Raw genomic sequence first — 144179 nt, 5'->3', positions numbered from 1 at the left:
CATTTGGCACGATATTTGACTTTTGTTACATTGAGGATCTGGATTTATCACCCATTAGGGTCATTTATGAAATTGATTTATTGCTTGTTTGCACAATTTGCGTATTTGTAGTACTGGGGATCTGGGCTCTACTACCCAGTAGGGTTATTTATTTTTATGTCATTTTTTTACAATTTCATTTTTGTGCTGCTGTCTATTAATTATATCACTTGCTGTTTTGCAATATCATTGTTTATTTTCTACTCCTTATTTATGGTTTTCCATCAATTAATCATTCATTGGGTAACTCTACATGGTCAAAAAAGTATTTAACCCTCAGCATTTCTTAGTTTACCACATTGAGTGCAATAAAATAACTATTCCTCAGTAAGTATTTACTGTTTTCAGCGCTGCTGCCTCCTTCTCTCAGTGCGTCTGCCCTGAAGTCCCAGTCTTCACATGAAAAAGTTAACAGTGGACAGTGCAGTCTCAAGCCAGTCTGTTAGCTTGGAGAAGGGAGAGGCAGTAACAGGGGAGCACCTTGGCACCCCAGATGTTTTGGAACTACATTTCCCATGTTGCTCAACTACACTGCAGAGTGCATGAGCATCATGGGAAATGTAGTTCCAAACATATGGGGGGCCATGGTTCGCCACCACTGTCCTAGGCTATGGGGCTGTGTGTTTCTATTGATGTACACAGTGTGGTATGGCACAACTCTAGTCCCTGCATGAAAGGGGCGGCTGTAAAAGAAAGGATCCACGCTGAAACAGAAAAGTGTCCAGCAAAATTGACAGCTATAGGAGTTGGATCAAATCATTAAAAAAAACAGTGGTGCTTTTAATGGTTCGCTTTCATTCATATTGTTTAAATCTTTCCTAGAGCAAAAAAAAGAAAAGAAATGAATGCTGCTTAAAAAGTGTGGGGTTAGGTTTTAAAGTGTCTTTTATTTAAAGCCCATTTAATACAGAATGTCCATTTAAGACAACGCTGCTGTATATGTACACTGCCTAATAGACAGCATAGTCACCCTGATACAGGAAGTGGAAACATAGCGGATCTACTGTATTTTCAGAGAAAATCACTAATAAATTATCAAGTAGTAATTAACACTGATGCCACCACCGATGTAAAACAAGCTTAATAATATAGTATATAGGGGATTGACAACACATAGCCTCACTTGTCCACCTCCTGTCCCAACGCGTTTCACCCCGCAAAGGGCTTTTGGAGACAAGGGTGACTCACAAAAGAGAGTATATTTATACACAAAATAAATTAAGCATAATTACAAACAAATGTGCAGTAACTATTCCTTAAAAGAACTTGCCTCAACAAGCTTGGGCACCTGATGGAGGCCTTGTTGCTCCCTTCCTCTGGGGATGGAGCTGGTTGAGTCCTCCATGGCCGCCTCATGGGGGGTGATCACGTATTTACTCAGGGTCACTTAGAGGATACCCCCTTAGAAATGTTGCCTCATATGCTTTATCCTTTGCCAAGTTTCCCTACCCATTGTCCTTTGTTTTTTCTGTTTTTGCAGTCAGACATTTCTGCTAATTTGCAAACCCTCATCAATGAGACATTGCTGGCTATGTTGTATCCCATGTGTCAAATATAAAGATTATTTAAAAAAATAAAAAATAAAAAAATAAAAAAAAATTTGCCTCCGTCACAAACTAGACCGAGACAAAAAAAACATTGCTTTTTTTTTTACAAAAAAATGTCTTAATTTTTCAACGCCTGTTATTCCTTGGGGGGTTGTTATTTACAATGCAAGATGAATAAAATATATTTTTTATTTTAATGTTTGATATGTTCCCAAGGTTTTGAAGTTTAGCAGGTGGGTCTTGTGGGTGATATAGTACCACAAAGGAAGATTTTGTGTTTTTTCATTCCACCCCCCCCCCACCCCCACTTCCTTTGTTTTCAGTCCCTCTCCCTTCTCAACCCCCCTTTTCCATCTCCTTTTCTTTCCCTTTCACTTTCTTTTTCTTTTTACCTTTCTTCTGCCCTTTTTCGATATTGAAGGTTAGCTGCAGTGCTGTTCCAACTGAAATTTACCAACAGTCCCATTTAAGAGGAGTCAGTCATAAGATCGACTCCTCTTGAACAGGAACAGCCATAGATAGATTGAAATTCAACTGAATTTTGAGCCATCTATATCAGTTACGGCTGGTGCTAAACATTTTTGGGGGGCCACAAACCAACCCCCTTAGGGCTCACACTCGCCCCTCCAGCAGCTTTCCCGGCCTCTCCTCCCAACTAACACAGTCTTCTTTAGATCTGCCTCCTGTCCCGATTGGCTGGGAGGAGAAGCCGGAAACCAACAGCTAATATTGATTTGCTAGTATCACAAACTTTTTCAAGCCAATTTGAGCTTCAGGCTCTAATCATATGCTTGAAAAAAAATGACAGACCTCTTAGAAAGGCATTAATCCAGCGCCCTGCATGTAAACTAGGGGGGCAGGGCCCCTTATGGACCGGCCACCACTGGTAGCTTTACCTGACACTGACCTTTGCCATACAATACAGTGTGATGTATTATTATGTGTGTATAGTTTTTCTACCACTAGATGGAGCTATGGCTCTCTTTGCTCAGAGCTGTGATCGAACCAACCTCTTTTTGGGTTCATTTTCATTTGCTTTGACTTCAACACACATTGAAGCGCCTACTGTTTCAACATGCTTTTTTTATGTGTTTTTGATTCTTTGGCGGTGCTTTGATGATGCTGTGGCGGTGCTTCGATGATGCTTCGCAGGTGATTCGATGATGCTTTGGAGGTGCTTCTATGATGCTTCGGCAGTGCTTCGATGATGCTTTGGTGTTGTTTCAGTGATGCTGAGATGGTGCTTCTATGATGCTTCGATGATGCTGTGGCGGGGCTTCAATGATGCTTCAGCAGTGCTTCGATGATGCTTTGGCGGTGTTTCAGTGATGCTGTGATGGTGCGTTTATGATGCTTCGGCGGTGCTTCGATGATGCTGTGGCGGTGTTTCAGTGATGCTGTGATGGTGCTTCTATGATGCTTTGACGGTACTTCGATGATGCTGTGGCGGTGCTTCAATGATGCTTCGGCGGTGCTTCGATTATGCTTTGGTGGGTTTTCAGTTATGCTGTGATGGTGCTTCTATGATGCTTCGGCGGTGCTTCGATGATGCTGTGGCGGTGCTTCAATGATGCTTCGGCGGTGCTTCAATGATGCTTTGGTGGTGTTTCAATGACGCTTTGGCAGGGCTTCAATGACGCTGGGGCGGTGCTTCAATGACGCTGGGGCGGTGCTTCAATGATGCTGGGGCGGTGCTTCAATGATGCTGGGGCGGTGCTTCTTTCAGGAAGCACCTAGAGTTTAAAAGCATTCCTGGAACCTTGGTATTGAGCTTTTCCATCACACAAAATACTCTATATACATTATTTTTTCCTTTCTTTTAATTCCTATCCTTGGATGTGATGTTTTGTACCCCTCCAAGACTAGCTATTTGGGTAATGATCTGAGAAGTTTTTATTTTTGACAGCTGAATTAACATTTTATATGTAGATACTGCACTGCAATTGCAAGGCAATCATTTAGCTTTAATGGGTTGTTCTTGGAGTGGTACTGCCTGCTGAAAATGACCACAGGTATACTTTTAGCTGCAGCCGTGGCATATGTACAGCCCTGAGCAACAACATGTCCTTTTTTTTGATGGGCAGTAAAACTGTAGCTCAGCCACCTGTTTTTAGTGACCCTCAGTCACCCATGTGAACAAGGCCATGCTGCACCTTATTTTTATTTTGCCTATGGTTGCACTTTAAAAAAATGTCAGTCATATAACATTTTCAAGATCCTTCAATTCAGTTGTGTGGTTGGTGTGTCTGAGACTCTGGCTTTCTCTTTATTTTATATTCCCATTAGTCATTGTTCTGTACCATGTGACTTGTCGGTAAGAGTGTCACCTTTCAGGATCTGGTATCTATTATGCACTCAGTAATACCCTGCACTGAATATACTATAGACACCTGAGCGATTTCAGCTAACATTTAGACATTCGAACGTTTGGTTTGCAGAGAAAGGGCAGCGTGACTCCATTTTAATGAGTTCAGACACATGCTGGGTGTTTTCCAAGAAGTGCTGCCGACATGGAGCGTCCAGGTGAAATAGTGACAAAGAATGAATAAATCACGTGTACGCTACATGTGTATAGATTGAAGTGGTCGTAACTGACAATTGCTAAACATGTGTCGGATGAGGAGAAACAAGGAGAATTATCAGGATTTGTTCAAAGAACATCTGCAAAGAGAATGTGAAAGCTGTTGACAAACTGATAGTGTTGGGCAGGAAGGTGTGCATCTGTGCTAAAGTCAAAACCATTTTTCAGTTACCTTTTATCAATTTTAAATGCATAGAAATAGGTGGCACCTGGGATTTAGCTTGCTGTTCAAAGGCCATTTAAATATTGCCTCCCCACTGTTCTAATAAATCTTTTTTTTTTTACTTTTCCTAAGGTGTCACATGACTGCAAACCTCTGGGGGAATGTGCCACTGTGCATGGCTGCTGGGCCTGAATGCTCTCAGAGCTGACAATAGGGTTGTCACCTTTTCTTCAAGTCAAACCCGAGCAGCGCACAGCAATTTTTTAAATAATATAAAGTAAACTATACATATATTTTGAGATTAAATAACATTTCTTTTTTTTTTTTTTTTTTTTTTTCCAAAATAGTTTATTGTGGTTTTGAAATATAACAAACAGAGCATACATAAGCAAAAAGATAAACATCAATGTATCATCTCAGAGACAAACAATGCAAATACATAGTCAATGTAATACCTAAGCCTAGAGATTTGGTGAGGAAGCATACCTGGAACAATTATTGTTTATAAAAGGGGAGAGAACAAATAATTGAGCAATATAAGTGGGGTAATGAATTACATGGGGTCCACTACTGTCTATCATGTTGCTTAGAAGACTGGGACATAAGAGTAGTGGGCGTAATAGTGATGGATATGAATACCCCAAACAGCAGTAGCTACGAAAACCCATTACAGGTCAAAAAGGATAAAATGTAAACCTATAAACGTGCATCAAGTCTCTGGTAACAGCATCCACCCCATATGGGAACTAACTGTGGATGAGAGTAACACACCCGGTGGAACAACCGAGGAGTTTGTGTGGAGACTTGATGGAAAACAGTGTAACTGAACAAACCATTTTTGTTTTTAAAAGAAAGATTTAAAGGATAACAAAAGTTAGAGCCCAACCGAATATAGAACATAGAGGGGGGGGATGAGGAGGAATGAATGGGGAGGAAAAGTAAAGGAATGTTGACTAGAGCAAAAAATACCAAGATCATGTAAGCATCCCAATGTTTATTTAGGACGATGAAGAGGGTGGTAGGTGAGTATCGGTATAAGTAGGGGATAGCTTGAAATGTATCCAACATGCCCAGGTGTGAGTGAATCGGGAGTGTGTGTCATGAGCTTGATGTATAAGTCTTTCCATTTCTTCAGTATGATTGATTTGTCTAAACCAATCAGTCAAAGTAGGAATCTTGGCGGTTTTCCAATGTCTGGGGATGCACATCGTGGCGGCATTTATCATGTGTAAGGCAAGAGACTTCTTATAGCTGCTCTGTGGGATCTGCGTGTGATGAAGGAGATATTGGGCTGGTGAATAGTTCGGAGTGTATGTCGTGATCTTTACTACATTGTCATGGACTGCTCTCCAGAACGGTTGAAGTACTGGGCAGTCCCACCAAATATGTAAAAAGGAACCAATATCAGAGTCACATCTCCAACAAGTCGGGGGGATGTCTGGAAATAATCTATGTATTTTTTCAGGAGTGCGATACCATCTAGAGTATATCTTATATCGGTTCTCTTGTGCCGATACGTTTAAAGTACCCTTATGGGTATGTTCATATGTTTGCAGCCAATCTTCAGTGGTCAAGGGAGTTAACAGGTCATTATCCCATTGCAGTTTAACAGTATCCTGTGCTTTGGTGTGCGAGTGAAGTAAAGCAGTGATGGTGGAAATCAAGTGCTTTTGGGGTTCGGAGCTGTTGCATAAAGTTTCAAAGGGGGTAAGCTCCCTATTCCAGAGTGTCAGTGGTTGTGAAGTAAGGAAGTGCCTGATTTGGAGATATTTAAAAAATGGTAAATGAAGTTCTGGAAATTTAGAAACCATATGGGGGAATGAGAGAATCTCCCCGCGTTCAATGAACTGGGATGTTCTGTAAGTCCCTGTCTGGTGAGGAGGTCTATGTTCTGAGATACCGGGGGGAAAATCCGGGTTAGAGGATAAAGGAGTCATAGGCCCTAGTAGTCCGTCAACGCAGAGAGTGGCACTCGTACGGTGTAGAGCCTGTATAGTTGGGCCTATAAAGGGGTGAGTCCGGATCGGCATGGGGAGTGCTGATTTAGCTATCCATGGGAGATTGGTCAGAGGAAGTGGAATCATGTCTTGTTCTAGGTGGATCCAAGCTTTATTGTGGTGATGAACATGCCAATCCACAATTCTAGTGAGCAGACAAGCGTGATAATAGTTGTGTATATCTGGTATACCCAGGCCACCATCATGTTTGGGGAGAATTAGTTTGGCCCAGCTTAGCCTCGGGGCACGGTATCCCCAGATAAATTGTCTGCACATATGTTTATATGCACCGAAAAAAAGTTTGGGAAGAAGTATAGGGATTGTTTGTAGGAGGTATAATAGTCTAGGAGGGATATTCATTTTGAGGATTGCAATCCTTCCAAACCATGAAAATGGGCCTTTGTGCCAGGTAACAAGGTCTTCTTGAATTTTAAGTAGCGTCGGGCCAAAATTCAGATCATATAATTTGCATAAATCAGAGGGGATGTTTATACCTAGATATGTTAAGGCCTGACGCTCCCAATAAATAACATTTCTAATCATATGAAGTTAATCACAACAGTCCACAGAGTTTCCCTTTTCATCTTAATCCTCAGAGTTTCCTCTTACATCAGAACTCCCATAGTTCCCTTACACTGAACCCTGATTTAATGAGGAATGCTGAGAACTCTGCATGGAGAGGACTCTAATGTAAGGGGGAACACTGCACCCTCTGATGTAAAGGGGTAACCAGAGCCCCTCTTACATCAGAGTTTTCTGTATTCCCCTTTATTCAGTGTTACATGGCTTTTCCTGTTTACACCGTGATCAGCTGTGATTGGACGCAGCTGATCAAGTGGTAAAGAGCCTCTGTCAGAGCAGGGCAGATTAAACCCAATCACAAACATCTCATATAATTGTTTATATCTTATTGTAATTTCATTTTTAAATCTGCACCTTTCATTTTCTGTTCCCACCAGCTGTGCCCAGATAAACTGCAGGAGTTTTTTTTTTAACAGTGGTGTGCACGAGAGCATTGGCTCCCTGGGGACCCTCACTCCTCATTGGTCAAGGTAGCAGCGCCACCTATCAGTGCCCATCAGTGCTGCCTATCAGTGTCCATCAGTTCCACCCATAAGTGCACATCAGTGCAGCCTTTCAATGCCCATCAGTGTTGCTTATCAGTGCCCATCAGTGCCACCCATCAGTGTCCATCAGTGCCACCTATCAGTGCCACCTATCTGTGCCCATCAGTGCAGACTTTCAATGCCCATCAGTGTTGCTTATCAGTGCCCATTAGTGCTACCTATGAGTGCCCATCATCGGTGCCCATCAGTGCCACCTCATCAGTTCCACCTTGTTGGTACCACCTCATCAGTGCCCATCAGTGAAGGAGAAATTTTACTTATTTACAAAATTTTATAACAGAAGAAAAACAATGTTTTTCCAAATTTGTGTGTTTAGCAAAAAAATAATACCACCAAAAGAAAGCTCTATTTGTGAGAACAAAATGATAAAAAATGTGTTTGGGTACAGTGTAGCATGACTGCGCAATTGTCATTTAAAAGCAACAGCGCTGAAAGCTGTAAATTGGCTTCGGCAGGAAGGGGGGAATGTGCCTGGTATTGAACTGGTTAATCAGCATTCTCACTGCCAATGCAGCCCGAAACTTACAGTGTTGCAGCTGTAATTTCCATTAATGATGGTGGCACTCTAGTAAGTTTTGGTGTTCACATACAGGGAATAGTTTCTCACTCTACATCACCCTTCCTGCTCTTAGAGTGGCCACTTTACAGTTACCAAAATGATGTAATATAAGGAGAACCCTATACATGCCAATCAACTTCTATCCAATTGCACAGGCATTTATATTACATAGTTGATGGCAGTGGCGGCTGGTGTTTTGTTTTTTTTTTGTTTTTTTTTGGGGGGGGGGGACCCAATCTTATAGCTGTTACTAATGGTAAGGTATTCAACTATCTGCAACACAAACGTTCTCTTTACCCCACACTCACTCATTGTGAATCTTCACTCAACGAGTTCCCAGTCTCTCTCACTAGACTTCAGATCCACTAGCCATTCATTCCCCTGAGCTCTTTCATTGTAGCACTTAGTATCTTCCTCAAACATCACCCCGCTTCCCTGCTGGTTCCTGGCTTGGCACTAACAGATACTCCTCAAGCTTCACCCCTGCTGACACTTTAGTTCCCTGGCTTGGAACTCCACAAGCATCACCTTTGCTGTCCCGGACTTGGCACGTGCTGATGCTTTCCCACTTCTTCACTATCCCCAGCTGGTGAGAAGTCTGCTCTGGTACTGGCCTCAGCTCACTCACTGTGGTCTCCGGTAACAAGGTGGATGGTCCCTTTGTGGCGACAGCTTCCCCTCTACCTCTGACCATGACTGGTTCCCCGGCCGGCAGAACCATTACTTCAGGTTGGACTACAAGCCTGCAGTTCCAACCCTGCACTACTTCTGGATAGGCCTTCAGATAACCTAGCAGCCAGATTTCCCTGGTATAGGCCTTTGGTTTCTGGTCTAGCAGCCTGGGGCAATACAACACATGTCCACCCAGACAGACGTCCAGGTGGCACAGAACCCCCGATCACCTGACTCCCCCCAAATAAATAGGTTCTCCCAGCAGGCCAAGGGACCCAAGAAAATCCCTGCCCATTGGCTGAGACACCCTATTCATTCCTAATCTGTCCTTGCAATGCCCTTTTCTTATCTAATGTCACCAGATACCCGGCCATCTAGAGACCAAGAGAGAAGTGCAGCTATTTCAGAATTACGGCAAAATCAATTGACTTCCTAACAATTGGCCAATGCAACTATCACGTGGCAAATAAATGTAATAGCAACCCTGCCTAAACATCAGGGTGCTGCAGTAGATCTAAAGAAGATTGTATAATCTTGTATAGTGTATGGTGAGTATTAAGTATTCCCCAGCTTGACAGATGCAGTTAGGCCAACCATACACGGTTCGAATCTCAGCCAGTTCAGTAGGAACCGGATGAGATCTGAACCGTTAATGGGCATCTGAATGTACCAAGTTGATCGATCCACTTGGGTACAATCAGCCTGCCGTATTCTCTTGTGATTATTGCTAGCGGCTGCTATAGCCGCTAGCAATAATCATTGGGTGTTATTTACAAAAGGCAAATCCACTTTGCACTGCAAGTGCACTTGGAAGTGCAGTGGCTCTAAATCTAAGGAGTAGATCTGAAATGAGTGGAAGCTCTGCTGATTTTATCATCCAATCATGTGCAAGCTAAAATGCTGTTTTTTATTTTCCTTGCCCCCTCGGATCTATAGTGACTTTACTTCCAAGTGCACTTGCAGTGCAAAGTGGATTTTCCTTTAGTAAATAACCACCACTGTCTTCTTCTGACTAGGTCAGCTTCCCCCACCGGGAGAAGACAATGGGGGTTATTTACAAAAGGCAAATCCACTTTGCACTACAAGTGAAATTGCACTGGAAGTGCACTTGAAAGTGCAGTCGCTGTAGATCTGAGGGGGACATGCAAGGAAAATAAAAAAACAGCATTTTAGCTTGCACATGATTGGATAATAAAATCAGCAGAGCTTCCCCTCATTTCAGATCTACCCCTCAAATTTATAGCGACTGCACTTCAAAGTGCACTTTCAGTGGAATTTGCACTTGTAGTTTGCACTTGGAGTGCAAAGTGAATTTTCCTTTTGTAAATAACCTCCAATGACAGGAGGGATTCCCACATCAACACTGTCTGTGTTAATGGGGGAATCAAGAAAATGTATTTCCTGCATCCTGCGCTTGCAGGAAAGAGATGAGCTCCATGTATGGCCGGCCTAAGTCCTCTTTCACACTGATGTCTAATGCAATTTTTTAGGCATACAGGCTTTTTTTTTTTTTAACCAATGTAAATGTAAATGCAGCTCATGGTTTTTAATGTGTCTGCACATACTGGCACAAAAACATGTGCTGCATATAGATGAGTAAAAAAATAAAATACAAAAATCTGCGTTTTGGGGCAGTATTTTACGTGCGGATGACACATCCCAACAAAAGCTAGAATTTTTATGTGTATGGGCAGATGCACTTTTTTTTTTATATATAACCCATCCTCCCTTTTTATGCAGGAATTTTCTGCCAGGAATCTGATGTTCATGCATCAGTAGCATGTGCAAGTACCTCTATTCATGTTATGTTATGTTAGCCCTTGTACACACGGTCGGAGATTCCGACAACCAAATCCGTCGGATTTTGTCTGACGCATCTTGTCTGAAACTGTTGCATACACACGGTCGGACAAAGTTGTCGGAAAATCCGATCTTTCAGAACGTGATGACGTAATTTCGTTACGATGGGACTACGTTCAGGCTAGTCGCAAATAGCTTTGATGTAGGAATTTGATCTGAGCATGCGTTTTGCACTTTGTCCGATCGGAATTCTCTGCACATGATCGGAGTATGCCCGATCGGAGCATTTTGTCAGAAAATATTTCCGGCAAGTTGGAAAATTTGGTCCGACGGATATTCCGATGGAAACAGTCCGATGGAGACCACACACACAGTCGGAATATCCGACAAAACTCTCCGATCAGACACATTCCGTTGGAATCTCCGACCGTGTGTACAAGGGCTTAGGTTGTATTTATTGATGTTATTTCCCTTCTCATCCTACACTACAACAATCAATACCTGGAATACCTTATGTCATGTTGACTGCTGTGATATAATATTATCACCAACACTGACCTATACCATTGGCAGCATCATAGAGATAAGTACATTTGGCATTCTTGGCACATGCATTTAGCGTACACACATATCTTGGCAGCACACACACATATGCTGGGGATAGATAACATGTTTACATTAATTTGTATTTAGCTACAGAATTACAGGTTTAAAGTGACCCGGCAGCAAAAAGCCCCTTATAAAGACTTACATACAGTATCTGCTAAAAGAACGGTGATTATATTTTTGTGTCTAGCAGCTCTTTTGTTGAAATGCTGCCTCTTTGCTGCTCGCCAGCGGCTATAAGTACTCAACCCATCGGGGTGTGTGGAATGACTGCTCCCCTGCCATATTGCCGTGGTTTCTCCTGCCAGCTTGTATGTCACTACAGGGCCTACAAGACTGTGGGAGGAACTACAGCTTCATCTAGAGCCCCCACGGAGAGCTGAAAAACCTTGGGACTTTACAACCCCTTTAAGCAATATGGAGATAGATAGATGTAGATAGATTTATTATATAATATATTTATGTATATCTACATATACATAATAAACTCCAAAACTTAAATAAATACATAAATGTAGATTGATGGTACAGTATATTATATGTTTTATATATACCATAAAGAACATACATTTACTGTGTGTATATATATATATATATATATATATATATATATATATATATATATATATATACATAATAAACTCCAAAACTGCAATAATCCTGTAGGTAGAGCAAAACGGCCAACTGTCCTACTCATAAATGCCTCTACACAAACGTAGCAGTGTCATACGTTGTTGATTTGTATTATTCTTCTTGGATCGTTTACGTGTACATGTATTTGGATTTTTCTTATCTGTATGCTCAATCTATGTTGGCGGTTTCATGTTTACTACCTTGTCCTTTTGAAAAGACAAAACAATATTAGATAGGTAGATCAATAAATAGATTAGATAGATACATCTATACTAGATAGCTACATATTATATATATATACACACACACACACAGTATATATATATAATTTACAAAAATGTCACTTTTGTGAGATGAGTTCATTAATTTTCTGTTACAAGCTGCAAAGTGATGATGCATTTATCATTTATAAGTGTAGGAGGATATAAAATGATTCATTCCTTGTCAACGCCGATATATCTATCTGAAATCTAGAACAATTTCTCACTTCCTGTCTTACATTTCTTTTTGGGAAAAGTAAGTACTTTGGTACAATTCGCATTTATGTATTTAATGAAGTGTTACTTGAAAACATTGCTCACTGCATTTTTACTGCAGATTTCAGCAGGTGCATCTGCCATAGGGATTTATGGTACTGCACTGTAAACACATTACAATGCACCACAACCAAGCAGAGGGGGTTAGGCTAACCATTCACTGTAGAATTATCCCTAGGCAGTGCTTGCATTAACATGCAGTAAATCAAAAGTGTACCTTAATGCATTCTCACAAATACCAAACAATAAAATGCCAATAGAAAAATGCAAATATAGAATAACAATTATAAAAATAAATAAAAAATTATATATATATATATATATATATATATATATATATATATATATATATATATATACACACACACACACACACACACACGTAGCGCTGGCCCTGACCCCTAGAAGCCTAATGGTGACCTCCAGAACCAGGGAGAGCTGACATCCTGCCTTGAAGTGTGGGTTACTAGGCATAGTGTAATGCAAGATGGAATAATTGGGTGCCAGTCACTTTTTGGATGCAAACAGAAGAGATTAAGGATACTTTCACACCAAGGTGCTTTACAGGTGCTATATTGCTAAAAATAGCGCCTGCAAAGCACCTCTCCTGTCACTCCAGTGTGAAAGACCGAGAGCTTTCACACTGGGGGGGGGGGGGGGGGGGTGCGCTGCCAGGGTGCTAAAAAAAAGTCCTGCAAGTAGCATATTTGAGGCGCTTTGAGGAGTGGTGTATACACTGCTCCTAAAGCGCCCCTGCCCATTGAAATCAATGGGCAACACTGCCGAAGTGGGTGCTTTTAACCCCTTTTCAGCCACCTGCGGGGGTCAAAAGTGGTCCGCTAGTGGCTGAAAATCGCTGCTAAAATGATGGCAAAACACAGCTAAAAATAGCGGCACTTTACCTCCGACGTCCCAGCGTGAAAGTGCCCTTATTGTCTCTTAAAGCGGTAGTAAACCCGCAATTTTTTTTTTTTTTTTAAACCTGCAAAGCAAAAGGCATAATGAGCTAGTATGCACCGCATACTAGCTCATTATGAAATACTTACCTTAGAACGAGGCCCCGACATCTGGCCCGATCCACGCCGAGGGAGCTGACATGCTCCCTCGGCGTCTCTTCCGGGTATTGCGGCTCCGGCGCTGTGAGTGGCCGGAGCCGCGATATCGTCACTCCCGCGCATGCGCGCGGGAGATTTCAGTCCGGCCGGACGAGCGCTGCCGGATTTTGACGGCGAGAACCCCCTTGTGCGCATGCGCCGCTGCAGTCAGCGGCGCATACCGAGGGGAATATCTCCTAAACCGTACAGGTTTAGGAGATATTTTTTTTACCTACAGGTAAGCCTTATTATAGGCTTTCCTGTAGGTAAAAGTAAAAAAATTGACCATACAACTACTTTAACAAGAACTGGGGAGAGAGGGTTAGGGCCAGGACACCCTTAGGCAAATGCAATGGTAATTGGCAGACTCCATGACAAATTAATAGGCAGACAGCTATATAGATTTCAGCCAGATACGGCCACTGTATTTGTAGAACTGCTGCCTCCTATGGCAACTGAACTTGCAACAGTCAATAGAGATCCCTAAACGTAACTCACAGTAATTCAGTATAGATCTTCTCTTACATCTCACAGTGTCTCACTGTAGATGTTCACTTACTGAGCTCCCAGGCTCTCGGTAGACTTCCTGATCCCAGACGTCACTAGATGCTCTGAGCTCTTCCACAGCGAACCCACTGTATACTCCTCAAGCGTCACCCCTGCTAACCGGCTGGGTTCCTGGCTTGGCACTTGCTCAAGCTTTCCCACTTCTTCACCGTCCCCAGCTAGTGAAAAAGGCTTCTCTGGTACTTCTTTCAGGCTTTCATAAACCGGCCTCTGATAACAGGAGGGATGTCCCTTAGTAACAACTGCTTCCCTTTTACCTCTGGCCTTGATCCATGATTGCCGCTGGCAACCGGAATGATTGTTCCCAATAGCAACAACTTGGTTCCCCATCCGGCTGAACCTCTGCAACTTGGTTGGAGTCCCAAGGCTGAAGTCTCAACCCCGCACTGCTTCTCCTACTCCTGGATAGGCCTCAGGCAGCCTAGCAGCCGGGTGCTCCTGGGATAGCCCTCACGCTTCTGGCCTAGTAATCCGGACAATTTTAACACACGTCCACCCAGACAGCTAGTCCAGGTGGCACCGAACAGCGATCCCAGCAGGCCAAGGGACTAAAGACCCCTGCCAATTGGCCGAGACAACCCATCCACTCATAGTCTGGCTTCAATATGCCCTTGTCAATCCAATGTCACTGGCAACAGTGCCACCCAATGACAAAAGAGAGAAGTACAGCAAACACAGATTTAGGGAGAAGTTAGGTGAATATTCTAACAATTTAGCCAGGACACTTACTACCTGGCAAACTAAATTTGTGAGCAACCCTGCCTAAGCACCAGGGTGCTACATACATAAATGTGAAAAAATCCTTAAAGTGAACTAGTGCAAATGTCTTTATAAATTGTGAAATCTTGAGTGCCAGGTTCCCAGGGTGCCCCCTATAGTGAATATTCCACCTCTTGCTGATGTTGGTGACCCCCTAGCTTTACAGGAGAAGTCATTACTGCTTGTAGGTCATTTGAGAGACCTATCCTGATCTTCCTGGTGGTTTCCTGGCACGGATCCTTTCTTCTCCTCAATATGGTCCTAGTATTGCTCCAATGAGATTAATGGGCAGGCAATATGATAAAATATGATAAAAATAAAAACGGAAAGAGGGAGTCTGTCATAGTATAAAATCTGTTGATATGTTTATTAAAAGGGATTAAAATCGCTACAACTTTACAATTAGATATCATCTAAAATTGTTCGCTATTACAATCAAAAAGATGGATTCCGCCTATAGCCTGGTGTGTGTTCCACCTGTGGATGGGAAATGACGCACAGGAATAATGGCTTAGAGCGTTTCATCATCACACAGCGACGTCTTCAGGTTTGAGATCACTGTTTGATCTTATTGGAGCAATACCGGGACAGTATTGAAAGCAGCAATGATTAATCATTACTGACAGAGGTTCAAACTTTGTTTTCATTTTGCCTAGAATAAGGAAGGGTTATAATCCCTGTGAAGTGTTTTTTTTGCCATCTGTGTCTCATTTGGGAGATTTCCCTTCACTTCCTGTACCATAGCCAAAACTGGAAGTGAGAGGAAATCCCTCCAAAGTAAAAGAATCTCTGGCTGTGACCAGAACTGGTGTCCCCATTAGAGGAGCTTCCCTCTATTCTTATTCAGCCCTTTAAAAGTATGATCTAAGACACAATAATGCAGGTGTGGGAATGCATGTAAATAAAGGAGCTACTGTACACGTGGCAAACACGACACACAGAATCGCACTAATGTGAACCTAGCCTAAAGAAGATTATACAATCCAGCTGTAATATATATAGTGGGTTTAATTCACATGCAGCTATGCACTATATTTTGACTTTTTCATTTTTTTTTACTATAAAATGCATACCCTATTTTTGCATGTAACCTTTGTTCCCTTTATTCTGATCTCTCCTGGATCCAGAAGTATGATATACATGATATACAGTAAGGTTGGATTTACACTATCATAATGGCACCCAAAAGCAACAGTACTGTGTTGCCATGCATTGCATTAGAAAAATAGGGTCAGAGCTTGGGGGTTCCCTGTCTCCTTCCATATTACCGGGTTGCACAGCTATCTGGGTTTTGCTGGACCTGATAGATTGTTGTATTGTAGTATTGTCATCCCTGCTTTGGCTCCCATCTTCACGCTGACCAACCTCTTTAGCTCCTCCCCTGACCCACGTTCTTCAAGTGTGGGACTCCATCAAATAATCGAGTGGCCTAATTTTTCCCTATCTCCTGCTCTTGAACCTGGTTCACTGCCTATTGTGCCCTCCAGGTCTTGAGGCCCCGCCCCAGATTCCCCTGGTGGACCCAAAAAGGCTTTATCGATGTGTATTCTCATCTTGATTCTAAGGGACTCAAGTCTTTTCACTATTTTCACTAGTTACATCCAACTCAGATATTTTGTTCAATCACTTCTCATGCACAAACCCACTTCTTACCCATGCTTACTTGGTTTGAAAGTAAAGGCCGTGCCAACCCGCATTCATCTCATTTCTGTACCCATCTCTCAACTCCTCTGCCCTTTCTCGAAAGACAGTTTATATGGCTGGAAAGAAGACTGAAAGGAAATGTGGTTATCCCCAACAAATGCTTCCAGAATGTGCGAGGGCTTAAAACTTCCTATAAAGTCCTCATGTGCTGGTGTCTTACCTGGATCGCATCTCTAAATTTGTTCTCGGACATTCCCCTCTTTCAGGTTCTATGGGCAGAAGGGCACGATGACTCACATATGGTGGACCACTGTGGATTAGGGTGTATACACTGACAGACACAACTGTGCACTGTAATCTAACGAAAGACCAGATTGAGGCCTTGTTAAAAAAGCCCACACAGGCGGTGAACAAAAAGCAGGCTAGACCAATGTTTCTCATCTTTTCAGTCATGGTACTCTTTAAAATTAGGCACCCCATTCTAACATTAAAAAATATATAAACAGTTCTACATAATGCAGCAACATCCACACATGAAAGTCACCCAACATTAGAGGTGATTTACTCTTCCAAAGCAAACACACCTTTGCGCCCTGGTACTGTCAGGGGCCAGTGCGACCAGAAATGTGTGGACTGCGATAGAGTGAACCAAACACATATGTGAAGTATAAATGATTTATTAAAAGGATAAGTGATAAACAAAAGTAAACACACCTCATATGACAAACAATAAAATAAACCAGGAATCAACCACAGTGACACACAACAATTACTATCCAAACCAAATATATATATATACAGGTGTAAGATACAATCATAATCGTGAACAAGACAGGGTCATACACGGGAGATCAATCAGATAGAGCAGGGAACAGGACGGGACAGGGAGAGGACAACAGGAGACAGAGAGCAGGCGGAAGGGATAAATCTGCAAGACAGGCATCCAGGGATGGATGCAGGGTTCAGGAATACAACATACAAGGTACAGGATACAGGTTACAGGGTTCAGGAACACAGGATACAAGGTACAGTATACAGGTTACAGGATAGCAAACGCAGGTCAGGGCACAAGGAAACAATACCAAGGCAATGTGTGTAAGCATGTGCTGGGTATATATACACCTCCTGCTCTAGTCTCAGGTGATGCCTGATTGCAGGAGATGATGTCGGCTCCAGACTGCCAGGAGACAGCCACTGGTGGACACCGGCACTACGGTCCATAGATCTTGGAGTGACAGCACCACCAGCATGTGAATCCTTTCCGGATAGGTACTGACTAGTATTGCAATGTCTCTACTCCATTTGTTTTCTTCCTCACCCAGCTGATGTGAGCCCAGTGCTGATGAAATATGCAGGTGGAAGCGACAACAAGGATGCTCTGCAGGCGCCCAGCATCCTCCTCATCAACTGATGATGTGATTGGCTGTTAGGACACCAGCGGCTAGAAGGTTGTAATAGTGCACACTGAAAATCTGTGGCTTTGTGTAACTAAAAAGCAGGCTTCGTCTACCTGTTGGCTTGTATACAATTTTTGGCCAATTGTTAGGCATTTTGCCAAGGCATCTCTGAAGAAACCTGAAGGAACCCCAGGGTGCCTGGGCACCCTGGTTGAAAAAGACTGGGTTAGACTAATCACTTTTCCTTTCATTGTCACTAAGCAAACCATTGATCACTCTTGGAAGACTCCCACTCTTAGCTTTCAGAAAGTCAAAACCCACCTGAATAGCATCATGGTCAATGAAAAAATTGATGGCTATATTGAAAGACAAATATGACAAATTCTTGAAAATCTGGTCTACCAACCAGAAAGCACTGCAGTTGTGACCTCCCCTCTCCCGTTTTAGAATTTGGATTGAGGGCTCAGGCTAATGTGGTGTTCCAAGGCTCTTTCTTGCCTTCCTTTATCTATTTTCCCTCAATTCTTTTTCTCCCTCTTTCTTCCAGCCCCCCCACCCATTTTTTTTGTTTTTGTATCTGACCTGTTTTATTCTTAATTTTTTCGGTTACCCAACCATGAGAGCAACTGTGTCAGTACCTACCCTCCTTTCTTTCTGTTATGGCGAGTCATACCTTGATATACCCCAATGGTACAGGTGTCTCTGTGCCCCCTCCTGGCTGGACACCGAACCCTGGTTTTCTCCAGGTCCGGCATGTTATCTTTACATGTACAACTCCATTGATTCTAGACTCATGGACCAGCAGTGTCTTATGTGTTGATGAGAATGTTTGGTACTGGTATTGGGGCAGTATGGTCCCTCATGCTGCATTCTGTGCGATTCCTCTATGTTCTTGTACTAAATTTTTGTAAACTTTCAATAAAAATCTATTGAGCTAAGAAAACTAGGGTCAGGTGTGATTTTAGTTACATTGTTAGCCAAAATTTTTTGAATAAGCTGCCCTAATTAATGTTATTACACTACACCTATATGAATGGGGCCCAAAGGATATAGAATTAGATGACAAGTCAAGTTGTCCAGCAAAAGTGACAATGACAGATTTGGACACAAAGTAGTGATGTGGGAGTCGTTGTTGGAACCATAGTGCGCAGCAGCAGACGAGGTATCCAACGCACTAAGTATGTCAGATGTGAAGACAAATTTACTCAAAGAAAGAACATTCCACAAACGAACGCTGGGACAAGTAAGGGGAGTAAAAAAGACTGGTACATGCCAAACAAAGCACCAATTTCTATATGCCTGCTTCCCACAGTAAAGTAATAAAAGTGGTGCTTCCCAATTTCTTAATTTATTGTTTGGTGGTGTACCAGGTTTGAATGTGCTGAAAAATGTCAATCATTTTGGCGCAAATCTGAGGTAATCTTTTGCTGAGATCATCCTAAATCTTCTCCTCTCCTTTCTGCATTGCTGCATGGGTATCCATACACATCCCTTTCTCCTCTCCTTGCTGCAGTGCTGATTGTCGCTGTATTTATGCCATTTTCGTAATGCTGTATATTTTAGAAATGTTTTAAATTAGAACACCAACGCAAGTGCCTCATTATTTTGGCACATGCAACTGTACATTTATAGAAACTGCTGCCTAGGAAGCTACCTCACTTCAGCTTGCCAAGAGAAGAGATGGGGCCATTGCTTCTCCTCCCAGATGAACAGGAAGTGGGTCCTGAGACCCGATTGGCTGGGAGTCTTAAGACTCCCTGCCCAGTCAGGTCTCAGGACCCGCTTCTGGATTGGCCAGGAGGAAAAGCAGGAAGACATTAGCGAAAATGTATTTGTTATTGTCCCACAACTGGGTGGGCTCAGGGCGCAGTGCTCTGCCCAACCTTTTTTTAAGCCAATTATAGCCTCAGGCTCTAATCATTTGCTTCTAAAAAAACAAAAACATCAAAATCAAGGTGCCCGGGGGGCGTGGCCAGCGGCGGACATGTAAGCAGCAAGCTTACGGAGCTCCTCCGGCACCGATTCATCCTGAACAGCATCCGGTATCCCTATCTAGACACCGACCTTGTAGCCACCACCGCAATACCCACTACCCTCACGGGCACCCGCTGGAATGGGTCGGAACGGTCCTGCGAGCCAGAAATCCGCCGCGGACCGGGCGGCCACGCTGACGGGCAGCAAGGCCAAAGATGGCACCGGCGCGTCCTCCGCCACGGGGAAATCCTCTAAAGGCAAGGCACAGGCGAAGGCTGACTCCGGTCCCTCGGCGAACTCACAAGTGCCCTCCGGTGTTCCGGGTAAGCCAAAACCACCGACAACTATCAGGGAACACTTTGCGGATTCTCCGCATGGACAGCATACCCCCCCCCCCCAGCGTCCTCGAGAGCAGAGCAGGCCGTAGACCCCTGGGAGGAGGGTGAGGCCTGGGAGAGAGACAGCGATCCGGGGTACCCTACTCCACAGGTGGACAGGGGGTCGGAGGGGGAGAGAACAGCAGAGGGTGAGGAGGAACTTACTTTGAAGCATGTTATGGACGCTATCCATCAATGCCAAACCACTCTGACCACACAGATTGAAACAGTTAGGCTGGATCTCTCTATTGTTAAGCATGACATGCAAAAGATTCGCTCTAGGATTTCCACTGCGGAGCAAAGAATCAGTGAGGTGGAGGACAATATGCAACCTATGTCTGCTACTCTCCGCACACATCAACAAGAGATTACTGAACATGCTGCTAAATTGGGAGACCTTGAGGACCGAATGCGCAGGAATAATTTACGTTTTGTGGGATTCCCTGAAGGTGCGGAGGGCAAGGACGCGGAGCAATTCCTGGAGCAATGGCTGAGCACTCTGTTGGGACGGGAGGCACTGTCACCTCTGTTCGCAATCGAACGGGCTCATAGGGTGCCCATGCGCCCTATGCCCCCTGGAGCCCCTCCGCGACCCATTTTAGCCAAGATCCTTCATTTTCGGGATAAAGAATGCATTATGCGTACCGCGCGGAACATACAAGATATACAGTACAACGGAAAAAAGATCTCCATTTTCCCGGATTTTTCTGCTACTACTCAAAAGCAAAGAGCGGCTTTCCTCCACGTTAAGAAACGCCTCAGAGAGAAAAATCTTCCATATAGTATGATGTACCCGGCCAAATTACGAGTTGTTAATGACGGCAAGGTACAATTTTTCCTTTCACCAAATGAAGCCTCGGATTGGTTGGATGGGCTGTAACATTCCGGTCCCTGACTGCTTTCTCATGATCGTCACGTTGTGGGCCTTCCCTACAGTTTCTGATGGAATTCTATACACATGGCGGAGGACGACCACTCTATACGGTACTTTCTGGGTGACTTTATTCTGTTCTTGCTCCCTTTTTGCAGTTGTCCTACCAAAGCACCGGCATTGACACTGAACCGCCATTTTGCCCTGCTGGCGGACCCGGACCTGGTGTCTACAATTACTTTGGGATGCGCATATCTTTCTTTGGCTACTGTATCAGGTGCCTTATTTGTGATATGTGTTGCCGGAGGAGGCACAAGCTTCCTCTTTTTTGAGCTGACATAGTTTTCTTTTTCCCCTTTTTTTTACTAAACTGACACTGGGAGCAACGACTGGTCACTCCCTGGACTAAACAGTTTTTCTGTTTTTCTTCCCTTTGGTTTTTCTTTTAGGGCTAAAGCTCGTTATGGTTGGAGGTAATGAGCAGGGAGGGGGGAGGGGGGAATGGGGAAGGTTAGTCTGGAGATGTTTGCTCCTGTTTTTTTTCCTTGGTATACCTGATGCATGCACGCAACGACACCGAAAATATTGGTGGGAGTTTCAACTTTTTCATCTTAGGTTTATTGTCTATAATGTGTCGGGGGGGAGGGGAGGGGAGTGGGACCCTTTTGATGTCCTGCCCTCTCTCCTCTCCCCCCTCCATGTGACTACTGCGTTATACGAATGAGCTTTAACTGTCTTACTTGGAATGTCAGGGGGCTGAACTCGAAGATTAAGAGATCACTGGTCTTTGACTATTTGAAACGCACTAAGGCGCAAATAATTATGCTTCAGGAAACTCACCTGATGGGTTCAAAGGTTATGGCCCTGAAAAAGAGGCATGTTGCTCATGCTTTCCATGCCACTTACTCAACCTATTCTAGAGGGGTATCTATACTCATATTACAGTCCCTGCCTGTCCAGATAATAGAGGTTAGGACTGACCCGCAGGGGTGCTATGTTGTGGTCATACTGCAATACCTGGGTGTGTTATATACTTTGGTAAACCTTTACATGCCCCCTCCATTTGATTTACAAAGATTGGGAGCCTGCATGGCGGTGGTTCTCCCCATGTTGCGTGGTCACCTTATTATGGGAGGGGATTTTAACCAGGTCATGAATGCTGATCAGGATAGGCTACGCTGCACTAGACCATCATCTACGGTGTTAAGTGACTGGGCTGCGTCCTATGACCTCAAGGAGGTCTGGCGATGGAAGCACCCGAATACCCGAGAATTCTCTTGTGCATCAGCATCCTATAGATCGCTTTCTAGATTGGACATGTTTTTCCTTCCTGGGGCTGCATTGCCAGAGGTGGAGGCTATCTCCTATCTACCCAGGGCTATATCGGATCACTCACCTCTACAACTGACTATGAGAGCGGGCATTGTCCTGGGTGAGCGTGTGTGGAGGATGAGCCCATATTGGTTGCAGGAGACCATGGTAGCATCAATTTGTAAGGACGCAGTGACACACTTTTGGAAGGAAAACAGGGAAGAGGTCCCCGACCTGATCACCTGGGATGCTTTCAAAGCGGTCTCTAGGGGGGCGTATATGCAGGGAGTATCGGACTTCAAGAGAGCGACTGGGGACGGTTTGAGAACTCTGACCAATCAGTTACAGGGGGCAGAAGACTCTTACGTTAGAGATCCCTCTCCTCAACATTATCAAACTCTGCAAAGTGTTAGTAGGGAGTATGAACTCGCACTACTCTCGAAAACACAAAAGAAAAATCTATACCAACATCAACGGATTTTTGAGATGGGGGACAGAAGCGGGAAATTGCTGGCGTTTTTGGCCGCTCCGCTCCCGGACCCTATTTTCATCCCCTGTGTTTATGATACTTCAAACACTCTCAGGGATACACAGGAGGAGATCGTAGGAACTTTTTACAAATTTTACACGGAATTGTACCGCTCACAAGCCCATTATACCATCCCGGAATTATATGAATATGTGGATAGAATTGACTTCCCGGTACTATCCTTAGAACAAAAGATGTCTCTAGAAGCACCTATCTCCGCTGAGGAGATACTGCTTACCATTAAAAGTTTTGCTAAACATAAAACTCCAGGCCCAGATGGCTTCCCTATAGAATGGTATTTAGAATATCAAGATGTCCTAATCCCTAGACTAAGAAAGCTTTACTCGACTATTTTTGAGCAAGGCTGCCTACCATCATCTATGAAGGAGGCCCTAATTGTATTAATTCCCAAGCCCAATAAAGACCCACAATACTGTGAATCCTACAGACCCATCTCGTTAATTAATACGGACTTAAAAATTTTATCTAAGATTTTGGCCACCCGTCTAAATACCATCATTACTGCTCTTATTAATCCAGACCAAACTGGCTTTATCCCTGGTAGGTCCACTTATAGTAATATTCGCAGATTATACACTAATTTACAAGCCCCCAATAAACTGTCTGTCCCCCGAGCTATTGTATCTTTAGATGCCCACAAGGCATTTGATTCCGTGGAATGGCCGTATCTTATATATATTATGGAAAAATTCGGTTTTGGACAGAATGTTATCACCTGGATTAGGATATTGTATGATCAACCTATTGCCCGTTTTAGGCTTAATGGGATTATCTCTAGACCCTTCAGAATCCACAGGGGCACCAGACAGGGTTGTCCTCTGTCACCCCTGTTGTATGCCCTGGCAGTGGAACCTCTAGCGAGGTTGTTGAGGAGTTCTCCGGAACTTCAGGGCATGTGGATTGGCTCCTTGGAAGAACGTATCTCGCTATATGCTGATGATATGTTGCTCTACTTGTCAAACCCTAAATACACGATTCCCAAAATGCTGAGGTTGATCACTGATTTTGGCGTATATTCAGGCCTGAAGATTAACTGGACTAAGTCCACTGTATTTTCGTTAGACTCAGAGTCCCCTGCCCACTTGCCACAACATTGTCCGCTTCAATTCACAACATCGTTTAAATACTTGGGGGTGGTGGTTAGGCTACCGATTTCGGCATACATCCAGGATAACCTTCTTCCTTGTATAGCTTCGCTTAAGGCTAAACTCAATAACTGGGTGGGTTTACCTCTTACATTGATGGGGAGGGCTAATTTATTTAAAATGGTGTTTTTCCCTAAGTTGCTGTATGTCTTGGCGAACTGCCCAGTGTACGTACCAAAGAAGATCTTTCAAGAGATTGACTCTTTGATATCTACATTTTTATGGTCTCCCAAGAATCCACGGATTGCATTGACTACTTTACAATTACCTATACACAAAGGGGGACTAGCAATACCGAACCTGCGATTATACTACTATGCATCACAGTTGGTATATGTTCATTGGTGGCTATTTCCACAGTTGAACAATGCTGCTACTGCAACAGAGGCAGCGTTGCTCTCCTCCTATGAAACACTATCAAATGTGATTTTTAGAGGAGCGATTTCTGAAAGGAGGGGTACAGATATGATCGCAAACTCTCTCAAAATCTTTAAGATATGCAAGACACTGGTGCCTGAACCCCACCCCACGATTTCTCCTAATCAACCCATATGGAATAATCCGGTGTTCCCACATTTTAGAGATCTCCCTTTCGCTGGCAATTGGGCCGAAAGGGGTTTGAAATATGTCCACCAATTGTACGAGGAGGGTAGATTTAAAACCTTCCCGGCGTTCCGACAAGAGTTGGGTATACCTGAATCCTGGAGGTTTAGATATTTACAGTTGCAGCATGCGGCCGAGTCACAACTTGGGCTCCGGGCTGTTACCTTTCAGAATTCTACTTTGGAAGGGGCGCTTGCCCAACCAGAACATACTAAACTGGTCTCCAATTATTATAAATTATTGAATGAGCCTAAAATTTCTAGATTGCAAATCCTGAGACAACAATGGACGAGGGATGTGCCCGACCTGTCGGACGATAATTGGGAGGAACTTTTAGATACCTATTTTAGCACTGCTATTTCCGCCAGAGATAAAATGATTCAGATACGCATTTTTCATAGGATATACTATACTCCTCTACGCCTTTTCCGTATGCGGAAACTGCCTTCTCCTCTGTGTCATAAATGTGGTAGGGAAGAAGGTAACCTACTACATATGTTGTGGGACTGTGAGCGGATAAGACCATTTTGGTCTCAGGTGACCCACTTTGTGGCGACTACCTTTGACCTCCCCAATATTTGTAGCCCTAAATGGTGCCTCCTCTCAGTTTTTGAGGAGGTTGGCATTAGTAACCATCAGAAACAATTTTTGCGTTTTCTCCTCTATTATGCTAGGAAGACGATCCTATTACATTGGACGCGCACATCATTGGTCTCCCTGAACAAATGGAAAGCTTTGATTAACCAAGACTTGCCAATATATAAAATAACGTATGAAACAAGGGGTAAGCCAGGGAAATTCCGCAAAATATGGGGAGACTGGGTGGATGGGATAGATACATGTAATTCTGCTCCTCTATGAGTTGATATACGGTAATTAACGCGGCCATAGGATTTCTAGGCCCTTGACAAGATGATTTGAGGTTCTAGACCTCATACCCACCTAATTGGTATCCTTATGAGTGCATCTGTTCTTTGTTGGGTTGTTTGTTGTTGTTGGGAGGGTGGAGGGAGAGGGTGGAAATAAAAAATGCAAGTGGAATAGGATTTTGCTATAACTGAGGTACAGGGCAATTATTGTTGTACGGCTTGTCATTGTTTATCAAGTTTTGTTTATATCCCACAAAGATGTATACAGTCTGCTTATTATATATGTCTGTGCCAAATATTATTAATAAAAAACGGAGTTTCAAAAAAAAAAATCAAGGTGCCCGGCACCCTGCATGGAGATTAGGGGCTGGGACGTGTGGATTAGGAGGGAGGGGCCCCTAATGGAATGGTCCCCACCGTTAATCACCCCCCAAAGTGTCTACTTTTTCAGGGTAGTTTAATTTTTGTTGTTACAAAGATGACAGATAACGAGGACTTGTGCTTTACCCGCTATCTCCAGAGCATGTGACTCATTTCATGTGAAAACAATGGGCCCCTCAGCATTGTCACAGGGGTAGTCCACAAGCTCTGTAAGTTGCGACTCCTGCGATTTATAGCTTATGCAGGGATTTCCTTTCCTTCCCGGAGGATTGTTGCTTTGGCCTGCATGATAAAGTGGACTTATCGCTTCTCCAAAACCATTCAGAGCCGGTTCACACCAGAACGTGGTGCAGGAAAGGCATGTTTAAAGCTCCTTTCCAAAACTGTGCTCAAATCCCACTGTCTTGGTGGTCTGCTGCCAATGTAAATGGCACCTCAAACACAGAATGCAAATGCAGTGCATTTGCGGGCACCAAATTACATAGAACAGCAGTACCATGCGAATTAGTGCAGTACGTGGTGTTTTTTTTAAAGTTTCTTTATGTTGTGGTGCGATTTCAGACTATTCAAATGGATGGGTGGCACGAGCGCACCGCACAGGAATGCTTGCCACATCCCATTGTGAACCAGCCCTCATGCAGCTGCACCCTGTGAAATAGGAAGAGAAATGTCTACGTCTATGGCAGGCCCAATCTTCTACCACAGAGTTAGCAACACCGCTTCTACCTCACACTTCCAGGTGTGTCAGATAGTATGTCCCACAATGGGCACTATGAATCCTATATCATTAAGCCAGTGGTAAGAACCACGGCGCCTGTCAGGGGACACACTATAGATGCACAGGGAAGTGTCAGGTAACGGTGGTGCTAATAGCTCTTCAAATGAATGGAAAATGTACTCGCTGTCCGCTGAAGAGGTAAATATTCACCCTCTTGGGCTCGGATGACACTTCATTAGGAGGTCATTTTCGGGCAATATTGCCCACCAAATGCAACCCATTCAACTGAATGAGGCCATACTGCAACAGCATGTAATTCTCTCTATTGCAGCGAGGCAGAAAATGAAGGAATTAGTGTGCTCTATGTTTATTATTTTACTGCAAGAGGTGCTATTTAGGCAGGCATATAGAAAATGGAACATTTTTCCTCCTGCGCCAGTCTTTGGTAATGCCCGGTCCTCACAGCCGGGGAGTGTGCACATGCCATGACCACAATGCTTTGAATACTGCCCACCGAACAAAACCCATTCAACTGCATGGGACCACAGCACTATTGCCCGGCAACTGCATGCAATTCAGTAATTACGGGTTCTTAGGGGTTAAAACATAACAATGAGGCGACATAGAGCTTTCCCACTGCATGTCAAATGCCCTCTGAAAAGCAATCCACCGCTGTTCAACTCTTCAGAGGGCGACATGTCTGTGTATAAAGGAACATTTATATTACAGGGTGCAGCCAAACCTATTATTCTAGAGAAAGGGTTTTAAGTGGTTAGTGAGAGCTTTTCTTTACACCATGGACAGAAAAGGTGGATGTGTCTGCAGGTAATGTGGAGAAAAATATAATGAAATTATATTTATAAATTGCTTTATTGGGTTTCCAGCAGCATAGCCTATAAATGATAACCCCACTGATGTGCCTGAGCCCCCCTTCCAATATTCTCCTCAGCTGCAGACACGTCACGCGCCTGTATCTGAGCCCAAAACACAGGCTCGCCTCTTCAATTGATCTTTCTTCCAATCGCGGACCTCAGGCAGCATGCTCCCACCAATCAAAACCGGCGCCTCCTGTTACCAGCCAATAGAATGCGGCCAAAACATGCGTGACAGCCAATCCGTGCGCGCCTTCCATGACATGCGTCACCTCTGCGCTGATTTCTGCGTAGAGCCTGTATTCCGAAAGATGAACAGTTGGCGGCAATTACGCAGATTGCGTAAGCGAAAGGCTTTCCGTATGCTGAGAGTGCGGTCTTGCCGGTGGTAACGCTAATAGCGTAAGTCAGGTGAGCGGAGCTGTGTGCGGACGGCGGAGCGGAGACAAGGGACAGGTAGGTGACGGCGACTATCACCTCACTGTGCTAATGAGAGTGTGCGATAGGAGGAGGTAGGTGGGTACACCTCATATACATGGCTGGTCTCCCGTATAATCACCGGGGATTTCTCTGTGTGTGCCCAGTGCTGGGGGGGGGGGGACCATAGAGCAGGGAGGTGACTAGTCCATACATACTCCATTCAGTGGCCGCAGCCTCCGCGTGGCCGAGCACTGGCCGCAGCCTCCGTGTGGCCGCGCACTGGCCGCAGCCTCAGCGCGCACTGGCCGCAGCCTCAGCGCGCACTGGCCGCAGCCTCAGCGCGCACTGGCCGCAGCCTCAGCGCGCACTGGCCGCAGCCTCAGCATGACCGTGCACTGGCCGTAGCCTCCGCGTGGCTGTGCATTGGCCACACACTCCATGCAGTCTACACACGACACAATATATACAGTACAATCTGCAACAACCACAAAGTTCTCTCCTGCAGTGGAGGAAAGAAGACACTCGGAGACCCCGGTAATATGTGCTGCAAACTCCAGTTCTTAGTTATCTCTCAGTGTGATGACTTCATCAGCAGATAGAACCCCACTGTACGCGTGTTGTCTTATGGGACGTCATCAGTGGTCCCTCTGAGTGTCTTCTCTCAGCCGATATATTTGTGGCTGTTTTCTTATTGGGCCGAGAGTTTTTTGGATCTTAGTATTTTTAATCTTCTCTTTATTTTAAAATAAAGTGCACAGTGAGCACTATGTCAGTCTATTTGTGTTCTGTATTTCTATGCCTATTATGAGGATGTCCTGCTGAAACTGGTTTGAGTGTGGAATAGAGAGAGAGATCACACTTCCACTTTAACCCTTTATGGGAAACAAGCCTGAGAGACCTCATTATCTAGGAGGTCATTTGATTTAACACTGATTTAAAGTGATTGTAACTGGATTTAAAAGAAAAAAAAAAATGTAAAACTTGTTACACTTACCATGCTATGTGTAATAGTTTGCACAGAGCAACCCCGGTCCTCCTCTTCTGGCGCTTCTGCCACCTCCTCCCTGCCGAAGTGCCCCCATAGTAAGCTGCCTGATCCTGAAGCCCCGCCCCCGCTCTTTCCTCACAGGCTGTGATTGAGAGCATATCAAGATTGGGGTCAGGTAAGTCTATGGGGGGCCTGGACACAGGTTTTTTTTTTTTTTTTTGTTTTCCCTTAAAGCAAAGAATGCATTAAAGTGGTTGTAAGGGCAGAAGGTGTTTTTTTTTGTTTTAATCTTTCTGCATTATGGTAAAAAAAAAACCTTTGGCATTCAACCCCCTCCCCTCTGAGCCGATCTCAATCCAGCAATGTGCACGAGAGCAGAGGCGCTCTCGGCTGTCTCTCTTCATTGGCTCACGTACAGCAGCTGGAGCCATTGGCTAATGCTGCTGGCCATCACAGCCGGTGGCACTTGGTGGAGGCACTTGGTGGAGGGGAGGTGGGGGAGGGGGTAGGGGCAGAAGCACCAGCAGGGAACCCAAGAAGAGGAGGATCAGGGCTGCTCTGTGCAAAACCATTGCATAAAGCAGGAAAGTATAACAGGTTTGTTAATTTCATTAAAAAAAAAAAAAAAAAATAACATCTTAACTTTAAAGTGCATCCTCATTATTATTTTTAGCAGATTGTTTTCTGTCAGTGTGTATCATTTGTAAATGACCCTCATTGGTGATTTATATATGCACATTTTATTTCACGCAGAGAACTTCGTGGTTATCGCAGATTGCACTGTATATGTTTAGTGTATGAACTTTGTTAGCTTAATTTCTCTTTTATCGACGGACACAGCTCCTTTAAATCTTGACCTTAGGGTTATATCGCCACCTTCAGGAGAGAACTAGGCAGAACATGTAAAAACAGCAAAACTGCACAGCACCGCCCAGGGGGCGGTCCCACTGGCTATAACCCTTCACCCTGCTTCCTGCAGTTCAGTTGTTTTTTTTGCTGTTTCCCCAAGGTCAAGATTTAAAGGAGCTGTGTCCGTCAATGAACGAAAGAGAAAAAAGGATTTTTATACTCACCGTAAAATCCTTTTATCTGAAGTTCATTGATGGACACAGCACCCATCTTTCCTATTAATGTTTATACTGCTTTTTGACGAACTGAGTTGCAGGAAGCAGAGTGAGGGGTTATAGCCAGTGGGACCACCCCCTGGGCGGTGCTGTGCAGTTTTGCTGTTTTTACATATTCTGCCTAGTTCTCTCCTGAAGGTGGCGATATAACCCTAAGGTCAAGATTTAAAGGAGCTGTGTCCATCAATGAACGAAAGAGAAATTAAGCTAAGAAAGTTCACACACTAAACATATACAGTGCAATCTGAACTTCAGAATTTTACGGTGAGTACAAAAATCCTATTTTTAGATGTGCACATAATGTGATAGTGCAGCTAAAGCCTAGGACACACCATTCATTTTTAATTTTTTTATTTATTTAACTGACAGCTCCGGTTGGCTGTTGTATTAATAATCTGATGTTAGTACAGCAATCTCCCCTGCTGTTCTATTGTGTTCTGACCGAGATGCCCCCCCCCCCCTGCCATAACACGCCGGTCAGCTCTTAGCCATCGGCTGAGAGCGCTGATTGGGAGCCAGTCAGCTGCTTGTTTCCCAGCATGCATGTCTGACAGAAGTCGGCCTGGCTGCCATATACACGTGCTGAATGTTGGTCGGTTTTTATGGAGCCCGTGTGTACTAGGCTTTACTGTGTGTACACACACTGACAGCATACTCCATGTGTCCATGCACTGACATAATGTGTACTCTGTTCTTCATTTTCAATCTTTTTAAATTTTCAGCTTTCATTAAAATAATCCTGGTTGGTCCTGACATTTAGGTCCTTGTTCAGTAACTTCCTGTTATAAAGTGACAACACTCTGTCCCTGTCCCAATTGTACTCCTGCATTGTCAGCCTGTCACAAGTGCTTATTTTGGGGACCATAGATACATGGAGTTGGCCGGATGTGAATTTAACTGCATTTAACAACAAAGAAAAAGAACAAAAAAAATGTTTTTAGGTGCCACTTGTACACCGACTACATGCCATTAACCATTTGTGTAAAACTTAATTTTGATTTCCACCCAAAAGTTTGATTTATTTTAAGTGCTTTAAAAATAGTGTACACGATATAGAGCATAGGTATCAACAATTAAAAGTGGTAGACAACCCTGTGAGTGCAATTGTACCTACAGGTAATCTTACAATCAAGCTCACCTGTAGGTACAAATATGTATATTTCCTAAACGGTACACGCTTCATTTAGGCTATATTCGCATTGACTGAAGACGTTAGTTGCACGTGTAGTGATGCTCTGCATTCACGGCCCAACAGTATGCTTTGGAACGCAGAGCACCATGCTGCGACCATGGCTCCCACGTGCATGATGTCATTGCAGCTTGGCCATTCAAAAGACTGGAGCCCGTGAACCCAGAAGGAAGACCGTGTGAAGATGGAAGCCTCTGCAGCGGAGGGCTTCTTTTCTAAAGGTAAGTTTGTCATTATGTGCTAGTAAGCGGTGTCTACTGACACATTATGGCAATACCTACAGGGGGCCTTGATTTTCATTTTCCCAAGGGTTCTGCATCGCATATTAGAATATTATCAAAGTCTTACCTGAGAATGAAGCCCTCCAGCACAACAATGTCACCACTAAGGCGGCTGACATCTTCCCCTGGTCTTCCCTCCGGGTTCCCGTGTTCTCCGTCTACCTGAGTGGCCTGAGGCGCAACTACATAACTTCCACACGTGTGCAGGAGCCGCCATTTTCGGTGCAGGCTCTGAGGGTCCAGCACTGTAAGCCGGACCTTCAGAGTGCATGCGCCGGTGATGTCATTGGCTGCATGCACTCTTAACCACTTGACCACTGGGCACTTAAACCCCCTTCCTAACCAGACCAATTTTCAGCTTTTGGTGCTCTCACACTTTGAATGACAATTACTCAGTCATGCAACACTATACCCAAATGAAATTTTTGTACGTTATTTATTTCACACAAATAGAGCTTTCTTTTGGTGGTATTTAATCACTGCTGGGTTTTTTATTTTTTGCGCTATTAATCAAAAAGACTGAAAAGACAGTAAAAAAAAAATTCTTTGTTTCTTTTAAAATGTATTGGCAGAGTGTTGGCAGATTATGGGCAGAGGATTGTCACTGAGCAGCGCTGTGGGTACTTCACATCCAGCCCACAGCCCTGCTGCAATCTCTCCCCCTCTCCCCTCTGACTGTGCAGATAGGTACAGAGAGGGGAGGGAGGAACCGGCATCATGACGTGACGCCGGTTTGTTTACAAGTGATCGCTCCGTTATCATCGGCCGTTTACTGTGATCTGTGATGCGGATGTTCACGGATGTTCCAGGGGGCGCACGGGAGCAAGATTCTGTGAGGACGTCCATGGACACCCTTCCAGAATAAGCGACCGCGCTGTAGCCATCTTTCGGCTATGGCCCGGTCGGCATGTGGTTAATATCGCCTAAACTGTGCAAGTTTACGAGATATTCACAGTACCTACAGGTAAGTGCAGAGTTTACTACCACTTTTATCACCACTGGGTTTTGTTTTTTCTAAATTAAAAAAAAAAAAAAAAAAAAGCTGAAAATTTGGAAACATAAACCCAGCATTTTTCTTTGTTTCTGTTATAAAATTTAGCAAATAATCATTCTTTATAAATTTATGCCAAAATGTACAACGCTACATTCTTTGGTGAAGCGTGAGGTGCGTTCTCCGGAGGACGTTACGTGATGACTACCTAGATCTAGAGTGATCCCAGACTATCTTTCCTTTTCAATCTGCAATGTTGTCATTTTTTGTAAAGTGATATACAGAACACCCCCAGATATATAATTTCCTGCTTGTGTGATTGGCTCACTGATTCGCCCAGAAGTCTGCACTAAGATATAAATCAGATTTTGTGAATCCCCCTGCGAGAAAAATATCCATTTTAATGAGATGCTCCCAAAGGGAAATCGCGTCTAAAGGGATGCAGAACTTACAATTTTTCTTATTATAACCCTACAAGTGTAACATCTGATTGCTAATTATAAAGTCACTCCCATACAGATTTACTTGGCACATGTACACAGAGAAACAAACTGCTACTTCTTAGAATAACAAAAAGTATAACTTTTCAAAGAGGTTTGTTAAAATCCTTGCAATGTACATAGATCACCCAGAGGGGAATGTCATTAAATATATATATTTCCTTTTGGGCTTACTTCAGTGGCGATATGTAACCGCTCTAGCGCAATCAACTATAATTGTTTTCCTTTCTTTCCTTTTTATATTTATTATTTTCTTTAACCACATTGGGCAAAAAGTCCCCTATTTAATACATATTTTTGGTGACAAGTTCTCTTTATTGATACCTGCCCTCCAGGGAAGCTAATGGAGCACAGATGGTGCTCCATTAGCTTCTTCCCCAGACAGTATGACACCAGGGCCCTGAAGTGGCATTTTACCCACCTCTTCTGGGTCATTAGCAAGAAGATCAAGGGGTCATTTATTCCTCGCTGTAGATCAGCCCTTTAGGCGGGTGCCAAGTCTGCGATCCCTTCTTTTGGGGTGCAGATCTGCATAGACAAACTCTACATATTGTTAAGGCTTTACAGTTTCCTGATGAAACAAGTGGCAAACCTGTGAAATGTGTTGAAGATTATCAGCCCTCACCCCAGGGGGCTGGACTCATCAAATATGTAACTATAACTTAAATTATATATATATATATATATATATATATATATATATATATATATATATATATATATATATATACAAAAATATCTGAGGAATATCTTAAACTAATATGTACGTATACTCTGGTGTAGCATATGGGTAGGGTCGGTGGTTGATTACTTGTATCCTATGTACAAGGTACTGAGATGTCTAAAGTGTGTTGATACTTATGCTCTATCTATATTGTGTAAACTATTTGTGTAAGTGTTTTCAACTTGACTTGAAATTTTGTGTGAAAATAAAAATGATCTTATATACAAATGTAAAACAGCATGTAATGTCTGTGTAAAACTAGATCCTGAAACATACTTTTTTTTTTTTTTTCTTTTGCAGGTCTATGTTTGGTACCATACACCTTCATTCACAGGTGAGTGTTTTGTCACCCAACTCCCGACCTCCAAAAACACTCAGGTTGAAGACTGTTCGTGTCAGAGCATTGTGTCGCATGTCACGTGATGCTTAAAAGTACAGGAGTCTTTTTGGGCCAGAGCAGTTTTTCATTTTTACACATACAGTATGGTACAGTCTGCAGTTTTGGTTATACAATGATTTAAAACCCCCAGAACCACTTTTAGTGGGCCAGAAGTTCAGCAGCAGCAGAAAGAGGTTTCTACAGGATCCAGCTACCTGACAGACGTGGGACATCCTTCATTAATAGGTAAGTGATGTGACTGCAGCTATAGCAGCTGAACCTCAGCTTTTAGCCTTGCCTACTCCACCCACAGTTGGCTTTTGAAGAGAAGTTCATCGTTAAAGATCACGTCCACTATATGTTTAGACTCCAGCCACCACCTTGAAGTGACTGCGTGTGACTCATTAGTGCCAGGTCTCTCTAACATTAGTCACCCTGCTGTCTCTGAGTTTAAAGGAAACTCTATTTTTAGAGCTTTCTCCCTAGTAAGTTTGTTTTGGTTAGTTGTTCTCAGCAACGCTTATACCTTAGTAGAAATGTCCTGTCTTCTGTTTTTTATGCCCATACAGTATCTCACAAAAGTGAGTACACCCCTAACATTTTTATAAACATTTTATTTTATCTTTTCATGTGACAACACTGAAGAAATTACACTTTGCTACAATGTAATGTAGTGAGTGTACAGCTTGTATAATAGTGTAAATTTGCCGTCCCCTTAAAATAACTCAACACACAGCCATTATTGTCTAAACCGCTAGCAACAAAATGAGTACTCCACTAAGTGAAAATGTCCAAATTGGGCCCAAAGTGTCAATATTTTGTGTGGCCACCATTATTTTCCAGCAATGCCTTAACCCTCTTGGGCATGGAGTTCACCATAGCTTCACAGGTTGCCACTGGAGTCCTCCTCCACAACAACATAGCGGAGCTGATAGATGTTGGAGACCTTGCGCTCCTCCACCTTCAATTTGAGGATGCCCCACAGATGCTGAATAGGGTTTGACTGACATGCTTGGTCAGTCCATCACCTTTGTACCCTCAGCTTCTTTAGCTTACCCTCAGCTTCTTGGAGGTGTGTTTGGGTTCTTAACCACTTTCAGACCGGACCATTTTGCTGGTAAATGACCAGAGGTCTTTTTACACTTTGGCACTGCGCTGCTTTAACTGGTAATTGCGCGGTCATGCAATGTTGTACCCAAACAAAATTTGCGTCCTTTTCTTCCCACAAATAGAGCTTTCTTTTGATGGTATTTGATTGCCTCTGCGATTTTTATTTTTTGCGATATAAACGTAAAAAGACCGCAAATTTTGAAAAAAAATGATATTTTCTACTTTTTGTTATTAGAAAAATCCAATAAACTCAATTTTAGTCATACATTTAGGCCAAAATGTATTCAGCCACATGTCTTTGGTAAAAAAAAAGTCAATAATTGTATATTTATTGGTTTGCGCAAAAGTTGTCACATCTACAAACTAAGGTACGTTTTCTGGAATTTACGCAGCTTTTAGTTTACGACTGCCTATCTCATTTCTTGAGGTGCTAAAATGGCAGGGCAGTACAAAACCCCCCCAAATGACCCCATTTTGGAAAGTAGACCCCCTAAGGAAATTGATAAGAGGCATGTTGAGCCCATTGAATATTTTATTTTTTTGCCTCAAGCGATTGAATAATGACAAAAAAAAAAATTTTTTTTTTTTTTTACACAAAGTTGTCACTAAATGATATATTGCTCACACATGCTATGGGCGTATGTGAAATGACACCCCAAAATAAATTCTGCTGCTTCTCCTGAGTACGGGGATACCACATATGTGGGACTTTTTGGGAGCCTAGCCGCGTACGGGGCCCCGAAAACCAAGCACCGCCTTCAGGCTTTCTAAGGGCGTAAATTTTTGAGTTCACTTCTCACTACCTATTACAGTTTTGAAGGCCATAAAATGCCAAGATGGCACAAAACCCCCACAAATGACCCCATTTTAGAAAGTAGACACCCCAAGCTATTTGCTGAGAGGCATGTTGAGTCCATGGAATATTTTATATTTTGCCACAAGTTGCGGGAAAATTACAAACTTTTTTTTTTTTTTTTTTTTTTTCACAAAGTTGTCACTAAATGATATATTGCTCACGCATGCCATGGGCATATGTGAAATGACACCCCAAAATAAATTCTGCTGCTTCTCCTGAGTACGGGGATACCACATATGTGGGACTTTTTGGGAGCCTAGCCGCGTACGGGGCCCCGAAAACCAAGCACCGCCTTCAGGCTTTCTAAGGGCGTTACAGTTTTGAAGGCCATAAAATGCCAAGATGGCACAAACCCCCCCCAAATGACCCCATTTTGGAAAGTAGACACCCCTAAATTTAGGGGTACACTAGTGAGACTAGGTAATAAATGGCGGGTGCCCTGAAACTATAAAAAAAATAACTAACCAACCAGCGTCACCTGTAACAGTTATATGGTGATCACTGGTGAAAGGGTTAACTAGGGGGCAATTAGGGGGCTTTATGCGGTAGTATATGGGGGTCCCTGGCGCTATAAAAAGCTGCAGCGAACCTAAATACCTACCTGCCTAACTAGCGTCACCTGTGACACTAATACAGCGATCAGAAAAACGATCGCTTATTAGGCTGGGTTCACACTGGAGCGATGCGGGAACGCCACGAATGCGCGGCGGGTTCCCGCATCGCATGCCTCCCAGCGGCAGTTCACACTGCCCTATGCGAACTGCTGGGAGTGTCAGTGAAATGTTACTGACACTCCCAGATCAGTTCGCATATCGCAGTGCGATCTGCAAACTCGGATCGCATGGTGTGAACACCCATGCGATCCGATTCTGCTGCGGGCCAAAAAAAGGGTCCCGTGCGAATTTGCGGCGGGTGCGGCGAATGGCTGAACTCGAATCGCACAGAGATCGGATGTGATTTGCACTGCAGTGCGGTGCGAATCACATCCGTTCTCATAAACCGCTGCAATGTGAACCCAGCCTTAGTGACACTGGCGACGGGGGGTGATCACGGGGTTAAACCTTTATTGGGGGGGTTAGGGGGGTACCTTAGAACTAAAGGGGGCTAACCCTAACTGCCCTAACAGTTATTAGTCACAAATGACACCCGCCGGGTGATCAGGGGGTTAAACCTTTATTAGGTAATAAATGGCGGGTGCCCTGAAACTATAAAAAAATAACTAACCAACCAGCGTCACCTGTAACAGTTATATGGTGATCACTGGTGAAAGGGTTAACTAGGGGGCAATCAGGGGGCTTTATGCGGTAGTATATGGGGGTCCCTGGCGCTATAAAAAGCTGCGGCGAACCTAAATACCTACCTGCCTAACTAGCGTCACCTGTGACACTAATACGGCGATCAGAAAAATTATCGCTTATTAGGCTGGGTTCACACTGGAGCGATGCGGGAACGCACGAATCCGCGGCGGGTTCCCGCATCGCATGCCTCCCGGCGGCAGTTCACACTGCCCTATGCGAACTGCTGGGAGTGTCAGTGAAATGTTACTGACACCCCCAGATCAGTTCGCATATCGCAGTGCGATCTGCAAACTCGGATCGCATGGTGTGAACACCCATGCGATCCGATTCTGCTGCGGGCCAAAAAAAGGGTCCCGTGCGAATTTGCGGCGGGTGTGGCGGGTGCGGCGGGTGCGGCGAATGGCTGAACTCGAATCGCACAGAGATCGGATGTGATTTGCACTGCAGTGCGGTGCGAATCACATTCGTTCTCATAAACCGCTGCAATGTGAACCCAGCCTTAGTGACACTGGCGACGGGGGGTGATCACGGGGTTAAACCTTTATTGGGGGGGTTAGGGGGGTACATTAGAACTAAAGGGGGCTAACTCTAACTGCCCTAACAGTTATTACAGTCACAAATGACACCAATGCAAAAAAAAAAAAAAATGACATTGGTGTCACTGTGACTGGGGGGCAGGGGTAATTGGGGGGGTGATCGGGGGGTAAAGGGGGGGTGTGAGTGTGCCTGGCATGTTCTACTGTGTGTGTAGAGTGTTGGTGCAACTCACCGATCCGCTCTCCTCCGTGTCGGAACGGAAAATACCGACACGGAGGAGAGAATACATCACTTCCTCTCCTGTGTTTACATTACAGGAGAGGAAGTGATGTCACCGGGGATTTCTATTCGTCGGGAGCGATCGCGAGGGGGTGGCCATGAATGAATGGCCGCCCCCTCGTCCCGGATCGCTCCCGGACGAAAACCGACCGCCGCAGGAGGCAAGGGACGTACATGTATGTCCTTATGCCTGCCCGTGCCATTGTACCGACGTACATCGGCGTGCGGCGGTCGGCAACTGGTTAATCATGTTGGAATATTGCCCCGTGGCCCAGTCTCCGAAGGGAGGGGGATCATGCTCTGCTTCAGTATGTCACAGTACATTTTGGCATTCATGGTTCCCTCAATGAACTGTAGCTCCCCAGTGCCAGAAGCACTAATGCAACCCCAGACCATGACACTCCCACCATGCTTGACTGTAAGCAAGACACACTTCTCTTTGTACTCCTCACCTGGTTGCCACCCCACACACTTGACACCATCTGAACCAAATAAGTTCATCTTGGTCTCATCAGACCACAGGACATGGTTCCAGTAATGTCCATGTCCTTAGTCTGCTTGTCTTCAGCAGACTGTTTGCGGGCTTTCTTGTGCATCGTCTTTAGAAGAGGCTTCCTTCTGGGAAAATAGCCATGCAGACCAATTTGATGCAGTGTGTGGCGTATGGGCTGGGGCTGCATGAGTGCTGCCGGCACTGGGGAGCCACAGTTCATTGAGGGAACCATGAATGCCAACATGTACTGTGACATGCTGAAGCAGAGCATGATCGCCTTCCTTCGGAGACTGGGGCGCAGGCAGCATTCCAACATGATTAAGACCCCAAACACACCTCCAAAAAGCTGAAGACCTAAACCCTATTGAGCATCTGTGGGTTATCCTCAAACTGACCCCCCCCCCCCCCCCCCACTCCTTCTGCAGCAATGCTGGCAGCACTCGTACGTCTATTTCCCAGTGGAACCTGTCCTGTTAAACCACTGTATGGTCTTGGCCACCCTACTGCAGCTCAGTAAATATTATCTATAAATAGAGGATATCCTTTAAATGGGGAACAATCTCTCAAAATAAATGTGTGTAACTTACAATACGGCCCAAAGGTGGCGCCCAACCTTGAATTCAAGGGAAAAAAGGGGACAAGGATGATCATCTCCCCCAGGGCTGAGGTGGGGAGTCCCATCCAAATCAGAGACAGCAAACAGGTGAAGACCAGGCGGCCATGTCACGACCATGTGAATCTAGTGTATGTTAAACAGTCCACACTGTTTTGCAAGAGTATAAAAATAAAACCATGTGAAATGAGACTATTCATTAATGAGATAAGCCTATACCTGTGAGTGAATGAAGTAAGGAATAATGGTGATTGCTATAATGGTATGAGGTGTATTCTCTGAAAAACTACAGCTCAAGAAAGTGTGTGTGTGTGTGTGTGTGTGTGTGTGTGTGTGTGTGTGTGTGTGTGTGTGTGTGCGCGCATATACCAACAAAAAATATAACCAAAAAAAAAATCACCAAATAGTGGTGGGCTGTATAATGTAAAACTAAAAAATAAACCCAAGGAGATGTTGTGGTGAATAGCAGTAAATCTTAATTACCTTTATGTGTGGTTCTGTGACCCTAAGCATGCCTGAAATCCTACTTGTGCAAATTGTCCAGGTGAAATGGTCAGCCGGCCAGCCTGAACAGCTTATATCCCCAGCAAAGGGCAGGTCCCCACCAACATCATAAGCCCCAATTAGATGGATAGAGGGAATCTGCTCAATGCTCAGGTAAGTTAATGCCCTGCCCAGTGCAATAAATCATGATGCCGATGCATAGGAGGCAAAACCCTGGCCCCCAACCTGTATAAGGGAATAGTTGGGGAAGTGGAGAGACTACAATGCATCATAGCCCCGGGGTCAGAAGGCCCTCCATCACCACCCCCCCCCCCCCCCCCCCCCACAGCAAGGGGGCCCATCCATGGCTGAAGAGATAAGTACACTAATTTATATCCCAAATAATGTCTAATGCCTCTTTAGTCCAGCAATAAAAGCCAGGAGATATATATACACACATGATAATTAAAGGTTTTGTTGTAAAGAAAATCTGAATATGGATGAGTGGTTGACTATTTTTGTTGTTAAGGTGTGGAAGGTTGCTGGGAAAATTGTGTATCTTCTACCCTAATTAGACAGTATGAATAGATGCGACCTAACACTGATTATGGCAGTGGCAAGCCTCCATCCCTAATATGTGTTAAACAGCAGAAAAAAAGAGAGAAATGGGACTCTAGTTTAAAGATTGGTTATGCCTGTAGCTGGTAGTTGCTGTCTAAGGCAGCCATTCTCCACTAGGGTTCCTTCAGAGGTTGCTGGGGTTTCCTCCAGCTGTAGCTGATTGACCTCCCATCAGATGGTGCCTGCATAGCTTTGGGCTCCAAGACCACTTGACAGAGCCAGCAACATGGCACTTGGTCTATTTTATTTGGCTGTCTGTAAGGGTGGCATTCAGACCATATTGAGGGGAGGGGATTCCCCAATAAATTGGTTTTCCAAAAAGTTCCCTGAGACCGGGAAATGATTTTGTTGGTTCTTCCATAGTAAAAATTTAGAGAAGGGCTGGTCAGGTGTACACAATGCTAAGTGAAGTCTGTATGGGAAATTGAGAGGCTCTCCTACCTGCTGGCTAAAAGTGTTGCCTAGCCAGGCCATGCAAGTGCTGTAGAATCCTTATTTATTTCTAAGGGAAGACTATTCACTATTAGCTCTTATGACTTTAGGTAAGGAGGTCACGTGGCTGCCAGCAGGAGACACAGTGAAGATCTATGAGAAGGGGGAACAGTTAACTGTAGAGTGTTTGGGGGTTGCTGAGGTTGTTTAAAGAATAGCTGTAATAAAAGGACAGGTAGTCTTTAATGGACCAACCAGCACGTAACACTTGCAGCACTATTGATGGCGGTGACACTGCGGCACGGACATGTAAGACGGTTCCCTCAGAGTGCTGTGTCACTGTCGGAAAGTCCTACTGTGCCACATAATGACATATCTCCTGAATCATCTGTCATCAGATCCCTCTGCAAGGCTCACTATCGTGAAACCAAATCTTCTCCCTGCCAGATCATTTGATGTGAGGTTGCGTTGGCTTTACTGGAATATGTCCCTGTTATATGATTAATGTGGGTTGTGCCATTTACTCAGGGTGAGAGTATCCATAATAACGGATAATTTAATGTGCGAGAGATGCTGCTTAACTGCTTTTGGAGGAAATAAAATTGATAAAAAGTTTTAACTAGTATTGAAAAGTGGAGCTTGTCTTCTCGAGTATCCCAGGACCTACTAAACTAGAGGCACTAGGATTTGCTGATGTCCAACCTTGCTTCCTCAAATTGGTTCTAAAGTCGCAAGGATTTAACTTTTTTTTTTTTTTATGCATTACTTGTATTAAAGTAAAAAAAATGCAAACGTTCTGCTTTGGAGGCAGATACAGAAGAGGATGAGCAGAGGTCACTGGCCTGGGAACCCCAAAAGAGGAGGCACTTTATTTTCCTGATCGGACCCTTCAGCCTCTTCTATGGAGCGGCAGATGTCAGCGGACACCCACCGCTATCCGACCTGATCCTGTCTGCCAAAAACAGATGGTGGTCCTGTTCCCCACCAGTCTGGCAGATTAGATCAGATGGAAAGAGACAGGCGGTCTGTTTTTGTGCGTTTGCCCCATAGAGGAGAGCAGGACACAGATCTGTCCTCCGCCTGCTCAGCGAGGTACACGTGGATTCCACTTAGTGGAGGCGCCCGTCTGAAAGGGGCCTTTATAGCCAGACACTGCCAGCATTTTCAGAGTGTGGGTATTAATGGGAGCCTCAGTGTTTCTCAGGTCTTGGGAGCATATTTCTCATTACCTCCTATATTGATATCAGATAAATCACCCACTTGAACAAGAAATCTTTTTATCTATTAAAGAGGAAGTAAACTCTCCCACTCTGATGCTTCTTTTCATTTAGTCCATTATAATAATTATCAAACTATAGCCACTGTAATCCAGCCCAAATGGCAAACTTTAAAAAACTTGTTTCCAGGGGTAAGGCAGTGCCATCTTAAGTATTGTTTTCTGAGTCCACAGTAGAGTTTTTCCACTCCATGTGATGTCACATGGGGTATAGGAGGAAGCTCTGAGTGATTATGCAGCCTCCTGGGATTTCAGTGTTCTGCCATAGGAAGTCCTGATAATAGACAAGCACGCAGAGTTTGCCATTGTCACGTCACATTTTTCTACCCGCTGGAGTGTGCATGTGCGACGCCACCATATGCATTCCAACACGGGGTCCCCCGCGGGCTCGCTTCGCTTGTCACGATTCAGGCACGGCCTCGCTCCGGTCGGCATCATTATAATCTAGCTCTATGTCCACTTGGATGATGGGGCTTGAACCTGGACTCAGGGATGTGGGCACAAAATTCTACGCAAGCGCAGATCGCCACAGTGCATATGCCGGCTTCGTGCATGCGCAGTCCGGCGGGTAGCCAAATGTGATGGGTCGCCATATATAACGCAATACCGTAAATCATGGGAGATATGGCCGTGTTCAGTGACGTCATTCTAAAGAACAAAAAGGATTGCAATACTATGCAAGTAAGGAGATATCTACAAGCAGTGTTCATTAGGGTTTTTATGCTGATTCACATGGGACAAAGTTGTGGGGGAGAGTTTACATCCACTTTAACCCATCCAATTAAATTTTAAACCTTTTGATAAATAAAAAAGGATTTATGCAGCTTTCATATTATCATATATTAGGCCATATTTTTAGTTGTGTCTACTCAGCAAGCTGATTCAGCAGAACTCCCGCCTTCCCTTCAGTCTTGCGCAGTGGTACAGGCTCCATTCCTGTACTGATTTCACTTATCTGATTTCACTGCACACTGTGAACTTCTGATTATTGTGCATTGAAAGTTGCAGCAAGCAAGATACAGCCTGCTTTTATTTCATGCATACTTTTAGCTTATGGTAACGTGCATTAAAAGCTGCATAAAATCGGATCCTAAGAGCCCACCTTTATTTTCTGAATGGAGGAAATATTCCCCCAGCATCGTCTATCTCTTTCCTCCCCAACCTTACTGCCCCTTGTCTGCCCTTCTCATTCATTGTATTTCAGTTCTTTCAATCATGGAGGCTCTGCATCACACATGGGCCATACACCCTGTGCTCAAATACAGCCTGTCTATGAATGCCCACTCCTCCACACTAATATCCACCTATAAAGGCATTTTGATGTTTGTATAAATCCTCCCAAGCACCAGTCCATTACTTGAATCAGGGCTGAGGGGGCTTTTGAGGGGGTACTGAGGCAGAGTGCTGTGATGTTTTTAGGTAGCTATGTACAGCACTCTTCTGGCCCCTCCCACAAGCCTGAATCTGCCTGCATTGCTTGGAGAAACAGACCCAGCGATGACATCACTGTGTCTAAAATAGGTTATGTAATAAAATGGAAGAGTTCAATTGAGAAAGGAAGTGATGGGAATTCTCTCTAGTTGGTGAAAGATCAGAACCGTCCTGTCCTGGTGACAGATGTTTCCCTCCGTTTTAAACTTCTATAACAGGAACTGATATGAAATCTCCCCAATGGGGCCACAGAAAGCCGTATAAACCCGGCAAGCATATTCTCTGTTCACAAACCTCTTCGGAAGTAAAAAAAAACATTTTGTCTGGAGTTGAGCTAGCTGTGTTTAGAATTTTGCTTAGAATGGATGGATAAATAAAGGGCAATCAAAAGGCCAAAAATAATTAGATTTTCAGAATAAAATACCCGTGTTCCCTTCTCTGCCATTCATGTAACCAGCAGCCTAGGCATTTGATCACATTATCTCTGCTGAAGGTGGGTTCCCAGTTCAGGTTGGCTATTTTAACCATCAAAACAATGTTTCTGAACCTGTCCCAAGGTCCTGGCAACTAAATGCACTGAACCTGTGTGTATATAAACTATATTGTCAAAAGTATTGGGACACCCGCCTTTACACGCATGTGAACTTTAATGGCCTCTTAGTCCATAGGGTTCAATATTGAGTTGGCCCACCCTTTGCAGCTACAACAACTCTTCTGGGAAGGCCTTCCACAAGGTTTAGGAGTGTGTCTATGGGAATGTTTGACCATTCTTCCAGAAGCGCATTTGTGAAGTCAAGCACTGATGTTGGACGAGAAGATCTGGCTCGCAGCTTCTAATTCATCCCAAAGGTGTTCTATCAGATTGAGGTCAGGGCTCTGTTCAGGCCAGTCAAGTTCCTCCATCCCAAACTTGCTCAACCATGTTTTTATGGACCTTGCTTTTTGCACTGGTCCAAATAATTTGGTGGAGGGGGGCTTATGGTGTGGGGTTGTTCTTCGGGGGATGGGCTTGGCCTCTTGGTTACAGTGAAAGGAACTCTTAAGGCGTCAGCATAACAAGACATTTTGGACAATTTCATGCTCCCAACTTTGTGGGAACAGATTGGGGATGGTGCCTTGCTGTTCCAACATGACTGCGCACCAGTGCACAAAGCAAGGTCCATAAAGACATGGATAAGTGAGTTTGGGGTGGAGGAACTTGACTGGCCTTGAGTCCTGACCTCAACCCAATAGAACACCTTCAGGATGAATTAGAGAGGAGACTACCAGCCAGGCCCTTTTATCCAACATCCGTGCCTGACTTCACAAATGCGTTTCTGGAAGAATGGTCAAACATTCCCATAGACACTCCTAAACCTTGTGGACAGCCTTCCCAGAAGAGTTGAAACTGTTATAGCTGCAAAGGGTGGGCCAACTCAATATTAAACCCTACGGACTAAGACGCCATTAAAGTTCATGCGTGCAAAGGCAGGCATTCCAATACTTTTGACAATCTAGTGTTTTTTTTATCATCTGCAAGACAGGCGTTGTCGGTGCCACTTGGGAACTGATTTAGGAAACCCTGTGTTGAAGTGATTGTAAACATTCACCTTGTAAAACAACCCATTCAGTTTATTATAGAAATGAAAGGCAAAACATTTGTGTAGAGCAGGGATATGCAATTAGCGGACCTCCAGCTGTTGCAAAACTACAAGTCCCATCATGCTCTGCCTCTGGGTGTCATGCCTGTGGCTGTCAGAGTCTTGCTATGCCTTATGAGACTTGTAGTTCTGCAAAAGCTGGAGGTCCCCTAATTGCATATCCCAGGTGTAGAGAATGTAGGTGATCATATTTATAAGTGATCACATTCCCTCTGTCCTCAGCTGCATAAGAGCTGCGGGGAGGAGAAACAGAACACTAATATTCCAAGTGAATGCCTGTGCTGCGGTTGTCAGGACAAGTTTAATCTTTGGAGGAAAGCACAGTTAGAGAACTGACCCCTGTGTACTCTCATGCCTAGTGTGGTCAGTCTTTAATAGGAAAGCAGAGAAACTGTCAGGAACACCAGGGATTTCACACAAAGGAAGTAATACAAAGACAACAGGATACCTTTTCATACAAGTACATGGTACAGCAGGCCCTTATCAGGAATATGAAATGTTGGGTTTACATACTCTAACCTCACAAATCCTAAGTAAGTTCCAGGAAGACATCAGCATAGATGCAGCAAGCCTAAACTAGTTACTGCACTGTGAATGTGTGCTGAACCGGGCCACATGATAAATAGGCTGCAGGAAAGTATAAAGGAAAACATGTTTCATCTGATGAAACACATTCTTTAAATTCACTGCAAACACTACTAAAGAGGGTGTGATTACTTTACAGACTGTTACTCTGTGCTAAATTTCTTGCAGACCTGTCCTGAAATAGTCCCAAAATATGAAAAATAACAGAGGGAGGAGATAGAGGACCGACCCACCAGCCAGCATTCCTGCTCATGTTGTGTTTCCGGGTTCCTGAGGTCTCCCTCACCCCAGCCCCCCCCCCCCCCCCCCCCCCAGGGGCCCTGAAAAACCTCAAGGCTCCCTGCAAAGTCTGCTCTCCGCAGACTCCCCCCGAGCCCCGCATCGCAGACATCTCAGAGAGGGAAGACGACAGGAGCCTCCCTTGCTTCACCGACAACCCATTGCACGGAGACCCGGCCGGCAGTTAGTTGACCTGATTTGTTATCTACTGCAGTTAAACAATACATCTTGGTTGCCTCTCCACCACAGCCTATGATTGGTCAGTGAAGCAGCAGCAGCAGACCTTACAAGGCATGAGTTCCTTTTGGGCCTATTAAGGACAGGCCAAGTATGCACAGTATGGTCACAATATTTTCAACCAATGGGCCATGTGGTAATAATAGAAGGCAAAACTTTTTTTATTTTGTATTTAGATCGTGCTCAAGGTTTATTCGAATTCTTTTTTTTTTTTTTATGGTCCGCCCCTTCTAGAGAACAATAATTTTTCTCTAAAATGTTTCAGGGGGCACGTTGTCTCTTCTGACCTGCAGAGGAGCATGCTCTGCAGCACATCATCAGGGACTGGCTGTGCAAGAACCATGAAGAGACACCCAAATCCCAGATGATGCATTGTAGAGTCCACCGAGTCCTCCTGGGATATATGACTAGGAGGGTGTGGGAAACCAATACAGCATTCTAACCAAGTTTAGTAAGTGCAGGGTGGTTTCCTCCAAAAGGGTATTTAAAAAATGAATAACAAATAAAAACTTTTTATAAATAAAATAATATTTTTTTATAAATAAAATAAAAAATAGTTTTTTTTAGAGATGATTGAGTGGAATGACAGAGAGTTGATGGGGAAGGTGAAGGACTGCTTTAAGTGTTTCTATCTGCCATGCTTGGACCACAATGAGCATAGAAGTGTAAGTGAAAGTTCAGCAGCTTTGACTAGAGTGCAGACACTGGATATCACTTGTCCTTGACATGTTGTACAATGTAAATTTATGGTTGGTCACAAGGCAGCTCAGGGCAGGGCCACGCTAGTTCCCTGTAATCCTTCACAAACTTTGATGTTTTATGAGGCCAACTGAAACACTTCTTATTTTCTGCTGTCTGGATCCATGAATAGCATCTAGTTATCGAGTAAACGGCTCTGAGAAAATAATCTGTACTGAGCCCTTTCCACAGACAACAGCTGTGCTTGCGTATAGCTCTGGGCAAGTCCATAGAATAGCTGCATATATTATATGTATGGCCAGATGCAACCAGACAGACAGGATTTGATTAAAAAAATAAAAAAGATCCAAACGTTTAAAATAGATTTGTTGCACCCACTAGCACTAGAAATGTAGATCCTTTTTGTAAGTGTAGGTAAATGTATGCAGTCTTGGCTGGCAACCAAGCCTGTCTGTTTTGTCCTGGGTTGGCAGAAATTCAGGGAGAGCTGGGTAACTCACAGGTAGCATCACTGAGACCCCCCCCCCCCCCCCCCCTTCATTTCTAGAATGTACTAGAACCTTCTGGAAAGGGGAAGGGGAGGAAAGGTGGAGCTACCTGGAGTATTATGAGGGCCCTGACTAATCCCCAACTGTCAGGGGGCAGGCCTCAAATACTCAGGGTCAGCCCAACTGGGGAGGAATTGGGTGAAATTTAGACCTTGGGCATGGGCTCATGTGTGGACGGGGGCTTCCTAAAACCAGAAGGTATCCTGGTTTCCAAAGAGGACAGCTCTGCAAGGCAAGTCTCCAGGAGGCTCAAGGAACAGCTGAGAGGACTGTGAGGCACACCAGAGAGGACTGGGATGTGTGCAGAGTCAGTCAGGAGGACTGTGCAAAGGGGCAGCTCCAGCCAGGAGGTGGTACTGAGATCTGTAGCCACATGTGGGACAGCTAGCACTAGAACTACCATATTTTTCTACACCGTAGGGGCCCGCTGTACCTGCCTGCAAAGGGCATTTGCTTTGGGCCTGACTGAGCCAGTGTCGGGCCTCAACAACAATGCTAGCTGTTCCTGGGAGGGATAGTCTGCAATCAATCAAGTGTATGTGCTGGAGGTGAAGTAACTAGGTTGTGTATATACTGGTGGTGTATAGAGTTTTCAGTCCCTAATTTCCTATCTTGAATCAAATGGACATCCCATATGTACCCTATTCCCATCTAAGTTATGTCCCCTAAATAAAAAAAACACAAAAAAAACTAAGTACAAGGACTGATTCTTCAGTAAAGTGTCTGGAAACTCATGTGCCTGGCTGTGCAGGATGGGAGACGGACCACAATCGCCAACCAGCAGTTACAACTACATAGCTAAAGACCATTTATTTATTTATTTATTTATTTTTGCTTAAAACCCTGTCAGAGCCTCAGTGTGAAAGGGGTCTTAGGGCAAACTTGTTGATTATCCTGCATGGAAATATTACATGTTCTCTTTCCTGTGTAAATTCACTTTTTCATCTCAAAAATTAAAAAGATATGTTAGTGCTGCTTTCTTATATTTAGATGTGGCTTATTACCAGCATGTCCAGTCCTTTTATATTTTAAAGCGGAGTTCCAGCCATTTAAAAGTCAGCAGCTACAAAAAGTGTAGCTGCTGATTTTTAATAAACGGACACGCCTGTGCCATGGCGCCCAAAGCCTCGCTTCTCTCCCTCTTTCTGCGGCGCTGGCATTGCAAGTGTGCCACCCCCCCCCCAGCTGTGGTTTTATGAATGGCTGGGCAACGTGTCCCAGAAGATTGCAGGGAGAGGTGAACTTCCTTCCGGCGCCAGGAGAGGAAGTAGGAGCTGGGTACCTGTGAAAACGTCAGTGGGTCATGAGTACTTAAAGCAGAAGTTCCATTTTTGGGTGGAACACCGCTTTAAGGCTTAATGTACATGAGGCATTTTACAACCTCCCCTGAATGATTTACCTCGACAGATGGTTAAAAACTGCTTTGCCGCATTTGCATTTTAGAAGCGTTTTAAAAAATTGTCAAAAATTAAAAACTATAAACAAAACGCAGCTAAACACTAGTTTACATACATTTATAAACTGTTACAGGCATTTGGCATTTCAAATGCCTCTGAGCATCGGTCCTGAATGCATGTGTTTTTTTTCTTTTTTTTTTGCTTTCCCAAAAATGCTTCTAAACTCGACTGCCTAGAAAGGACTATAAACAACCCTGTGTACATGTACTGATAGGAACATGGACATACCTCCCAACTTTCTGACATGGGAATGAGGGACACTTATTAACAAAAGTATGTAGGCATAGGACACACCCCCTGCTACACCCTCTTAAAGGAGAATTTATACAAAAAAATGATTGGTTAAACCCACAAGTGCTTTTTTTTACCACTACTATTCCTATATAATGGCTTTTGGAATTTACCAATGCAGCAATTTTAGAAATTGGATGAAAGGTTCATTACTGGGAAACACTTTTTGATAGATCATTAGTGCATTTTATATACAACTATATAGATCAGACCAAGTGAGGGACAAATGAGGAGCAAAAAGGGACAGAGAGACTTGGTTCCAAATCAGAGACGGTCCCTCGAAATTGAGGGACAGTTGGGAGCTATGCATAGAGGAGAGTTCAGGGGCAGCTGAAATAAACGCCCAACTGATCCTAAATGTCAGTTTACCAGCAGCAGTCTACATGCAGTCTACATGAAACCTAAGTGACCTGTTTCCTCAAATGTTCTGTTATCAAAAAAGGGGTTAATTTAGCAAATCCTGTTCACCAGCATGCAGTGCATCCTTTTATGGTAGAAATATCATGTTTTGCCATTACTGATATTTTAGAAATTGCTTGTCATCCTTTTGTGCCACAAAAGACTTTGATTCTAGTTTGGAGCATGCATCCAGCCGAGGAATTCATCTAACCTGCGTGCTTGTGGTCAGTGCAGTTTTAATCCAGCCACAGATGGGTCTCAGTTCAGCAAGGGACTGGCTGAATTTCCATCCATCTATGGGCAGGCTGGTTGTACAGAGGTCAGCCTCTTGACTGTCTTCTCTACAAGCAGCCTGTTGGAAAATGTTTGCTTTATCACTGCCACTACCTATAGCTGGTGATGCTGATGAGTATATTCTGACGGCAGGGCATTATTGGCTATCAGAATACAATAAATACAATAGGTTCACTGGAGGAATTCCACCTTTTGTGTGTTAGCAGGAAAACAATTCATTTTATTTCATTCTACCTGCTGGTTGAACGAAAATCAATGAATAACTAGCTAGCCTGCCTTAGCTAGTTATACATACTTGGATTTAAAATCTACACATGTATGGCTAAATCACTCAACTCCATAATAAACAATGTAATTAAATAAATCTTCTCTGACGGCTATTGTAATCGAACAGCCACTGCTCCAGTGACTGTCACATTACCCGAACAGTAGCTGCATCTGATTGGATGTAGTCAGTGTTTGGCCGAGAATCTGCCATCTGGCTCCTTTTGATTTTCTGATTTAAAGAGGAAGTAAAGTTGATATGTAATCAACTGGCTGACAGGCGGGGTATTTATGGCAGATGAGACCATACTGGTCTGTCTCCTTCCATAAATACATACTTTTGCCTGTCAGCTGTTATGTTCACTGAGCCCCTGCTTGTGCAGCTCAGCAAACATTTATGGCCCCCGATCGGCCCTCGATCGATGCCACAGTGATGTGACTCCCGTGAGCATGTGCGGGAGTGGCATCATTGCTGCCTGGCCTATCAGGTGCCCGCAGGCACAGGACCCGGAAGAAAGACTGGACAAAGATGGAAGCGCCGGGGGCCCGCTAGATGGGTCCCAGCGCTGGACTGGAGGACACAAGATGACAGCTAAGTCTGCCATAATGTACTAATATGCAGTGCAAACTTGTACATTATAGCATAACCCACCTGGGGGGGCCTTAAAAGTAAACAATTATTGCTGGCCTTACTTCATCTTTTAGATGTGTGTGGCTAGCATAAATGGATAGTGTAGTATACAGTATAAACTCTAAAGTAAAATGAACATGACCGCCAGGTAACTATCAGCTTCTAACGAAGTTGACACTAGCAGGACCTGTATTTCTGACATTGCAGATTTGCTGTGTGCTCCACTATGCATACCATGTAGATGTGACTCGCTTGGGATGATTCCTGCAGACCATTTTGTTCTGTACACGTGTGTTTGCAATTCACACCTATGACAATCTGTGAAATCTGAGAAAAACCTTGAAAAGGGAAGGACAACTAACTTAATTGTTCCCTTTGTCAGTGACATACAGTGGCCTAATCCTAGCTGAGATCAGCACAAATCATACTTTCTACTGAAAACTGAGGAAGGTTCCAGAGATTGTAGATAGCTCAGAGAGGACCTTTGTCCTATTACATGTTGGTGGCTTCAGAAGACCTCTGAGGCCGCGTACACACGCGCGGACTGTTCGCCCAACTTTGTCCGCTGAACAGTGTTTGGGCGGACAGTCCGCTCGTGTGTGGGCTTTCAGCGGACAGTTTCAGCGGACAGTTGGACGGACAAGGTTTTTCGGAAATTCCGAAAAACTGTCCGCTGAAACCTTGTTTCAGCGAACAGCCCGCTCGTGTGTAGGCTTGTTCGTCAAACAAAGTTGCGCGCATGCTCAGAAAGGATTTTGACGCCGAAAGCTATAATGCAGTGTATAGGACGTCGTATTTTTCGTCCCGTTGTACGTGCTGTTCACGTCATCGCGCACGGTTTCAGCAAACTGTTCGTTCGTCGTGTGTGGGCATGTCCGTCCATGCTCATTTTGAGCGGACTGTTTGCTGAAACTGTTGGACGGACAAAGTTGGGCGAACAGTCCGCGCGTGTGTACGCGGCCTGAATCTTTGCTCCGCTAGCTTTGTTTTGGCTTTGTTTGATTAATGAGCGCTCTAGTACAAGGTCTGCTGATAATGTGAAGGCTTGGGTCCTCTCCTGAGCATTTTGACTTTCTTATCAAGGACGGACACATAAACTAAAATAAGTCAGCCCACCCCACCCTTTGTAATTCACTAAAGCTCAGCTTAATCCTAGTCAAACCCATGCTTTGCTTCCTTGTTTAGCTGCTGGCCAAATTAAGTTCTAAAGCCGCGTACACACGGGCGGACTGTATGGCCTACTTAGTCCGTCATACAATCCGATGGACAGTCCGTCATACTTTCGAATGAACGGACTTGACCACACACGGATGCACAAACAGTCCGTCGAAAGCTTGCGCGATGACGTGTACAGCACGTACGACGGGACTAGAAATAGGAAGTCCAATACACAGCAATGCACCCTTCCGCCGTGTAAATCCTTTCTGAGCATGCGCCATTCTTAGTCCGTCGAACTAGCCTACTGACGAGCGGATTGTCCGCTGAAACCAAAGTATGACGGACAGAATTTCGAAAAATCCGAAATACTTAGTATGCCAGACTGCACGCCGAAAAAGTCCGCTGAAGCCCACACACGAGCGGACTCTCCGCTGAAATGTGTTTCGACGGACTAAGTAGGCCATACAGTCCGCCCGTGTGTACGCGGCATAAAAGTCACTGAGATACCCCGACATGTAGCTTCCCACACACTAGGTAGCTTTAGTGTATTTTGTTGAGATGTTTTATAATATCAGACAGCTGATAGTTGTAAAATCTAAACATATGACTCAAATCCAATTCGTCTTCAAGTGTATGTAGAGCCAAAACTATTAAAGTAGAAGCAAGGCAAACTTTTTTTTTTTTGAATGATAGAGTAAGAGAGGGTTAAACACTATCAGTTTTTTTTCCATTTGGGGAGATTTCCCTTTACTTCCTGTTCTGTAGCCAAAACAGGAAGTGAGAGAAAATCCCTCCAAAATGAGGAAATCCTTGGTTGTCACCAGAACTAGTGTCCCCATTGAAAGATTTTTGTTACTGTTCTAGTGACAACCCAAAAATTAGGATTTTTCTTTAAAGAGGAAGTAAACCCTGATGGGTTTACTTCCTCTTTTTTTCCCTGCAAAGGTAAAGCATAATGGACTACTATGCATCGCATAGTAGCTCATTATGTGTCACTTACCTGACACAGGAGCCAGCGAAGTCGCCCCTGTCCCCTGTAGTCCGCCACATCCATCTTGCTGGTGGCGTCTCGCAGCTCCGCCGAATGACAGCGGCGAAGCCGCGATGACGTCACTCCCGCGCATGCGCACGGGAGTTGACAAATTAGGCAGCTCCATTCTTGGACTTGCCGCGTTTAGTGCGCCTGCGCGCCGCTGTCTACGGCGCATGCGCCGTAGACAGCGGTGCCCATTTTCGGGCAAATATCTCCTAAACCATATAGGTTTAGGAGATATTGCTTGGACCTACAGGTAAGCCTTAATCTAGGCTTACCTGTAGGTCAAAGTGGTTTGAAAGGGTTTACTTCCTCTTTAACTTTCACTTTCGATGGTAAACAGGACAAATGGAGAGGGTGATTCACCCTAACGCCGGGGCGGACCCAGAGTCTAGTCTCGGGAGGGGCACTACCAGAAAATCCTTTTTTTTTTTTTGCGGGCAATTTATCGGGGAAATGGCTGGTGTTGGCGCTTCAATCATCCTGGCACTATGGTTGTTATGGTGTCAGTATGATTGAAGCGCATTATTTATATTATTACATTGTAATCTAAAATGAAATGGTTCAACTTATCATAATGCAGAATCAGTGGGAGCCTGAGTGTGCCACTTACCACCGTCGCCTGCCACCAGAGGTGGATTGCCAAGTCACCTGCCACACCTTGCGGATTGTCACTTGCCACTTCACCTGCCACATCACCTGCCACGTGTTGCGGATTGTCACTTGCCACGTCACCTGCCACACCTTGAGGATTGTCACTTGTCTGCTAAGGGGGCGTTTTTCTTGTCTCTTGCTTTGTCCCATCCAGAGTCAGGCAGCAGAGAGATGATGTAACCTCTCTGCTGCCCGCGGCTGCCTGCACAGTGAGGGCAGAAGTTACTGCAGGAATGTAGGGCGGTGAGAGATGTCATCTCTGCTCCCCCACCTGCCGGCTCGCTAATTGGCCAGCTGCCCACTCACACACCGAGCCGCTCAGTTGACCGCCCACTCTCTTAGCCACCTAACCATTCACACTTCAAGCCACCCGACAGCCCGGCCTGCCCATGGAGCCGCTCCACTCTCTCACCCGGCCTACCGTTTTGGGGGGCCTGTCCCCCCCCCCTCCAGATTCGCCCCTACCCTAACGAAGGTACAGACCACAATAAAATAGACAGATGTTCTAATCCCTCTCCACTCTGTCCAAAACTAAAGCAAAAAAATGTTGCCTTTTAGTTTATACTTTAACTACTTAAGGACCGCCTCATGTACATATATGTCGGTACTTTGAAGAGGGATATCTCGGTAACGGCAGCAGCTGCTGCCACAACCGAGATATCCCTATTTACAGGAGGTGGTCCTGTGTGCGATAACGGTGATCTCCGCGGCAGGTTCACCGTGAGATCACCGTTATCGGTGGTGGGAGAGGTGCCACCCCCCCCTCCCGCCGCTCTCCCACTTAGCTGTCGGTAGCGGCGGAGGCAATCGGGTCCTATCGATGGCTGGGTATGGAGACGAGTGAGGCTAAGATGGCCCCCACTTGTCTCTATACCATAGATGGGCGGAAGCGACGTCAAAACGTCACTTCCGCCCATACCTCTTAAAGGTAAAAATTTTTTCAATGTCGTTTTTCCAAATGACTTTTTTTATTGCATTTAAGTCCAAATATGAGATCTGAGGACTTTTTGACCCCAGTTGTCACATTTAAGAGGACCTGTCATGCTTTTTTCTATTACAAGGGATGTTTACATTCCTTGTAATAGGAATAAAAGTGATCCATTTATTTATTTTTAAAAAGTGTAAAAATAAATAAAATCAAGTAAAATAAATAATAAAAAAATACATATTTTTTAAAACACCCCGTCCTGACGAGTTCGCGCACAGAAGCGAACGCATACGTGAGTAGCGCCCACATATGAAAACGGCGGTCACACCACACGTGAGGTATCACCGCGATCGGTAGAGCGAGAGCAATAGTTCTAGCCCTAGACCTCCTCTGTAACACAAAACATGCAACATGTAGAATTTTTTAAATGTTGCTTATGGAGATTTTTGAGGGTAAAAGTTTGACGCTATTGCATGAGAGGGCGCAATAATTGAAGAATTACATGTTGGGTATCAATTTACTCGGTGTAACATTACCTTTCACAATATAAAAAAAAATTGGGCTAATGTTACTGTTGTCTAATTTTTTTTTATTCAAAATAGTGAATTTTTTCCAAAAAAAGTGCACTTGTAAGACCGCTGCGCAAATACGGTGTGAAAAAAAGTATTACAATGACCGCCATTTTATTCTCTAGGGTGTTAGAAAAAAATATATAATGTTTGGGGGTTCTAAGTAATTTTCTAGAAAAAAAAAAGTTTTAAACTTGTAAACACCAAATCTGAAAAAGAGGCCTGGTCCTTAAGTGGTTAATAACTAAAGCAAGATAGATGAGAGTTAAAACCCCTTTTGTATTCCTTTCGGTGTCTGTGTACCACTGGGAAGATGTACCTTTTACTTTCTGCACTAGCTTTTTGTAAATGTGTATAAATCTATAAACATGTACAGTGGATATAAAAAAAATCTACACACCCCTGTTAAAATGTCAGGTTACTGTGATGTAAAAAAAATTATATAAAGATAAATAATTTCAGAATTTTTTTCCACCTTTTTAATGTGACCTATAAACTTTACAACTCAGTTAAAGCGGGAGTCCGCCGGGACTCCGCGTTTTTTTTTTTTTTTTTTTTTAAAGTCAGCAGCTACAAATACTGCAGCTGCTGACTTTTAAAATGGTGACACTTACCTGTCCAGCGCGCCCGCGATGTCGGCACCCGAAGCCGATCTCTAGATCGACACTCGGGTGCTGCCGCCGCCATCTTGGGTATGGAAATCAGGAAATGGAGCCTTTCGGCTTCATTTCCCGGTTCCCTACTGCGCATGCGCGAGCCGCGCGGCGCAATCCGGACGGTCCCCGCTGCCTCTGGGAACTGTGTGTTTCCCAGCAGGCAGCGGGGCACTTGCGCAAAGGGGCGGGCAGTTGCGGAAAGGGGCGTAATCTACGCCCCTTTCCGCAGACAGCTATCCCGGAAGTGGGTGCAGTTACCTGGATTATCCAGGTAACTGCACCCCCCTCCCCCCTGAAAGGTGCCAATTGTGGCGCCGGAGGGGGGGGGGATTCCGATGAGCGGAGGTCCATTTTAGGGGGGACCTCCGCTTTAAACAACAAACTGAAATCTTTGAGGTGGAGGGAGGTAAAAAAAAATATATATATATGGTTGCATAAGTGTGCACACCCTTAAACTAACACTTGTTGAAGCACCTTTTGATTTCATTACAGCACTCAGTCTTTTTGGGTATGAGTCTATCAGCATAGCACATCTTGACTTGGCAGTATTTGCCCACTCTTCTTTGCAAAAACACTCCAAATCTGTCAGATTGTGAGGGCATCTACTGTGCAGAGCCCTCTTCAGATCACCCCACAGATTTTCAATCGGATTCAGGTCTGGGCTCTGGCTGAGTCATTCTAAAACTTTAATCTTCTGGTGAAGCCATTCCTTTGTTGATTTTTAGATGTATGCTTTGGGTCGTTGTCATGTTGAAAGATGAAGTTATGATTTATATAGCGCCAACTGTTTACGCAGCGCTTTACAATGTATAAGGGGGACAACACAATTACAGTACAATACAAAAGGGACAGGAGGGCCCAGCTCATAGAGCTTACATTCTAAAGGGAGCGGGTGGTGGTACAAAAGGTAATAGCTGCAGAGAATAATTTGATGGGGATGGTGCAGGGACAGTTGTTAGGTGGGTGTGGGATGTTTAGCTTTCTAGCAGTAGCCTGAAGGTTTTGTGCCATTATTGACTGGTATTTGGAACTGTTCATAATTCCCTCTACCTTGACTAAGGCCCCAGTTCCAGCTGAAGAAAAACAGCCCCAAAGCATGTTGCTGCCACCACCATGATTCATGGTGGGTATGGTGTTCTTTTGGTTATGTGCAGTGTTGTTTTTGCCCTAAACGGATATCTTTTGGAATTATGGTCAAAAAGTTCAACCTTGGTTTCTCAGACCATAACACCTTTCCCCACATGCTTTTGGCAGACTTCAGATGTGTTTCTGCAAAGTTAAGCTGGGCTTGGATGTTTTTCTTAGTAAGAAAAGGCTTCCGTCTTCACTGTGTTCCATGGTATATTCTTTTGTACTCTTCTCCTGACTGGTACCTTTTTAACTGATGCTTTGGAAGCTCTCTGCGGACCTTGGCTTTTTCTGTAGGATGCGACTAAGAACATGTCAGGAAAACCTACTAGAACTTTATTTGGGGTTAATCAGAGGCACTTTAAATGATGGCTGAGGTGTACTGACTCCTATTTAACACAAGTTTGAATGTGATTGCTTAATTCTGAAAGCAGCTACATCCCCAGTTATAAGAGGGTGTGCACACTTATGCAACCACATTATTTTAGTTTTTTTTTAATTTTCTCTTACGTTCACTGACTGACACAGCTCCTTTACTTAGACCATTGTTTTACCATCTCTGTGTCCTGAACCGACACATCCTAAGGAGGTGGCCCTCCATTCCTTGGACCTGGTCTGGGCTATGAGAGTGTATTTGTCTGCTACGGCTCCCTTTCGGAAGTCTGTTTCTTTGTTTGTTTTGGTGGCTGGTCTGAAAAAAGGCATGGCGGTCTCGTCGGCCACCATTTCCAGGTGGATCAAATTGTAGTACAGGCCTACGCCTTGAAGGGGCAGTTGCCCCTTTTCCAGTCACGACCTATTCCACCAGGGCAATTGGAACGTTTTGGGCCTTCCGACATCAAGCGTCTGTCGCTCAAGTGTGTAAAGCGGCGACTTGGTCGTCTGTTCACACCTTTACCAAATTCTACAAGGTAGATGTCAGTGCATCAGCTGATGCCTGTTTTGGCCACAAAGTTTTGCAGGCGGCCGTGTAATTTGCAATTGCACTTAATTTTTTTTTCTCAGATTTTTTGACAAGAAACACAGTTACCTTTTAAGTGCACTGTTGCATTGTTACCGCAAGTTCCAAGGCGGTTAGTTAAGGTGGTGACTCCCTGATTAGGAGCACTCTGTTTTTGTGGGCAAAATTTTTATGCTATTCCCACATTCTGTTTTTGTGGGTGAAGTTTTTATACTGTTTCCCACAGGCCTTTGTGGGTCAAGTTTTTATGCCGTTTCCCACCCCTCGTTTTGGCACTGCTTGGGGACGTCCCAATGGTCTAAGTAAAGGACCTGTGTCAGTTGGTGAACGTAAGAGAAAATAGGATTTTTTGTACTCACCGTAAAATCCTTTTCTCTATAGTACGTAGACACTTATCAGGATTTTTTTTTTTGTTGCTAAAAATATGTAGCAGAATACATATTGGCCTAAATTGATTCTATTTTTTTTTGTCTTTTTCTATTTATAGCACAACAAAATTAACATAGAGGTGATCAAATAACACCAAAAGAAAGCTCTATTTGTGAGAAAAAGAACCATCAATTTTATTTGCTTGACCGCGCAATTGTAAGTTAAAGCAGTGCCATATCACAAAAAATGGCCTGGTCATGAACGGGGTAAATTTTCCGGAAGTCCAAGTGGATAACCACGCACACTATCCCCAGACCATGTGATGAAAGCTGTAGGTCACTTAGGGCAGTGGTTCTCAAGTACCCCCAACAGGCCATGTGAACCCTATTTAGAAAAATGAACATTCGGCCGTGAGTGCAAATTATGCTGCCATCATGTAAAGACTGATAAATCGTTCAGTGGACATAAATTAATTTTATGTTCGTTTTTTTTATATTATTATACCTAGTGCAGACAGGTCGGGCGGGAAACACATTAACCTTTCAATTTATCATTCGTTCGGCAGAAAATTTCCAAACTTGTCCTTTGTTTTTTCGGCTCAAAAATCTCCAAACAATTATCAATTTTGTGCCCATTAACTGGCTGAAAGAACGAACGGTCTAATGGCTGAATTTCGGCTGATTTTTCGTATAGTGTATGGCCAGCATTAGATAAAATAGCTGTCCAAAATACCAAGCCATTGAATTCTGATTTAAAGCACCTGTGAAAGATAAAGGAAAACCTGCAAACATGGTCTGTTAAGGGTACTTGAGGCCTGAGGTTGAGAACCATTGACTTGGGGAATTCAGGTAAAATCCTGATTGGTCTGACAGATATCCAACACTGCCTCTGCTGCATTGAAATTCCAAGAAGTCCCTCAGACCTGCCTGAGTTACATAGTTAGTCTGGCTAAAAAAAAAAAAAAAAGATGAGTTATCGTCTGGTAGACTACAGAACACCTCTCCATCTCCTCATCTCCTAAAAAGGGGGAGCGGTTCTGTAGTCCAGCAGGAGAGAACAGAGCAGGGCTGACAACACTGCTTGGGATTTCAGTGCAGGGTTGTCGGCGTACTGCAGGAAGTTAGGAGATTTCTGTCAGGATCAACAAGGAGCCGAATGGATTTCTGAAAGGATCAATAAGTATTTTTCTGTACTAGTAGCATTTTTAAAGACTCAATTATGAATTGATTTACATTTTGTATTTGGTAAAAGGCTATTCTGGGTTGTAGTATAAACGGCGTGATGTCAGCACATATGAGTAGAGATTTCATGTTGGGATAAATACAGCTCTGTTTGTTTTATGTAGGCAGGTATACTGTGATGCATGTATCTATACATAGAACAAGTGTTTTATATAAATAACTGCATCGGAGAACAGATTACTGAACGTGTGCATTTAGTCATGTTGTACATGTGTAGTAAGACAGGCAGGCATCCTGCTGAGAATGACAGGCGGCGAGACATCTGCCTGCCCCGCCAAAGTCTTATACGTGAATCTTACCGCTATGTTGTCACATGTCTTATACCATAGAAGGCAGGAAGGGTTGAAGCAAGTGAGCAGGGATGGTTTGGTGAACCTTTTTTTGCCTTACACAGCACATTTATCTCAGTTGATGCTCAAATGGATCATGACATATGGCCACCCTTAGGCCCCTTTCACACCGATGCGGTTTTCAGGCGCTACGGCGCTAAAAATAGCGCCTGAAAAAATCCGTCCGGAAGGCTTTCACACTTGAGCGGTGCGCCGGCAGGACGTTGAAAAAAGTCCTGCTAGCCACATCTTTGGAGCGGTGTATTCTCTGCTCCTACCCATTGAAACCAATGGGGCAGCGCCGCTTTGCAGTGGTTTTAACCCTTTTTCGGCCGCTGGCAGGGGTTAAAACCGCCCCGCTAGCGGCTGCATACTGCCGCCAAAACGACGGTAAAGCGGCGCTAAAAATAGCGGTGCTTTACCGCCGACGCCCGCACCACCCCAGTGTGAAAGGGGCCTTAGGGCTCATGCACACCACATATATTGGGCTATGTGGCTCAATGTATGCCCAGTGCAATGACAAGCTGCAATCCATTGTTTCCAACAGGCACAGTTCACACTAATATTCTTTCCTGATGTGAGTAAAAATTGAACATGCTGAATTTAGGAAAATAAAAACAATTATTTTGGCTACTGGGCAACATTACAATATAAAGTTTATTAAAAAAATATCAATGCCCTTATGTGATGAATGCAATGCATGTGGCATGAATCCTGACTTACTGTGATTTTTCCAATAACAAAACAACAAGTCTTTTAATTGACTCTCTTGTGTCCTATCATTAAAATAAATAGGAAATTAAACTTCTGCTTAAACTGGACATTAAAGTAGCATTACCCCCAATCAAAAATGTTATATTTTGCAGCTAATCAGTCGGATATGGCTGTTGCTTCGTGTGTGTGTTTTTTTTTTTTTTTTTGGCTTTTTTTCCCCTCTGTTTTCACCTGGTGATCTAGCCAATAACACACCTCCCGTTTTAGTGAGAAACCACTCTGGATGAATGAAAACAGGAGGCACAGCATTATCAGTCTGGGGGAGGAGAGTGTTATGCCGCGTACACACGACCAAACTTTCCAGCAGAAAAGGTCAGACGGAATCAATTGTGTATGGTCTTCATCTGACTTTTTTCTTCAAAAATTCAGACAGACCTAGAAATGGAACATGTTTCAAATCTGTCAGAGGGAATACATTTCTATTGGGAAAACCGTTCATCTGTATGCTGGTCTGATGGACCAAATATGACGCCAGGGCAGCTATTGGCTACTGGCTATTGAACTTCTTTTTCTAATCCCGTCGTACATCATCACGTTCAAAACGAACGGACTTAAACACGTGTCCCCCAAACTTTCAGACAGGTTGACACAAATATATATATATACTACATATCTTACCCCACTCAGGGTGGCCAGATACAAAAGGGATTAACCCACTGCCTGCCCTATGTGTAACCTAGAAAGCTGCACCTTCGTCCATCTTATCTGGGCCTGTCCAAAAACACAAGTTTTTTGGGAACAAGTTGTGACATTCCTGCATGACAACATGGGTTCCCCCTTGGCGCTAGACCCAAAACAATGTTTACTAGGGATATTCCCTGATGTCCTGGATAAATATACTAGAATATTTCTCCAGGAGACTCTCTTCTTGGGCAGAAAGGTCATCGCTAGAAAATGGATGAGAACGATGCCCCCTGATATTGCAGAGTGGAAGGCGGACATAAACGCTTGTCTCCCCTACAAAAAGTTTCTCTATAGCAATAGAGGATGCCCAGATAAATACATCAAGATATGGGACCGCTGGCTCCAAGAATCTGAAACATGCACCTAACCAACCTTAACACTCAGTAAATGCCTGTACCAACCCTTGGAGATTGCAGTATGCCTTTATTATGTACCGAGCAAAGATTAAGTACAAATCTATTATAACTGCAATACACATTGTATGTTCACCCTATTATGAAAAGATAACCATGCATGCACCTGATGTTGTAAATGCTTATACCTGTGTTCAATAAAAACGTTTTTTCAGTAAAAACAAACAAACTGACTTTGGTCCTTTTGTGTGTGGGCAAGTCCGTTCGGTCGGAACTCCGTCGAGAAGACCGTTGGACCCTTTCTGGCAGAAAGTCCGGGCGTGATGTACTAGCAGATTTAGCTTGATGCTGAACTCCAGATAATACTTTTTAATCCGTTACAGCAAACTGTTTTTTTGTTTGTTTTTTTGGATAAAGGCTTTACACAAATTAGTAAGCTGCAACATAATGTTTGCTTTTGGGTTTATTGTGATTGTAAAGTCTTGTTTTTTTTTCCTTTAAAAATAAACATGTTATACTTACCTGCCCGGTTGCAGTGGTTTTGCAAAGAGCAGCCCAGATTCTCCTCTTCTCGGGTCCCTCTTTGCTGCTTCTGGCCCCTCCCTCCCATTGAGTGCCCCCACTGCAAACAGCTTGCTATAGGGGCACCCAAGCCGAGTCACAGCTCCCTGTGTCCTCATCTTTCTTCTGATTGGCTAACTGACTTTGGTAGCAGCAGCAGCCAATGGCGCTGCTGCTGTGTCTCAGCCAATCAGGAGGAGAGTCCCGGATGGCCAAGGCACTCGTGGACATCAGTGGAGAGGGATGGGCTCAGGTAAATGTTAGGGTGGCTGAGTAGGGCTGCTGCATACAGAAGGCTTTTTCTCTTAATGCATAGATTACCTTAACATAAGAAACCTTCTGATGTTACAACCACTTTAATACTGCTTTAAACTTATCTATACGGACACATATTTGACAATTCATCATTGTACACAGGGAGTTATTTACTAAAGGAAAATCCACTTTGCACTGCAAGTGCACTTGGAAGTAAAGTCGCTATAGATCTGAGGGGGACATGCAAGGAAAATAAAAAACAGCATTTTAGCTTGCACATGATTGCATGATAAAATCAGCAGAGCTTCCCCTCATTACACATCTACCCCTTAGATTTAAAGCGACTGCACTTTCAAGTGCACTTGCAGTGCAAAGTGGATTTGCCTTTCATAAATAACCCCCGCAGTGTCATTAGTGGACACTGTTACCTGCCTCAGACCTGAGTTTTTGGCAGTGTTTGAGTTCCCCAGACTATCTTGCTGTGTAAAATCCCCTGTTCACCTATAAAGGTACTGGCAACACCAGAGCTCATGATTTTGGAGGTCAGGGGTTCCCAACCCCACCTCTCTGGAATTAAAGTATATGTAAACCCTCACCTTTTAAAACAACCCATTCAGTTTAAAATAGAAATGAAAGGCAAAACATTTGTGCGTAGATATGAAAAAAAAAAAAAAAGATTCATCTTCCTCCTTCCCAAACAGGAGCTATTTATTATTATTATACAGGATTTATAGAGCGCCAACAGTTTGTGCAGTGCTTCACAACTTGAGGGCAGCCAGTACAGGAGGAACCAGGGGGCCCTGCTTGTTGGAGCTTACAGTCTAAGGAGCTAGGGGAGGAGAAACAGCAGAACACTGATCTTCCCAGTGAATGCTGTGCAGAGGGGAGAGGAGTTTTAGGACAAGTCAGATCATTAGAGGAGAACAGGCTCAGTACATTGTGTGGTCAGTTTTTAGTTTTTAAATACATTTTTATTAATGCGAAAGGAAATGCCAGAAACACCATGGATTTTACACACAGAAAAATTATACTTTCTCATACAAGTACATGGTACAGCAGACACATAACAGGAATATGAAATGTTGGGTTTACATACTCTTTAAATTATGCACTCATCAGTATTTGTATTGCTCTTACAATGTCCTAGATTCATTACATGCAGAGAGGTGTAGAACTGTGAAGAGTGAAAATGTAAATCAGCAGCATGACAATGTTAATAAACCTCCCTGAAGAAAGGATGGTGTGCTAAGACCCGGTTCACACTGAGGCAGCGCGACTTTCAGCGCGACTGCCTCAGGCGACCAGGATCCGACTTTAGCGGCGACTTGCAAAACGACTTCTGTATAGAAGTCAATGCAAGTCGCCCCAAAAGTCGTACAGGAACCTTTTCTAAGTCGGAGCGACTTGAGTCGCTCCGATTAGAACGGTTCCATTGCACAGAACGGGACGCGACTTACCAGGTGGCTAAGTCGCCTGACGAGTTGCCCCTGTGTGAACCAGCTCTTAGGATTTCTATTTGTTTCACAATTGTGCCATCTATCTCATCACTGCAGCACCCTGATCACACAAGAACCTCTATAGAATGCATACTGCTCTACCCCGGGAGGAACAGCAACATTTTCATTTCACACAGCTTCTCTACAAAATGACCGATTTATGTTTCAACAGCTGGAAACTGTGGCTGCTTTCCCACCCAATATAACATAACATTTTGCAGCATTTCTTTCGTTCAATATAAATACATTTCCTGGCTGCTGCGGGTATTAGTGTCTAAGTTACTGACCCAAAACAAGCCTGCGGCAGGTAGTCAGAGCAACGTCAGAACTCCTGATCTGTGTGCTGATTCTGGTCACTGATTCAAAGTGCTGGATTAGCATGACAGCCATGTAACTACTAGTTTCAAAAGCAGGTCAACAATGTTATCCCTACACATAATACAGTAGCACTTATAAGAAGGGCTGATATATATATATATATATATATACAGGCGTACACAATGGGGTTTATTTACTAAAGCTAGATAGGGCAAAATCAGGCTCACTTGTGCACAGAAACCAATGAGCGTCTAACACCAGCTTGTTCAGATACCTTTGGTAATAAAACCTGGAAGCTCATTGGTTTCTATGTAGAAGTGAGCCTGATTTTGCACTTTCTACCTTTTAGTAAGTAAACCCCATTGTGTACCTAAAATGTGGAGTATACCTGTGTGTGTGTGTGTGTGTGTGTGTGTGTGTGTGTATATATATATATATATATATATATATATATATATATATATATATATATATATATTTATATATATATATATATATATAATATGTATGTATGTGCAGTGCTACTTATGACCAGGAGAGGGAGTTTGGTGCTCTCAAATAAGATGGCTCTAACGTGTGTGTGTGTGTGTGTGTGTGTGTATATATATATATATATATATATATATATATATATATATATATATATATATATATATTTATATATATATATATATATATATATATATAATATGTATGTATGTGCAGTGCTACTTATGACCAGGAGAGGGAGTTTGGTGCTCTCAAATAAGATGGCTCTAACGTGTGTGTGTGTGTGTGTGTGTGTGTATATATACATTCTATCTATTGCCTAAGGTTGCCACCTCATCCCTTTGAACTTGAACACGTATTAATTACACAGGTTCTGTGGCTGATAAAAGGTGGTAATTAAACTCACTTGGTGCCTTATCTGCATTAAATTAGCCTCAGAACCTGTGTAATTGATATGAGTTAGGGTTTAACGCGATGAGGTGGCAACCCTACCTGTAACCTATAAATATGGATTCAAATTGTATTGTAATTGTACTGTCTGCCCTTATTTTTATAAAGCGCTGCGTAAACTGTTGGTACTATATAAATCATGTATAATAATAATAATACACCTATAAATATATAGATTCTAGAGTTGCTCTTTGATCCTATGAAGACAAAATGACTATTTAGTGTGTGACCCCCTTAGAAGTTATGATATGAGTGGTGCTGTGGTTGCAACATTGATACATATCCATTCTTGACCTTCAGTGAATGCAGATTTTGTAACAAGCAAAATTCAGTCTGATTTGTCATATAGTTCAGCAGCTGCCCTCCACTATGGCAGGCCCTGTGTCTAATGATTCATTACTGCTCAATCACCTGATTTATAGGGATGATTTCTGGTCATGCAGGAGACTGATGGAAGAATCTCCCCTGAAACAGAATCCTAATATTACAATTGATATTTCTTGGTTTTGCTGATCATGGTGAGCGTTGTTCTCCTAAAACAGGACTGGACAAATCCCAGGAGCCATATAGATAATAAACCTAAAAGTATTAAACTGGCTCCTACGTATTTTGTCTGAGGAGGTAATAAAGGTAATAAAAGAAGACTAACTAGAATTGTGAAAGTTATGCCTCATATGCCTTATACACACTCAACGTTATAAAAATGCAAGTAGCGTTAGCTGTAGAATGCTGCGTTAAAAACATGAGTTTTGCAGCATTTTTGCATTAGCGAAACTATACCCCCACAAAAGCTTATGACTGGAGTTGGATTGGAGTTTTTTCCAGCCAGAAAACGCCCCTGCCAAAAAATGCCGGTAAAAGCACTTGGAAGTGCAGTTGCTGTAGATCTAAAGGGAAGATCTAAATGAGGGGAAGCTCTGCTGATTTTATCATCCAATTATGTGGAAGCTAAAATGCTGTTTTTTTTCTTTTCTTGCATGTCCCCCTCAGATCTACAGCGACTGCACTTCCAACTGGCAGTGCACTTGTAGTTCAAAGTGGATTTTCCTTTAGTAAATAACCACAGAGTGTTGTCAGCCCAAAAAAGAAGGCGCCTAGATAAGGACCTTTATGGCAGAATCATCCCAGGTATTATTTTAATGAAAGATGTAGATTTAAAAAGCTTGAAATGACTTTAACATATTATAGACGTTATGTGATTTAGATTATAGATTGGGTTACACTGGGAGTACACTTTATTTTATTTTTTATTTTTTTTACATATTCCTCCATCCACACTATGCAAAGTGGATAGACACCATTGGCAGTTGTCAGAATACCTGAATAGCCATTGCATCTGATTGGATACAATTTTTAAATCAGGCTCCTTTTGATGTTACAATTGAAGGATGATGGGTGGGCCACAAAGTGAATTTAGGCTGGTTTGTCTATTTATATTCACTTTACATTTGTTGTTCTCCTGTCATACTTTCCAATTTTCAGACAATTTTAATAAATGCCAACAAACTTAGGACTGGAAAAACAATTCAACAGATCAAGGCAACCTAATAACCAATTTTGCCTGAAATTGCTGTGTGTATGGCCATCGGTCAGTTGTCTTGCTGCCAACAGTGAAAAGAAAAGCATTTGTCAGTCCTTGAACCAATCACTGACCTACCTGAACCTACCTTGTTGTTCTGCCTACCCACTTGGCCAATAAATTAATGCCATGCATGAGCAGTAAAAAAAAAACTCCTCCTCTTCTATTTGTAAATAATAATGAATGCTTAATGAGAATATCTTGTTATTGCCCCCTCAGGGAATATGAAGACTAACTAACTAATCCTGGCTTCAATTTTATTTTTATTTTAATCTCGTGAATTGAAAGCACAGCCACCCATAGATATTAATTTGCCTTTGTCAGTCCTAAAGAAAAGTCAAACAGTCACCATTATGAGGTCCATTCTAAACATAATTCAGGTTTTTGCAGACACAAAGCTTGGTGTTGATTCTGGCTGGAGCTGGACTCGGCTCTGTACAGTATACAACATCAGATCGATGTCAGGATAGGGCTAATGCTTTCTCTTCCAGCAAATTGTTTTTCTTTCCCTGGCTCTTTCTCAGACAGTGATGTGTTTGTTTTGTTGCAGTGCTGGTGATGATCAGGGTGATGATGTGCCTATGAGAAGAGTGCTGGATACAGAGAGAAGACTCGCTCCTCTCCTCCCCCTCCACCTCCCACAGAGCCGGTAGAGGAGGAGTCTTTAGCAGCCCAGTGCTGAGTTCAGATTCCTGCTATTCACTGGCTAAACCTCCACAGCCCGAGGAGGAAGAAGCAGAGAGCTTTCCCAGCCTGAACAAGATCACAAGTGCTATTGCTCCTGCTTGGAGGTAAGAAATCTACATAAAGACTTTGTACCCTCTGCCTTCAGGAATCACTAGGAAGCAATCACTATCCCTACAAGAGAGTGACAGCCGAGAAGAGAAAGCCAGGGACCCGTCCTCTGCTGGTTTGGAGCTTGCGGGTTCTCTCCTCCTACCCCTGGAGATGCTCCAAAGACTATTCCTCTCTTTGGTAAATTCTTGGGGCATCCATTCCCAAAGGAGGGCCGGACACCCCAATCGCAGGTACATAGTTGATGGCCGATAAAACATTTGAATTTTGAAGGTTGAGTTTTTTTTGAAACAAGAGAGAAAATCCCCTCGTACCCTCCTCCTCTGCGATTCCTAAAATCCCATCTGCTTTCTCTTATCCCAAAACCCTTGGAGAAATTCCTGCCTTGTGGCATCACTCATGGCTTTCTTGACCAAGAAAAAGAAGTTTAAGTTCCAGACCATCTTTACTCTGGAGGAGCTGACAGCCGTCCCTTTTGTCAACGGGGTTCTGTTTTGTAAGGTCAGGCTGCTGGATGGAGGAGATTTTGTCAGCCAGTCTAGCAGGTAAGTGAGAGAATATCAAATGTATTGTAAACCCTACTCCTGGAGTACTGTATAATATTGCCACAAAAGCAGTTTCCCATAGCAACCCCTCTAGTTCCATATTGCATTTAAAAGGCAAATCTGGTTGCCATGGCCAACCGCTCTGACTTTTCTGTCGTTTTTCTCTGTTACTGTCTCTAGTCAGTGCATTGGCAGCTCCGTCTGAATAGCTGGCCTGTTTGCTCACAGCACAATGTGAAACGTATCAATTGGGCCTTTTGTTGTGTACATATTTAGCATTTTAATTGCTCTATTTTCCATTGTAAGCTAAAAATAAATATAGGCTTGGTAAACGAATTGAAGTGCAGTATAGGAGTGCACATGCTGTGCAGACTCTAATACTGTACCTGACAGCTCAGGGTCTCGTTGACTTGCTAATGTATGTGCTCTGTGGGACCCAATGTTGTCATTTTAGTCTGAAGTTCGGGAAGATTTTTAACCTTTTGAGAAGTGTATTGTGGACAGAAGATTATGGTGACCTGAAATAGACCTTAACAATTGGACTGGAAAAAAAGCAATATGTGTGTCCACAATGCAACCCCAGCAGACCCCTGTCCAATTAAAAAAAAAAATGTAATCTTCCTGAATGATTAATGTTTTACCAAAACTCATGAGTTCATAAACATGCCGTGTTTGGCCAAAGTAGAATGGAAAGGCAAGATTGCTCTGCAGAAAGATCTCTCAGCAGTCAATCTATTTTCCCAGTGCCATTTCATGCATACGGCCAGCCTACAAGTGATTTGACATTATAAAACGTGTAAATAACATTAGAAGGTAATTGGGTGTACAGTAACATTCTGACCAATATAACAATCTGATTAAACGTATTCGGATTGTGCAGGTCTGAATGTTTGTTGCGAAGACAGACCTGCTCCAGGTTACCTTGGGGTAAAATAATTCATTATTTCAGCATGAACTATCACTATGCCCCTCCCTTCTTGAGAAGCGATGGCCAGGAGTGACTGGCACTTCCCACGGGCATGACGTTCTGGCCCGATCCGGCAACGATCGCCTCGTTTTGTGGGTAGCTGAAGTAAATCATTGTAGAGCTCTGTGGTTTTCTTAACGCCATCTGTCACACTACGGACAACTTGATGTCTTAACCCATACCTCCCGAATACTAATTGCCCTCACTTTAACCAGGCACACGCGCCTGAATACACATCATCATTGCATCCTAATTATCTTGCTGCTTTGATAAGCCAGTAAGCATCCAAAGTATGTCTATTGCCCAAAACGCATTAGTGATGCTGCCAGCTCAAGCATCTTTACTGACAGGCAGTACAGGTTTGAGGAGCAGCAATTACAGGCGATGGAAAGCTCCTGGTTGCTGAAAAATACCTGTAAGGGCCCATTCACAGTTCTAAACGCATATGTCAAACACATGTTTTGAGGCATGTTTTTATGCATGTTGACATACAATGTAAAGTATTTTGCAATGAATGTTAAAAGTGCATGTCAGCACAGACTGTCTTAGGTTTTCATTCATTTGAATGGGAAAACATCTGGACCTAAAACAGAAAAAGGTGAATGCGGCCTTGAAAAGCATTGATGTGTTTTTTTTTTTTTTTTGTTTTTTTTTTTACCGGCCATAATAAATAACGCTTTCCTTTTATGCTGCACATGTTTCTCACAAGTAGCCTCAAATGTTTTGTAATGATCAGAGAAATCCACTCACTGGAGCACATCTTAATGAAGCCTACATGTTCCATTTATGATATTCATCACAGCGTGAATGACATTCTGCTGCTGCAGTTCCTTATGGAAACCTTTTCATAGCGAAACCTAGAGGCTGCCAGGACTACTAATGCTATGCAACTTCGTATTCTGCAAATGCTAGTTTCCTGGCTGTCATGTTCACCCTCTTGCTTCAGTACATTGTGTGCCTTACCTAGAGCAGGTATACAGATAAAAAAGGTTTAAGTCAACAGTCTAGAATAAGAATAAGTATTCATGCCCATTAGACGTCTAGTCTAATGGGCATGAATACTTATTCTTATTCTAGACTGTTGACTTAAACCTTTTTGAACCCCATTGGTCAGTGTACTAGCCAGACGACTAAGCAGATTAGCAATGGCATCACCCAAGCGATTCTCAGAAAAGTTTTGCACATTCAGTGTGGCAGTGAAAAGACCAATGAGGATGTGGAAAATTTTGTATTAACCAATCAAACTAGGTAAGCTTGAGAGAAACTATTTATTTATTTTTTGTAAACATCAGATGTTATATAAACTATTTTAAAGAATATCGTAACCCCAAATGGATGTTCGCTACTGCACAAATCACAGTTGATCTGATCCTGGATCCTTGAAGCGGCGATATCCTTCCAGAATTGTGTAGATGAAAAGCAGCGGCTGTGAACATGAAGGGATCCCAACATTGCCTTTATTGCTTCTTCCCTTGTCTGTTCACAAAAAGCCTTGTATTATTTCCACAAGATGCAAGGTGTTATGTGAATCGTCAAAGGGAGAGGAGAGGCATATGAATGCCAAGATCTCCCTTTGTCTATTCACAGAGTACCTTGCAAAAGATTGTGAATAAGCAATGGGAGAGCAAAGGGAGAATGAACAACAGAACCCTTCACTGTCACAGCTGCAGCTCACCGTGCTGGAAACATAGCTCTGTGTGTAGTATCCAGCATCAGAGCAGCTGTGATTTTTGCAGTAACCAGTAACTATTTTGGACCTGTGATAGTCTTAACATTGGATTCATTTGTTTAACTTGTATTTACAAAAAAAATAATCCTGCAGTTCAACTTTAAGGGAGCTGACAGTGTACGGACATCTGATTGGTTGCTATGGTAACCAGAGTGTGTACATGATCCTTCTTCTTGCATCGACTTATTAAATAGGCCTGTTCCAGGTCACTGAACCATCTGTGAACGCTCTGAGTAGTGTAAATGGGCAAATCATTTTACATGTAATCTGGCGGGGTGTCTACTGAGGTCCTAGTATTGGGCTTGTACCCACACGTGTTTTTGGTGTGCCAAGAAACCCTTCCTGTGAATTGTATTTTTACTTAGCGAGGCAAAGAAGGTAGAGTTGTAGCTGGCCTTAGAAATGACATGCTTCTATAGAGACCTACACTAGTCTCCAGGAGAAGATGAACTTTGCTTGCCTTTTAGATGCTTTCCCCGATGGACAGTAGAACTCTATTCTATATTGTATCACTGCAGAGGGCCATACACTGCACACAGCAGAGCCACACCGCAAATTAAGACGTATCTGCCTCATTCACACCAAAATGCAGCGTTTGAGGTCGATTACGCTGCTTTGCATAAAAATGCAGACATGCTGCATTTTTTTCACACCTCATATTAGTGCATCAAACCGCATTGCTTCTGCGCTGTGGGCCATAAAGATGAACAAAATTTATTTTTTACTTTACTTAAATGTCTTAAAATTAAAAAGTAAACAGAGTTGTACATTGTAACAACGCACAGCATTGACACTGCGCAATAGATATCACTCAGACTGGCATGAGTGAGCCATTTTCATATGGAAAGACAGGGAATGGTTAAACCCTCTGCCAGGTTTGTATGCTGCCGGTGTTTTCACTGGGAAGGAGATTCACATTTATTTTTTTCTCAGAGGTTGGTGAAAAAGCTAAAATTTTACAGCAACCGGGTGGGACATTCTCCATTGAGGGCACCTAGTCTGATGGCAGCCAAGAGGGGATCTTTCCTTACTTTCTATTGTGTCTCAGAGACAGGAAATTAATGAGAATCTCTGAAATGGGAACCTGAGGAGGGTTCAATCCGTTCCCTTCAGTTTGGAAGTTTCAAAAAATCTCCTACCATTGTCTCAATCTCAGCACCCTATACCTTTTTTTTTTGATTTGGCAAACTTTTCCAATCCTTGCTTTGATTGGGCAATTTCAAATTTGTGCTGAATTTCAAGAGACCCAACTGTTTAACAACTAGCCAAAACCTCCACCCCAGATTATTGCCTAGATTCATTAGTTAACATGTGACACTCCTACAGTGACTTTTTCTCCAAAGCTGACAGTGGAGACTCCTCCCCCATCGGAATACACAGATCAGCACTGCGACCATTGATGGCAGCAACTGATTTGAATGCTGGTTTTCTAGCAGGGCTACACACAGATCAAAAATTTGTCCAGTTTCTGCTGAACCAGCCCAATCTTTATACGTGTATGCCCAGTTTAAAGCTGGCCTAAACAAGAGAAGTCACTCCATTCCACAACAATACTAAACAGCGCAGATGGACAAATATCCTGCCACCCATTGTATTTTGAAAGCAAGCCCCCGCAGCTGTCAGAATACCTAAATAGTGCCTGCAGCTGATTGGATGTGACTGTTGTGTGGCTGCAAAAATTTCCACTCATCTCCTTCTATCTTCATATAAGAAGGATGCAGCAGGACCACCCACAGCTTGAATTTCGGACAATTCATTAGGAACGCTGATGGTGTACAACAGTGCTATTAATTATTCACAAAATGAGAGCGTGTCTATTTGCAGTGCTGTGTGATTGGGAAATGCAGAAGCAATTGAATTTAATTGTATGTTGCCAGCATTGTTAAATTACCACCTGTCATAAGGTAAAAGGTAATGCGATTTATAGCTGGTTGTCAGTTGGCAAAGTTTGAGATGAGCACACAGAAGAGAAGCCAGGCTCCCAGGTTTATATTCTCTGTCTCCTCAGCAAGGTAGGACAAATAATTATTTCACCCCGTGTCATAAATCTGAAATCTCTCTGCTTCTTTCTGGTAACTGTGCTGAAATACTGTACATTTCCATGCAGGCGTGTGTAGGTTTCCGTGACAAAGCACTTCACAGGTAAAAGTTACACTGTGGGCTGTCCGTGTTTGCACAGCAGAGGATGGTACCTGCTGGTCCCAACCTGCCCTTTGCACTGCTATTTCTTCATTCCCCGCCTTCATAAAGCTCTATGAAGTAGGTGGAAACACTGATATGTTCTACAACCTTCCATTGGTGTCTGAACATTGGTTTATCCCTCTCCCTTTGTTTAATTGGGTTAAAGTATAAAGTCAAGAGCACAGTTAAACTACATGGCCGCTTACCAGTCCTTGGATGTGGTGGCTGCGTTTTTGTTTGTTTTTTTTTCCTGTTTTTTTTTTTTTTTTTGGTGATCTTGCCAATAACACTCTTCCTGTTCTAGGGTGACAATGATCGTTTGCCATACTGTATCAATAGAGGAGCAGCATTGTCACCCTAGGACAGAAAGTGTAGTGACTACAAATCATCTCTTTTCTTCTTTCTTTCCCTTATACACGGGGGGGGGGGGGGGGGGGGGATGTGTACTATAGTCCTGATAACACTCTAGAGGACACAAGATTGCATTGCAATTCTAGAAGGATTTACACCTGTTTTTTTTTTTTTTTGTACTTTAACAGACCAAAAGGGAGCAAATAGGAGACATTCAGGCCAGATTCACACATATGCGGCTGCAGGTTTGTGCCTGGGGTCTGGTGCGTCCCTTTTCACTGGTTCTGGTGCGAATCGGGTCTGAAATTTTTGCCTGAATTCGCACCTGAATCGGAACCAGAGATGCACAGGACCCTTTCTGAATGTGAATTGGCTCCATTAAAAAGTCAATCACATTCTCCTGCCATGTGAATTGGATGCAGACAAAAACCCAGATCTAATTTGCATATCTCTGAACCCGGCCTCAATGTTAAGGTTTTCATACACTTTAACATTTTACACGGTATATCAATTCTATTATTATTAAAGCGTTAACAACAAAAATGTATTATTTTGTAGCATACCAAAATCCTTAGATGTGGTGGCTGCATACAGCAGCTATTGAGGGGAACTGTCCTTCAAGCATACTAGATAGCGGCACTCGCCTCCTCTTTCTCCACACCTTTCTCTATAGACATGAAAGCTTGGCCAAGTGCTTATGCCTGTAACTGCCAACTACAAGCTGCCTTCCTATATACTATGTTATATCTGTGGGCAAACTTTGTGTGTGTGTGTGTGTGTGTGTATATGTGTATGTGTAAAATATATATATAATATCTATCTCTCTCGTATTTATCGGCATATAACACAGTATTTTTCCCCCTAAAAATAGAGGACAAATCAAAAGAACGGGGATCTTGGCAGTTGCTATAATTCAAAGTCCCGCCTCCTGTCCCGCCATTGGACCAGTGTTGTCTTTCATAGGAGCCAATCCAGGAGGCGGGACTTTGTAAAACAGTGGCTGCCGAGTAAACGGGAGATCCCCGTTCTCAGGCTGCATTGATGGGCATTGACCCTTATGTTGCTTCAAAGTTCTTTTTTTTTTTTTTCCCTTAATTTTAATTTTTTTTTAACTTCCCTCTTAAAATGAAGATGTGTGTTATACACTGATAAATATGGTGTATATATACTTATATAACTCTTAATTATATCTTGTTGTTGCTCCATCTAGCTAACTATCCTGTTTTGAATATCTCTCTCCACCTTTCTTTTTGTGTTTTATGTAACTCACTCCTCTGTTTTTGAGCATCTCTGTCTCTCTCCCCCTCTCCCATTGTTGGTATAGATCTCTCCCCCTCTCCCATTGTTGGTATAGCTCTCTCCCCCTCTCCCATTGTTGGTATAGCTCTCTCCCCCTCTCCCATTGTTGGTATAGCTCTCTCCCCCTCTCCCATTGTTGGTATAGCTCTCTCCTCCTCTCCCATTGTTGGTATAGCTCTCTCCCCCTCTCCCATTGTTGGTATAGCTCTCTCCCCCTCTCCCATTGTTGGTATAGCTCTCTCCCCCTCTCCCATTGTTGGTATAGCTCTCTCCCCCTCTCCCATTGTTGGTATAGCTCTCTCCTCCTCTCCCATTGTTGGTATAGCTCTCTCCCCCTCTCCCATTGTTGGTATAGCTCTCTCCCCCTCTCCCATTGTTGGTATAGCTCTCTCCCCCTCTCCCATTGTTGGTATAGCTCTCTCCTCCTCTCCCATTGTTGGTATAGCTCTCTCCTCCTCTCCCATTGTTGGTATAGCTCTCTCCCCCTCTCCCATTGTTGGTGTAGCTCTCTCTCCCCCTCTCTTTTTGAGTTTTTTGTGTGGCTTTCTCTTTCTCTACCTTTTTGTGGTTTTGTGTCCTCTCCCTTCCTCTACCTTTTTGTGCTTGTTTGGTTCTCTTCCCTTCTTTCTTTGTGTTTGTTTGATCTCCCACTCTCCCTTTGTGGTTGGCTCTCTTTACCCTTCTTCTCCTGTTGGGGTTGTGTGTCCCCCTTTGTGTTTATGTGACTCTGTCCTCATCTTGTTTTGTGATTTTGTGTGTGTGTGTGTGTCCCTCCTCTCTCTCTCCTCTCTCTTCCTCTTCTCTCTCTTCTCTCCTCTCTTCTCGTTTCTCTTCTCCCTTCTCTCTCTCTCTCTCGCTCTCTCTTTCTTTTTGTGTAGCTGTCTCTCTCACTCCTCTCTGTGTCTTTGATTACTTGTTCTCCTCTGTTGCATTTCCTCAGGACACAGCAGCACATTGGTTGATCAGTGTATATGTGGCAGTGTCTGCTAACAACACATAGCTCCAGCGGTGTGCTGCTCTGTGGAGCCTGACCTGACAGTTAGCCGGACACTGTGCGATGTTACAGCACATGACCTGGAATGTACCTCTCATACTCTTGTGTTTCTTAAATGATTGATAGACCTGTCACTCTACATTCAAGATAATTCTTTATCTCCCCAAACACTTTAAAATCCATTTACTGCATAAAGCCACTTCAGTCTAAATTTTGCTCTCTATAATTCATCACTTTGTGTGTTCCTACTAGGCAGGGCATTGTAAATGCATGCACCATTTCATTGGTAAAGTACACTAAAAGGTTACATAACTTGGGATCACACTTTCTGGTGGCACAAGCTGTACCTAGCTCTATAATAAATACGATGCCTGTGTGTTGGTTAAAGGGCCAGTTTACATATGATATCCCCAATATATTTCTCTTCCTTTCTTTTCACATAATTAACAAAGGGATTTGTAAGGAGGACAGGGTGGCTGCACTTTGGCAGTCGTTTCAGTGTAGACACATTGATGTTCTTGACAGACATGATGTAATGTGACAGTTAGTAGTTTTCTTTATTTGGACTGCTAGACAAGAAGTCAGTTATGTATTGGAAAATTTTGCTGCATACTTTACCAGCTTTATTTTAAAAATGTTCCTGAAACCTTAACAAATGTATCTATTCTTAATATTGCTACTACATAAATTAACATGAACTTTACATTTAGCGAACCTCTCATAACTAGATAGACTCGCCGTGAGCTGCAGCACAGCTGTGGGGTTTCACCATGCGGTGCAATATCTGCAGCATAATAGAAACAATGCCTAGGATAAATCCGAGGAAAAAATCCAAGCTTACTTACTGACCAGCCTGCGGACAACCAAATTAACCTGCCTAATAGTATGTGTTTAAAAACAGGGGTTTAGTCTGCACACATTTGCACATGCATGTGTAAGCTACAGAACCAAGGCACCCTGGTATCTGTAGTCCTATCACTAACTGATGAGTGACTCCACAGTGGAAGCACATGCATTCTGATGGATAGGTGGGGGGCAGATGGACTGAAGGGAGCCCACCCCTTCTTAAAGGTACAGAGGCACACTGAACACCCAGCACATGGTACAATGGCTGCAAATGTGTCAGTGTGTAGCCTGACCAATATAACAGTAATGCAAAAAAAAGGGGTCCACTGACCCTGCCTATAATTGGCCATTGCAACAAGCAGCATTGGAAGGCAACATATGATAGAAACAAGGCCAAGGAAAAAATCCAAGCTTACATACAAACCACTTTGACCTACAGGTAAGCCTAGATTAAGGCTTACCTGTAGGTCCAAGAAATATCTCCTAAACCTAAACAGTTTAGGAGATATTTACCGAAAGACAGGCACCGCTGTCTACGGCGCATGCGGCGCAGGTGCACTGAGCGTGCCGCTGTCAACAGGGATATGCCGCGAGTGGCGGCTCCCGTGTACATGCACGGGAGTGACGTCATCGCGGCTTCGTCGAATGACCGCGGCGGAGCAGCGAGACCCACCGAGAAGATGGATGCGCCGGACTACAGGGGACAGCGGTGACTTCGCTGGCTCCTGTGTCAGGTAAGTGACACATAATGGGCTACTATGCGATGCATAATAGTCCATTATGCTTTACCTTTGCAGGGAATGAAAGAGGAAGTAAACTCATCAGGGTTTACTTCCTGTTTAACACATACTGTTAGAGAGGTTGATTCGGTTGTCTGTGGGCTGGTCCGTAAGTAAGCTTGGATTCTTTCCTTGGATTTATTCTTAGCCTTGTTTCTATCATATGTTGCTTTCCAATGCTGCTTGCTGCAATGGCCAGTTACAGGTGGGGGCATTAGACCCTTTTTTTTTTAATATCTGCACCATACATGATCTGTGGGGGTGCTTAATGTTGCAGGGTGCCAGTTAGAGCTCTGACTGCAGAGATCGGGTGACATGTACCTCCTTAAAAAAATATGTCATAGACCTTGATTTAATGACTGGTGTGGGAAGCATTTACATGAATTATTATAGGGGTAATACTTTTTGGACTACTGGAATATAGAACATTTTACTGGTTGTTTAGACCTTTGCTTGTGTTGTGCAGGGTAGATGTATTTATGATAAAAAAAATGATATATATATATATATATATATATATATATATATATATATATATATATATATATATATATATATATATATATATACACACTTGTCCCTTGTTTCACTCCCAACCCCTTCCAGTTATTTGTAAGAGTGTAGCCAATGAGCTATAGGGTTACCACTGTTTAGAGCTTCAGCTTGCTGCTTTTCAGTGGCTTTCTAAGTCGGAGCTGACCCTAAGCCATTGCCTCCATTAGAAACTGGCAGATATTCAAAGACAAGTTGTGCTTCTCAAAAAATGCTTGAAAGCTGAAATTGCTCAGTTAAAACCAGTGTAGTACATTCCTGCTGATCAGTAGCATAGGGGAAGTGTAAACGTTTTCTGCTTGCTCTGTGAAGTCTACTAATGTAGATCTCAAGACTGTATAGCATAGTTATGTTTAGTATCACCAGAGACCATCTCTCTTCCTTTGTGGTTACTTATACATACATACATACATACATGTCTGGGTAGTATAAATTAACCCGGGTCATCGCTTCTTTCAGTTAGAATTTACTCTTCCACCCTATTCACATTTCGCCAAATATCTGCATCACAAGGATGTTGGGTAATAATTTGCAAACAGTGATATGGCTTTGAGATAAAGTTCCATTTACACAGTTATCGGAGCAGGACGTGGGGTAGGTCAGAAAATTCATGATGCAAAACATCTGTTAGAGCATGGGAAATAAGTTGTACATATCCAGTACTTTGTCAGCAGTCCATGAGAAGAGGCTTCATACAATCTGGTTGCATTGAGCAATGCCTCCTCAGGCCCCTGTAAAAGTCTATGCTAACACACAAAACTCTGCAGTTACCTGGTTCTAAAACATAGTGTTTTCAACACAGCTTAGGTGCATATTCCAGATCTTCATCCAATTGGCCTGGTTTGGAAATGGCAGAAAATATCACCCTAGGTTTAGCCAATGAACACTTTCCAACTAAATCAATTGCTTTTTTTTTTCTTTTGGACTCCTCATTGGCACAAGGAAAGGAAATGACAGACAGAGCATTTTCTGCTTTTGTCAACTGGTTGCTAAACAAAGTGTGCACATCATTGTATTTAAGAATGACTGTTATTAGAGACCTCTTCCTCCTATGCTCACATTGGTGCTCGACATAAACGATTGACGGGTCATACAATTGACTGTTCTACCAATCTTTCAATTAAAAAAACAAATCAAAAAATATCAGTTCAATGCACGGATATATTATGCAGCCTATGTAGATTCCATAGCCTTCCTCTGGATCAACTATGGGTATAGGATAGTGTATGTGGAGGTTTTCTGTTTGTGTTTTTGTTGTTTTTTTTATTCAATTTTAGTTTTTATTGGTTGAATTCGATGGACTAGTGTCGGGTGTTTTTTTATTTATTTTTTTTGTTTTGTTTTGTTTTTTTCAGCCTATAAGTATTATTTCACTTTTTTGCCACCTAAAGTGATATTTTATTAGTCAAAGTGTCTATTGAAATTATACTAAAGTCTCAATAATATGTAAACATATGATTATATTCAAATTTATTAAAACACGTTTTTTACCTAAATGTATTCTTCTGTTTCCGTGTGCATCATACAAAGTCCCACCCGTTGCTCCCCTTTTTTTTTCTCTAACTATTGAACCCGGGATGGAGGAGGGTATCTGAACGGCCCTTATTACCTCATTTAAAGTCCCAAATACCTTTGCTCTTTTTCTTAATCTTTTAAATAGGGATGGAGGCACACGGTCGCATTTAATTTATTTCCCATTTTAATTTTGATTTATTCTAGTGTAAATTTTGATTTTGTATACCAATAATTAATTGGATACTATGCTTCTCTCTTTTTTTTTTTTTGTTTTTTTTGTTAGCTCGATCATTTTGATTTTATACGTGCGCATTGGTGGTATCGGACGTTGTTTGTCTCATGGCTGTGCTCTTCTTTGTTATGTTCCGGGGTTGCAACGCGCACTGGGGTTCCCCCCCGCCCTGTTCTGACGTAGGGCGGGGCGGGATCTCCTCCACTGCGCGTCAACGTCATGTTTCCGCCACCGGATATTTGGCATCCCCGTGGCGCACTTGTACCAGCTGCTGGGTTTTCCATCTCAGATAATTGGAGGGCTCAGTCTGACGCTCGCGACTGCCTAGCCTGGTTGGCATGGCAGGTAGCTGTTGGCGCCTTCCTTGTCCCTTTGGATTTCGGGTTCTTGACGTTGGGGGTAAGTCTATGGCGGCGCCCTCTGCATGAGTTTTCCCCCCTCTGTAGGTTCTCATACCCAGGTCTTTTTTATCACTTCTTTTTGCAATCACATGTACAATGGTTTCCTTACCTTCATCCACGTACTCACACATTTGCATCTCCTTCCTTTTTTTTTTTGATTTATCCCCTTTTTTTGTTTTTATTTTTCCTAAGTGACACTTTACTGTGTCACATAACCATATATAATTGTTGCTTACTGAATGTGAAGTTTCTCATGTATTTGCTATTATGTCCTTGTTGGAATGTATATTTTGATGAAATTGAAAATATTAATGTATGGTTATGTGCAATAATATGTAAATATATGATTATTCAAATTTATTAAAACCATTTTTTTTACCTAAATTTATTCTTCTGCTTCCGTGTGCCTCATACAAAGTCCCGCCCGTTGCTCCCCTTTTTTTTTTCTCTAAATATTGAACCCGGGATGGAGGAGGGTATCTGAACGGCCCCTATTACCTCATTTAAAGTCCCAAATACCTTTGCTCTTTTTCTTAATCATAATCTCAAACCTGTTATTCTTACCTCCTCTGTGCAGTTGATTTTGCACAGAGCAGCCCAGATCCTCCTCTTCTCAGGTCCATCTTCTGTGCTCCTGGCCCCTCCCACCTGTTGAGTGCCCCTACAGCAAGCAGCTTGCTATGGAGGAACCCGAGCCACAGCTCCCTGTGTCCTTTCAGATACAGAGCTGTTGCCCGGCCCTGCTTCCTCTTTCTCTCCTCATTTGCTCACTGACTTGGACATTGGCTCGCTGACTGGTGCTTCGCTGCTGTCTCACCCAATAAGGGAGAGTCGCGGACAGCTGAGTCTCTAGTGCAACATCGCTGGATGGAGATGGGGTTCAGGTAAGTATTAGGGGCACTGCTGCACATAGAATGAATTAAGATAAAAAAAACCTTCTGCCCTTTACAGTTGTTTTTGTGAAGGCTATGAGGATTGTTGTGTGATCAGTATAGGTTTGAAATGAACTGTCATTTCTAGCAATTAACCACCTCCAAAGTGTGACTACGTTACTTGACACAGCCTAGCAAGAGAGGGTTGGACACCTAGCAAGAGTAAAAACATATACTTTTCAGTAATGGTCAAATTTTGCCCTGAGATTTGCAGGGGTACCAGTGGAGGGGTGGAATAGGGGTCACATGTTTGGGTATCTGAGCATGCCTAGTGCACAACAGAGGGGGATGTTTTACAAGGCAGTGCGATGATTCAGCCCATCATATTTCACATCGTTTTTCAGTGGACAATCTTTTGCTAGATTTTATTTGCACTCTACAATCTAGCAGCGGTGAATGTAGCATATAATCATGTGCTTGATTTTATCTTGCTAAGCTAGAGTTCCGATAAACTGCATATTTCAGATAAAGTGCATATTTTTCATACCATGATGTGTTGATTTTCCCCTTCCCAGGCACTCGGAGAGAGGTTAACTCCTCCTATACATTTAGGTAAATATTTTTGTCAGTCAGTTGCTAGGTCTTCACCATGCACACAGTTCACAAGGTGTATTGCCAACGGGACAAGACAGCACAATAGGCTATGTGCTCTGCTCTCCAGGGTTCAGATGCCAGCATTGAATACCTGACGTTCCTCCTGAATTTGTTTTGTCACTCACCTTGAAATAGTTTGTTGTAAGGAACATCAGGTCCTTGGAAAAAAATGAAATCAGATAGGTTTGTTTTTTAAACCTTGATGCTCCTTGCATTGTACTGAAGGGCGTAGAATGAAGATTGTGCTCAGCTCTTTATGTAATTCCACTGTATTCACAGCAGCCATTGTGTTCTGTGCTTTATGTCACTGTGTCTGAATTCATTGTCGCGTCAGCATTGTCATGTCTTTTGTAAAATATGACCCTTAATAAAAGTTCTTTATGCTGTTCATAAATGTTTAGTACTGGAATAAGCACTACAATAGTTAGAGCATGGTCAGCACTCTTGTAGCACAGTGTTCTTATGATTCAGTTCTGGAGATGCTGTATATTTTCTGTTTTGTTTTCATGGTTTTCCAGCGGATGCTCCATTTTGCTCCCACAATCCAAAAGGTTCTTGAGGAAGCTTGGGCATCAAGCTAGTAATCCAGCAACATAAAAACAGGCAAATTCTAATCTCGGACGATTCAGCAGGGACCATCCGTGATTTGAACCATCTATGAGCAGGCTAAATGTACCCAAATTGATCCATCGCTCAACTTTGGTACAACCAGCATGCTGGATTTTTAGCATGCAATTATTGCCAGCGGCTATAGCCACTAACAGTAACTGCTGTGTTCTCCCGGAAGGGACGGCTCCACCGCCGGGAGAACACGATAGCTCTGCGGGAGGGATTCCCCTATCAACATTAATGCCCTGTACACACGGTTGGACTTTCCGATGGAAAATGTGCTATCGGATCGTGTTGTCAGAAAATTCGATCGTGTGTGGGCTCCAGCGGACTTTTTCCGTTGCAATTTCCGACACACAAAGTTTGAGAGTTGGATCTAAAATTTACCAACAACAAAATCCGATCGTTTCAATTCTGATCGTGTGTAGACAATTCAGACGGACAAAGTGCCACGCATGCTCAAATAAATTACGAGACAAAAGCTATTGGCTACTGGCCTCTTTATAGGCCCGTCGTACGTGTTGTACGTCACCTCGTTCTGAACGATCAGATTTTCCGACAACTTTGTGCAACTGTGTGTATGCAAGAGAAGTTTGGACAAAATCCGTTGGAAAAAAATCCGACTGATTTTGTGGTCGGAATGTCTGACCGTGTGTACAGGGTATAACTGTGTTGATGGGGGGAATCAAGTGATTTTTCTTATCCTGCAATCCGTGGTTGCAGGAAAGAAAATTGCACCATCTATAGTCTGCTTAAGACTTCATTCATAAGGCGAACTCTTATAAAATAATGTAAGTAAAACCTGCTGTGTGCTGGGCGCCCTCTGGAGCACCCCTGACCTGCATTTCTGTCACTTTGATCCCTGCCACCACTTGATAAAATCCTGGTACTTCCGGGTGTGGGGGAGCCTGTGACTAACCCCTTACCTCCTGGCGATGCTGTGTCTGATTGGCTAATATCCAAACCCCTATGACTGTCTTGAGGTGTTGGGATATTGAAATATATGTGTTCGATGCTACATTGGAAGAAAAGCCTCTGGGAAGATGGGGTTAGAACTATGAAATGTTAGCAAAAAACAACTGACGAGACATTGTGACGTTCTGGATGGAACAACCACAACACCTATCTGTGAGAACCTGAGTTGGCTAAATTGAAGATTGGCAGGATTAGATGGATCCACATTGTTTGGCAGAGAAGAGTGTGGCACTGCCTTTCAGAGCCTGAACTGGGGACACTGCTGGAATAGTGGGTGATCATAACAGATGGAAAAGGGTTTCTGAAAGGCTGGAGAGTTTGCAGCGTATGTTTGTGGTGTATGGAAGTGTGATTAGCTCATGGTAGCACTAGAAGCAAAGCAGACACACATTTATAAGGATGCCCATGTCCTGGGACTCCTCATTTCCTCTTGTCCGGAACATTTCTGTAATCTTTTAATGACATCTGATAAACAAATCGATACGCCATCCGTACAGCTCAGGCTGCAGTTCCTTAAAGCGTCTTAATGATGTTATACCTGTAATTCTCTCCTGTACAATCCTGATTCTGGCTGGAGAATGAATTAGTTGTGCTCTTCTAATGCTCTTATCTCCCATCACAAATCCCTGCTGCAGTCCAGACGTCTAGTCGTCTATACTTACATCATGTACTTCCAGATAATAGAATTCACCAAAAACGATTTCTGTTTTGGGTCAGTGCTGGGGGATGGAACTACTCACCTTCCATACAATGTTATGTAGTTTTTTCAGCTATCCGTTTGATATTAACTTTGGTTTTCTAATGTGCAGTGAAAAAATTTAAACTGGAATTCCAATAAAACCAACTGACTGTTTCTCCAAAAGTGATCATCTGCCACCAGAGACCTTCCAGTACACACTGATTAATAAAAGCAGATGCATGATTTGGTTGCTGCATTCACCACCAAAAAGTGTAGCTAACCTTTACCTAAACTGTGTCTGTGGTGAGAAAACCTCCCAACAACTCCCAATATCTCTGTAATTCCAGCATGACCACCGCTTTTCTGCAATTATGGCTAACAAGCCCCTAAACTCAGGAAAGAAAGCTGAATTCCAGGTATGATATATTTTTACAGCTTGAATCAATGTAAATGTGTATATACTATACCCAGCCAATGACCCGGACATCTGGAAATCACTGAAGTAGACACCCCTACTACAGTGATCTCTTGCCAAGCGGCCGCTCTGCTGCATTATGAATGCAGGATGTCAGCTGCTAAGCACCTGACATCACGCTCCCCGCCGTGCCCAATCAGAGAGAGCTTGCATTGGATCAGAAAATGCAAAGTGCTCTCTGAATGGCTCCCATGCTGAACAGCCGACCTCCTGTGTTCAGAATGCATCAGGCTGGCTGCTCAGCACGGAACCTGGAAGAAAGTGGAGATCACTGGAAGAGCGGTGCAATTTTTACACCTTCTCTGAGTTTTGGCCAAGTATGGTATATACACACTGTAGTTACATTGGTCCAAGCTAGGCCAATGGAACTACCATAAATAAAATTTCCACATCTGCAATTAGTAACTGTTGACTTCAGTTTCTGAAGACAAGGTTGGACCCATCTCCTCCTGACTCCTGTGCCTTAATGTGAGTCAGTAAAGGCCATCTTTAACCGCACTTGGCAAATAATGGAGTTTGTACACAGCCAGTGTACAAAGAAAACAAAAGTCACAGTCACACAGAAAACTACTTAAATATATTTAATGTAAAGAATATTGAATCAAAGCTTCTTAGCATAATGTCTACGTTACTTATTTTTTTTGGATGCATAATGTGTATATAACACATCAGGTTTCTTCAGTACAAGGAATAATAATAATTGTAGTTATCTATAGTAAACCACAAAGAAATGCGTTTTCATGATATACAGTAAACAGAAATCCAACTCCACTGCAGGTTTCATACCACCGTTGCCCTGCCAAATGAATCCCAAATGTATATATTGGTAGCAGTAGCTATAGAGAAGACTTACACGGTTAGGATGTGTTTTTTCTTAGACTAACCTAGCGACATCCTAGTATTATTACAATTATTATTCAGGATTAATATAGCACCAAACATTTGCGCAGCACTTTACAAAATGATGGCAGACATTACAGTTACAACACAATTTGGTACAAGAGGAATCAGAGGGCCCTGCTCGTTGGTATCCAGTCTATATTGTCTACCGTTCATCCTGCACGCAGTGAACAAGGTGTCATAACCCACTAGGAAATTGTCCATAACATTTATCTGTCCCTGTGGCCTTCCTCTCCTGATTCCTGTTGTTTAGGAAGTTGCTAGTTTATCATGAAAAATCCTTCCTTTTGCTCTGCCCTATGTCCTGGGCCTTGCCTGCTGCAGCTCATTTCAGGAATGCAGTGATCCTATCAGCTCAATTCCCCTATTAACCCCTAACATTCCTTGAATCTGACAGCTTTTTCCTATCAGCAGTTGCTTGTGTGATAGCTGTGTCTGAAATAACAAACATGGACAGTGCAGTTGGAAAACTGAAGCTACTGCATACCATTGCTGATTGAAAAGGAGCTAATGTATGGAAAGTGTAGGCAACGTGTACTATAGAAATGTGTGTTTAGCTCTGCTGCATGTACCTTTTTAGCATGTGTTGGATTTTAGCATAGAATTGATTGACCCACTAAAATGTGTGGCTTAGCTAAGGGGCTATCAAAGCCATCCATTAGCACAGTGATGGTGAACCTTGGCACCCCAGATGTTTTGGAACTACATTTCCCATGATGCTCCACTACACTGCAGAGTGCATGAGCATCATGAGAAATGTAGTTCCAAAACATCTGAGGTGCCAAGGTTCACCATCACTGAGTTAGCACCTAGGAATGCACTTTTTTTTTCTTCTTGTGAGCTACTGATAGGGCCACTTTAAAGGAATCCTATACTGAGGCAGCCAATCCTTTTTACTAGTTCTCTGGCTGTCATGTTGGTCCAGTGACTTTGGTAGATCTTAAAGAAGGAACTGAACACTGAAAGCTGCACCCAAAAAGACAGTCAGAGGACAAATGTCTGATTACCAGTATTGGCTGTGGTCTCCCTGCATTTGATTTTATCACCTCTACTGACTTTCCTTACCTTATTCTGTGCTCATTGTGTGGAAGCAGCCATCTTGGTAGAGGCAGGGCTTTGCTTCCTCATGTCAGAACCAGTAGGGAGAAAAGTTAGCAGTGTGGTAGTGACATCACCATATTTTACTCAAAATCGCCTGAGAGTGACAGTCGGAGGCAGTAGTGCCTTATATCTCACACTGCAGATAAACCACTATGAGGCTGGAGGCACAGGACTTCCTAAGCACACTTACATGCCAGGAACTGTACTGTTATTTTTCAGGAGCAGTTCTAGACAAACAGAATACTATTTAGACACAAATAACATCTTCACTTTTTGATTGAGGTCCACTTTAACATGCTGATTTACAATGGGTTTGCAGATTCAGAGTCCTTCCTTCACTCTGACTTTCCTGATGTGCATGATTGTTTCTGGTCAGTGTCTTAAAATCATATCTTTTTTCGTAAAGTTTCTCATCAAATGCCTCCATTAATCTTGCAAATCACAGTCACCTGCAGGTAACTTGGTCACTGCAAAAACTTGTCTCACCAGGTTGTGGTTTAGGTTGTCATAACAGGCCATCTGGCACCACAAGGTGTCATTTGGCAGAGGTTTCTCAGAACATGGCCTCAGATAGCTCCTAGCAAGAGGAATCCTTCCAATGTCAGCATTAACCCATACACTTGTGGGCGTGGGAGCTATCTTGCGGTTGATGTGAAAATTCCTATCGCCAATAATGAACAACCTAAGTGTGTGAGCAAAGATAAATTCCTGATGGCCACAAGCCCGCTGGGTTTAATCGGAGGATGTGGTGGTGATTTTACTGTTCATTAAATATCTGGCACAGCAGAAAAAAAATTTGGGGAACTATTGCAGAGCTCGTCTCAAGCAACAGCATGTTCTGCAGTTCAATCACCTTTCATGTCAGTGTCTGGTGTGGTTACAATGTCTGGTCCTTGTATGGAAGTCTATAATAAATGTTTCATAAAGAGAATACATTTTTCATACTGTCTAAGCCCTTGTACACACGGTCGGAAATTCCGACCACAAAATCCGTCGGATTTGTTCCGACGGATTTTGTCCGAAACTGGTGTTGCATACACACGGTCGGACAAAGTTGTTGGAAAATCCGATCGTTCGGAACGTGATGACATTCGTTCGGGACTACATTCAGGCTAGTAGCCAATAGCTTTGGTCTCGTAATTTGATCTGAGCATGCGTGGCACTTTGTCCGATCGTTTGTAGAGAATTCCGATCGAACAAAGTCCGATCAGATCATGTTGTCGGAAAATTTTATATCCAGCTCTCAAACTTTGTTGGTCAGACATTCCGACGGAAAAGGTCCGATGGAGCCCACACACGGTCGGATTGTCCAACAACACGGTCCGATCTGACATTTTCCATCGCAATTTACAACCGTGTGTACAAGGGCTTAGACCTTTTTCACACGGGCTTCAGCTTGTATAAGAGCAGTATGAACAGCAATCTTTGGAAAGGCATTTGCAGATTTGTTGAAGCTTTTAAAGTACCATGCAGCTCCAGTTTGTAAATGTTGTTGAACACAGAACCTAATGGGGGTCCTGATTGCCACCTTAAGCAAGCTGCTAACAGGCTTTCAACAAGTGCTGACGTCTGCTGGCAGTTTGTTTAAAGTGGCAATTAACACTCCCATTTGAATCAGTGTTCAACATTTACTGGAGCTGCATAGTGCTTTAAAAGAATTCATGTGCAATTCACATGCTGTTCAGTGCAGTGTGATTTGAGCCCATTCATTTTAAATGGGCTCCGACTGCACCAAAAAAGTGCAGGCACCTTTTTTGGAGCATCAACGCAACCACAATGCATGGTCATTTTGTACCATGCAAACCGGTGTGGGCAAAGCATGTGAATACACTTTGCTGGTAAAATGGAAAATATTTCAACTGTTTATGGGTGTCATCCACTAGTGACATGGAGCTCAATGGAAGGAGCCACTGACTGCTGCAGGGAACACAGAATATCAACTTATTTTGGAGTGTCAGAAGAGAACTTGGGTAGGTATGTATTCACTTTCTTCTTTACAGGCACAGTGTTCAAAGGCAGGTTTAGCTATATGTCGGGTTCACTTTAACAGTGGACACAGTCATATTTAGCGAAATCAGTGCTTCCACTAGTTTACGAGGACCTGTTGGCATCCTTGAGGCTTGGAACAGGTTTTGTCCTACTGAAGTTACTGGTAGCTAAAGCACATTTGTTACAAGCAAGTCAGAGCACACAATGTAATAATTGATTAGCAGAACTCTGGGGAAAACTATATCAGTCATGCTAAATTTAGTGTTGAAAAATTGTATCTAAACTGCAGATTCATCAAGTCAAGGATTGGGAAGAATGAATGAAAGTAAAATACTGTAAGGGTAACATGAGGGGAAGGTGCTACAGAAAGAAGGCATCGCCATCACTTTAGGTGTACATTCTCACAGCTGACATATGGTAAAACAATTATGAGCTAGTTTTATAAGCCAAGGACCCAGGGATGCCTCTGACACAGTTCCCTGCACATAGTGGAAGGCCTACTTCAAATTAAAGGTACGCAGTCAACTTAAAACTGAAAATGTAAAGCCTGAGGTGCATAAAGGGAACAGACTACCTGCCCAGTAGCTGGGGTTTTCACCCAGTCATTTCTGTAAACGCCAATCCCCGCCCATTTTCTTTTCTCAGTATTATGTTTGGTGACTTGAAACCCCCTGCTTGTTACACAGGATGGACATCCACAAACACACACACTGCTAGGTCACATACAGAAATGTTATCTTGGTATGGTCAACGTACCTTATTTTTGGTTGCAGCTCTTTTTACTTTGCATGAATAAGTTCATCATATTTCACAACCTACAGCAATATTTGGATCAATATTATTAGAAAGCATTTCTTAAAGCAGAGCTGCACCCAAAAAAATGGAACTTCTGCTTTAAGGGAAGGTGACCCCCTGACATGCCACATTTGGCATGTCATTTTTTTGAGGGGGGGGAGCGGAAACCCTCTTTTTTTTGTGGGTTCCAGCTCCCACTTCCTCCTGGGGCTCCGTGGCACCGGAAGGGAGATCAACTCTCCCCCTCCCTCTTGGCAATCATCTGGGACACGTCACAGGTCCCAGAAAATTGCCTGGCCAGTCACGGCACACTACGCGGCTCGCACATGCCCACAGTGACTATGCCAGTGCCGCAGAGAGGAGGGGGAGATGAGAAGGGCTTCGTTCCCCCGCATCGCTGGGCCCTGGGACGGGTAAGTGTTCAATTATTAAACGTTAGTAGCTGCAGTATTTGTAGCTGCTGACTTTTATTATTTTTTTTAAGTGGAACTCCGCTATAAGCTTTAAATGACTTTGCCCAGGCTGTGATTTATGTCATCAGTTGGCTGCGCACAGGAGGAAGCATTTCTCCAACATTGTTACAAATTACAAGGTGAGGTTCTGCATCATGGGGCTGAAATGTACTTGACATTTATGTGAACATGGCCTAGAAATGTACTGACACCACAATTTACATGACTGTAATTTCTGAGCCAGTATCTCAGACCAAAAAGTAGACGGTGACAGTGGATGTTGACCAAACAAAGATGGTTCAGTCGTTCTGGATAGCAAAGCAGATGAAGGCTTTGTTAATGGGGGGGAATGTTGTGACCTCTATTGGAGGTCATACATACTTGGAAATGTTACATTGGCAGTAATTGACATGCATGCGTTAACCATGAAAACCTATATCTGAGCTTAGGTTCACTTTAGATAGATCACTAGACTATGTCATATTGCAAATCACTATAGTAGTCATGGCAGTCTTCCGGGTGCAGTGCAGCTTGGCGCTGTGGTTACTATGCAGGAATAAAGAAGCTTGGCATTAGATCTGGAATACCACTACTACAGAGATTGCAGCTTTAACAGGGATTGGTCAGGTATGAGATATATGCATACTTACATTAAAAACATGAAACTGTGCTATAATATTTTTTATACCTAAACTTCAGCTTTAAGGTTGGGACGGGCAGCCTTCAGTTATTCAGTAACATCTGTATTTGTCAAAGGTTACCCATCCCATAGCAAGAATGCTTACAGCTAATATAAATCCACCTGGAATTTACAATATCACACTTAAACATAAAATAGACAAAGCCATGGAAACATTGGAAAGGCGAGTTGGCTGGGAGCACAGCAAGTTCATTACTGTATAAAAGGTTGGTCATCAGCTGTAGTTAAATGGAAAATGAACTCAGAATCTCCATTGTTGCCTCCATATTACACCCACATTGTACATTATTTCTAAGCAGCATGGATTTGTGTGAAAGTACATGGATAGTTCAGAATACAGCTTCCTTTATGGGGGGCACATTGAGGGTTTTCAGGGATAAGATAAAGCAGATTGTCCGTGTGCTTCCAGCACAGAGAAATCCAGTAACCAACAACTACTTTGTTTTTCATTGCCTGACATCTTAAGGTAATAAGACCTGTCTGTGTCATTAAATCCGGAGAGGGCCAATGATTAAACAAGGTTGTATCACATACTGAGTGAAGCAAAAAGCACAGCTTTCAGAACAGCAGTCTTCACATGAACTAATGACAATGCTAAGTTTTGAGTGACGGATGCCATCTAGCTGATAGGGAGCTGGTAGGGGGCACTGAGCAACGGCAAGGAAAGGCTTGAGGTTGTCATTGGGACAGGATGTGGAAACATCTTTTTAATGGGGACACACCAAAAAAAAATCTGGCAGCATTTCTATTTCTTCCTACTCCATATAACATAAAATTGTGGGTAACTCTACACTTCATGCAGGGTTTCTCAACCTTTTTACCTTGGAGGAACCCTTGGCAAAACATTTGAGATCTTGGGGAACCCCTGAAATAATATACACTTGTACAGCTCATGGAATGTTGGTGTGATCAATAAGCTGTTACTATAACAACAGTTATTTTTAAAAATAGCATTAAATAATGGAATCAATATTAAAACGAACCTATCAAATGTGAAACTTGTGCTGGCTTTTTTTCTGCAGAGATGCTCAATTCTGGGTCCAGCTTGAGATACACTGTGTATGGGGGGCAGCAGGACAGAGTACAGGGGTTTAGGAGGGCACACTACATGAGAGCAGAGCATGTTACATAGGAACAGGGTACATTACTTGGGAACAGGGCACACTACATGAGAGCAGAGCATGTTACATACGAACAGGGTACATTACTTGGGAACAGGGCACATTACATGAGAGCAGAGCATGTTTCATAGGAACAGGGTACATTACTTGGGAACAGGGCACATTACATGAGAGCAGAGCATGTTACATAGGAACAGGGTACATTACTTGGGAACAGGGCACATTACATGAGAGCAGAGCATGTTTCATAGGAACAGGGTACATTACTTGGGAACAGGGCACATTATATGGTAACAAGGCACATTATGGGGCACACAGCAGGGCACAATATATGGGAGCAAGGCACACAGCAGGGCACATTACATGGAAACAGGGCACATTATGGGCCACACAGCAGGGCACATTATATGGGAACAAGGCAAACAGCAGAGCACATTACATGGGGGCAGAGTAACATGGCTGTGACCTCTTATGGCATGCTATTCCCTCCTGGCCCCTCTTCCCCTCCTGGCAATCCTAGGTGATGTCATATACAAGCACCTGGGACAGACAGGCGGGGAGGAGCGCTATTACAGCCGCTTCTTGGCCTAGCTCTGCATGTGATGACAGAGGGGATGCAAGCTACCTGCGGGTTCTGTTGAACCCCGGGTGTAAGAAAGCTTTAAGCAGTACCTAATCCCCAAAGTAAAATCTCCCTCCAAATCTTCTCGAGACTAGCAAATACAGCCAGTAGTGCCTTAGATGATCTCACACTGCAGACATACAGCTATGAGGTTGCAGCCTCAGGAGTATCTGGGCACCCTCACCTACCAGGAAGTATACTGCTATTTTTTTGTAGAAATTTAGTAAAAGAGGTATGTTTATAGTGTACAATTAGTCACAGTTCTAGACATTCCCTATAACCTATTCTACTGAGTTTGGGTTTACTTTAATATTGTTATAAGCTATATCAGACCTCGAATATGAAGAACATCTCTCCATCAAGATCAATAGAGCTCTCTATCCATCTCTATCCTTCAGTATTTACAGAAAACTGAAAGACCAATATTGGGCAGGCTCACCCTTTAACAAAGAACCTGCATTCTATAGATAGCAGCTCCACCTTTCTTTTTCACTTTACACAATTCAGACTGCCATGAATTGAAAAACCATTTCTACATTGCTGTGAAAACAGGAACAATCGGAGCTCCTTCTATAGACAGGTACTCTGGGAGACTTTTGTTCCAAAAACGGAACTTGAGCCTGTTTATAGAAAGAGCCCTTTGTCCGTACCACGCACAGTTTGCAGGGAACCCAAGAATCCAGGCCGCCCTTTCAGTTCTCGTACATGGGAAAGGTACGGCTCGTGAATAGACAAACGCGATAACCATTCTTGTCATGTCTGCAAGCATAACAGCAAGAGAAGTGACTAAACAAACAGGCATAGGCCTGGCCGGGAGCGTGGTGGGCTCTCTCACCCCCTCGCTCAGTCTGGGCAAAGGAGAGTAATAGCACTAAATGTTTGCTACATTCCTCTATTGTGTCCAAAATATCAAGTGAAATTTGATGCCAGCGTTGGGGGGCTTGTAGGGGAAATTTAGGCAGCAGGCAATGCAGAACATCTGAATGCAATTAAAACAAGCCAGCCCTACACCTTGTAAAGAGCGATCCCTGCCCAAATCTCTCCCTATGAACATTATCTGGCAACTCTCCGATCTCATTTAAAAGCTGGATGTTGTGTTAAAGGAAGCCGCTCTGAGAAAAGTATGTAGGTTGCCATTGCTGACCTCTGGTTGTTAAAATGTTAGTTGCCTGGCTATCATACAGATGGAATCCCTTCTGTATTTCTAGAGCCACTGAGCTAGAACAATCATACAGGTCAGGAGTTCAGAGTTCAGCAGATGCATGCTTGTTCTGGGTCACTGACTTGGGAAGTACTGAAGCCGCTTGATTAGCATTATAGCGGAGATCCTTTTTAAAGTGGCCCTAGACTCAGAAAGTGAAGATTTGCTATGATATAGGGAACATTTATTAATGTTAATTGTGCCTAAGCAATACCTTTTTATCTGAAATGCCTCCTGAAATTTAGCATTGCACTTTGTGCCTTTACATCTTCAATGTGAGCTCTAAAGCACTGCTGCCTCGGACTGATTTAGAAAGATATAGAGCGAGATTTGGTGATGTTTCTACTAAATAACTCTGATAAAATCCCCATGATTTTCTTTAAGCTGTTCTGTTGCCACTAATATGGCAATCCCACATCCCGTGTCACTGGATTTGATTGACAGCAGCGGGGAACCAATGGCCCCTACTGCTGTCTATCCAATGAGGACCCAGAACAGTGACTGGAGCAGCTGGGCTCGTTTTTGTCGCTGGAACGATCGGGTTCAGTTAAGAAAAAGGGGGGCTCTGCACAACAGAAGGTTTTTCACCTTAATGCATTAAGCTGAAAAACTTTGAGACTTTACAACTCCTTTAGAGTCCATTCACACAGGAGCAACACGACTTCCACCGAGCCTTTGGGAGGCAACTTAGACACGACTTGAGGCAACTTACAAGGCAACTTGAAGTTGCCTTCAGGACAGGGGACTTTGCCAGTGGCCAATCACATAATAATCAGCTCTGTGGGAGGGAGGGGTTTGCCTAGAAAACTATTTTTACTTCCTGCAAAGTTGCTTCAGTTAAGAGATGGGATCAGACTTGGAGGCAACTTCCATTGAAATCAATGGGTTCAAGTTGCCTAGAAGTCGGATTGAAGTAGTACAGGAACCTTTTCTGAAGTCGGATTGACTTCAGTAGTGTACATTAAAACGGCTCTCATTCACTTATATTCTCCCGGTGTTCAGCCTCTTCTCTCGCTCTCCGGCGTCGTCTCCCGCTCTCCAGCGTCTTCTCCCAGGCTCCTCCGCTATCTTCTTGCAGCTCTTTTATTAGTGGAGGAGCCCGGTCTCGTCCGTCTTTCTTCCCTCTTCTCTCTCCTTCTTTCTTATTCCGATGTTGACCACGGTGACCCCGCCCCTTTATGACGGCAAGTCCCTGGGCATGCTGGGACTGTGATATCATAAGGGGTGGGGTCACCGTGTGACATCACCTGGTGACCATGCCCCATACCTATATAAGTCGCCGCGCATGTCGCAAAAGCCAATACAGCGGAAGAGAGCGTTGTGTCAACATCGGAAGAAGAGAGACGAGGGAAGAAGCCAGGTCTCCTCTGCTAGTAAAAGAGCTGCAAGAAGATAGCGAAGGAGCCCGGGAGACGATGCCGGAGAGCGGGAGAAGAGGCTGGACATCGGGAGAAGAGGCCAAACAGAGCGGAGAAGTCGGAAGAAGACCCCCGAAGTTGGAAGAAGACCCCCGGAGCTGATTAATAAATTACTTTAAAAACCTGTGTTGTGTTTTTTTTTTTTACACTTTTTTTTCCCCAGGTGAATGGGTAGGGGTACAATGTACCCCATACTCATTCACATAGGGTAGGGGGCCGGGATCTGGGGGCCCCCTTATTAAAGTGAGCTCCCGGATTCCAATAAGCCCCCCGCCCGCAGACCCCGACAACCAACGAGAGGCCCTTGTCCTCCTCAACATGGTGACAAGGTGCTTTGGGGTGGGGGGGGGGGCGCAGGGGCGTGGAGTTCCCCCTCGAGAGCTGATTATTCTGTGAAAGGCGACATTGTCACTTCAATATAGATGGAGATCCGACTTGGAAGCGACTTCCATTGAAATCAATGGGTACCAGTCGCCTAGAAATCAGATAGAAGTAGTACAGAAACCTTTTCTGAAGTCGGAGCGACTTCAGTAGTGTGCATTAAGACAGCTTTCATTCACTTACATTGTTTTTTACACGTAACGTGACTTGAGGCGACTTGAAGTCGGATCCAAAGTTGCCCCTGTGTGAATGGAGTCTTAAAATGATTGTAAAGGCTTGTTTTTTAATTTTTTTTAAATAACATATCATACTTGCCTCCACTGTGCAGCTCATTTTGCACAGAGTGGCCCCGAACCTTGTTTTCTGGGGTCCCCCAGGGGCTCTCGCTGCTCTTCCCCGCATTGGATAACCCCTCAAGGAGAGTCTCTCTCCCGGGGGGGGGTTACCTTGTGGGCGTGCTCTCCCGAGTACAGCATTTGCATCCATAGACTCGGCCCCGGCGTCCACATCATTGGATTTGATTGACAGCAGTGGGAGGCAATGGCTGCGCTGCTATCAATCTAGCCAATCCAGAGTCGGTTCCAGTGGAGAGAGGGAGAGCGTGTCTCCACTGACAGAAATTCAGGGCTCAGGTAAGTAAAACGGTGGGGGGGGGAGGGGGGGTAGGTCCTGGCGGATCGGTAATTGCAAGGTGTTTTTTCACCTTAATGCATAGGATGCATTAAGGTGAAAAAACATGAGAGTTTACAACCCATTAAGTGATTTGGTAACTGGACGTGGGCCACAACTAAATTAATTGTTCAGAGTTATGTTTTTTTTGTTTTTTTTTTAAATGGCACAATGAAGATTTTAAACAGCAGTCAGGATCATCATTTCCCATGGGATTAATACCTGTTGTATGTATACCAACTGTTTAATCACAAGCACAAAAATAAAAAAATTTATTTAATTAGATCACCATTGATCCCACTCTCATGCTCAGGTATGACCAGCAAAAAAAGCTCAAAACCAGTGCTGCAGCCTTCACTATGCCGGGGGCTTTGCAGCCATCCCTTGAATTGGCAAAACAAGGACTGTGGGCAATCTAAACAAAAAACAGACTTCTTTATTAAGCAAACGTGAGAATCCCACCTTCAGAACCCCTGTATGGACACCAATAGATGTAATCCACTCAGCTAAAGGCTCCTCTCCCTGTTTCTGTGTGTTAGGAAAGAATAAGAAGAGAGGTGAGCTGGCCACAATAGCCGCTTGTGTATGACAGCTGGTGGGATTATGGAGAACCTGCAACCATTCAGTAGAGTGGTGTGCACCCAAAGGAGCCTGTGTGGGTTGCCATAGGTTGGAGGTTGTGGGCCACATCAGACAGCTCTGTGGGCTAAGTGTTGAGCATGCCTGGTGTAAAGAAGAATCCAGCTATTGACGTATTTTATGGTATATTTAGATGTGTGTCTAAATCTTCCTTTTCTCTGAAGCCTGATCCGCATTTCAAGGGAGCTTTCGGCACTTCCCCATTTGCTTGAATGTGGAGCAGTCGGTGGGTTTGCTGCCTGCTGATGGCTACATACATGTCAGATAAACTTTGCTGTGAGCACGAAGTGTGTAAACACTCCCATCCGCTGCCTATTGTATGGTTGGCGGGCTCAACTGCACACCTAAATGAAGCCTTAAAGATTTCAACATAATGATTTCAAGTCTGGTGAAGGGGGTATGATGATTTTCAGGATCTGTTTCCCACTAGAGCCTTCTTTTTTAATTTATTTTTTATTTTGGTTTCAGCTAGGATGGCAAAGCTGAAGTTGATGCCACAGTTGGGCACTACAGCTCCTAAACTTGAGTTTTTAGGAGCTTTTGGCTTTTTTTTTTTTTTTTATGCCAAAGCTCCTAAACTCCACTCCATAAAAGCCTGTGTGTCCATGTACATATAGACTTTTAGGGTCATTTAGGAGCTGCTGTGGTTAGGGGAGGTTCAACCTCCCTCTCCTGAAGGTGAAAGAATTGCATTCAGGATAGGAACTTTTTAAACGGCGGACGGCGGTCATAATAGGCTATATGTTTATGAAGCCTTACAGCAGCCCAATAATGGGAGTGCTCTTCAGGCTCACAGAACTGAACTTGAGTGGAATGGATAAGATAACTCACAGGTGCCTTCCAATGCTCCCATATCGGTGTGCTAATAAACTAAGAGGTATTACAGGTTCCCTTTTAGTAAGACCATATACTACTGTAGGTATATATTAGGGAAACCTGTGCTTAGAGAAGCCTGGAGGCTGACATTTGCTTATTTCTTTTTTTTTTCCTTCTAAAATGTCCTTTGTCTTCGCAATCTAATGGTTTAATTTTTTCAAGTCACTGGACTGGAACAAATACACCAATCAGGTATGCTGACTTCATTTGCTGCATGCTTATTCCAGCTCAGTCTCTTCTGCACAGATCTCTATTAAATATACGTGCCCGTTTAACAAGCTGCGGAAAATATCCACTGCTGAATTCTCTGGCATTCTTAGCAGAGCTCTTTCTCCTCTGAGTGCCTGTTTATGAAGCAGTGTAGATCGCTTCTCCTGTTACTGTAATCTTGTGAGACACAGTGAGTTTACAGTACCGGAAATTCACTGAAACACTCGGTGTCCATGTATATATACTGTATCTCACAAAAGTGAGCACACCCCTCACATTTTTGTAAATATTTTATTATATCTTTTTATGTGACAACACTGAAGACATTACACTTTGCTACAATGTAAAATAGTGAGTTTGCAGCTTGTATAACGGTGTAAATTTGCTGTCCCCTCAAAATAACTCGGCACACAGCCATTAACGTCTAAACCGTTGGCAACAAAAGTGAGTACACCCCTAAGTGAAAAATGTCCAAATTGGGCTCAATTAGCCATTTTCCCTCCCCGGTGTCACGTGACTTGTTTAGTGTTACAAGATCTCAGGTGTGAATAGGGAGCAAGTGTATTTAAATTTGGTGTTATCGCTCTCACTCTCTCATACTGGTCACTGGAGGTTCAACATGGCCCCTCAAAGAACTCTCTGAGGATCTGAAAAAAAGAATTGTTGCTCTACATAAAGATGGCCTAGGCTATAAGAAGATTGCCAAGACCCTGAAACTAAGCTGCAGCACAGTGGCCAAGACCATACAGCGGTTTAACAGGACAGGTTCCACTCAGAACAGGCCTTGCAATGGTTGGCCAAAGAAGTTGAGTGCACGTGCTCAGTGTCCTATCCAGAGGTTGTCTTTGGGAAATAGATGTGAGGGCTGCCAGCAATGCTGCAGAGGTTGAAGGGGTGGGGGGTCAGCGCTCAGACCATGCGTCACACACTGAATCAAATTAGTCTGCATGGCTGTCATCTCAGAAGGAATCCTCTTCCAAAGATGATGCACAAGAAAGCCTGCAAACAGTTTGCTGAAGACAAGCAGACTAAGGCCATGGATAACTGGAACCATGTCCTGTGGTCTTTTGAGACCGAGATAAACGTATTTTGTTTAGATGGTGTCAAGCGTATGTGGCGGCAACCAAGTGAGGAGTACAAAGACCAGTGTGTCTTGCCTACAGTCAAGCATGGTGGTGGGAGTGTCATGGTCTGGGGCTGCATGAGTGATACCGGCACTGGGGAGCTACAGTTCATTGAGGGAACCATGAATGCCAACATGTACTGTGACATACTGAAGCAGAGCATGATCCCCTCCCTTTGGAGACTGGGGTCGTCATGTTGGAATACTGCCCTGCAGCCCAAACACACCTCCAAGATGACCACTGCCTTGCTAAAGAAGCTGAGGATAAAGGTGATGGACTAGCCAAGCATGTCTCCAAACCTAAACCCTATTGAACATTTGTGGGGCATCCTCCAACTGAAGGTGGAGGAACGCAAGGTCTCTAACATCCACCAGCTCCGTGATGTCTACATGGAGGAGTGGAAGAGGACTCCAGTGGCATCCTGTGAAGCTCTGGTGAACTCCATGCCCAAGAGGGTTAAGGCAGTGCTGGAAAATAATGGTGGCCACACAAAATATTGACAATTTGGGCCCAATTTGGACATTTTCACTTAGGGGTGTACTCACTTTTGTTGCCAGCGGTTTAGACATTAATGGATGTGTGTTGAGTTATTTTGAAGGGACAGCAAATTGACACTGTTATACAAGCTGTACACTCACTACATTACATTGTAGCAAAATGTAATTTCTTCAGTGTTGTCACAGGAAAAGTTGTAATAAAATATTTACAAAAATGTGAGGGGTGTACTCACTTTTGTGAGATACTGTGTGTATGTGTGTGTATAAGATATATACACATAGCAGGGGGACATGTTTACTGTCTTGGAAGGTCTGATGGAGGAAGAAGGAAGTCAATAATCTTCCTTCTTCCCTCCTCAGTTCTCCAGGGATTCTGTCTTCTCCAGCCCAGAGCTGGAGAATCTGGGAGGGTGAATTCTGACAGAGATCGCCAGTGAAGTGCTGAGATCGCAGCTTCATAAACTGACCATTTCTGTGTCTGTCAATGACAGATTCTCTGTGGAGATGATCGTCGGAGAACATATTCTCCCCCGATCATCTCTGTTTTTTAAACCGATAATGATTTGAGATGAGCTGCAATCATCAGGATCGCAGCTCATCTTGGTTTTATAAACTGACACATTAATGTATAGCCGCACTAGTCTGTAAAAGATAAACAAATTGCATAAGGCCCCTTTCACATGGGTACCTTCTGTTTTGACCAGAAGGGCATCTGATCCCCTGCTGATCAGAGCAGAGCGGGCAGATGACAGGCCTGTGTCTGCTCAGTGTATGCAGAGTGGACACGGATACAGCCTGCTCTGCTTTGTGGGCTGTCTGGTGTAAGCTGACTGTGCTGTCTGTTTTACACTCGACTACCTCCGCTGTCCGTTTTACACTTGACTACCTCCAATCTGCCTACATGGAGGAGGACAGATTCCCATCTGTACTGACAGATGGACCTCATCGGAATGGTTGTGTGAAAAGGGCCTATGGTGTTGTAGGTTGTACCGTCTGAGCACCTGAGTAGAAACGCACAATTGTCCCTGTGCATGACATCGCTTATCAGACCAGGAATGAAAAATCTGCTTCCTCTGATATAATAGGAACTCTTTATCTGCTATCCTGATTTCCAGTAATTGCACAGATTTTGTGTCTGTATCATGTATTGGACTGTAAAATAGCTACCTCCTCCCTGTTAGGTAAAGCAGTGTAGTGATGTAATCTGCTCCTTATTTTTATATCTGCACGTGTTTTAATTAGACCAGAGATCTTTAATTAAACAAGCCTGCATGTGAAAATGCCCCAAACCCTCCCTTTATATAGCGTGGGCCTTATGCATTGTTATTTACAGCTATTTTGGTTCCAGTCGCTCAAAAAAGGTTAAATCACAGTGCAACCCCAGCATCGTATCGCCATGGAAACCAGAAATCATTGCTGCTTTAACCCATTCTGAAGCCGTCACAGGGCATAGTAGCATGGCGCAGTAGCCGATACTCGAGAAGCAGCATACTGGAATAGGTTAAGCTGGTCCAATCCTTTGCTTTTGCTATTGTATTACAGCTCGCTAATCCCTAGTTCTTGAAATGTAAGAACATTCAGCATTCCTCTGTGCCCATCTGTCACCTCTTGGTGATTACAGCCATGCCCCCTCAGGCTTGAGTCCTGATGCAAGGTATAGAACATGTACTTCTGTGACAAGCTCCTGCTATGGTGACATGCAGTACAAGTACAATTTTCTTAACCACGTTGTGACAATGCAATAGACATGTCAAATGTTCAAATCTTATTGTGAAACACACCGGGCATTGAACTTACTCAGATGGAGCTGGAAAGACCCCAGGGTTTCAGGTAAACACAAGACAAACACCAGTATTCAGGCAACAGGTTAAGTGACAATTCCTTCCGCTGTGTCAACATTACCTTGGCTTTAGTAATCCCAGCCCTGACCTGGTCTTTCTGGCATGGTATAATAACCTGTCATTCTATCCATGCCTTTGCCATTAGTCACCTGTGGCTGTATTCCCGTCACGTTCGGGCTGTGTGACAATGGAAAATGATGGTGTTACTACTTGACTTAATGCTTTTTTAAGTCCTTTGATTATATTGCTGCCTTAAGCTGACCCTTGTATGAGAATTAGAAAGGGACAAATGTATTGTGTTACGGCAGGCAGAGCCTTTTTTTGAATTCTACAGAGTATCTAATATTCAGCATCTGAATACTACGCATCCTGAATTGCACTCGGCTTCCAAGGAGGTATTTTTAACCCTAGAATGCCTAGCTGATTGCAAATTACATTGTTCAGGATCTTTGGAGAGATTTGCAGATGATGCTGGCTTCTTTTGTGCTCCAAAACTCTTGCTGCCTGTTGTAAATATACTATCTGTTGACCAAGAACAATAACATCCTATTGGGATTGACATTGGTCCATGTACGTAATTAGAACGTGTAAGCCCTTGTACACACGGTCGGAGAATCTGTCGGAATGAGTCTTATCGGACCGTGTCGTCAGATAATCCGACTGTGTGTGGTATGCATCGGACTGATTCCGTACGAATCTCCGTCCGACCCAATTTTCCAACATGTTACATCCCCAGCACCACTGTAGGCTGCCTTTCCTGACCTCTGAAAGTGATGGAGGAGGTCATTATGTACTGTTATTTGTTATCAAAACTGTTTACAAGAACCTGCGGGGTGGCAGCAACTGGTGTTGGGGGTTCTCTTAAGTTTTTGAAGGGCATTTTTATTTTGGCTAAAAGAAAAAGATATTTTCTCAATCTCTGATTTTAGAGTTTAGATGTGTGTCATCGGTCTCACATTTTCAACATGCCAAAATATTAAAGCTATGCCAAAAGGTATTCGGAGGAGATGAAACTTAGTGGGAGATATGATCACAAATGCAGTCTATAGTATGGGCCCAATATGGATTGTTTTTATGTCTATCAGGAAAGAAAATGGCAATCAATCAAGAACATATCCAAGAAATTAATTCTACCCCACTGAAGACTGGTCAGTGAGGGGGTTTGGCACAAATCTGAGTACTAAAGACACCCAGGGGTTTTCTGACTCTACTGTAATTCATCTGACTGAGCAACACTACTACAACCCGCCCTGTTGTGTTCTCCACTGCAGCCAAAACCTTTCGTGTTTTTTTTTTTTTTTTTGTGTTTGTTTGTTTTTGTTTTTTTAGAGGAGGGAAGGATCAATAGTTCTTACTGCTGTCTGTCACTCATGAAAAAAATGTATCATCACTTCCTGTTCCCAGTGACAGGACATCACATGAACAGGAAGTGATGGGATATCACTCTGATATTCACTTTGCACTGCATACATAATCATGGACGTGTAAATTTTAAAATGGTAATTCATAATTTTTTTTTACCTCACATGATTGGATGATTGAATTTAAAATATCTGCGCCTCATCCGCTAATTTAAGTGAAAATTCACTTTGCAAAGTGAACAGACTCTACTTAAGTAAATTCATGCCTTAGATGGCAACAAGAGTCCATGTCTGTACTACACTGGGGTGTGCTATAACATCTGTCAGATTTATAGTACTGTACCGTTTTATCCCCATGGTACTCGCGCGCACACACACTCTTACTTTCTCATTTCATCCTGTTGTCACCAGGACAGGAAGCAAGGGTAAATCTCCCCCCAGTAAGGACCCAGCAATGATGATGGAATTGCGCTTTAGCAGTGTCTGCTAGTTCCTAGAATCAAATTAAAAATCATCTAAACTGTATGTTTATTTGTCCACCCCATCAACAATGCTAGAGTACTTATTAGATACCACCTGCCAGTTTTCCAGGACCAGGCGTTGGTGAGGAATGGAATGGCTGCCTTTGCTGTGCGTAGGCATTTTGTATGTTGTGTATGTGACGGAATGTTTATAAACCTGTTTGGGTCATTCCTATTTATTTATACCATGATGTGTATGGAGCAGTTACCAAGATGTAGATATTGAACCATTCTCTTTGTTCTCTATGGAACTTACAGTTTGTAAAGGAACCTGAAAGAAAATCCATGATAGGCCATTGCTGACTTATGCAAGCTCTAGGACTGTCATACCCATCCTTTTGTTTTTCTTTATTCTCCACTTAAGTAATTAGTGCACCACTGGCATACATGCAGTCAGGTGTCGGGGAACCTGACCTGCATACTCATTCCAATTCAGTGATCTAAGTAGACAATCAGGGATAGGAATGGCATCCCAGAGGCTTTTTGATGGTGGCAGCGCTGTCATCCTTCTCCATTCTTCACTGCTTGGTGAATAACCAGCTTGGAACAAGCAATGGCATAATAGATGCCATAATATCAGGGTATTTGTTATATGAATGTTTATTCTCAGTCTGTTATATGGTATTAATTGAAGCCAAAGAGGGCTAGGAAATTGGCAGTTTAGGTCAGCAGTAGTAGGCCCCGTATTTCAAGAATGACAGCTTTATTTAAAAAAGAAGTCAATGTCCATATTCCTGCAATTGGTGCCCTCCTAATAGACTCTGTCACTTGCCCCTAACCTCTTCATACTTGTCTTGCATGGACTAGCCTGCTGCCAACCTTCTTGTATTTACCATACCAGTACTCCCTCCCCTGCTGATCATTGCCCAGTAGTTCTAGGAATAGAGCAACATGGTATTTCCTTCACTGCGACAGTGCTGGGGCCACAAATTGCTTTGCCCATACAGTGACATCACTGAGGAAGTGGTGTTTTTACTCCCTCGAATCACTGTCACTATTGACCTTAGTGACGGATCCAGCAGAAGAAGGGTTGGCGAGGAAGCCCAGTCAAGGTCATTATGAGGGGTCGGGAGTGATCCTTTGCAGAGACACTGTCACTTTTCCCAGCTGGGACCCTCTACAGCCATTTTACAACCACTAGGGCCAGTATGAGCGGAATCCATTTGGCTTATCAGTATGCTTTTGGATCGTGGGAAGTAACCTGAACTCCCAGAGGAAACTCACATGAGCACAGTGTAGATACGGCAAAGCACTGGCTGAGAACTGAACTTGGGACTTAACAGCTTCAAACCAGCGAGACAGCAGGTCAGAAGATTAGATGTACGGTAACTGTAAAGTATACATAGGATCCATCCTATAAGCCTATTATCTGTGACAGAACGAGCACCTGCTGCGTGCTTTCCCATGGCCATCTGCCTTGTTCTGCGTGCAGGTGTTCTGATCCAATCCCAGGCAGCTGCCCCGCAGGTCCATTGCATTACACAGAAGGAACTGTGGCATCCTTGTTATTGTCCTTTTGTGTCCTCAGGCCCTAGGCAGGGGGAGGAGACTGCGGCCATTGTTATGGCAGAGTTTGGAGAAATTCCATCCCTGCCTCTCCATAATGTGTCTTTGTTTTCACAAACAGGCCAAGTGGTAACCCCTGTGTGGGCAGGGGAGGAGATGAAACCTCCAACACAGGCTGTTCAGTTGTAGAGATTTCTACTGAAAACTGCTATTGTTGTGGAAAGTGTCATTTCTAATCCCTTGTAGGCAGTGGGCGCACATTTTCCATTTCATTGAATAACAAGTACCTGCAGCTCAGTTGTGAATAGACCTCCAGGGAGTGCACAAGTAACTAGCTATTATCACTAAAATTGGAAATTAAACAATATTTTTTTGGGTAAAATACAGAAGTCAGCCATAATACAACCGTAAGCTCTTTATGCTTTTTTTTTTTTTGGATGCAGTGTTAGTAGGTAAGAACATTCCATGAATTATGGCTTTTTATCAGTTAACAATGCCTGATTGAAATATCCTATACCTGTAGGTTCCAGGCAGCATACAAGTCATTTACATGCCGTATCATCATTTTAGGCAGTACGAAACCCTTATCCAGTATAAGAACATTTGCCTTGAAGTCTAAATTCAGAATAGTAAAATGTAAATATAAAATTGGCTTAATATCTGTATGAGTTAAAATGGCCAACGTTCTCTGCAATAGTCGTCTTCAGTATAGTTTCTCACTGACAATCTGCTCCATCCTACCACAATGGTCTTCTTCCAGGTTGAGGATACAATGCGTCTGCGTCATTCAACCTCTTTCTGTGAGCCCAGGCTGTCATGGACATGCCCCCCGGGGGGGGGGGGGAGGGGGTGCCTCATCACATAACCTGGGGTTGTCACAACTTGAGCACTGTTCTCTGCATCGGACAGGACCAACCACTGTGGACACTAGTCATGTGACCGGGTGGAAAATGCGTAGAAATTAGGTATGTTTACTCTATATATTTGGCCTGCTAAAAGTAAACTATACAACTATTTCAAGTATCATTTGTGGCAGTTAAAGTGGTTCTAACGCCAATACCAAAAGCTGAATATATTGCAGCTTACCAGTCCTTAGATGCTGTGGCTCCAGCTAACCCGTTTAAAGCAGTTACAGATCTTTTTTAATTTTTTTTATTTTTTTGGTCTAAAGTCTTTACATAAATAAAAAGCTGATTATTGTAAGCACCATTGTCAGTGATAAATGGTTTGTCTCAACCCTCCTTAGGCTTCATGTACACTGCTGCTGGTAAACATATGTTTAGGAGCAGTTGGGTATATTTATTTATTTTATTTATTTTTTAAGCTGCCTCTGAACTCTACTCTATGTTGTCTAGTACATGTACACAGGGTCGTTTCTGGGCAGTTGAGTTTAGAAGCATTTTTTGTAAAGCAAAAAAATGCATTCAGGACAAATGTTCAGAGACATTAGCGTTATCTCGCATTTAGCCGCATTTCGTTTACAGGCGTTTTTAAATTTTTGACTATTTGATAAAAATGCTTTTAAACGCAGAAAGTAAACGCGACAAAATGGACGCTTTTAAACATTGGTTACTATCTGTCAAATTAAATCGTTCAGGAGAGGTTGTAAAATATCACATGTACATTAAAGAGGAAGTAAAGCCAAAAAAAAAATACATCCTGCAAGGCAAGGGCATAATGAGCTAGTATGCACAGGATATTCGTTTATTATGAATAACTTACCTGAGATGGAAGCCCCTGGGCCAACCCTCGTTCTCCGACGCCGCCATCTATCCTGGAGGGACTTCTGGGTATTGCGGCACTGGCGCTGTGACTGGCCAGAGCCGTGATGATATCACTCCCAGGCATGCTCGCGGGAGCCGCCACTAACGGCTTGATCGCTATTAGCAGCGGCATGCTCAGTGCGCCTGCGCACCGCTCCGTAGACAGCGGTGCCTGTCTTTTGCAAATAGTGTAGGTTTAGGAGATATTTCTTGCTCCTACAGGTAAGTCTTAATCTAGGCTTACCTGTGGGTAAAAGTGGTCTGTAAGGGTTTACAACCACTTTAAGCCTAACTGATGCATCTGCAGGACACCTTGGTCTGAGGTAAAATAGACTTGCTGGCTGGATCACCAGGTGAAAATAAAGTAAATCCTACAAAATAATGCAACCATCACATCTAAGTATTGGTAACCTACAGTATAATAGTGTTTAAAGGTAAAGGTACGTAGAAGTGTTTAAAACATTTATTTGCAAGTGGCAAAAGTTTAATTTTGAGTGGAGAATTAGGGATTAAGCTTTCATTACATGTTCCCAAAGCAGCCAACGAATAACAGGGAAGTAGATGGCAGCAGGTCCCAGTAGCACATGACCTGGCGGTTGTGGAAGATATCTGCTGGAATATGCCCACTTTTTCTGTGAGAAGACTCCAGTGTAAGTGAGAGTAGTGACTTGTTTTAACATATCCTGTCCTTTAGAGGTTGGACTTTGACCTTTTCTGATCCCTGAAGAATTTTAGGAATGTGCTTATGGGAAACTTGCTGCTACCAGCAGGCCCAGGAATCTGGCTAGTCCACCTCGAGGTTATATCCCAGGAGCTGCCTCTGTGTCCATTATCGCTCTCGATAAGCAACCAGTCTGGTTATCTGTCAGTAGATGTTTACCCTTGTAAAGCTCTTCCATTGACAGTATTCCTTATCTCTGGAGTTACCCACCTTAAAACTACATGGACCTTGACTTAAGTAATTTGTCTGCAAATTGGCACTGAAAGTGAAAGTATGCACGCTCCGTAGTGGAATACATTATCGCACTATTCTGGTCCGCAATTATTTCACATCGACCTTCAAGCTTCATGAGGCAAAATCAATTGAAGTCATCCATCTGCACGGGGACTTTTATTAATAAAATGCTGAATTCAGCTGCTTAGAGAACTCCAAATCCAAAAGAAAAACAGATGCCAGAAACTGCCTAACTTGTTTTTACATTTTGCTGTTTGTGTAATCTCTCTGTATATCTCATTGCCACCAGAGTTGCTACATGAGTGGTGAGGCTGCCAAAAGATGTATTTGTCTGTACATGTATTAGAATTCATTTAGTTGCCAAGGTACAATACCACTCCAGATATTTTCTCCTGGCTGATAGGGCAGCATAGCAATAATCTCTACAAACAATTTGTTTTTGTCTAAAGCAATCCACCAAGCTTCATAAAGTTCTAAGAGCTGTCTTCTGACCTTACTGGGAGACAGATCTTCAGTTACTTCTTGGTTTCTAGGCCTAGGCAAATGATGTCATACAGGAGAGGAGGAGGGACTTTCTCTGCTAAGCACATCCCCCTGCCTACATGCTTGAGCTAAGGGCAAATAGATTTCAGGATGTGAATGCTTCATGCATCATCTGCCCTTACTCAAGATGGCCACGGCCAGAGATGCTAGAAGGTGTTTTTCAAAGTGATTTCTCAGCAAAATGAAGCACGGGGACATGGATGGATGGGGGAGTTTGCTTTGAAAATTAAAACTGAATTGAATAGCATGTTTGTTTTGTGGTGCTCAGATGCAATGTAGTGCCGCTTTAATAAGAACCATACTTGATGTTTTTTAGATCAGACTTTCTCAGGTGTATGTGTTGCCTGGCCAAATTTGGATTCAAGTAGAAAATCTATATTCCTATTTTATAGACTATTTTAGGATCATGTCAGTGGTGTGATATCTTGTAGTCCCCTGCCTCCCGTAGAAGCAAATGGGTTTATTGGGTCCCCCTCAGGCTTTTCTGCCTTTCTCTGCCATGCCCTTATGCTGTGCCCTAGACATCTATCTACCAGGCATGGCACATTGGCATTGCTTTGAAGTAGAAGGAGAGCAGGATACTGGACAGCCCTGGTTGCATAGGTTGCAATACAGATTGCCTAAGTCGTTAAAATTAATAAAGCTGATGGACTGAGAACATCTAGGAAACGGTAAGCAAATAATATTGTATTAATCACTGAATCTTAAGAGTAATATGATGAGTGTAGATGCCAGTGTAGTGAGTATAGTGAGTAGTAGCTCAGTGACATTGACAGTGGAATCTGGCATTGCTGACAGAAATAGAAACATAATAGAAACGCATTACTACATGTCCTTTTTCTGCTAATTAGATACTGTATGTGTGTTTTGTGTCATTATTAGTATTTTTATAGGTATGTCATTACATTTTAAAGTGATTGCAAAGTCAGTTTTTTTTAAACATATATAAGTATAATCTCTCTCTATCTCTCTATCTCTATCTCTCTCTCTCTCTCTCTCTCTCTCTCTCTCTCTCTATATATATATATATATATATATATATATATATATATATATATATATATATATAATCTCTCTCTCTCTCTCTCTCTCTCTCCCCCCCTCTCTCTCTCTCTCTCTCTCTATATCTATATCTATATATATATATATATATATATATATATATATATATATATAAACATGTTGTACTTGCCTGCCCTGCGTAGTGGGTTTGCACCTAACAGCCCCACATCCCATCTGTTGAGAGCCCCCACAGCAAGCAGCTTGCTATGGGGTCACCCGAGCCAAGTCACAGCTCCCTGTGTCCATTTAGGCACGGAGCTGTGGCCCGACCTTGCCCCCTCTCTCTCCTGATTGGTTGACTTTGGGATCTCTACTGCTATTGTATTTTGACCCCCCCACCACCACAATCACAATCACAGAATACACATATCGAATGCTGGTTTTCCAGCAGGACTGTTTGACAGAAGACAATTGCTGTGCAGATACTGTCAGTTACTATTCTGCCCATTGAGTTCCAGACAGTATTATGCAAAACCTTACTTCTCTGTCTATTGAGCTGTGGTCCGCATTGCAAAATCCATACTTCTCTTGTTGCCCATTATTGATATATGCTCGGCCCTCCCTCTCCTCCTTTCTCTTATTATCAAGACTTGATCAGTGTGCTGCAGATCCTCCCTCCATTTCTGTTGCCTGCCTTTGAACGTCAGTATTGCACATCTTAATACCCCAATTCCCCTGTTGTGCAATCAGTATTGCACAGCCTCACTCCTCTCTGTTGCCCCACATTGCTCAGTATTGCACCTCTCTACTTCCCCTGTTGCCTCTTGTTGGTCAGTGGTCAGCATTGCACAGTTGTACTGAATAGGAAGCACACTGCTGTAATTGAAGCTGATAATTGTGCTTGCGAGTCCCCAGGCTAGAGAAGGAGTCTGTGTGCCTAATGTAAACGTGTGTTTACAGTTCAGCGTGTTCCCAGCTGCCGCTTACATCAGTTTGTTATCTTCTCTCATGATCTGGGCCAGATGCGTTCTCCCCAGTGTCTGATAAGGCAGTCAGATCGCCAAAGAGGAACCAGATCTTTACTAGTTATGTTTTGGCGGTTAGTAATTTGCCAGATATGGAAAGAGCCATGCACAGTTCCTGAATGTCCATTGTTTCCAGCACTATTAATGAGCTGGTGTTGTGTATGGTACACTATAGTCCATGTCATAGTATGGTAGAATCCACCTTTCTACCTTTTCACTCTCTGGCTGTGAGGAAACATCAGCTATTAAAGGGAATCTGTTGAATTAGAGACATAGTGGAGATTATTTACGAAAGGCAAATCCAGGTGCACTTGTAGTGCAAAGTTGAAGTGCATTCGCTATAGATCTGAAGGGGACATGAAAGGAAAATAAAAAACAGCATTTTAGCTTGCACATGATTGGATGATAAAATCAGCAGAGCTTCCCCTCATTTCAGATCTTCCCCCTCAGATTTACAGCAACTGCACTTCCAAGTGCACCTGTAGTGGAAGTGGATTTGCCTTTTCGTAAATAACCTCCATAGTTTGGTGATGGGGTATAGTCAAGGGTTACAGTTGAGTGTTAGGGTAAGGTGAGGTAACCTCACTTCTGCCCACAAGACTGAGGAACATACACGGACGTGGTTCTATTATGTTCACTTTATTGCATATGACCCTGGAAGTGTCGATCACATTTCTTTCCCCTTACTCTCCTCTATTTATTGTGTCTTTTATCTCCCCATTTGTATCCCCCTCCCTCGCCCTTTTCCACCCATCTCTTAAGCTGGCCATACACAACTATATATTTTTTCAGATCTAACTGATTCCTCCATCCATACTATACAGCGCAGATGGACAGATCCCCCTACTGCGGTTGCATTTGATTTGTTGCAGCTGCTGTTTGGCTGACAATTTTCCATCCAGTTCCTTCAATCTTTCAATGGAAGGCTGGCACAGGACCACCCATGGAGCCAATTTCAGCCATCTAGAGTAATGACCCCCCTCCTTCTTTTTTTTTTTTTTTTTTCACAGGACACTATTTAGTTCCCAGGTTCATTTTCACCTCCCTTTGGTCTCCACCTTCCTGGTTTTATGGAAAAAGGTACCTTAAAACCAACTTCCACCAAACATGACTATACACATTTTGTATAAAGTATAGATCAGAGTATGCAATAGACTGAGAGGGATATCCATTTTGAACAGTACCTGGTACAACATGACTTGACTTTATGGGGTTGATTTACTAAAGACAAATAGGCTGTTCACTTTGCAAGGAAATTTCCTCAGAGCTTAGACCCCTTTTAAACTAGAGGTATTTTTCAGGCGCTAAAGGGCTAAAAATAGCACCTGAAAAACACCTCCCCTGTAGCCCCAGTGTGAAAGCCTGAGTGCTTTCATACTGGAGCGGTGCGCTTGCAGGATGTTAGAAAAAGTCCTGCTAGAAGCATCTTTGGAGCAGTTTTAGGAGCGATGTATACACTGCCCCTGCCCACTGGAAACACCGCTAGTTTAACGTGGCCACGCTGTATGTGTGAAAGGGGTCTTGGTGAATGTGGGAAAATTTGCATGCAAGGAAATTGTAATGACAGAAATGTTAAAGAATGTGAAAAGAATTGTTATGAATATAATATATTTAAAAGCATTTTGCACAAATATCTAAATTTGACTTGATTTCAGTGTTTTGTAATCTTATGTAAAGTTATTCTAAGGTTGAGAGATGTTCTGCATTCACATGTGCTGAAAGGAGAGAGCAGAGGGATGACCTCATTGGTCTGTTGGTGCTTCTTCACTGCCCAATCATAGGCTGGGGAGAGGAGGTAATCATCCCTTGTTGTGGGTTAATGGAGATGGAATAATCCTGAGAGGTAAATTAGGAGATCACTGCCTGCTCCATTCCATGGCTGGGCTCCTGTACAGCTGACCACACAACGTTGCAGGATGTGCCATATAAATGTCAATGCACACAGAGTGGGTGGAGACATGACACCAGAGCAGGTGTCAGTCATTGAATCCTCTCTCTGATGCGGCCAACAAGTTTCAAAAAAGAAAACTTTAAAATAACCTAAAGGCAGGTTAACTTCAATAAAGGACTTGGTTAAAATGTTGACAGTCAGGCTTTAATTCTATGCAGCCATCCTGATCCTTTAAAGTATGGGTGGGGAGGTCTGCACCTGTCCTGCTCTACCCAGAAGATCCAGAACTCTGTGACCCGAGTTCCCTCTCTGAAGTCTATACTCTTCTATACTCCATGCAGTCACAGCACTGGCTTTAAGAACTAATCATAATGACCTCTGTTTTCAGTGCTGCCAATTACATAGCAGGCCTATATTTTACCTGAAATTACAAATCACTTGAGGATTTCAGTGAGGGTTACAGTTTCATGTTGGGGGTAAAGGCAATTACTGAGGAACTGAAAGCATTGTGATATACAGAGGGCTTCATCATTTCATCCCCCCTCCCTTCTGATCTTAGCTTCTGGGCTCATTCAGATGGGACACATTCATTTTATCTCAGCTCTGTGCATTCAGCTGTGAACCATAGGAAGTCCTGCCTACATGTGACAGTTCGGGTTCCTGTCAGCTGCAATCACACTTCACTGAGTTGCTGCACTGCCACTGCATCCATCAGAATAATTGCTGCAAATATTTTACCCGGTCTCTATGCGTATGTAAGATTTCCTGCTAAGATCGCAGTCCAGAAACACTGCTACCTCATCAGATCCATATATGCAGTGACTTATATCAACTAACTATGTTATAACTGACAGCTAGTAGAAAAAGGGATGCTGTATCTGCTTTATTTTTTGTTTTGGATAGACACAGGCATGCTCATGTGCATTCTTGCCAGTAACGAAATTCACCAATAGCAACTGCACCACTAAGCTAGACATACAGAATGTCTCTACATAAAAACTAAATATTTTTTCATATCTTATTACATCTGTGAAATAGATCTGATGCTACATCTGTCCCCAGCCAGCTCTGCACTGAGAACTGAGCGAGCAATGACTGCTAATCGCTCCGTTCTCCCCTCCCCTCTTAGCAGAACTGTGACTGTCACTGGCCCTCCAGCACTTACTGGAATCCTGGGCTGGGGAGAGGAGTAAGAAGGTGGCTCTGAGAGGCTGAGCCAGCTGCCAGTCCAGGCATCTGAGTGGATCCCGACTATAAAGTCGGGATCCTTTCCCAGTTTGGACCAGCTTAGTGCCTGCTGTCGGCTGAAAACAGGTCACAGGAGTGCAGAATAAACTTCACTCCTGTGTTCCATAAAAGTCAAGCCAAAAAAGCGTGGGCCATATTTCTTTAACATAAGCTCTCACCAGCAATTTTCATAACCTCTTGCCTTGAATTGTAACAGTACTGTGTCTGTATTTTGTAAAGTGCTGCACAGACTGTTATCATCTTGTATAATGATAATCTAAACCCAGGAACAAATCGAATGAGGTCACCACACAGACAAGGACTGGTAAGCTGCAATACATTACTCTTGTTCTTGGGTTTACATATTCTTCAATACAAGTCTCAAAAAAAAAAAAAAAAAATTGGTTTGATTTGTTGGAACATATATCACAGTGCATGATTGTTCATTTCCGACAGAATTTTTACAGAATAGTTTCTAAAAGGAAAACCACATAAGGTGTTGAGTAGGGCCCCTGGTAGCTAGAGGAAGCTGGACCTCCCCAGGATATTGTCACAGATCTGTGGCTTCAGTCATTTCCTTTCCAAATGAGCTGCACGCTACACCAAGCCTCAGCTACTGCAGGACTGCGGCATGCATTGTCAGCAGGGCTATGTCATATTTTGAACATACTTTCGAACTTTGGATAATAAAATCGATGAATCAGGCTTATTTAGTAAAGCACAGGATCTCTGAGTTTCAAAAAGCATTGCAATTTGTGACATAAGGATACTTATAATGTCATAATAATAGTGTCAGAGAATTAACAACAATATTTGTGACATTACAGTGCCTCCAATTTCATCATAATATTGACTGTAATATCACGTTCCTTTCTGCACAGATTCCCTTTAGGCTAACCAAAATATGTAGTGCGGTGCTACCCTGACCCTGACTAAACCCAATTTACATAAAAAGCGTTCAGTAGTCAGGTAATATAAAAAATAATGGTGAATATTATGGTTGCCCCGATACCGAGTATTTGCCCAAGTACTTGTACTCGACAAATACTCTGATGCCTTATCTGATACCTAGAATTGACGCAGAGGGAGGACAGGAGCGGTATACATGGAGGGGGACCAAAGGAGCCTGGAGGACACAGAGGGGCACCGGAGGAGTATACAGGGGACAGTCAGGGGATGATTGGTGCCGCCGTTCGGGGAGTTACAAGCATCGATCCCCCTGTATAGATTTCACTAAAGTAGCTGACAGCCGCTTCTCCTCCTCTCCCCTCTGCGGCTTCCAGCTGCTTTAGTGAAATCCCCCTAACTGTCCCCTGTATACTCTTCCAATCCCCCTCTGTGTCCTTCTCCAGGCTTCTCCAGTCCCTCTGTGTATTCCGCTCTGGTCCCCCTCTGTGTATTCCGCTCCGGCCCCCCTCTGTGTATTCCGCTCTGGTCCCCCTCTGTGTATTCCGCTCTGGTCCCCCTCTGTGTATTCCTCTCCGGCCCCCCTCTGTGTATTCCTCTCCGGTCACCCTCCGTGTATTCCTCTCCGGTCCCCCTCCGTGTATTCCGCTCCTGTGCCCTCTCTGTGTCAATCATTCAAGATGAAGAGCGGAGGAAGGAGCCAGTAAATCTGTCGGCTCCTTCCTATTCCAAATGAACAGTGATCACTGACTGTCCATTCATAACTGAGCATCGTAAACTGTGTTTACGATACTACAGTTTATGAGTGGAGAGGAGCCTCTGTCTCCTCTCCATTCATCTCCAGTGCAACTGAGGCTGCTGAGAAAAGGACTGGGAAATCTCTGTCCTCAGTCCCTGATATCTCTCATAGCCGCCCCCCCCCCCCCCCCCCCCCCCCCCACACAGGGCTGATAAAAATAAATAAAGAATTGTAATAAATATTTAAAAGTTTAAATTGTAACAATAATAAAAAAAAAATAAAAAACAAACTGACACCGTCCAAGACACTGTAAGACCCCATTCACATCTGAGCGTTTTGTAGCTTGAAGCCTGAAGCTACAAAACGCTAGAGGGGAAAAAATCTTATTCTCAATGGAGATGGTTCAGATCTCCTCTCCATGTCACCTGAAGCCGAACGCCTGAAGCTCAAAAGTTCCGGACCCTTTTTTGTCTCTCGAATTGAGCAGATTTGGGCGTTTTTCTTCTTTTAACATTGGTGACCTTTTGCCCTGCACCAAATCGCGGTAAAAATGCAGTGAATCGCGGTAAAAAACACAGCAAAAACCGCCGCAAAATCGCGGTAAATTTGCGCGACTTTCTGCTTGAAACCGCTATGCTCAGGTGTGAATGCAGCCTTAGTGTAATTAAAATGGTTGTACATTTTAGTCCACTTTCGGCTGTGTTTTTTTTTTTTTTTATTAAAATAACAAACATGTTATACTTGCCTGCTCAGTTCAATAGTTTTGTACAGAGCGACCCCAATCCTCCTTTACTTGGGTCCCCCGCTGGTGCTCCTAGTTCCTCCCCCCTGCCAAGTGCCCCCATAGCAAGGCATGCTTGCAGCCTTGCTCTCATGCCCTGCTCTAAATTGACACACAGATTGTGGCTTGGCCCCACCCCCTCCTCACTACCAGTGATTGACAGCAGCATGAGCCACTGCTCTCCTGCACATCACTAGATTGAGATTGGGCTCAGGTAAGTATAAGTGAGGAAGGTTTTTCTTACCCTAATGCCAGGAATGGAATGGCAAACCTTCTGCCTTTAGAAAAGCTTTGTAATTGCAGACTCTGCCCCTTTATGTGTAGAAGCAGGACTTCTGAAATTATTGTCTATGTAAAAATGTTTATTCCCTGCTGTATTGACATTGTTATTTGATAAGTATAAGCAATTTTCAGGGTTGATGAGACTAAACCTGTCCCCTTGTTTCCCCACAATCAGGGAGGAAGTACAGGAAAACTGTGTTCGCTGGGCGAAGAAACTGAATTTTGTCTGTAAAATGAGTGCCAACCCTGCCACTGGTGTGCTGGACCCCTGCATCTGTAGAGTCTCCGTCCGGAAGGTGAGCCGATGACAACTGTGACACAGTGCTGGGGGGGGGGGGGATGCCAGAAGAGGCCATTATGTCTGCTAAGCCGTATAATCTCGGCGTATGGTCCAAGGATTTAGTATGATGCTGAGACCAAGTAATTGTTCACTGAGGGTTATACAACTAAAATGGCAAGATGACATCATGGACAGGGAGGGAGCTGTGCCAGCAAGTCTGTGGGATCTCACTTCAATTGTATTATATAGCCGTGTGGCCGTGTTGTCACTTGTTCCTTGGGAACACGGACTGCAAAGTGCTGGTTCAGCCCCTCACTGGCTCTTGGTGGATTAATAGAAAGTGCAGTTAATGTGCGCCTGTCTCCTGTACTGAGGCCAGGCAGACATTTTGGGGGTACACCTCTCACTTCCTTTGGCTATTTAAGTTTTGCCAACCTTCATTTATTTATTTTTGTTTTGCATAGAGAAGAGTAGGGTTAGAACTACTAGCGGGTGTTTTTTGCTGTGTGTGTGTCCTCTCTGAAAATACCCCCTCTCTGTTTATCTTGATTATTGTCACCAAGGCAGAAGCGGATGGGATATCCAATTTTTTAGGTCTCATGCACACTAGACATTAAAATTTAAAAAAACGTTATAAAAACGCCAGTAGCTTTGCAGTGAGTTTTTCAATAGCGTTTCTTAGTATTTTTTATAGCAGTTTTTAGCATTTTTTTTTTTTTTTTTATGGATAAAAACGTTAAACACTAGTGAGTCACGTTTTTGAGCATTTACCGCCGTTTATTGGCATTGGAGTGTTTTTACAGCTGAAAAACTCCTCTCAGAACCCACTAGTTTTGGGGGTTTTTTACAGCCAAAAAAATACCCCAGCCAAAAACAGTTGATAACAGCCTATGTGTGCATGGACACATAGGATAACTTACTGGGAAATTTATTGACTGTAGAAAAAATGTCTAAAGCGAAAAACATCAGCTGTAAAAACGTCCAGTGTGCATAAGGCCTTAAGGCCTTAGATTTGTCACCAGAAGAAGAGGTGAGAGGAAATGTTTCATAGAGGACAATTGTTACAGTGACAACTGTCTAATAAGGGAGTTACTCTGACTCATTTTCAGTTGATTCTCCAGAGCAGGGAAATGGGGAAATCTCCACAGTGGTACACAGACAGGAGAATATAATCTAATGGGTTTCATCGCCTTCCTGTTTTTCCACAGCCCCAAAAAAATGGGGGGGGGGGGGGAGAAAATAAAATGTTTGACTATATATACATTTTTAAAGTGGCTCTAAAGATAAAAAAAATGTTTTTAATTAAAATTAACAAACATATTATACTTACCTATTTATTGCAGTGGTCCTGATCCTCCTCCTCTCGGGTCCCTGATGGCGATCTTGGCTCCTCCTCTTTCCTCTTCACTGAATTTGATTGACAGCAGCAAGAACCAATGGCTCCTGCTGCTTCTTGAATTCTGTGTGAAGAGGAAGTAAGGGGATAAAAGATGCAGCCATGCACCGCACTGATCTCTTCTCCCCTCTCTAACTCTTCACACAGGGGAAGGGTGGCACAAGGAAATTGAAAACATTTTTTACCTTGATGCAACAAGCAAAAACGTCTCTACGTTTAGTAACACTTTATGGTAAGAAATGTTTTGCCGTTTGCTATGCCTCCCCTCCCCCCCCCCCCAAATACTTACCTGAGTCCCGTATTAAGCACTGTGCCAATCTTTTCTCCTCTCTCCCCGCTCTTACAAGCTTGGCTGAGAGAATTAGGAACCATTGGCTCCTACTGCCATCAGTCAAATCCTGTGAGCAGAGAGTGTGGGTTGAGCTGCACTGTGTGTGTCACCAGACACATAGTCCTGCTTGGGATCCAACCCACACATCTGTCTCCATAGCATGCAGCTTGTTATTGGGGCATACACAGAAGAGGAGGAGCCAAGATCGCTGGTGAGGGATCCCAGAAGAGGAGGTTCAGGGCTGCTCTGTGCAATAGCATTGCACTCATTGCACAGAGCAGGTGAGTATAACATGGTTATTTTAATTGAAAAAAAATCTCCTGTTGATTTAAAGTGTTTGTAAAGACAAATCATTTTTTATTTCTTTTTTTTTTAAATCCGGTAGTTTTTATTAAACAGATTTTCTTTTACCAGGATCAACTTATACAAATACACACTTCAGAATTAGAAGCATCATATAGGGCAGCATTATTTTAAATGTAATGTAAATATCTACAATCTTTCTGTCTGCTTGGCAGATTATATTTGCATATCAACAATTACTTAATATATACATATACTAGAATACCGCTTAAATGGCTTTGAAGTGTTTGTGCTGATTTTCCAGGTTACTCTTTCCCTCATTAAACCTGTACTAAGAAAATATGTAGGCTGACATCTGGCTGTCACGCTGATCACTTCAATACGTCTTACTGACAGAACAAGTATGCAGATCAGGAGCTCAGACTTCACTCTGACATTTCTGGGTTGCATGTTTGTTCCAAGTAAGTGATTCAGAAAATACTGAAGCCATTGGATCACCATGACAAGCAGCTCACTAAAGAAAGTAATGGCTGCTACCTAACATCCCTCACTACAGGTTTTCTTTAAAGTGAACCTTTTATGTAATCATGTTTGAGAAAAGGAATCTTCCTATCTCCATAGCACTGGGAAAGGTGTTCTGTAGTCTGCACAGAGGACTGGGAACAATGCTAACATCAGAGGTAGAGAAAATAGGAAGACCAACAGGTATTTTTTTTATAAACCTATCACATTAAAAGGTATATTTTAACAAATTGAAATAGAGGAAATAAGAGAAGTTCAGTCATACACTATAATTTTTCCACTATTAAGAGTCTGGCCATATCGTTTTGCCTGGTGAATTTAAAACCAGAATTTACACCTTTTGTATCCTAGAAGTTGTGCCATACTCTGATAATTGAGTGAGGACTATTAATGGAGTATTGTGTCTGCAGACTATATGTGGGGCTTGCTGTGTGTTCAGTGATGTGGGTGAGATGAGTAGGAGGCATTGTAGAAGATGCTGTGCGTGTGAGATGTAGGCTGAGCCTGTGTGATGCAGGATGTGAGATGTGGGCCGCAGTGCGCACAGATAATACTACACGTCGTCTTAACCCTTTAATCACCACAGTGATCTCTGATAATTGTTGGGGATGAAGAGATTATAGGGGGGAGCTGACTGAACAGATCTCTGTCACGAATTGTTCCTGCTTGTTTGCTAGTTGGCGTCAGAATGGAAATAATAATCTATCTTTTCCTGTTACAGGAACTGAAGGGTGGAAAAGCGTTTTCAAAGGTAAGACAGGAGAAATAAATCTTTCATTAGACTCTAGTGTTTTTTTTTCCCTCTATCCTGACAGTACGCAAACTTTTTGGGCTTAAAGCAAACTTTATCCAGGTCAAGCCAATGGGTTCAATTTAATACTCACTCCCCAGCAGCCTATAGGCTGATGACACAAGGGCGACTCTGCCGCTGGAAATCCTGCTGCTGATAGTTTGTCAGAAACCGCAATGGCAGGATTGCTAAGAGGTTGCCTGTTTTTCCCTATGAAATCGCTCCCATCAAATTCAGCATCGTTTTAGTCAGCGACAGAGCGACATCTCACTGTATGGGACTATAAAGCCTTTTTCAGCTGGCGATTTGTCACTAACTTGCTTTTACTTTACCTCACCTCAAGTCCATAAATCCACCAGAATTGAGGAAGCCCTGTGTAAACTAAGTATTACTCCAGTGACATGAATGCACCCACAATGCCCCTGGTCGGCAGAGACCATGTGATCTCCGATACCTAGGCTTTAGATTACAAGAGAGAACTTGGGGACAGCAGGCATATTTATGGGTAAACAGGGTTTTTTTTGTTGTTTTTTTTTAATGTTTATACTGATAATAATGTGATTTGGAAATGTTCACAAATGCCCAGGCTCTGAATCCTGTGGAATGTTATGGGTCCAGTTCAGGAGATGCTTTGCATATAAACACAGCAGCCTGGAAACTCAGGAAGGTATTTGTTGATTCATACCTGTGTATTAGGTTACAGATTTTCAGGTAGGGAGTCAGAGCTTTTTGGAAATGTGACTTGCGTTTACAAATGGCAGAAGACCCGTAAAGAATCTACTATGCATCACATGACAGACAGGCCGGACATCAGTCCAGTATTATCACACTATCATTGGGAGAGTGTGAGAAGAGCCTGGTCAGCACACTGCGGAGGAAGCTGCCATAAGGACACTGTGGGCTGAGCATCCTCCCATTTTAGGCCCCTTCCTCTCTGGGTTTCCTGACACTGTGATGGTATGTAGAGACCCCCTGCCAACACCACCATGTGACGCAGGCAAACACTGCAATAAAAGTATTTATTTGTTTCCTTTCTATTAAGATGCATAACTTGTTGCACTGGCAGGGAGCAAACAGGGGGAAATAGTTGTGCCACTGTCCTTTTCCTATCTTTATAACAATACGTAGTGTGCGTACATAGCAATCATTTTTCCATCATTCCTTACTCTTAGCTTGTGTGCCTCCATCGTGGCTGTCTCTCTCTCAAATCATTATTGTTTCCTTTACAGCTGGGCTTTGCTGACCTGAACCTGGCTGAGTTTGCGGGTTCTGGATCCACAGTACGCTGCTGCCTTCTGGAAGGATATGACACACGAAATACCAGACAGGACAACTCTATCCTAAAGGTATCGTATGCTACTTTTGAGTCATTATCATTCACTCAAGCCTTCTTCCTGTTTTACTTGCCTACTGATCGTCACTTTTATCTAGCTTCTGTCAAATTATATTAGAGACAACAATTTTGTAGCTTATGGTATTTTCTTAAAGGTTAAGTTCACCTGTATTTTACACCCGCATCTAGGATATAACATGTTCCTAAGCACCCATTTCCCCTCCACAGCCCTCTCCTTTTGACAGCATGCAGGGGTGCTCTCCCCTGCAGCCGCTGTCGCATTTAAAATGAGTGCAGCTGTGTGGGGCTCTGCCTGCACAGCCACATCATTCATTCAGAGATCTGTGAATGAATAAACTACAAGTCTTGTCTTCCACCGCAGCAGACAGACATGTAGTTATCAAGGCACCACAAGTGCGGTAACCAGTGCCCCTTGTAGTTCAGTACAGAGGAAGTTTCTGCAGGAGCCTAACATTGCACTCATGAGCCACTGATCGCAGGTGCAATGCGTTGGAAGTTCATGTTCATTTATTTTTATTTTTTTATGAAAGCTGAACTTAACCTTTATGGCCCATTCACACTAGAATGCAGTGCGGGAAACCCACGTTCCTGTGCAGTTTCCCACACCACTTTCCAATCGCACTGACCCTGCGATCTAAAGCAGGTGTCAGTGCAAATTTAACAATGCCCCAAATGCAGTGCGCTTGCCTGCACTGAATTGCATGGTACAAAAGTACATGCACTACTCAAAATTAATGGGACAGAAATTGCACTGCATAGAACTGCAGGTGAATCATACAGAAACCACACCACGTTCATGTGCCATTCCTCTTCCAATGCAGTTCCTGGTGTGAAAGGGCCCTTAGGCTTTTTAATTCTCTGTTTTTTAGCTGTTAGTTGGCAGAGCCAGACCTTGGACCTTTTTATTTTCTAATGCGTGTTTACTAGGTATTGGTGGACACAGAGCTAGTTAGGCTAAAGTCAAATTATTAGCCCAGTCGTGCCACCATAAATTGCTACTGGTTAGCCAATAGAGTTGGTGATATCCTATTCAGCCCCTATTTCCATTCAGCCCACATGCTGAATAAAAAAAAAATCTAACAAACTCCTACATCCACACTATGCAGTGCAGATTGACGAATCTCCTCATGCAGCTATTGTATTTTGGCAGTTGGCATCAGCGCCTGTCACAATACCCGTAGCGCGGCTGCATCTGATTGGATGGTTTGGCCTACAATTTTCAATATTTTTAAATCTAAGGATGTCAGGTGGTGCTGATAAAGCCACTCATGGAATGAAGCAAATTCACAAAGTTCATGACCAGCTTAAAGTGGTTGTAAAGCAACTATCGTACTATCGTGCCATCCCATCTGTTAAATAAGGACATGTGCCGCACAGGATTGTATTTTATAAAAAAGATTCTGATTTCTACCTTCTTTCAGAGCATCTCCCGGCACTCACGCGATTCCTCAGCTCTCTGGCATGATAGTACGACAGTTTTATAGCAGGAGGAGTGGCACTGTCACAAGATGATAGGCAGGGAGGGGGGAGAGGAGGACAGGAGAGCTGCAGATGATGGAGGCACATAAACTGACCACGGTGTCAGAGCTCAGCAGCCATGATAAACCATGGTCAGTTTACAAGGGGGAGGGCAGAACCAGGTAGGATCAGACAGATATTTCAGGTGATACAGGGGGGCAAATTACACAGCACAAGCACTGTGCTGTATAAACATGCTTTAAGGGAACAGAATCCCTTTTTCTTTTTTTTTCTTTTTTTGGGTAACAAACACTTTAAGAATAGCAGATGGTCACTAAACAGATGGAAGAAAATACTCCCGATCTTGTGAACTTCTCAGGTAGCATGAAGTGACCATTATACTTGATGATGATTGCTCTGTGCTTCAATTGATCGCTACTACATGATACGTGTGTAGTGTAATTCATAGGGGGCAATTTGTCCACCTGTTTTATCAAGCAATTGCTGCTCTTAGTGGTTATCCATTCTAGTAACCCAACTAAGCTATCTATTTTCTGGCTTGTTTTACACCACAATTTCAGCCTTCCAGATGCATTTTTGCATACACATTTACACACGTTTTAAGAAAATATTAATTTTTTTAGGACAATGTGCATTTACACACATTTTCTCCTTGATGTAAAAAGTGCAGCAGGTCGAAAGCACTGGTTGCTATTTTAAAAGCGCTCTGGAAGCATCTGGTGTGAACCAGCCCTTAGTTATAGATTTTTTTAACTTATTATCTGTACCTGCCTGTGCTACTGCTGCACATATTTTGAATTTTTTCAAAATCGGTGCATTTACTAACAGAGACTTCTGCTATAGTAAAGAGACCTTGTCACCAACTTAACAAATTGCAGGTAAAAGTCCAGAAGATTCAAATATTTTTTTTTTTTTTTTTCAAATATAAATTTTATTAATTTTCAAACAATGCCCAACATGGGCATGGACATGTAATACAACATAGAAGTGGGATACAAAAAGGGGAGGGAGGAAAAGGGAAACATATATCAAACATATTGCCGAGTTCACGGGAGAGATAGGATCATAGAAAACATTGTGCATGGCCCACCCATAACACCTCAAATATTCAAATATTTTAAACAGTTACTTACTGTGTTTTTCCCTGCAAGAAACACATTTTTATTTACTTGCAATAAGCTTTTTTTTTTGTATAATCTTTAACATTTTTAGTATTTTATAAATCGTAAAAAGAAATTAGAACAGAAAAAAACGTCATCATTCACAATTCAAGAAAATATCAATAATGATCATGTCAGCACTACCAAACCTATGAAGGTTCCCCTATGTCCCAGACAATCGGTTCCAGTAGACATAACCCCTCTCCCAGCAGGAAGAGGGTGGGGGAACCCTACCAACTTGAATACAATCTGTAATCGACATAGAACTCTAGAAATGAACAGAATACCGATGACCAAAAATATTACACATTTAATATTTAATCTATCGTCACTCATCAAGAAGTCGATGTTCACACCCAGTTCGTTAGCTGATTAGATACTGCATCAGAAAGGTTATCTATCACCTGTGGGATTTTGTTCGCCGGGACCATTTGTTTAAATTTGGGGTCAGCCAAGGCAAGCAAGGCAATGTCTAAGCTAGAAAAGACAGAAGGCATTCCAGAGACATGGTTTCTCCTGCAATGAGCTTTTAAACTTCCTATTAAAATGTTACTACACCAGGAAGAATCCCTTCCCTAGCATGACCTCTTCCCTTCTTCCATGTCATAGCCTTCTCTTATTCTGGGAGTGTCCTGGCCAAGTTCTTCTGCCCCTCCTCCATCACCCTGCATAACCTTTAATGTAGCTGCCAGGGGAAAATTAAGGGGAAAATACTAGAATATTCTCGAGTGACAGCTCTGAGTCTGCTGGAGCTGCTGACATCACAAACAAGATAGCGGCATCCAGCAAACGACTCGAGGCTTTTTAATGTTTACAAAACGAAGGCTTTTACAGGTAAGCAATATGCATAAATACAATAAATTCACATATCATATGACAAGATTTTTATTGAAATAAATAGTATTACAGGGTCTCTTAATAATGGCATGTTAATGGAATGTTGTGATTGCAGTCTGATTAAATTTGTCAAATATTGCTGTTAGTGTAATCAGTTGTGTAATTATTATTCCTTTATCCTATACAGGTAACCATTGGAATGTCCCTCTTGTCTGGAGACCCCTGCTTCAAAACGTAAGTTGGGTCACAATGACAGCTGCAGTAATAAATCAATATTTATCTTTGGCTAGAACTACTGTAATATAAGGCCCATTTCACACGGGACTGAGTTTGTTTGTTCAGCATGATATCTGACTGCTAATCCCTGCTAAGCGGGAGGATGACTGGTCCATGTTTGGTCCACCTATGCAGCCTAGACACAGCCTGTTCTCCTCTATGGGTGGTCAGACCTAAACAGACTGCTGTCTGTTTTTATCAGATTGGATGTAAGCAGGTGTAAAAACTGACAGGACCCAAATAGACTGCTATGTGAAATGAGCCTTAATCTTTTTCAATTGATTGTTTACTGAATCACTTTTCACAGTTTTTTTAAAGCCAGTCATGTCACAAAGGCGGACTCAGTTGTATATTGGAGTATTAGGAACAGGTGTTTGTTAAGGCGGAAGTGGACATGTAGAAACCGTCTGGCAGCCTAGAAAACTGACATCCAATTGTATTACCTGCACTATATTCAGTTGTTATTTAGTGATAATTGGTGCAACATTTCAGAGAGATAATTGGAATAAACTGTTTCTGCGGTATATCATCCAGTGTACATAATGATTTTGTCTTTCTTATTGTAGACCTCCATCCACCGCCAAATCTGTCTCTGCTCCTGGGCAAGATTCCTCACTGCAGATGACCTGTAAGGGTGAGGGGACAGTGCGTTCTGCAAGCGGCACAATGCGTCAGAACAAGAGCCGGCAAGCTTTGCTCAGTTCAGGTACAAAAGCACAGTAGCCATTTTGTCAAAACGTTTGGCTTAAAGTGGGCATGTCAAGCTCAAATGATGCTTTATGACTCATTGAATGAAATGTATCTTCAGGGGCCACATTTAGAAAACTGAGGGCCTCCCCTATACAGCCTGATCTAAGTCCATCTCAGTGTTTGGACAATGGAGGAACTGCAGCACATTGATAAAGTACTTCCTGTACTCTCCCCTCCTGTTACTATGTTTGAATAAACCCCATAGAAAGCATTTAGGCCCTGATTGGCTCAGACTACTTCCTTTTTCACTTCCAGCTGCTGCTACAAAGAGAACCTTATAGAAAGCAGATTCATGGACTCATACTAGTAAACCCATGTATTCATACTAATTTACTACTGTAAAATACATTTAATTTATAATGGAGTTGTTATACCTAGCTTGAATTCTGATTTATTTTAAAGCTTACCTATACCTTCCATTAAAAATATTTTACAAGCACAGACCTCTTTTATTTTTTTCTGAAATATTAGTAAACTTTTTAATTTGGTTTAATTTGCTGTCTTCAAGGTTTCAAGTGCCAGGGCACTTTGTGTTTTATTTCAGTAAAACAGTCATTGTCCTTAGTAATAAAAAATAAAATAAAAAAGTTTTATAACCTTCATCCAAAGTTTTTCTAATTCTGGACCCTTTTGTGACCAATGCTGAAGGGGCTTTAGGGGAAGGGAATATAGGCAGAGCCCTCCAATCATCGGCTTCACCAGGATTACATGTTACCCTCGTCTGGCAGACCTGATCACTTTATTGGCACTAAAGAAAAATAGAACTCGTAAGAAGACTAAATAAGTATTTCAGATCTGCCATTTTAATGTTTGGTGCTGACTGTAACCCACAAAACAATCCTGGGGGTATAAGTGTGTTTTAACAGACAACCCTTGGGAACATGCACATGGCTACTATAAAGGAGCGCTATCATCAGCCAGAAGGTAGTTTTACTAGCGGCATAGAATGTGGGGATCTGCATTGTTTGCCATCAAAACAGGCAGCGATGGATGGAAGCCAAATCCAACAGTTGTGTTCTAACTACAAGGATAAACTATGCCCAATCCTCAGCTAAGTGTCTCTCCTTCCTTCATATCATAGGGGTCTTTGAAGAAGCTGACCAGAATCTCTCAAGCCCTGAGGAAACATCCCATTCAGGTCACTCGCGGAACTCCAGCCAGGCCAGCCAGCAGTCCAAAGTCTCTGGTAAACAATACTTTTTATATTTTTTTGACTTAAAAAAAAAACACTCTAAAGATTTCATATTCTTTTTCCTGAACATACTAATATACCATGTGTGTGTATAATGTCACATGGCTGTTGGGTGCTGGCTTTGATAACTTATAGCTGTACTGTGTTACAGACTGTAACACAGTACAGCCATAACAGAGTCGGCACACAACAGCCATGTGACAGCCACACAGCACCAGCTATACTGTGTGATTATCGCCAACCACTCCCCTTTAACTCCTTTACACCCCAGTAACCCATATGTGCAGGGGCAAAAAGTTGGGCTTGAATGCCCACACATGCACATATGCGTCGCTTGGCAATCCATGGTAATGTGCTGGGAGAGTGCCACCTGTTCGCTCCTAGCACGATGAATGAGCTACTAAAAACAGGCCCTATGATTTTGCCCTGGTCATGAGAACACCAATGCCTGCTCTCCACTCATCCTGGCACACAGATTCTCTGATGCAGCAGAAATGCAGGACATTGAACTTGCGTCTGCAAGATGCAAAAATCATTTGAACACATGCTTTAAAGACAAAGAATAGGACCCCAAAGGCTTTATGCTTTTAGGCTCCAGCTTTGCTAGCAGTGCTATAGCTCTGTGAATAACCCAGTCTGCTCTCAAATGACCAGTATCTTTTACCTGTACAGGTCACAGCTCTGAACACTCCCGCTGCTCCAGTATGTCAGACCTGACTCACAGACGCAACACATCCACCAGCAGCAGCGCCTCCGGGGGAATCAGCATTACGGCAGACTTACCTGAAGGGGATAAGGAAACCAAACCAGAGAAGCCTCTAAGGCCAATCAGACCACCCCTCCTAGACAGACAGTCCAGGTAATGACCACACAGTATAACAATAAGCTAATTTAGTATTCAATGCGTCTTACTAGTTTTCTGTTGTTTTCCATGTTAGGATAGTCTTAGTTCTTTACAGATGGTCCTATTTCATTCCAGCAGAAACAAAAAGTCGTCTGTTTAGAAATGTCAAGTTAGTGACGGGGCCGTGAGTTTGTCTGCAGTCTGAGCATGGAATATGTGATGTGACTCAGCTGGGACTTAGTCAGTGTGGAGTGTTGGCTCTGGTGTCTGTGCATTCTGTATCCAGCGCCTGTGACACACTCAGCTCGTGATCTTCCCACTTGGCTTCTGCCATGGATTTTATTGTTAATCTACTCTTGTACCGAGATTCCCCTTTTTCTTAATTGTTTTGACTGTACTGCTCCCTATTGAGGGGCCTCTTTATTCCATTTGGCTCATCCAGGGAATGGAACAAAGTTGTCATAAAAGCTTCCTTATTTTTATTTTTTGTTATAAATTTAGGGAGAACACCAGCTGAAAAGTTAGTGTATCTAAAGTGAAACCTAAGTTTAGCTTTAGTATGAGTAGATATTGGTCAAATTTTTGTTTTCCTGTCTGTGTCCCATTTCCTGTTCTGGAAAGACAACAGAAAGTGAGGGGAAATCCTTTGTTAGGCTGACCATACACTGCTAGTTTTTTTTTTTTTTCCATTCAGCCGTCGGCAGATTCCTCTATCCACACAAGCAAAGTGTTTGGAGAAATTCCACCCACCGGGACATTGTATCCTAACAGCAGGACCCGTCATTATCAGAATAAACTGATCAGCAGCTGCAACAGCTGTTCAACAAATTTTTACAATTTGTCCCTTCGGTAGAAGTCCATTAAATGATTGACTTCTACTAAACAGGGGAGCCCACACCCTTCGGCCGGTCCCTGCTGCACCGGTTGCATTTTGATCGGTGTATGGCCAACATTAGGCAGTTGTTATCAGAACAGGTGTTCCTATTGAAAGATTGGCCATCACTTGTACTTGTGAGTGACAGTTGTCACAAGGACAAATGGAGAGGGTGAAGTTTCCTAGTGGAGAGAGACAGCAATAAAACCTGACAGAGGTTCTAACCCATCACTACTCTATCCATATAGATAGCATTCAAAGCAGGAGCACAAATGGAAACTGCTTTACCTGCCAAAAAAGGGTTGTGTGTTCCAGCCACCTTTGCTGTGCTATGTTGCTGCACAGTGTAATGAGGATGTCAACACTTTCCAGCTTCCTATATTCTTTTGGAATGCCCAGTGATCACATCCACCATGACCCGTTCCCTATGCATAAACCACACATGTAATATTTTGTGTACTCCTGCATGCTCCACCACACTGGAAGTGACTGTAACTTGGAACATTGTTTGTAGGTTTCTGCAATGATCCAGAACCCCAACTTGTTTGTGGTTCAACCACAATCACTTGTTGTGATGCCCAAAGCCGATCTCAGGAGTGACATTGATCCTGTAGGGTCAAGCCGCAGCATGATCTAGAATTTCTGTGTAGTAGAGCTCTTAGGGTGATAGACAAATGTATGAGTCTCACTAAAACTCTTCTAGGACCAGCCACAGTTTTATCTGAAGTTCAGATGTAGTTAAAGTGCAACTGATGAATGTTAGAAGATTTGTACGCCTCTGTTGTAGAAAAGGGAACAAATTGGCAGTTCAAAACAGGTTCCAGCATGTTATACGAATGTTTTTAGGGCCTCTGACGATGGGCAAATGCAGATTTCATATGACACCAGTTTGAGATCATTTAGAATAATTGGTGGGTGCATTTGACCCACATTTGATATGCTTCAAACTGCTTTGTAAGTGTTGCATTAGACTTTGTCTTTTAACATAAGAAAAGCAGTTCTAATGCAAACAAATGTCCTTCAGCATGTAAAGGCCCTTCCTTTGGAGGTGAACCAACACATGACCTAATCATTTGAAATGATGGTCAGATTGCAGCATTCCTTGCTGTATATGGAAGCTTGTACTAATGCCTGCTGAGTATAATTCTCGGCCTTACTTGTGTTGTGTTCCCCACACAGGAGAAAGAAGGACTCTGTGGAGAGTCATCCCACGTGGGTGGATGATACCAGAATTGATGCTGATGCCATTGTGGAGAAGATCATGCAGAGTCAGGACTTCACAGATGTCAGTAACAATGAAGGTAAGTGTGAGGAATGTATATTAGGGAGTTGTACATGCGTGCACTAGTCTGTGAACTCCAGGAATGCAGCTTATATTAACACCGCCATCCTCTGCTTCCAAATGCTTGTTCCCCCTCGCTGGGGATGGTCAATAGATGTGTTTAGTTTTACATGAAATCACCAGTAATATGAACTTTTCATAGTATAGGTAATTTGCCTGGCATGTATTCACAGTCCGAACAGCCTGTCATTCATGCTGCATACTTAAGAGGAGACCAAGTTTGTCTAAGACTGGTAAAATTTTGGGGACTGCTGATTTTTTTTTTTATGTAACCACATCCCCTAGAACTACACCCACCTCCCAAGAGCCCTTGTCCCATACAAAGTGTATGTATGGACAGGCTCTTAGGAGTCAACACAGCAGTATTGTTTTACCAGGAAATAAATCTTTGTATGTATGTGGAGAGGGCCTGAGGCAGTAGGATAGGTGGAGATCTGTAGTCCAGCTAGCAGGGCGTACAACGCTTGATGGGATTTCAGGGCGGCACAGGTACTGTGTTGTCAACTCAAAGGTGAGGAACATGCTGGATTTCTTGCAGATCAACAGCTATTGTTCTCTACTTGCAGCTTTCAAGTTTACTGACGGGATCTCTGGAATTTGGCTTCTTATTGAATGCTTCAGTTTGCAGTGTGCATACACACAAAGTATATCCAAACCATCGCTTAGGATTGTCTGTAATTAGTTCAGTGTCTCTCACTTATATTAAACTTTATTGAGGTGACATGCAAAATAAAAGCAGCTTGAGAGATGTAAAAGGATAAAGTTTGCCTTTTGTAACATGTTACATGTTACACCCCTATTTAGGGTTTAATATGTTTCAGATGCACCAGCCCCCGATTCCCCTGTTCAGATCTTCTCCCCCCCCCCCCCCCACCCCCCGCCCCGCTAGCTGTCACAATCTGCAAAAGCCGTGTGAGGCTCCATCCATGTCATCCATTCATAGTGTTCTGTGAATGGGAAAACTACAAGGTCTGGCCGCCTTTGTGGCTGTCAGCTTGTAGTTCTCAATTAGCTACCACGTCGCTATTGATCGCTGTGGTAGTTCATTACGTCTTCCTGTCACAGTGTAACTGCCTGGCTGTATCTGAGGTACAGCCAGACAGATACACAGACAGTCTGCAGGACCATGGCATTGCATCCATGATCTGCTGATCTTGGGTGCAATGGTTTACAGGTACTGCCAAAAAAAAGTGCATTTATTATTTATTTTTTGAAAGGTGAACTTATCCTTTAAAAAATGTGTTTTTATTATAAAGTGCTTGTTTGCCTATACTTTTTGCGTATGATTTTTTTTTTTTATCCCCCTCTCCTCCAGGTGGTTATGTCTGTAGAAGCTATGGACATCAGACTTGTTAAAGGGGTTGTAAAGGCTATACATTAAGATAAAAAAAACTTGTGTGTAGCAGCCTCCCTAATTACTTACCTGAGCCCCCTCTCTCTCTCTTGTGATTTCCACAAATGTCTAAGCTGTCCAGGACACTCCCCCCTGATTGGCAAAGACACAGCAGCAGTGCCATTGGCTCCCGCAGCTTTCAATCAAAGCTAGTCAGCCAATCAGGGGATGGAGGTGGGTCGGGGCTTTGTGGCTGAATGGGTACACGGAGCTCTGACTCGGCTTGGGTGCCCCCGTAGGAAGCTGCTGACTGTGGGGGCATTGGTTACACATTAGATAAAATAGGATCAGTAATAGTTCAGCCCATCTTTTTTCAGCTATAGGCAAAAGCTTTGCTGGAAGGGACTGTGGCTGTACAATAGTGCTTTTAGTTAAAGGAGAACTCCATGCAAAAAAAAAAATGAGTCCTCTTTATAGTGGGAAAGCAGTTTACTTGTGAACTGTTTGGGTGGGGGGAGAAGCCTCATTTTGTGGTTTGCTGTCCGCTTTGGACTATAAAACCATAACGCATATGCTGTTTGATCCAACACTGATTAATCTGGCCACCTCTTTGCTAGAGGACATTTTTTTTATTTGCTGTAAAGTGAGTTAAAACTGCACTACTATAGGACACTGTCAGCCCCCGTTCACATCAGCGTGATTTGACAGGTCAAATCGGAGCCTATTGCCTGCAATAGTAACCTCCCAATCAGCATGACGCCAACTTTACGGCGCCGTGCCGGTTTTCAAAAGTAGTTCCTGCATCGCTATTGGCGACTCCAGGGGGGCGATTTCAATAGACATCTGCATGAACCCGTTCGGATGTCTTTCAATTCTCCCCCCGAAGTCGGACTGAAATGCGTCTTTGAAATCGTACAAATTCAGATATACTCACATGACTTCAAAGCTGTGTTCAGTGTGAATGAGGGCTGAAAGAAAAGAAACATGTGCACTCTATCTGATATTGTAAACCTACTGAGGATTTTTATCCAGACAGGTGTTCTCCTTTAAATGCATGTAACCGGTCACAACAGAAATTGTCAGCAACTATTTGTAGATAATGTATTTGCCTGAGGAGTGAAAAGAAGGCCTGTATTGCCATTTTCCACACCTAATTTCCTGAACATTCCCCAGGTTGTTCACAGACGCACACATTGTGCATTTTTCCTCATTATTATGTGCTGTTAGCGATGACGATGGTGCATAGACGTCACCTCGGCTCACTCTCTCCCCTGTCTTCTTATTCAGACAGTCACCTGAGGCTGTTTGTCAGCAGAGACGGATCAACCACACTCAGTGGAATTCAAATGGCTAACCGGTAAGTCGAACCTTCCATTCTATAAATTGTATCTCCTACCTTATCATTAATATCCTGTTCCATGCTCTAGTTATCACTGGGACCTTGCAGAACTTACTTCCTCTGTATTGTTTGTGATACATTTTTTTTTTTCCAAAAAAATCAAAGGCGTACTAGCAGATCATAGGAAATGTGTAGTGGTTATACAGTGTATATATATTTTTTTGATTATAGTCGGGAAATGTAAAATATATTTGCTTTTACATGGTGTCAAAACTAGGCTTTGTATTGTGTGTCTGTATGACCATAGTAGGGACAGTAACAGCTTTTCTAGAGTAGGCTCTGATCTGATGGTTCTGTGTGAAGCTCTAGAGAATATGTTAGCACTGTGTAAATTGGTAGAATACATACATAGGCTTTCCTATACGTGTTAGAATGCACAAATGTTCATTCAAAAACACAAGCTGCCATCTTTTTGGTTAGAAGGTCAAGAACCTGCTAGCATTTTCTTCCCCTCGATAGGAGAAAATTATGACATATCAGAGACCCTGTGAAAATGCGATAAAGCTGGACAAATCTGTACATGTTCTATATGTATGAGACCTACAATGGAGATTTACTTGTGTTGTCCTTATATGAAGAGTCTTACCATGGTTTTATGAACTTGTGAGGACCAAATAGGTAAATGATGTAATAAAGCAAATACCAATACCAACCTCCATTACTGATCAACAGATTAAAAATATACAGGATTGCAAGATATTTGGACTGGGTTGAGTATAGTATAGTGATGTGCCCCAGATCCAGAGGCCTTCAGCTAAAAGCTCTGGTCCTTGCTTTCCATTGCACTTGTTGTTGTAGCTGGCCAGTTGGCACATAAATCCCCTTTGAAATTTGCAAGGCCGGTGACCTATTCTGAATGGCTGATGAGCGCTGATAGCATACATGTGTCCTGCACAGCTCTGTGTTTTTTTGGGACAGAAGGAGGTGTACATTCTTACACTTTTCTTTCTCTCACAACACTTCTTACCCTTTCACTCTGTGTTTAGTGGCAGTGCCCCTTTAAAAAGCACTTTCATGCAGTTAACCACATGCTTTTTAATTGCAGGAAAACACACCCTTATTGCATGTCCTTGCTCTTTGAACACCATAAACAATAACAGCTGTAAGCTGGTTGTTAGATCGGAACACAAGACTCCAAAATGAATGGGATATGTATGAGTACATAGTATATACAGGCACACCATTCTCTGGTGTCTTGTAACCCAAACTAGCTGTGCAGGAATATGATCTCCTGTGTAACTGAAGAAGCAAAGCGAAGAGGTTTCTGATATATTGTGAAAGTTTTTCTCTGAAACATGTGGACCCATTGTGGCCACAGCATACAGTTCACCTCCACCCTTGTGTGCTTTCCAGAGATCTGCATTGTATCACCTCTTACATTCCTTCTGTGAACGCTCTGCATAACGTGGGAACACTCTTTGTGTTACTTCCCTCAGATCTCAATGCCGACAAGCAACACTTTTAGTGTGTTGAAGTGTTATACACAAAATGAAGAGACAAATACGCATATACTAAGTTTTGAAGAACTGCAGAGTGTAGCTGCCTTTCCATCTGATACTATCCTGTGGTGACCTGTTATCCTGGGTAGTATGACAACCTAAATTCAGAAAGCTTAAAGTAGAAGCAATGCTTTCTTTTTTTTTGACAGAATAAGGGAGGGTTATAATCCCTCTCAGTAGTTTTTGTTTTCTTTCTTTTTTTTTTTGTCATCTCTGCCCCATTAGGGATGTTTTTCTTCACTTCTCAACCTATAGCCACAACAGGGAGTGAGAGGAAATTCCTTGTAGTCCCCAGCACCAGTGCCCCCACTGGAAAATTTCCCCTCTATTTCTGTTCTGGTGATTTTCCTACTAATGGGATCACAGAGAGCAATAAATGTGTATTTGGTAACATGGTTCCAGACATATTGTCCTATGTGGAGCTCAGGTTTACACAGGCATTTGCAGATTACAGTCTCCACATTCTCTGAAAACACAACTACTACAAGATTTTGAAGGACTAGTTTTCTATTGCAAGCAATTTTTAGCTGAGCAATATTATACCAAATAGAAACCTTCCAGGAATGCTACAAACGTATGTAGTTCCCAAACTTTCAGCTTAAATCAGCTACATAAGTTTCCAGGTGCATTAAAACAAAAGTAATATGTAAATAAATTACTGCGCTGCCAATGTCAGAAAAAGCTGCTAACGCAACAATGAGACTAATTGTATAAAGATGTGGATAAAAGTGTGTAGCGCTAATGAAGCATATAAACCTAGGGAACAGTGAACATACACCCCTAAGGTTGTGCAAACAATAACAGGGCGATCAAGCCAAAAAGTAGAAGTATACGTGAAAAAGAAAAAATTTGAACAAACTCGGTCAGAAAATAAGTTCAAATCCAAAAATAAATAAATCAGATGTTACCATAATAGCCAACTGAACTGAATGCAGGCATATAAGATAATATGTAAAGTGCACGTGTATATCTGTAAATATTCAAATAACCAGAAATATCATGTGACAAAATGAAAAGTCCATTAAAAATGGATTTCAAGATATACTCCACAGAGGAAATTCTTAGTGAGATGAAAGGTGTTGGTATATTCCAAAGAATACAGATGATGGTATTCCAATATTCTAAATCAGAAGACACCCAGGACTGTGTTTCCACCACCCAGGGGAGGTGTAGGTACTCTTACCATGAGTTGTGGATCCACACGCCAGCGGCGGTGAGTCATACAGGCATGGATGGAAACTTGGATTGCAGGTTACGATCTCCTTGAATGGACAAGATGAAAGCACACACCAGCAACTATGCAGCAGTCAGAAGGGTGCAGGACACAGGAACTCAACCGAGATCTCCTAGTATTGTGCAATGTCCAAAAATCTCTCACCCATCAATAATGGGAATGGTGATCATAAAAAAGAGAGAAGGCTTCCACATAGCACAGATCAAAAATGTAGGAATTTATTGTAAACAAGTACAATCATATCAGATGCATAGAATAAAATAGTGATCATGTAAAATAAGCGCAGTGTGTAGAGCTTTAGCAAACATTAAGCTGACACGTTTCATCCTACAGGACTTCAGCTACAGGGCGAAACGCGTTGATTATTGCTTGCTAAAGATCTTTATGTGATCGCTCTGCCAAGATATCACTGCTTCTCAATAGAGCGTAAGGCTTGGTTCACACCTATGCAGCTTGCTTTTGATCGGTTTCTGCAGTGCTTTTTGTGGTGTGTTTTTGACACTTTTTTATGCGTTTTGCTTTTTGTTTTTTTGGCCAACACTACATGTTTTTCTGCAGCTTCTTCATTAAAGCACAAAAAGTAAAATTTTGCATTTAAAAAAAAAAAAAAAAGTCCCTGACCCAAAAACGCAGTGGCTGAAAAAAAAAAACATAGATATGAACATGTTCCATAGGAAACCATGTTAGATGGACTGTAGTGCGTTTCTGCAAATATCACGAAAAACGCATAGGTGTGAACCAGGCCTTAGCAAGCTGGCAGATATTCTGCACAGGCGGTGGGTACTTTAGAATTAAAGTGAACCGTAAGTCTTTGCACACCTTTTGATGCACCTGGAATGTATTTAGCTTATTTAAAGTGAAGGTTCAGTTAGGCTTTGAGCCAGCAGTTTTGGAACTCTAAGTCCCAGCAGGCAGTGCGTTAACCTGCAGGGCCTCTATCTCCGCAGCAGCTGGGGAAGACTCTAAATTGGTAGATGGATTTTAAGTAAAGCTTTAAATGAACTCCATTCTGGAAATACAAGTCTACAGTATACAAGACTGTGCATGTTATGACATTACATAATTCTCAGTAACGATTTTCTTTTTCTTTTTTCCAGAGTCTCTGCTGGGGTGTTTGAGCCCGTTGTGATTGAGATTCATTAAATCCAAGAGAGGCTGCATGTCCAGTCGGATCTCCCAGGCTTCAAGCCAAGCTCTGCATTCCAAGACGAAAAGCTGGGACCTTCCCCTTACGAGGGGTGGGTGAGACACTTAGGGCTGGAAGCCCTCATCGGACTCTCTCCTGGCCCCCCTCTTCTATTTCTGTTCCATCCTGGCACTTGTCCAGTTGTCGTGTGCACATATCCAGTGTGTTTGAGCTCCTCAATGTGTGACAGTGTTTTTGTCTGCTTCTAATCAGAGAGGATCGAACAAGGCATTTGGCCAGAAGAGCCCAGACTCTCGGCAATTCCAGCTTCTGCTCACAGCTCTTTGGTAGAACAGACCAATTGTTCCAGCAGGAGAAAGGCAAAGAAGAAGCATTGTCTTACTGAGTGACAACTGCAGCTATTTTTCTTCTGTTCCCTCATTACCTGTCTTTTCCAGCCTTTGCATGCTCAGTACGCCATCTTGGCCCTATTAGGCTCTCACCTTGAGCAGTTTGGGTCTCTACATCTGACGTGAGGTTGCAGTTCAGCAAAGTACAGAACATGCCCAAATGTAACATCACTGTGATGGCAAGCATTTGTGTCATTTTCAGATCCCTCACATCCTAAACTTATGGAAGCTGTGTTATGATTGGTTGCTACAGACTGCAACACGTGTATACTAACTGATGTTGCTGCAGCTACTTAGAAAGAAATACCCCTCCGGCACATATGTGACGGAGGGGTATTGATGACTGCATGCAGATACTTTGTTTTTCTAGTAAAGTCGACTGTTGCAACTCGCACAGGTCACCTGTCGACAACCCTTTCCACAATGCAGTCCACAGAACTATACTTGTACTCTTTTCTAATTGGTTCTCTCAGTTTTTGCCCTCGTTCACACTTAAGGCAGGTTTTGAAATCGTGTGAGTTCAGCTGAACTCACACAATTTCAAACCCGCATTTCATTGCGAGTTTGGGGGCGAGTTGAAAGACATCTGTGCGGGTTCATGCACACATGTCTATTAAAATCGCCCCTGAAGTTGCCAAAAGTAGTACAGGAACTACTTTTGGGAATCGGTGCAGTGTGGCGCCACGGCGTTGCCCCGATTGCCGTGCCGTTGCTGGCAATAGGCTGCGATTTGACATGTCAAATCGCTCTGATGTGAACGGGGGCTTTAGGTGATTTAAAACACCTGACAGGCATCTGATGTAACCAATCACAACACTATAAAAATACAAATTCTGTCACTGCAACCATAAACACATTTGTCACTGGATGACTTACACCTGTTGTAAGAGTTAACTGAGCTGGAAGGCAGATAAATCTGCATCTGTTGACACCAATTATGATATGCTGAATTGCAGCCTGATAGAAGATGTAGTTTGCTTAGTATACTAATAGTTAACTTGCCTTTTTTACTCGATTTGTTCCTCCTCCTCACACGGTACCATTCTTGTTTCCTGTAACGTAAAAGATACGTGACTTTTGGGTTATTCTCCAAGCTTCCCTAAAGGAAGAAGTCAGTGCAGAACAGAGGCTTGTCCCTATACAAAGTCATGAAAGCAGCTGGACTGTTCCAATAGTGCCCCCTGGCTGGGGCCATAAGATGCAGCAGGACTGTAGACACCTGCTGGAAGGGGTCATGTGACACAGCAGGTCTGTATTGAACCCTTAAGGACTCCGCAGGTAGGAGTCATAAAGCACAGCTGAGCTGTGAATATCCTTAAGGAAGTACATGTTACACAGCAGGACTGTGACATAATGGTTTAGGGAAGCACCTCATGGGAGCACAGCTGGATGGTGCATCCCAGAAGCGTGGCCCTCAAATGTCTGGTGAGATAGTGAGGGTCCACTTTTTTGTCTGTACTGGAGTCTTTCTTTAAGACATTCCATAACACGAGAAGCCCAAGAGACAGTTGTCACCAGGGGTTAGCTGTGCTGGCCACAGCTCCTGTCTCTGCGCCTGGATCCAGCCCTGTTCAGTCCCGGCTCCACGCACTCACTGTTGCACGGCAAAGTCTGCACAACAATTTCAGAAAGCCAGCAGGCTGGTGTTTTCATTTCATTCCTGTGTCTAATCTAGATTGTCAATGTGAATTCCTTTTTTTTTGTGGAGTCATCTGGTGCTCAGGGCTGTTTGTTTATTTTTTTTGTATATGGAGAGCTGCATGAGCTCTTCTGGTGCAGGCTGTGTACACAACAGTTTTTGCTTTCATGGTGGTTGTGTGTCCAATGGCTAGCTGTACTCAGCCGTACTCCACTAATACTGTAACCTTAAGGAATATTAGATACCCATCATGGTGGACCTTTCAGCAGCAGTTACATTACTATTTTGTTGTATATTCATGCTTAAAGCCCAGCTCCAGCCAAAAACTTTTTTGTTGTTTTGGGTAGATAAGGAAGAGCCACTGTCAGGTGTTTTTTTTTTTTTTATTGCTGTCTGTGTCACCATATACAGGTTCCCCTCATTCCTGTGTCCCCATGACACAGTGTCACAAGTGCAGGGAGGGGATGGAAATTCTCTCACAGTTGAGAAGTAACAGACTTTTTTTTTTTTTTTTTTTGTCTTTGTTGCCAAGTTACACCTGTTCCCTTATTATGTGTTCCAGTGTCACAGGGATAGGAAATTAAGGAAATCATCACAATGGTGTCAGGCAGCAATGAAAAAAAAGCCCTAGAGTACTTTTAACCATTTTCTCATTTAACAAAACTGAAAAGATTGTGGCGGGATTTGGTCTTTAATATAACTCGCGAGTATACAAGAAGTAAACCTTTCCTTTGTATAATATGGTATGAGCTGCGTTCGCTAAATGCTGTACATACTCCATGCTTTAGCTGGCCATACACAGGACTGCTTTTGTAGATTTGATCATCTTTTCAGGTAATCTTTAAATGTTATGTATTTAAACATCAAGGCCATCAGAGCTGTCTAGTGACCTCGAGTCTCACTTTTCCTTCTATTAGAGGTTTCACAGAAATGACTACCACAGACTAGTCAGCAAGTATTTCCACCTGGAACTTAAACTGGCCATACACATTTTTTTGAGCCTGCAGGTTGGACAGATTCTTCCATCCATACTGCACAGTGCGGATGGGTGACTCTCCCGCCGTGCATATTGCCAGGTTCTGTGTCTTGTCTGTGGTAGTCATTTCTGTGAAACCGCGAATAGAAGGAAAAGTGAGAATCAAGGTCACTAGACAGCTCTGGTGGCCTTGATGTTTAAATACATAGATTAAATTGATCCATCTTCCTGTGTATGGCCAGAATGGATGTACCGCAAACTGTTGTACACAAAGCTTTATCGACTCAACATATGAGGTGTCACCTATCGCCTCAGAAGTAATCAAATTCGTCTTTGGAATATCCCTCCAAACCAGCCACCTATACCACTACCTGCTTATTGTGAATGAGTTCTCTCTTCCTAATATAATAGAAAAGGAACTTTGCACAGCCGCTGTACTGCTGTTCCAGTTCCGAATAAATGACCACTTTTCTTTGGGGCACTTTAATGATTGATGGAGTTGGTGCAGGGAATTTAAATGTTTGTATTGTTAAAGTTGTTTTTTTTTTTTTCTTCAGAGCATCGAAATTCTTCAAAATAACTTTACAAAATAATTCTATGTCAATTTAAGAAGCATGTAATACGTATCTTCTGTTTTCCTAACAATTTGCAATACCTCTGTTATCTGAATCCTAAGCACTTGAGGGGTGAATCGACTAACCATCAGTTTCCATACTACTAAAGTCCTTTGTGTTTGACAAGAGATTCATGTTCAGATTTAATTTTGGATTATGTACTGAAGTACAAGCGCAATTAGTCAAACTCATTGGCGTTAAAAATAGCATAATTACCTGGGTGTGGTAATGAGAAGTTACTGCATTCTGGCTGTTTTCTTGGTGACGGAGAGGTTGCACAATAGCTAATCTTTGGGATAGCCAGTTTATGGCTTAACGAATAGATTTTGCTGCTATTGGACTACATTTCCCAGCATGCTCTTTGGAGGGGGTGTGGGTTTGAGCTCTTCAGGCCAACCCTTTTGGTTATTGTGCTACAATTGTCAGCACACTTTGGCTGGAGATGTAGGTCAGCAGCAGCTGAGGTGCCAAAGGTTTTCTGTATTTATCTTGTTATAAGAGCTTCAGGTAGTGCAACTAAACTGCTTTTTAACATGGAGGTATCACTGAGGTTTGAAGGGAAATGTGTTTTTAAGACCTCAGTGGTGTCAGTTTTTCCCAGCACTGTTGTAGGCTGGGGAGGAATATTCATTCAGAGCATAAAGTTGTCACCTTTTTGAAGGGTGACAGGCCCACGTTACAACCTCTCAGATTAGTGCTGTTGTGGCTGTAATAGTCTCAGGACTTTCCAACCAGATCACAAGTATTAAGCCAGAACCAAAATTTGCACAAAATGGATGCATCAGTACTGTACAATGTTCTAGAAAAATACATATGGGGTATAGAACATGAACTGCACAATGATTTTGTTTTTCCTTCCCTTGCTGTAGAAAAATGCTTTCTCTTTAAGAGAAACTGCCATTTTTCCCTCTGTTTCCTTGTTTGAGCCTTCAGAAACATTATTTATCATTTTTGTTACCTTGATTCAGACAGAATGAGCCTCTGTTATATGTAGATCTAGCTCTGTGACCTGTCCAAGGTTTAGAAAGTTAAAATATGTATGCCCGAGGGTGGTGAGCAGTGCTGGCACAGTCTGACCACCCTCCAGCATCTGTTCTGGTCTCCATTTCATGACCATTGTCATGACCTGTGAACCAGAACAGGAGAGGTGCACTGCCGACAATACTACGTTCATCTGATGATGGGGGGGGGGGGGGGGGAGACAGCAGTCAAAAAAGATTTTCTAATCCGTCCAAACAGTGTTACCCTTCAGCCAGTGGTGTCTGAAATCAACTTACAGATGTGACATTGTTTTCTGAAACTAGCCAGATTGGGAAACCCATTCAACATCTATGAAAACCTTAAGAGAAGTTCAGGATTTAAAAAAAAATAAAAATTTATATTCACCTAGGTGGATGCAGCCCCCGCTGGCTCTACAGTAAGAACTGAGTGATTAAACACCGCTGATCATTCAGTTCTCCCCTCCACTCTGAGCAGAGAGCCATGACTGTCAGTCTGCGGCTCTCTGCTCTGCCTCCAGGGCACACTGGAGTTCTGAGCTGTGGAGGGGGCAGGAGGGCCTGGCTCAGGCTCTTGGTAGAACCATATGGTCGGGATCTTTCCCGAGCCTGGACTGGCTGAGGGATATCTGCCGACAACAGTCTTTAGCCCACTGTCTGCTAAAAACGGGTCACAGGAGTGCAGAACCAACTGTGCTCCATAGGAGAAATATGGCCAAAAAAACTCTGGCTATACTTCCTCTTTAAGGCAGGCCAATGATATTAGAGGGACAGATAGACATGCAAACCTGACCTCACAGGCCGCTAAATGTCTGTATCATTGGATCACTTGTGTGCATGGGAGGCACCGTTAGACATCTCTAGAGATAGGCTAATGGTTGTTTTTCCCTAGATCCAATGGCCAGGGTAGGACGGCATTGCCTATAGACATTGCACTGTCATCAATCTGGCTGACAGTCATCTCAGGTCTGTGGGTAGCTAAAATGTAAACTTGAAGATCTTCCTTCCACATTTGTTCTGTGGTGCAAAACTCCTTAATGTTGTCTGGTTTTCTCCCAAGAAAGACAATGACAACATAGTATGAGGAGAGAATTTCTCTGTCAGCTGCAGCATAGAAAGGTTAGTCAACAAGGGATAAAAAAAAAAAATCCTCCTGCTACAGGAAGCACCTTAGCCAAAAATCAGCTAACTGAAGGGGATCCCTTTAAAAACATGTTCAATAGACTGTAAAGAAGCGAATCAGAAAAGAAAGATCCCTTCAGGTAAAGCTGCAAACTATTTTCAAGCAGGGAAATCAGTGACAGTTTTATTCTGGGGAAGAATCTAGTAAGGGGGTCTCATTAGTGTATAACATACACAGACACATTCAGCTCAATTCATCTAAAGGCATTCCCTGCATTAAGGTAAAAAAAATGTCCCAGTAATTCTATCGCCCCCTCTACTCACTAAATACTTACCTGAGTTCTGTATTGGTCCAGCATTGTGCATAGGCTACCGGTCCGCGCCTCCCTCTCTGCTCTCAGTACACTTCACTGAAAGCAGAGGAGCCATTGATTCCTGTCTGTCAAATCCGGTAAGCAGGAGGTGGGGCTGAGTCATGCTGTGAGTGTTTGTCTGTGGATGCACACAGCCCAGCTCAGGAGCGAGCTCATACGTCTGCCCCACAGCAAGCGGCTTACTATGAGGGCAGACACAGAAGAGGGGAAGCCAAAATCACCACCGGGGGACCCCAGAATAATAGACCCAGATCCACTCTGTGCAATACCAATGCAAAGAGCAGGTAAGTATAACATGTTGATTATTTAAGGGGAAAAAATATAGTTTTACAACCACTTTAAAATGTGGTGTTGGCCATAACCATTGTTATTTACCACCAGGAGACTTTTGTTCAGCTCGCATTGGTTATCATTGCTAAAAATAACATTTGATTATGGCAGATGATGATTATTATAACTTAATGACATCTAATGTATTCCTATAACGTTTTTCTTCTTGTACACCACTGTAGCAAATGGAGCCTCTGTTTAAACTGTCCAAAAAAACTTGCTTCAAAACTTAAGATGTATTTTGAGTCACACAGATTTTATGCACATTATTGCACAAAATAACGTATATTTTCTTAATGTGATAAACTGAATTTTTACACTACGTTTACATATATAAATATATTTCCTATAAATGATATAACTGACATTTGAGCACTTCTGTAACTGCCCTCCTTTCTCCAAGAAAAGTAAAAAATCTCTTGTGCAAATTTTGGCTTGGCCTAAACTGGTCCTGGGCGGTTCTTTAAAATTAGATTTAAATACCACTATTTTTGTGCTGCTTATTACTAAATTGAATTAAGTTCCCATAAAAAAAAGTTTTCTACTTTATAAAGTATATGGAGAGATATATATACAAACATATAAAAAGCTATTTTTGCAAGCGGATTGGTCCAAAGGTGCACATACTGCAGAAGCCATCAGCATTGTGACGTGTATAGTTTTCATATGGCAAAATGTTTAAATAAAAAGGATTCTGCTTCTATATTTTAATTCTCTGGAGTTTAAAATAAGCTTGAGACATTTCATTGTTTCCTCCATCTCACCTGTTTCAATTCCTACTTTGTAATGGCCATTCTGATTCCAATTGTTATCAGAGGTCTTCGGGAGAGATTTGGGCAAAATAAAGTTTTCTTTGGTTAACACACTTCGTCATTTTGGTTGTCTTCCTTTTATAGTTCAGTTGATATGGTCTTTGTTAAAGAGAAGCTGTAAGAATATAAACATGGGAATACTCATTGCGGAAATGCGCCAGTCCTGAGAAGTGGACTTTAAGTAATATTAGTGAAGGGTAGTCTTCTTCGAGGAAAGCTCACCTATGATGTAGTGTTCATCGTTTTAACTTTTATGAAAACTTATGTGGGTCTTCTTTTCTCAGAACACTAGAACTTTCCTTCAAAGAATATCTCTCACTAATCTCATTTATGTCAGTCCAGAATCCAGAGCTACTACTACTCATCTCTGAAGAAGGTGGGCTTTGGCTGGCCCTGAAGCGCATTGGCTTACCTTTTGTTGACTGCTACATTTAAAGAATAAGTTCACCTCTGGGGACATGTTACACTTTCCACTCGTTTTTAGGAGAAGTTTCCCGTACCAGGTGTCACTTTTTGAAAAGCATGTGGCAGTGCGGGGCTCCGCCCATATGGCCACATCATTAATTTACATAGTTCTGTGAATTAATGGACTAAAAGTTCCAACATCCTTTGTGGCTGTTGGCTTATAGTTCTCAATTAACTACCATGGTGCTGATGAGCACTCTGGTAGTTCATTGATTCTTCCTGTCAGCATGAAACTGCCTGCCCTTTACAGTTTATGAGCTTATAGCCTGCAGGAGACCTGCTAATCTCTGGTGCAAGTAAATGCACATTTTTTTTACCTGCAAAAAAAAAATGTGCATTTTATATTTGTGTGTATATATATATATATATATATATATATATATATATATATATATATTTTACACACACATTTTTTTTAAAGGTGACTATGTCCTTCAAAAAAAAAAAAAAAAAGGCTTTCTGGACACTTTCCTAAATGTACATAATATAGCTGGGTACTAACCTTTTATAAGTAAAGTTGATCCAGGGAAAATCTGATTGCCTCTTGGGGGATCGGGAAGGAATTTTGTCCCCTGCTGTAGCAATTTGGATCATACTTTGCTGTTTTTTTTCCTTCCTCTGGATTACCTGTGGTTTAAGGCTTGTGTATTTTTTTTTTTTGGGTTGAACTAGATGGACTTGTGTCTTTTTTTTTTTTTTTTTTTTTTTTTTTTAAACCTGACTAACTATGTAACTTACTAGTGAGTTGGACCACCTGTAAGGCCCCTGTAAAGACTGGAGGCTGCCAGCTTAACCCACAAATGAATACTAGGACACATCCTCAGCAAAACCAAACCCAACTGAAAAAAAAGCGTGCCCAACACCTCTTTGAAGAATTACACAAGTTAAAGGGATGTCATCTGCA

At 43.0% G+C, this 144179-nt stretch overlaps 1 protein-coding gene across 1 annotated transcript; it reads left to right on the top strand.

Annotated features, from left to right (window-relative positions):
- Window positions 1-27706: 27706 nt before the first annotated feature.
- On the top strand, window positions 27707-142863 carry EEIG1 (estrogen-induced osteoclastogenesis regulator 1). Its single transcript, XM_077478775.1, has 13 exons — window positions 27707-27848; window positions 33910-33943; window positions 67277-68066; window positions 115390-115510; window positions 118768-118797; window positions 120066-120182; window positions 123854-123900; window positions 124509-124648; window positions 125774-125878; window positions 126557-126743; window positions 128782-128903; window positions 131565-131634; window positions 135507-142863. Exons 3-13 carry the CDS (start codon window positions 67921-67923, stop codon window positions 135550-135552), a joined length of 1131 nt encoding a protein of 376 aa, XP_077334901.1. The 5' UTR covers window positions 27707-27848; window positions 33910-33943; window positions 67277-67920; the 3' UTR covers window positions 135553-142863.
- Window positions 142864-144179: the final 1316 nt, after the last annotated feature.

The sequence above is a fragment of the Lithobates pipiens genome, unplaced genomic scaffold (genome assembly GCF_037356315.1).
Source record: "Lithobates pipiens isolate NorthernLeopardFrog02 unplaced genomic scaffold, aLitPip1_a1.2 Scaffold_1, whole genome shotgun sequence".
NCBI lineage: Eukaryota > Metazoa > Chordata > Amphibia > Anura > Ranidae > Lithobates > Lithobates pipiens.
Note: the sequence above shows the minus strand (reverse complement) of the source record. Positions and strands in the feature narration are given on the sequence as shown.

Bases quoted from the DNA above. Each gene is read 5' to 3' on its own strand.
- EEIG1 (XM_077478775.1), top strand. From the start codon at position 67,921: ATGGCTTTCTTGACCAAGAAAAAGAAGTTTAAGTTCCAGACCATCTTT. The intron at 115,511-118,767 runs GTGAGCCGATGA...TTCCTGTTACAG, and splicing joins GTAGAGTCTCCGTCCGGAAG to GAACTGAAGGGTGGAAAAGC. The intron at 131,635-135,506 runs GTAAGTCGAACC...TCTTTTTTCCAG, and splicing joins GGAATTCAAATGGCTAACCG to AGTCTCTGCTGGGGTGTTTG.